The sequence below is a fragment of the Anomalospiza imberbis genome, chromosome 6, assembly GCF_031753505.1.
Source record: "Anomalospiza imberbis isolate Cuckoo-Finch-1a 21T00152 chromosome 6, ASM3175350v1, whole genome shotgun sequence".
Lineage (NCBI taxonomy): Eukaryota > Metazoa > Chordata > Aves > Passeriformes > Viduidae > Anomalospiza > Anomalospiza imberbis.
Window position 1 is genome coordinate 53,646,172 of NC_089686.1, and position 127,719 is coordinate 53,773,890.

Below are 127,719 nucleotides of genomic sequence, written 5' to 3' on the forward strand. Positions count from 1 at the left end.
AGCTTGGACACATCTGTGCTGGGAAAGATGAGGTCCTCAGCCTCTCCATTAGTTCCTGTGAGAAATAAAAACCATGGCACTGTGTCATGAGGAGAGACTGGGCCCCTAGCTTAGTGTCAGTGACAGCTACTCCTGCCAGTGGTGCCTCTTTTTTATTATCTCCTGCACTTAATATCACTGATGTTCCCATGTGCAGTGTGACAGCTTCTTCCTTGGCTGGCACAGGGAAATTGGAGAGTGACAGGGGTGTGTTGGCACTGGGGCTGCAAGAAAATGCAGTCAAAATAAAAGCATGGGAGCCTTGTTCACCTCTATGTATTCCTGGGTCTAAAAAACATGTATTAAAGGTGGAAATAAAATCTGGCTTGCATGTCCTGTGTCTGAGGCACAGGTTACCTTCTCCAACAGCCAAGTGCTCCCTCCCTCTCCAGCCCTGACCCCAGTCACTGTCTCATGCAGGTCCTGGTTTCCTCTGACCACATGCTGAGGCAATTCAACCCACTAATTTTGTGGAAAACTATATTTTGATGGATCAGTTTTTCATTGGGTTTGTGATTAGAGGCTCTCGCTATTCAGTCCAATGAGCTTTAGAGCTGAGGGGAGGGACTGGAACAAGAGGAAATAAGGGGGAAGAAGTAAAGGGAGAATTGTCCCCTCCTTGCAGTAGGGATGCTTTAGATTAGCTCAGCCATATCATCTGTCTGGACTGGGAGAGTAAATTCTGCTCTGTTTTCTGTTATTGCTTGCTTTATGCTTTGTTTGTTTTGGTTTTTGATAGGAAGAAATGTAGCTGTATATATTTGGGAGAGGGTTTTGGGCAAACATCCTGGTCTGACATCTGTTCAGTGCAGCTTGGACAGGGATTTCTAGACCCCCAACCCCCCCAAATTTGGGTTTAAAATGCTTCTCTGTCCAGCACATCACAATTGCCAGTGGCCCCCAGGCTATTTCAAGAACACTGAGATGTTTAATTCAGCCCAGGCCCTGTGCAGGTCGCCCTGATTGTGGTTTCTTCCCACGGTGCCAGCTACTGCTCCCAGTCCCTTTGAGGAGTAGCTCCAGGTCACACAGAAAACCAGGGCAAAGCCAGGAGTTACATTCTCCTTTCCTGTGTTACAGTCTGGTATCTTAATTATTATTTCAGTTCTTCCTGTTCAGTGTGAGGGTCCCTCCCCTACTCTCCCATATTAGTGTGATTCTTCTAAGTGTCAGCAACACAGGAAAATCATCTGCAGAAATTCAGCTTTGGGGAAAAAGAGGGGGGGGGGGGGAAAGAGCTCTTATAGGCATTCATTCATTCATATTTAAGAATGAGTTTTCTTCAGCTGTGCTGTGACCTCACTTATACTGTCAGGAAAACTGCTAGATAAACGTTAGAGCATCCTTTTTAAGTTGCCTTGTAAAGTTTTGGGATCTTGTTCAGAATGTTATTTTGTTCAGCCAAAGAATGGAAGGGGGTTAAAATATTTCATCATCAGAATCTTTGTGGTCTGCTGGAAAAAATTATCCCAGCTATTACTATCTGTGTGAATATAACAGTTCCCTCATTTCAGCTCATTTTTCTAATGCCTGCCTTGTTTTGGGGAACCTAAGCTGAATAGGCAGACTGTAATTTGTGATATTTGTGTCAGAGGATCAGGCCCTGAAATTCTTTGCTTCTGAAATATTAAGCTATAACTGTGAAAGGTGCCACCTAAATATGAGAGGAATCAGTCTTTCTGACTGATCTTTCTGACTTTCTATGTCAGTCTTTCTGTCATAGAAGTTTGTTCTTTTGTCTTGATTTAAAATGTTTTGATATAAAATTCTTCTCTGTTCTCATTTCTTAAAAGCTTCTCTAATAACAGCACTTGGTGCTCCCCACCTTAAACCCATGGAAAACAGCAAACCTGACAACATATTTAATGTGCTTCCAGAATTTCTTGATCAGAGCTTAACTGCTGTAGAATAACAGCAACAACCACCACCACCACCACCAAATAATGAGAACCAAATAAGCCAGAGCACTGCACTTACATGCGGTGGGTTTTGTGAAGAGAATTAACATGAAAGAGGGTTCACTTTGGGGGTAGAGGTCAGGGCAGATAAACTCCTGTGTTCTGATACATTTCCTTAAAGTGGAAAGTGCTTTAGAGAGCGGGGCTGTGGGAAGAAGCTGTCAGCAACGGGGTGGTCAGCAGTGTCAAGGGTGGTGGCCTATGTTTTTCTTCTGTTGCAGCCTTTCATCCTCCATCTGTCAAGCTCCATAATTTTCAAGCCAGACAGTCAATTTTTAATACAAACCTTTAACTTCTCCCAGGTCTGAAGTGCCCCTTTTATCTTGGATTCAAGCAAAACCAGCAGTAAGTGGGAGATTGCTTAAAGCGGGTGTCCCTGCTCGGGTCTCCTCGGGATGGCACTAGGTTGCCACCAGGGCAGGGGGTGTGCCCTTGGCCCCTGCTGTGGTTTCTCCCTCCACAGCTGTTTGCAGCCTGTGGATCCCCCATGGAGCTGGGAAAGGAAGGGTGGTTAGGCCAGGGAACACCTGGGACAGACATCCTGGTGGAGATTGGAGCAGAGCAGGCCCCGTGCTCAGGGAGCACGGCTGGGGGATCAGCCTGGCCGTCCCTGCCCTGCTGACCCACTGGCCCGACTGAGGGCTTGTTTGCCCAGTGCTGGCCATGGGGACTGATGTCCCCAAGCAGGCACGAAGCTGATCTTGGGCTAAGGACCAGCACAAGCCCAGGCTCTCCTCACGCCCCGCTGCATTCTGGCGCATAGCTCGAGCTGACATCTTAGCACGGCTCGCGTCATATAATTTCAGCATGAACAAGGCTTGGCCCACACTCAAAATACACAGTGGTTAAGTGTTTAAATTAAGGTTTAACTGACTCAGACACTGAATCTAGCTCCAGCTACTGTGTTGTTGTGCTATTAAATGCTACAAACTGGAGTTCCTCCATTCATCTGCAAGGATTACCACAGTGGAGCTGGCAATAAGTGAAGCATCCAGACGAGTTAACAAGGCAAAATCCAGTGAAACTGGTAGGAATCTTCAAAGTGGCTGGTTTGAGGCCTATATTTCATCCAACCATCCCAGCTGAAGTTCTCACAAGGAGGAAGCTGTGTATATTCCTTTATTAATTTCCCAACAGCAATACACCCCTTAAACATCCAAGGCACAGCACTGAAATACTTTCAATAAATAGATGTATGTTAAGAAATCATTACTTCTTGGCCTGGAAACATGGGGGGAAAATCCACTTTTATATAGATAATATAAATCCACTATATTTATATAGTGTAATAGGAATCATCTTATTTCTTTGTATCTCAAGGCATAGCTGCCAGTTGGACTTGTGAGCTCTGCTTTTCTGTGTTTTAACAGAAAAAAACATCCTGTTCTGTTCTATACTTGCTTGCAAGTTGTGAATAATGACTGAAGATGTTTGGAGAAGGATCAGAATCCCCTTGGCACCTGGAAGTCCTTGGATGTGAGGATATTATCTCAGGTCATGAGCCTAGAAAGACATGGAAGAGCCCACACACCTTCTTCTGGGAGAGAAGGATGAGGAAGCGCAGAACTGACATGGCCCTGCTGATGTCTTTGGCCATCGCCATTTTCACTTGCATTAACCCACTGCTGCCTTCTGCATTGGTGTTGGGGAGCAGAGCCTTGGAAGCATGGGAAAACAATCCCAACAGTGTGCTTCAGAGTGGGACTGCAAACTTTTAGGGACTAAGCTTCCTAATCACTACCGTATGGCTCATAAAAGGAGCAACCTGATACTGTGTACCAAGAGGTTGTTATTCCTCCTTTCTCCCCTATTCCACTCCAAATGTTAGAACAATAAATACATTTACCTCTTGTTTAAGATCACTTAAAATAAGTTGTTTTAATTCAACCTCCTAGCAATCTATCTGCACTAAGTGATTAAGTGCCTCTTCTTTCAGTGAAAGGAGAAAGGATTATCACAGGACAAGACTGACTGAATTGTGGACTGAACTAGGACTGGGTAAAGCTGCTGAATATTTTCCATCAAAATTCATGTGAAAATACTGTGAACTTTCAGTTAGTGTGATGTTGTTCCACTCAAATATTTCCTCTCCTTTCAGACCTTCCTTCCCTCCACACTGTCCCAGAGTCAATGAAATAGTTATTTCCCTCAGGTTAAAGTTCAGCTTTGAATATCAACTTTAAAAGTTGCTCAAGAAGAGAGCTTTCTTTTCTCAGTGGGCATCATTTTCAGGGAAAAAACTTAAAGATGGAAAAATAGCAATTGTGTTGATGAATTATAGCTATTTCAAGCTGTAAAAAATTGAGTTTGCATAGCAGTCAGTTCTTTGCAGCTGCACCATAAAAAGTGTTTGCAGGCGTTGTTATGCTATTTTTACATTTTAACTTGAAATATCTTGTGTGAATTAAAATTGGATAATTATTCTTTCATACCAAGCTTTTTACATTGCTCTTAGCCCAGGAATCACACTGGTGGGTTTGTTGTTTTATTGCTGGTCATATCACTTTCCGGATGGAGAAGGGTCACAGTAAAAGGCTCTTTTATGTCTTGTGGTGTGTCTTGAGATGGTTATGGCAGCACCTCTCTTTTAGCCTCCCTACTCTGTTTTGTCTTCCAGTTCCTATTTTTCCTTGCTCTAGCCCTGCTCTGGTTCCTGACATGATGGATTGGATGGGAAGCTGAAGCAAAGTCTGGATCCTGGCAGGGCCCAGGCAGGCAGGCACTCCGGACAAACTGCTCCGCTAATTTATTTGGATTCTTTACCTGCAACCTCCCTGCTGTTTTAGTGCTGGGGCCATTCTGGGGCAGGGCCAGGCCAGTGTGCTGTGTGGTGCTTTTATGGCAATGGGGACAAATGATCATTAGGGGCTGGCTGGAAACCCTTGGATGTACTGGCGGGCAGGGGTGGTATTAAAGGTAAAGGCATTAACAGTGCGCTGCCACCTCCTTTCATCTCAGCCACCAGCACCAGCTTCGGGCCAGGCAGGCAGGATGCCACCAGGCAGGATGCCACCTCGGGGACTGAATGCTGCCATTTGCATTTTATAACCCATCTCCAAGTGGGAGTGAGAGGGAAAAAGCAGCCAAAATGTGGGAGTTCAGCTGTAGCTGCAGAGTTGTCCCTGGTTTTTAATTCCTCCTGTTAGCTGGGGAGGGTCGTGGTGTGTTGGGCTGAGTGGCTTAGGCTCTGACTTTCACTGATGAGCAAAGGAAAGCGACAGGGTAAAATGTTATTTCCCCTCTCCTTCCACTGTAGTGGGAATTGGATCCTACTTTTAAAGCTCTCTGAGGCGAACAAGACACAGCATCAGTGCCAAATATTAGTTTTTTGTTCTTTGTCCTAATACCATTGCCAGTTCTGGTGTGATCTCTTTCCGTGTCTTTCTGAAAATAAAAATAAAAATAACCTAGGGACTTTTTACTGTGTGGCATCTCAGAATATATGAATGAATGAATTTTGTGAATACAAAAGGAGTGAGATGTCATTGCTCTGCTTTAGGGAGATTTAGCAGGGACTTGAGCAACTGAGACAATCTGCTGTCTGCCCTCCTGAGCAGCTAAAATTAATTTTGCATTTTTCAGCAGAGGACTGTGGCCATTCTGCCTTTTAATTACACGGTATGAAGTTTGTGTCCTGCATGATTACATCCAAAATTTGGTCTTTTTAGGTGAGGTACAGAGCTATATGTTACTAGAATGTTCTGCAGTATAAAAAATTCCACTTATGAGAGTCTGCCTTGCAAATAAGATTTACTTTTTTTTTGCTAATTGCAAAGAATTATTTAGCTGTACCAGTAGGGTTTGATGTTTGTAAAGGAAAGGAATTCCCAAAGGGATGTTTCATCAGGAGAGTAAATTAACAAAGCAAAAGACAAAATAAAAAATAATAATAAAAAAATTTGAACAATTCCTCACACATATTTTCCAGTTCAGATGTCTAAACTACATGTGATCTTCGAGCTACATTTTCCTCTTGCAAATCATAGTGTGTTTTATTAGGAGAAGTTTCATTTTATTGCCTTGTTTTCCTGTAAAGTCAACAAGTTAAACCAACAGGAATTAATTTTGGGTTGGCAGGCCAGCTATGAGATAACACATCATGTGCCCTGCTTTTATCTTTTTCTTTTCCTTCCTTCTCCTGCTTCCTGGTCTCCTTGAGGTGTTCCACTCTGCTGCTCAACTTATTGGCCTTAAAAAAAAAAAAAAAAAAAAAAAATCTTTGCAGGTGATTTATAGAACCCAATGGTTATTGTACGGCTAATGATTCATGGAACTTCATTAAATACCAAGTATGCGCCTGCTTACTGTCTGTGCACACTGCATATTAGAACCTTTGCACTCCCCCTTGCAAATTGCCCCCATTAAATTCACAGACAAAAGGTCCTCTCAGTAGCTTACATATTTTCCCACATGTGAGAGAGCAATTGGAAACTTCCTCTTGATAACTAAAAACTTTTGAATTAGAATTTATGAGAAGGGTCTTTTGGTCTCGTTGCCTAAGGGCTGAAACAGATCCCAGTGTGTACAAGCGTTCCTTTGATGCGTGGAGCTGCACAGGGTAACATTTTTTAACAGGATCAAAAAGCGTAATGCAGGGACAATGTGTGGAGGCCCTAGCTCTGATACAAGGAGTCGTAGCCCATGTTTTTCCAAGACTAAAAATCCAAAAGTAACTGTCCAGAGCAGCAAGAGCATTTTACATTGTTTTTAATTGCCGTAAAGTCCGAGATAAAATAATGGCAGGCAGCGTTACAACTTCCTTTTCTTTAATGTTTCCCTAAAAATGCTTTGAAGCAGGTTTTACCTTTGGGAAAGTATTGTATATATGTTAGGGGAAAACATATCAAAAAGAAAATAAAGGGCTAGCTCTTTAATTGGTTGAAATCAGCATGGCTCTATTACAGGTATTGGAATTTCTCAAGCTGTGGATCTGGCTAAAAACTTTCTGTCATTTCTTGACATGGGCTAATATATTCCTGCCCACTTATTTGTTTGGGCCATCCTAACATGAGTTTACTATTGACAAAACATTTCCCAGAAACATTTCTTTACAAAGGCAGCAGAAGATTTAAACCTGGATCTAACTTTCAAATGGTGAATATTTCCCATAATTTCAGCTGCATTATCCAAGGAGGCACTGCCATAATTACTGCTGATCCAAAGTCTCTACAAAAAGGTCTTGATAACTGGAATTTTTCTCACTTAATAGCAAAAGGAAATGTCTCAATGCTCATTTAGGTGCCCTATGTATGGTCTTCCTTTATATCTCACTTCACACTCTCTGCCTATGTGCAGAGAAGAGTGAAAAAAAAAGAACTTCCTCATGTTAGGGGGCCAACACACCACAGGCATCACCATAAAATGATCACATTACCTCCACCTTGTTGTTGCATTATTACAACAGAGATGGTTTTGAGACCATTATTTTCTGCATTTATGCTGGCAATATTTGCAAAATCTGTCATGATGTCCAAGTCATGCATATCAGCTAAAAGGGATGTTTTCACCAAGAAAAAAAAGTTTTGAAAACCCTGATTTGTCTTTCATGGAGCACTCCAGATTATTACTCATTCTGCAGCTGATAAATTAAATGTCCTTCCTTTTACATCAGTTTTAAGTCTTCCAAATGAGACAGAAGATTAAACCCTTTATTACTTCTGTGGTCAGTTAAGAGCCAAGCAAACTTTTCACTATAAATTTAGTTTGGTCTCAGAGCTGAAAATCTTTTTCTTCACCAGTAAAACACTGCCAGAGTATTTGAGTCTCAGTGGTGACCTTTAGAGAGCACAATATATTGATTATAAAAGGCCCAGAGAAGTCACTATCTGAAAGACCAGAAAAACATCCCACCTGACTTGGAAAATCTAATGGAATTGGTGGTGAATAATGAAAAACTTCCTGGGGATGGAGAGTCTCTGCTTCTATGGTGACAGTATCTTTTTCTAACTTTGTTTTCTTATATTTGCTTATTATGAATATCTCTGACTAGATAATAAGAGTCATACATCATATAATTTATAAGCATATATGCATGTTTGCTGTATGCCATATCACCATCTTACTTTCAGGGCCATTTTTATTAATTTGGCCCCGACCTTGTCTAATTTTAGATGTATTAAATTACAACTCCAATACATTTGGGCTGCTAAGCTGAGAAAAAAAGACCCCTAATGCAAAATATTCTTTTCTTTCCATATGGGCAGAGTGCAAAGCAGTGTCTTGGTCGGGGTCATCGCTTCCTTAAACTGGAGCGTCCCAGACTAAGAATTCCAGGACAGTAAATGGGGAGAAGGATTTTCCTTTGTGAAATGGTTTTGGAGGTTTTAAACTCAGATATTTCACACATCCTCAATAAAAGTCCTCTGCAAGTACTTCATCAAGATAGATGTAGAAATATCTGGCTGATAGATCAATAGAAAATAAGGTAGGTAATGTTTAGAGCAAAATTAGGCAACAGAAGAGGAGAAATATTAAGTGTAGGTAAATATAAAGAATTGGTTATGCTACTTTAGAGAAATATTGTCACAGTGGGTTAATAGCAATACACTTGTTATTGGACTAAGCAAGAGGTTCCTCTGCTTCACAGAGGCACAGGTGGAGTTCGCCCTGTGCTGAGATTTCTTTTGCTGCCTCTCTTCTTTCAGCAGCAAGGTTTCGTAATTCTCACAGGGAAATCTGGGAAAGCAACATTGGGAAATGCTGTTGATTTTGAAAGTTCAGGCAATTTGGGTGACATTTGGCATCATGGTTTTTTCCTTCTGGTGAAATACCATTAACTTTGCTTATTTTCTTGGCAATAACTAAGTTTTTACTTAGTTATTGGCAATAACACGGTCTTTCACTGCAATATGGGGACCTCTACCATGATGACTTCAGGGCAAAACAGCTGCACCCAGTCTGTTCTCCCTGCTCTTCCTGAGTTTAAATAAAATCTGGTCTTATCTGAATATGCACCCAGAAGACTGGATGGTTATTTAAGCTCTGGTTAGGGAACATCTTTAAGAATATGCCTAATTTTAAGCATGTGCTTAAATCAATGCGACTTAAGCAAATGCTTGAAGTCAGGCATGTGTTTGAGGTGTTATCCTGAATGTGGGTCCTAATCCTTAAACAATAGCAAAGCCCAGTGGAAAGGGCAAGCTATCTGGGTTCCTTTCTTGGCTCTTTTGTTGATCGTGTTATAGTCTATAAAATAAGGATCATTATTCTTATCCCTCTTTGTGAGGCACATTGAAAATCATCAGGGAAAAGCACTCTGAATACTGTTATTATTGGCTATACTTCTTGAGGCTGAAAAAAAATTTTAGAGACAGACATTCTCAATGGATTTCTGGTTCTTCCTCCTTTCACTCGGGCAGGAAATACCATGAGAATGGAAAGAAGGATGCATACCCATGATCACAAATAATCTCCTCCTTTGCACCACTGCTGTAAATAATTAGATACCGCTACACTTTTGTTTCTGGAAGTTCCTGCAGTGCTGCAGCCTCGCTGTGTGCAGGGGTACCTGCTCCTGGTACCACGGACAAGCTGGAAGCTGTGCTGGGAGATAATGGGACAATGGGGAGTGTTTAGGGGAGGAGGGGAGACCCTGAGCCCACATCATGGCAGAAAAGGGGGAAGAGGCACAAGTTTGTGTGAGCATGTGAAAGCACCACTCGGATCAGGGTTGCTGGAGGCGCAGCACATGAAGGCAAGTCCTGGGCCACCCAAAAATGCTGCTCCCACCAGAGCAGGACCAGGCCCTGTGGTGCTCAGCTCCCGTGTTACTGCTTGGCTGGAAAAGGTGGAGGCAGAAAAGGCTCTGTTCCTGATGATAATTCAGAGTTCCTCACATTCTCACTACCTTAAGTCAGTGCTCATTCCCCAGCTTCCATGTGAAGGGCCCAGAGCCAAGGCCATGAGCCTGTATGTATGTGGTCAGGACAGTTAATATTTATGATGCATCTTACTGGGAAAATTAGTATAAAGTTGTGTTCCAACAATATATTTATCCCATGACCTAGTTTTATGAATAACGTGCTGAAACATGGCCTGCTTGATTTAAACCTTTGTCACCCATTCTGATGGATGCAGTGCCTAGCTTTGGCTTAGGCAATACAAGCCAGGATTTGTGCAAAAATGTGATGTGTATTAGTGCAAGGTAAACAGATGGTAATGCTTTTGTTAATACCAAGTGCATACAAAGATATTTATCAAAGGACTACTGACTACATGTAAGGTCCATAGCTCTTGGCAGAGATCCCTATACTGTTACATCAGCTAATAAGAATAACCATTTTATTGCATTACACACAGTTTTTGTAGGGTTGCTTTAGACTGTGCAGGCGGCTCCCAAACTTGCCACAGTTCACACACCAAGAATCTGATTCTGAATAGTGTTGAACATCTATAATACCCTGTTGTTTTTGTTGTTATTTTTATTTTATTGCTATGACTCTTGGCATTTCTCCAGCTCAAATCCCTTCTAGGGAATTCCACTGCTGCTTAGCAGCTCTGAAATAAGTGTAAGAGAGCCAGGTGGTGAATACACTGAAATGCTGGAAGACATACACGAGAAATGGTAGTGGCAGAATTCAAACGGAAAGAGGTTGTACTGTAAAGATTTGAAGGGAACTGTGACACCACTCCAGCCACAGAAGAATGCAGGCAACTCTGCAGAAATTTCTGAGGAAGTGTGGCTACACACAATTTATATCACAGAATATTGCATCTGAAAACAACAAAGCTGGCTGAGGTTGCCAGAATTTCCTCATCTGATTTACACTCTCTTCTTCCATCACCATCAGCAGCAGAGATTACTTTTGTCATGTCCTGGGGAATCTCAGTCCCTGGAACATTGGCAGTGCCCTAGGGGTATGACCAGGAACTCTGCAGAAGGGGGAAAGGAATTTTTCATCTCTGCAACCACACAATAAGAATTTTGTCATCCTTTCCTGTCCCCTGAGCTGTTCCCACTTGATAGCACTTCATCTCTTAAGCTGGCAGAGCATGACTGGTTCAGTGACTACACAGTGAAATAATTCAGAGAATCAATTTGACTGAAAATGGACATTTTTTGACATTTTTTTCCTGCCAGGTATGTTTTCAGCCAGATCAAGTTTCCTAATCTGTTTTACCTTTGCACTGGCTTGTGCCGGGATGAAGAGATGCTGCTCAGGAGAAGGAATGAGCAGATGGGGAAGGACAGAAGGGCTTCTTTTAGGTGACAGTGCAGGGCCACATGGACTTGAAGTGTTTCTGCAGATATTCCAAACCCACCTGGATGTGTTCCTGTGTAACTTGCCTTGACAGAGGGGTTAGCCTGAATAATCTCCAGAGGTCCCTTCCAATCCTAAGGACTCTGTGATTCTGTGTAGGACAGTTCCATGGAAGCATAGAACTACTCCTGTGAGGACTACTCCATGACCTGAAATTCTGCACTGAGACAGAAATGTGGCAAGGTCTTGATGGAAGGCAGCTCTGCCTCAGGTGCCAACTCCCACTGACCTCAATCCTTAAGCACACAATGTGATCTTGCCTGGATATGCTTCCCTGAATCACAGCATGCAACAAGATGAAAAAAATAGAGTAGAGTGTGTGGGTGGGGACATTTCTGTCAAACATCCAGCTCTTCACCTCACTGCCTGCACTGGGGGACACCTGGATCCCCTTAATCCTGTGGTACTTTATTCCATAGAACTGAAGTTATTAGGATCCTCATGGGTACATCACCAAAAGAAAAGAGAGGGTATGGCAGTGAGATGTGTTACTGTAGCACTACTTCTATCACTAAGATAGTTTCAGGCCAGACTTCCAACTCCTTTTTCCTTGGATACTTTCTTTCAGCAGATGTAGTTGCATTGACTTTAGAAATCTGATTCTTTTTCCTGAAAAAAAGAGAAAATTTTCCAGAGAAAATTCCTCTTTTCTCTGAGGAATTTTCCTCAAAGATGTAAGATTCTCATGATCTGGACCTTATTTTTATAATTATTGTTATTGTTATAATTTATTGTTATTGTTATTGTTATTATTCCTTCCTGTCATTGTAAAGATTATTTACTCTTTCAAAGACTAATTTGTAGCATTACTTTAATTCTGTTTAAAATAGGTAAGAAGTAGAGGGTGAACAAAGGACTTCTACTGCAAAAGTCTTTCTTAACTCACAAGGATTTAAATTTACCCAATTCAACACTGCTTGGGCAAATTCTTAATTTTAAGAACTTTAAATGCCTTTGATTTTGGAACAGTGATGTGACGCAGAAGCAAATAGTGTTACATTAGCTCTTGCAACCATTTTTCTGTGAATTTTATGTCAGGATTTTCAGAAGACAAAATTCAAAAATCCAGCCCCTGATCATGGGGACAGCTCCCGGTAAATGTAAGCAGGAGACACATGGCAGCAGAGCACATGCTCTCTTCGAGTCATTTGCCTGCATATCTACAGCAAGGCCATGAAAACAGTCAGCTTCCTCATCTGAGGTTTCCTTTAAACATTTTCTGTATTGTAAACATTCCACTCAGATTTCTTCTGCATTGTGGCAAATGCCAGGATTCAAAGGGCTATCATCACCTGCCACCATGGCCACTGCCCCTTCCCTGAGACAAAACATGCCACTGCATCCTTCCTAGGACTGCATTCATGTTGGCAGCTGTCTATCCCTACAGCTTCAACAGCTCAGTTTTCTTCCATCTGATGTATTTTATCCCCCAAATTTTTTTTCCAGTTGAAAGCCAGCTTGAAGAGACTCTTGGTGGGCATAAAGTATTTGGGAATGAGGTGGATGTGCAGTGAGTAAACTGAAAACTCCAGAAAACTGGCTGTTCCTCTAGGGTAATGATCAGTTTGGGGTCAAATGGGAGCTGAGAGGATGGATCCCAACCTGGTTGCAACTCCTGCCACTGGAGCTGTTACATTCTCTATCAGCTTTTGGCTGTTTTGATTTCTCACATTTTTGTTATAATTTTACAAGTGTTTCAACTACTTGCCAGTAGGCATGTCAGGTGTCTTGTCTAACCTTTCCTTTTCCTGATTCTTTTTTCCCTGGGTACCTCAAGAAATCATTTAAACTAGGAAAGGGTCCAAAACAGCAATAGTCTGTAGTCATGCAGCATTCGGGAAAGTTTGCATTTCAAATGAGAAATTTAAATTTTTGCTAAAATTGCAACCAGATCAGAATTTCAGGTCCATTTTTTCCCCTCTGAAGAATATGAGTAGATTTTTTGGAAGCCTGAGTTACACTGTACATCAATCAGATGCAGGTTTATATCCAACCTTACCAATTCCTTCTTGAGTAGCTCATCTTTCAAATGCAGTTGGCTGCACCTTTGGAGACCAGGAAGAAAGTTGAGGATTTAGGCACTAGATAATTTCTGTGCTACAGCACTAAATTAAAACAAAGCTATCTGAAATAATTGCTTATAGAACTGATACTGCCAGGAGCAGGAATGGACATGAAATAACTTTTATTTCGGGGTATACACAATATCTGATTGATGGTGGAGCTGATACTGCATCCAGGATGCCCAAGGTTCCACTGTGGTTTTTCCAGTTTGTTTGACAAGTTGAAATATGCATCAGGATGCCACATGGAAAATGAAGGCCTTGATTATGCTACTCATTTTCAGATGAATGATCTCATTTGGTCCGAGTGGATCATTTGTGTTTGTAGGACCTGCTTTTTATTTCTCAGTTAATAGATAAAACACTACTTGTGGAGATGGGGTGATATTTCTAAGGCAATTGATAATTTCTGCAACTTCATAAAATGACATGCAAGTTTTATGTGGATTTGCTTCCATCAGAGTGCCATGTGCTAACAGGAGTAGGGGATGGAAGAATAGGATGCTCTTTCTGTGACTCACTCATTTTAGAAATGTTCCTTTTGTTAAAAATTAGTCCAGGTGCCCTGGAACAAGGTAGAGACAGGGAGGGGGTTTTATGTTCCCAAGGACAGAATGTCAAGACTTGTGGGCTCTTCTGCTTGAATGAAGAGGAGAAAAGGGGTTGTGTCAGTGGGGCTGCTGCCTTCACAGGGACTCTGCAGCACCAGAATAAACCCCTGCTCCACCAGTGGGTGCCCCTCTGCTTCCTGTGGCTGCACTGGAGGTGCAAGGTGTTTGGTCTCCCAAGTGGATGCATAGTTAGTGTCACATCCCACATGACTCTCGTGTAATTAAAAAAAAAAAAAAAAAAAGTTCCTGTAGTCAGAGGCCCAAAATTAGCTTCTCCTCAAAAGCCTGGAAAGGCAAAGTGGAGATTAAAACCTACGTGGGTCACAGTAACCCTCTCAAAATGAAGAGACTGATACAGAATGATGTGGGAATTGTTTTCCCATTTCCAGACAAAAAAAACAAAAAAAAAAAAAAAAAAAAAAAATCAAACCCCAAAAAAGCCCCAAAAAATAAATAAACAAACAACACAACAACAACAAAACTCCCACCCAAACAAACAAACAAACAAAAAAAACCAAAAAACAAAACAAAACCAAAAAAAACCCAATAGGTGCTTCTTCCAGGCTCTGTTTTTAAATGCAGTGGCTCTGATTCCAGGTCCAATGCCATCCGTTTTCAACTGTCTGGACTGTCTTATGTCAAAATGAAAACCTTTATTAGGTTCCAGCCCCAAATGTAAATGAATTATGAAAGTCAACTGAGCCAGGTGAAACCTGGGAAGGAGGGGGGCAGAATTGTGTGGTGTCAAAAAGAGAGAGAGAGAACATTAAAAAGCCAAAATTCAGAATACTTTTGAAAAGCACATAAGAGTTTTTTGGCATAGAGAGATATGGTAAATTCAACATGAAACAGCCCCTTCCATAAACTGATGTGGGACAGGGTTGGTAGAGGGTGATAAACTCTCTTACCCAAGTACCCAAGATGATCAAACTATTTAGCAATTAGGAAGAGAATACATGAACATTTGCTTCACAAGCACCTGGTGTGATTTCTGCCCCTTTGCTGGTGGTTAAATACCTGTTTAGAATAAGCCAAAACTTAAAAAGCTACTTTTAATAGAATTTTTGTGCCAGCATAATGCTAATAAAATCTAAATATATGTGCTTTATGAGTACAGCTGTGCAAATACATTTTCTGTAAGAGTCAAAAGTGGGGAAAGAGGGAGAGGAAGGAATTGGGGTGAGTAAAATCAGCTTACAGGCAAGAAATTGGAGGGGAAATGCATTTCAGACCTAACAAGACATCTCATTTGGAGGATTCCATTTTATTTTTTAATAGAATGTAACTGAAGATCCAAGTGAAACTTTTATGTAAAATAAAAATTTGAAGTATCCCGTCTTGATAAACTGTGAGAGAAATAATTTATATTTTCCAAATAAAACCAATATTTGAAAAAGTGTTCAACAAAAAACCTTAATCCTTTTGGCTATAAAGATTCATATATAATTTTAGAAGCCCTTGACTGAAAATTTCATTAATTTCTTTTTACACAGATACTTTTCTCATGCCAACATTCAATTGATTGAGCAGCATTCTGCAATGTAGATGTCAGAATTTAAAGACTGGGGTTTACACCAATATATACATATTATTTTATTTCCTCTGGGTCCCTGTGTAGTTTATACCTTGGTGTAATAATTCTGGATCCCTGTAATATTTTTTCTTTTCTTTTTTTTCTAACCAGAGTCATGAGGTTGATAGTTCTGTGATTGCTAATGAATTCCAGTCATACGGAACACATTTTATCTTTTCTCTTTCTGGATAGGATAGGGCAACTACACCAATGCAGTTAAATAATAGTGCAAATTAGGTGGGTAGAGAGTCCTAAATTCTGAGGCCACTTAAAACTTGGTGCTGTCTACCAACTGCATGAGTTATTGCCTTCTCAGCCAGGATCTCTGCAAAGAATGTGTGTAAGTGATTACAAGCAGTCTCTTGATATTTTTATTGAATTGTCCACATTCTGCTTCTCGTCCAACAGCAGTAGGCACCTAAAAATAATCATGCCCTGCACAAATCTCCAGAATGAACACACTAATCCTATTCTGGAATACAGCAATACCTCATAAAATACCCAGAAAAATACCTCATAAAATTTTCCAGAATTTAGGAATATCACACAAGGGAGTGTGATGGGTGAATGGGTTTTGGTGGGAAAAAAAGATACTTTCTCATTCAAAACCATTTGCTTGTGTGATTTTTACATTATCTACCCCCTTCTCTTTTTAAAAAATTATATTAATTTTCCATGGAAAGATGTGTCAATTTGCCCTAATAAAGAGTCTTTTGAGCTCTAATGCTTGGACAGCAGGCCTCTGAGGAATGTCAGGAGATGGAGCAGCAGCATTCTTCTAGCTGGAATCAGCATCCCAGCCCCGCTGCCTTACTGTGCTCCTGGAATTCCTGTCAGTCAGATTAGATGTGAAACTCAAGGCTCAATCACAGAACACGTGTTGCCTTTTTCCCTGGACTTTAAAGTCACAGCCAAATCACTTGGATATTTTGATCTTTGTAGTTGTGTGTTCTCCTACCCAAACTCCTGTTACTATTTCTCTTTGAAATGTCAGTGTTTACTCAGTTTCTGTCCATGCTTTTCTGTCCTGTTTGCCAGCTAGAGCTCTTTTTATCCAAGGTGATTTACTCTAGCTGGAAGATAAAATTATTTGGTCTGAAAGATTTCTGTGCAGACTGCAAAAATCTATTATTTAAATACAGGGTGTACAAAGGCACCTTTTATAATTAAGCCAGTTTTTATATGTGGAACATCCTGGCTGTATTATGAAGGAACAATCTTTTTAAATTTAAAACATGCTCTCCTTCGTTACAGAAATATATTCTTCTTTTTTTTTTTTTCTTTTTTTACTGTTTTTTCTTTTCTTCCTCCCCCCTCCTCAGTTCATTTAAACAGAGAGGCCATTCCTTTCTCCATGTGAGTTAAATACCACAGTATCCTTTTCGGCAGGCTTCTAAGCTAAATCTAATCAAGCTGTGTCACAGCTCTGTCAGGCAGGTTGCTCTTTCTTTGGCCTTGAATAATTGGAAGAATGTTGGCACTTGTGCCTGGGCCATGAGAACGTGACCCGAGTTGATATTTAATCTACTTCAGTGCTAGGCTGCACTAGGACTGGGGTCTAAGCCAGGCCTGGGGAGCAGTGTGTTAGCCATCAGCAGCACTCATTTTACCTTGGAATGGATTCCATTTGATGTATCATTACACCGCTCCGGGAGAATGCTTTAATGAGACAGATACATGCGCTGGAAAGGATTAAATTGTTGTCCTTTAAACTTTTTTTTTTTCCCTTTGCTCGCCTAATAGCTACAAGGTGCTGGGAAGTACCTGGGAAAGGCAAAAAGGTTAAAGAGGAGGCCAAAAATAGCTAAAACTGAAGGTCTGTCATCCACAGATCTGCAAGCACTTTGAACGATTGCAAATATCTGGTCCACCTCTCTCTTTCACAAACTAGAAGTAAGCGCTGAATTTGGGGTTAAGTTTTCACCTCCTTCCAGGGAAACTTGGTACTGTTAGAGAATATCAAAATTGCTTCACGTATTTGTGACTTGGAAGTGCACAAACCAAGCGTTCAACATCACTCGGGATGTGATGCTGATCACTCGGGACGTGATGAACATCACTCCTGCTGGAGGGGAAAGTTTTCGTTCCTCTTCTCACAGGCCTATATAAGCTCCAGGAGCCCCGAGGGAAGAGGAAATTCCTCTCGGACCTATGGGTTGTTCCTGCTGGGCAATCCGAAGTCGCAATGGATTTCATTCCTTTCGTTAACACTTCCATGCAGATTTCCGTGAGAGCCTGGGGGGTCGGCGGCTGTGGAGGGGGAGAAGCAGCAATTGGAACTTTTTCCAGGGAGAAGTGTAAATTGCCCTTTTCTTGCCTCACAAGGAAGTCTTGTGTCTCGAATGTGTGCCTGAAGTGTTTGGAAATGCCCCGCACCCGGGTCACACACCCGAGCAGCTCTTTGAACTCCGCCAAACGGAGCGGGGAACGCACCCACCGTTTGCAAAGGACTCTGCGGCGACGTTTAATTTGCATTTTAAAAAAGGGTGATCCCGATGACCCTTTACCTCTGATAATGAGATGTATCCGTGTGGACACCGCAGCCGCCAATTTCCATATTAAATCTCCATCGCAGAGCTGTTTCTTGCTAGCCCCGGTGTCACGCCGCCGGTCCCCTGTGCGGTGGAGGGATGCTGAACGCCAAGGGGCGGCACCCTGTGTCTCACCGCATCCTCCGAGGGATGCGAGCAGTGGGAGAAAAGATCTTTGTTGTGGAGCTGTCAGACACTAATCAGGTGTGTTACTCATTAACTTGGCCTCCTCTGGAATGTCAATGACTCCTTTTCTGCCCGGCTACGGTGTTTAGGGATGGAGTGTTCGTCCCTTTCGCATGTACTCCCGCAGTCTGATTTCCACTGACATTGTTAGCAGAGCCCAGCACCTGCTTTTGAGTCATTCTAGCCCCTGAGCGTGCCTTTTACAGTTTACAGTGTGTGTGTCTGGGTAAAAGCAAAGTGCTGCTTCAAAATATGATGTTAACTATAATTTTTCCTGCTCTTACTGTGATAAATCATTCTGTGGTCTTGAGAGCCACCTCCTGAAACCTCTCAGGGTGGGCTAAGGATAATGCCAACCTTTGAAGACAGCTGATGAAACAGCCTTCTAAATTTGTGTTTGTATTCCTTGGAAGAACCTGGGTGCATTAGCAAAGACAATGCCTTTTTATACATCTTTTTGTGTATAAAAAGGTTGGATAAAAATTAAAAACTTCCTGTAGGACAGACAAGAGTGCTCATGGTTGTCCATTACCCAGTTTCTTCTCTGTTTATTTTGACTATGAACCTTCACAAGACTAGAAAGTCCATTCCTTGCTGGAAATGTTTTCTCATAAGTAGGACAACAATGTCAGACTGACCTAAAGGAAGTTGTTCTCTCCTACATTTCCTTTGAGGTTATTTTTTTTTCCTTGAAATTTGCTTGTTTCGAATTAAGTGAGGCCATCAGAGATGATATTCTGTCACTGTCAAAGTGACAGCTACCATATTGTTCTGTTAGTGAATGTTCTGATTTTAATTTCATCTTCTGCCTTTATTTCATCTGCAGACCTTTGGGAAAGTATGTACTGATCTTATTTGTGTCATGGATTTTCCCTGGAGTACTTCGATATCCCAGATTTTCGAATAGTTGAGCAACACACCTCTGCCACAACTTTGCAATTATTATCTTGTTTGATATAACCATGATTCATTTTTTTCTAAATCTTGAATTACAAGCCACCTGCAACCCCCTCATTTCTCATTGAAATAATATGTTTGGGGTCAAATTTTCAAGGACATAAGCAAACCAGAAAACAGAATATTTGCAAGAGGGAACATTCTTCAATGAGTTATGGTTAGAAACACAAACAAAGAAACTCTGCCCCAAATGCTAGGAAAATTATCATGTTTCTGGCCCCTGTCAGATCACCAATGGATTTCAGTAGAATAACAGAAATCCACAGAGTGTAGGACCAGAGGCTTCTGCTGCTTTATTTCTTTTCTCACGCCTTGTGTATAATCTTGGGCAAAATATGTCTCTGTTTTCAAAATAACTTTCAGATAAATAGCCAGGGGACTATCTATTCTCTAGCTGTGTGACATCCATGACCAATCAAAATCACATGTTTATTAATTTAATTTATTGCATGCATTGATTACAAACAGGAAATTAGGATTTGTCCTGCTACCTGCTAATATGAGGCATTATTTAATACTTTTTTAACTAACTGCTGTTATGTAGAAATGGGGTTTCTATTGGACTGTGACAACACACTTGGCAGACATGGTAGTTGAACAATTGTCACTTATGAATTGTTTGCTGGATTTCTTTTGTTGGCACTTTGTGGAAAACTGAATCAGGGAAAAGTGAAAAATGGCGAAATGGCCAAAATAATGCCTTCAGCTGGGCAGTCTTCAGGCAAATGTAAAAACATTGCTGGATCCTCTGCACAGTCAGAGAAGTATAAAGAGATAAACAGTAATTTTTTTTTTTTTTTTAAAGAAAGTGAAGTAAAACCAGGAGAAATATAAAGCTTGGAGTGCAGAGAAAGGAAAGGCTGGGATTTGGATGATGATTCTCCTGCAAAGTGGTCAGCAAACTAAAAAGAAACAAGGAATGTCAGTGAAAGTGTCTGACTAATCAATGCTCATCCTTACTCACCGTGCCGCCCCACGGGACAGGAACAAACCCTGACCAAGCCAAAGTTGAGGGGTTTCCCTCTTTATGCTGCGATTTTTTATTTGGAGCTTGAGAAATCCCAAACTCAGGAATTTATCTAGTGGATGAGATAAGACTGGAAAAACGTTTCATCTGACAAAGCAAGCTGAAAGAAAAGGTGCTTTTTCACAATTTTGTTTTCTCCCAAATCACAAAATGCTAATATTTTTGACAGAACTGGAAGTTCAGTCAGCTGCCTGCTACTGGTATGGGGGGGGGGGGGAGGGGACAGGACGGTGATTTCATTATGCTGTGGAAGAGTACTTCAAAATAAATATTCATAGCTTTGTGCTTAATTTTAAACAGCTGCTTAAGCTGCTTGAGTTGATGGACCTGATCTTCATATGTCAAAGAAATGACCAGACACAAGCAAAGAGCAAAAGCAGAGTTTTCAAAAGAAAAAAAACCTTTTCTGTGGCATTTTAACAAAGTCCAAAGTGTATCTCCACAGCTTTTGAAATTAGATTCTAAATGCAGTGGTTGGGCTTAGGAAAAACAGAATAATTTCCTCTGGTTTGCACAGTCCTGTCTTTTGAGCTGAATTTGATTTTGCAGTCATTTTTTTCAGTATTGAACTGAACAATTCCTGGAGCCTCTGAGGGAAATCTGAATGGGAATTTATTCTGCAACATTCAATAGAGGTGGAAATGCAGATCAATGAGCTAAATACAGCAGAATGTAGCATTAATCTGCATTTCCTGCACTGCTGGGAGTTACTGCCCAAGTGCTTCATATACATCTTGCTTGCACTTAGTTTCAGATTTTTTTATTTTATGTAAATAGGGTTGGCTTGTTTTTCTAGGGCAGAAAAACAAGGTGCTTTCACTGTACAGTTCAGAACTGCTCAGTAGTACAAACTTCTCTTTTTTCCTACTAGAAATGGAAATATCTAGTGTGTTTAGAGCTTGACCCAATGTTCTAAGCTGTCCTAGCAAATAGAGCCAATCTGAACAAATAGCCACTGGATTTAAATGGCAGTTAAATTAATTTCAAGCGCCTTCTCTCATTCCGATGGCTAGGCATGGATTTCAGCAGCAAATTTGCAAACCAGTTCATTAGTGCCTGACAATGTTAATAGTTGTGATGACCCCATCCCTGTCTTTTCCCACCTTCAAGCTCACACACAGATGAGAACTTTGCCTTTGAAAACTTGCTTTTTTTTTTTTTTTTTTTTTTTTTTTTTTTTGCCCCTATCTTCTTTGCTCTTTCTCACAGTTGTGCAGTTTTAAATATTTACTGTGGCTGGATACCCAACCAGTTTCTTAGTGTGGAAATACTCCTTTTAGTTGCAAATGCCCCTTTTATCATGCACAACATTGTTGTCTTTTTTATTGTAACAAGTTTTTGCAATTAAAGGAGCAAAGGACTCCTGAGGTCATCTAGGCACATTCATGCCAGTGCAGGATTGTTCTCTGCAGAATGCTTGATCACTATCTAGTTGTGAAAGGTCCTGGGGATTGAATGTCTTTTAGTGGTTATTCTTTCCAAATTCTTCAAAATTACATAGCTGGAAAATTCTTGGAAAATTCTTTCCAACTGCATATGGCTCAAAAATCCCTTTCTACTTCGTCCTTCCTCATATAGCTTCCTGTACCATGGCCATACCTTCCTTGAGCAGCTTCAAACTCAGCCTCCTGAACAAACACATCTGGCCCATGAGAAGTGTCTTCTGAAGTCGGCTCACTGAGTCTGGAAGAGTCATACTTGGAATAGCTGTGCTTGGAACATGGAGCCAGCCCCTCCTGCAAAAGGCAGAGCCCAAAGTCCCCCAAAGCCCCCGAAGTCTTCCAGGAGGGATAGCTCTGCTCCAGTTGGTGTCCCAGCCTGTTTCCATGTCTATGTGTAGCCAGAGTCCTTAAATACAATCAGGGTAGGATTCCAGCTTCCCATGGTTTTCCAGTCAGTGGCCCACCCTCACAGGAAAAGCACCCAATTAAGACAATTCTGTCTTTGCCATGGAAAGGACATCTCCAGCAGCAAAGTGACCAAGGTGGGAAAGAGGTCTGTGGAAGGACCAAGAGCTCAGCACTTAAAGCAAAGCAGTTTTAAGGGGAATGCCTGTTTTGCTCCCTCCTTTTCCTGCCTGTGGGAGTAAAGCAGCAGGAGAGCAAGGAGGCTCATGAATGCAAGCAGGAACTCAGAGAGGACAGCAGGAATGTCAGCTGTCAGCAGCCAGAAGGCACCCGGGAGGGTGAGACTGAATGCAGAGGCAAAGGGGCTGTTTGGGAGGACTGGGTTAGCAGCAGGCTGGACATCCAGAGCCACAACAGCCCTGGGAAATGCATGACATGGGACATGCATCAGTAGCCCATGGCTGCTGATCTCTGTGCAGAGGCCAGAGCTCAGTTTCTTCCTCTGCCCCAGGGGACTCAAAGCTCAAGTCCCACCTCCTGAGAGAGCCCTCTGGGCAATCAGCAGGACTCTGGTTTGGGTGAGGATGCTCTCTGTCCATCCTGTGCAAGATGTGCCACTCAGCAGAAAGGAATTCATGGAACCAGAGGAAAGATACAAGTGAGTTGGGGTGTGCTGAGAGATTCTGGGAGAGGCACAGTGGAGTTAGAGCAGGGCAATGGGAGGGCCTGTCAGTTCTGCTGCTGTATTTATGTGTAATGAAATCCCCCGTGCCCTCTGCAGAGCCATTCTTCTTCTCCCCACTTGTCTGAAGCTCTATCAGCTTGGCACAGGCAAGGTGTGACTATTAATCACTGTCTCATCTCCAGAGATGTTACCACCAGGAGCTTTCGTTCTCTAACAAAGTGGAAATCTTCAAAGCTACCTTTAAGGAAAACATTTCAGCATACCAGGAAAAAAAAATAAAAAAAAAGGAGAGGGAGTGAACTGCATGAATGTGGTGCTTCTGTAGGCAGGTTATTAGGACAGATTGGTGTATCTCTGCTTTTCTGTAATAATTTCAGAACAAAAAAGATTAATTTGCACCTTCAATCAGTCAATATTAAGAAATCTATTTCTACAAGGAGAAATATTTCAACATGGAAAGAGTGTCTTCTAAATTGGAGATTGTCTTATTTTGAGCTGCTTCATACAGAAATGGCATATATAGTTTAACACAATTTCCAAAAGCATTGTTTGGGGGAAAAAATTGTTTCACAGGGCTTAAATTTTACTCCTTAATTTGGTATCATACAGTGATCTTGTCTTTGAGTACACCCAGGATTGCACTTTTTCTTGGGGTGCTGCCTCACCAGGGGATTTAATTATTTCCCAATTTCCTGCTGACAGGGCTCTCTATTTGAGAGTTTCTAATCTTCAATCTCAACACTAAGGGCAAAAGGCAGCCCCTGATCTGTACAATTTAAATCCTTCCTCTCAAGCATGGGTTTCTTGAAAGTGCTTCTCTGCAAAACATCTGAATGTTGGAGGTTTTCCCCTCTCTTATCTCATTTTGGAAAATGGGAAAGTTTCAACAAAAAACAAATGTGTAAAACAGCCCGAGGTGAATACATGGAAAATGGTAGGCCAGACAATTAGAGCTGAATGAAGTAAAAAGTCCAAAAGTCTTTGAGAGAAAATTTTAAATAAACATGATTGCAATTACTAGTTCCTCCTTTGAAGTACTTCCCGACATTTTTTTGTTTGTTTTCACACATTAAAACAAAGGAATTAAGTGAAATATTTAAATGAAATATTTAAATTAACTAAAACCCAGGCTTTTAAAAATTTGGTTGTGCGAAATACTTGCCACCAAACATTAGGATTTCACAGTATCCTATTGCTTTAAGGCATTATTCAGAAGGCTTTTAGGTTTTATCCTTCTTATTGACAGTAAAGTTTACTATACAGTGGGGTGGCAAACAGATTAGGAAAAGCCCGAGCTCTTCCTCCAAAGCTGGATGAGGAAGCAGGGCTTGTGCATTCTGTTCTCAAGACTTCAAACATACCAGATTCTCCCCCCATCGTTTTTTGCATAATCCAGTGGAATCTGACAAACAAAAGACTCTCAGAAGTCAGATGGCATTTAATTTGAGTAGTAGGTAATCAGTGAAAGAGAGTATCCTGGAGAGAAGGTAATTTGTCTTGAGCTGACAATTTGAGATGGATGTGCTGGGGTTATCGGCAGTGTCAGTTCAGTCAGAGATGAACTGAACTCCATTTCTCTGGCTGGAAGTCTAAATCAACAGACCTCGGAGATAATGAGGTATTTAACAGGTTCCCCTCTTCTCCTTGCAGGAGACCTCATCTTTCCTCAAAGAATGAGAGCTGGAAAGGAAAGGAAAGGAAAGGAAAGGAAAGGAAAGGAAAGGAAAGGAAAGGAAAGGAAAGGAAAGGAAAGGAAAGGAAAGGAAAGGAAAGGAAAGGAAAGGAAAGGAAAGGAAAGGAAAGGAAAGGAAAGGAAAGGAAAGGAAAGGAAAGGAAAGGAAAGGAAAGGAAAGGAAAGGAAAGGAAAGGAAAGGAAAGGAAAGGAAAAGAAAGGAAAGGAAAGGAAAAAAAGGAAACTACAAAGGGGAAAATAAAACAGATGTAAAGGGAAATTTGCTCAGTGAATAAACTGTAAGAGCTGCATTAATGTAATCTAACTAATGGCACATTTTCCCCCTTAATTGGAATAGATCAACAAAGTCAGATAAAATTCACCACCCTCTTGTCTCCCAGGCTGTGGTTCATGGAGCACTGGAAGACTACAGAGTGCTTGCTGGAGTCCTTGGAGAGATGCAGGACATTTTCTTTACAAACTACAATGTTTTGGGCATTGCCTAAAATAATGTATGGTGGATTTGGCCAAATCTAAGTCTTTCTTTTGGGATAGAAGCCTTGCTATTTTGACACTGAGTCCAGTCCAGATGAACTCTGGCCACTTCAAATTGGGATCTGATGCCATTCAGTTTGAGCTGAAATGTATTTTTACATGCTAGTGGGAAGAAATCAAATAAAACCCTCATTTTAAGAAAGAGAATGCCTAGAGAAACAGAAATACTCTTGAGAACAAATACCTAATGATGTTACTTTAAAAAATATGTGAAATTCATTTAGAAAAATTAACTATTCTTTTCATTTACTTGTACTGAGGAAGGGCACGTCCTGGAGGGGACAACTTTTGACTAATGTGAACCTATAATTTGTTTTATAGGTCTAAATCCAGATCAGCACTACCATAGCAAAATGTCTCAAAAAGCTTCAAGCTAAAGGTCGTGGCTCGAGGAAAAAAAAAATGTAAATCCTGCTCAGGAAACCACTAAAATATGATCTTAACTTTAGAACTTTAAAGTCAATAGCACTGAGACATTTGCTTGGTATTATGCACACACTTAAATATCTGCCCTGAATGCAAACACTGAATAACAAAAGAACTCAAAGAACACAGGGTGGCAGAAAGAAAGAATATTATTAAACAATGTTCCTTAAACAGCATGGCTTTATTTTTTTCTGTAAAATATGCAAGGCTTTCCAAGAATCTGGGATTCATTTTTGCCTGTCTCTTAGCCCCAGCGACTGGATGTGCATGAATATTCCTATCGATAATTTGAGACTCTGTCCTGCAGTAGAGTCTGTTTTCCTTCAGAAAAGCAGTATTCAGGTTTCAAAGTGGATGAAATATCTGCTGCTAACAACCCAAACATCTATTTAGCTCCTTGTTCATACACAGATCTTTGCATTTATACTCTAAAATAAAAAGAAGCAATTCATGTTTTCCTTATGAGTCATAGATCATTCCATTTCCTTATGAATCTCAGGAAGTTATTGTACATTACTGGCAAACAATTCAAAACAAGATCTCTCTTTTTCAGTGTTGTTTTAAATATGGCTGGCCAACACGTTTAAAATTGAAAGTGTTCCTTAAGAAACAATTTCTTGTTTTGAGAGCAATGTTTTGCCATTACAATGTGTTTGAAACTAATTTTTTGCTATAAATCTGCTAAGGAAAATATTTTTTTGAGCTCTTCTTTTCAAGACATGTTGTGGGGGAAGATGATTTTCTAACCAGAGCTATATTTGACCTCTTATATTTTTCCCCATCAGGATTCTCATGATTTCTCACCAGGGTGGGTGGAAAGAGGCATGTTCCCCAGCAGACAGTTTGTATGCGCCAACAGTAAGGGAATTTTCTGTTCCTTGGAAAGTTGGTCCCAGTGCACTAAGACTGAATGGCCAGCCTAGGACAGAGTTTCCCTGACTGTGGGCTGCAATCCCCCCAGGGCCACAAAAGGGTTCAAAGGCAGCTCTGAAGTGTTAGAAAAAACAGTGCTGGTCAGCAGCTGCTGACTTTTTCCTGGCTGGAAGAGTGAGGCTGTGGTTTCACAAGATTAAGTCTTCAACACCAATTCTGGCTTCTGGTATTCCCTTTTCAGCCTTTTCCTACTGCTTGTTTCATCTTCCCTCCTGCAGTGCACGGGCCCCTCAGTTCTCCTGGAGTATTGGTTTGTGGCTCTGCTGTGAAACAGATCAGGAATTTGATCCAATTTGGAGGAAGACACATAAAAAATGACGTGTTTCTCTGCCAGGCTATTTTTGAGCTGGACTTATTCCCTACTCCAGTTCATTGCACAGATGCATCCATGGCTGTACTGGTGGAGCAGAGGGAGTGGCGTGGTGTGACCCCAGAGCAAGAGATGAGGAGCAAGAACACAGAGCTGGAGGGCTGTGCTGGCAAAACCACAGCCACCAGGGAGATTTAATTACTGGTGGCAAGAGGTTATGCTCTCTAGAGAACAGGGAATTGCTTTTCAGAGTCTTAATTGCTGGCACAGCTCAGCTCCTCCAGAGAAGGGGAGTGAGCATTTATCCCTAAAGCCAAAATCACAGCTGAGTCTGGCTCTCCTTCTGCCCATGGGGCATGAGTGGCTGTTGGCTCAGGGGGCTGCATGAAGACAAGTGCTCCAGAAAGGGGCCACCTCCTCCACGTGTTTGAAAACACAGGCCTTGGAATCCCAATGGAATTTTTCACTCTGGGTGCTCATGACAGATCCAGCCCAGCCTGCTGGAGAACACACTGGAGCAGAAGCTGGCTGATCTCAGAAGGACATTGTCCCATGGAGTCAGTCACTCACCACTGACTTTTAATAACTTTATGTTGGTGCACATAGAGTGAAAGTTTGATTCAGGGAAGCCACTTCATGGCCAGCCCCAGCTGATGCTGGTCTTAAGAGTTTCAGCAAAAAAAGGGTTGGTCTGGATTACCAGTCTTATAATTAACTTCAAGACATTGTTACAACTTAGCTGAGCTTCTTGAAAACGGAGTTCCTAGAGCGTGGTCTTCTCTTGCAGAGCTTTAGTGTGGGAGTCAGAGAAAATGAGGCAAATAAAAGCAAATGTTACATGGTCCCACTCAACCTGCACCATAGGCAACACAATTCATTCTGATGATGAACCTGGCTTCTTTTGTACTCATGAAAAAAAATAAAGAAATGTTGTTTCAGTGGGAGGAGAAAGCATGTTAGACATCAGCTGTGACTGCCACTGCTCTATTTTTGCTGATTGAATTCTAGCACGCTCTAGATCATGGCAGATAGTCAAGATGAATTTCATTGTGATGATGAGGGAAACAAGAACTGCTTCAGCCCATCAGACAAAGGGCTGCATTTTGAAAATATCAAAGCTACCTAGGAACCTTCCTGAAATCAATTAGATTTATTGCCTAAGCCTGCTAAGTTCATACATTCCTAATATATGTATAAATCCCTTTGGAAAAATAGAATTTAGACTTCCACATCATTTATATGCCTTTGATAATTTACCAGGAGAAAGGCCAAGACTCTGAGCATCACACTGGTTTTAAATGGAGAAGACGTTGTATGAAATCCAAACACCAGCTTTATCACCCATGTGCAGGCAGAATAAAGATAAAGAGCTGTCTCCAAGGAGTGGTGACTCTGCCCTGTTGCCTTGTTCAGAGGCTGTGCAAGGGCACAATTTCATTTCATGTGGAACCTTTTGCCTGTGGAAAAACCCTATTTCTGCCCTGTGCCAAGGTCAGAAACTCCTCACACTGGTTTTGTCCCAAAGTCTGTAATCTCTGCAAATGTATGTGACAAGAAATAATAGTAATAATAAAGAAAAAAAAATACAAATTTGGAAAAATCTGACTTGCATTCCAGTTTCTGAAAAGCAACTCATAAAATTAACAGTGGCAAAATCCAAGGGTGGGGGTTAAAATTTAGGTTCACAAATCCTATTATTATTATGTGTGATGCCTCTGGCCCTGCCCACATGAACACACGGACAGAGGTCAGGGGACAGCCTGTAGCCTCCACCATCAATCACTCTGACTTCACAAAAACTATAGCCATGACCAGAACTTGTCAACAACATGGGCCACATCATTTAAGCGATGCTGATGGTGTTTCCCTCCCCTTTTAACAAAATAATAAACATTCATTTGTAGGAATTTGGAACAATTTATGAATGGAATGAACTTTCTAAGACCTTGTCCTATGGAGGGGCTGTGTTGTATTTTTGTTTGAATTAATCTAGTACAGCCACCCCTAAACATGAAAATTTCATGAATCAGACTGTCTAGAATAAGGGAGTTGACTTACCAATTCAATATTTGGAAAAGAAAAAATAAAAACAATGGATGTTGAGTTTGCCTTTCAGTGAATGTGGACCATGATTTTTATGGCAACACTGAGGCAAAATTGTTTCCTTTCAATGGTGAATGAAAGCTGAGATTCTTATAAAATCTTGTATTTCATAGATATTTGTTATTTTTTTAATTGTCATGTTTCCATCTACATGTGGAGAAGGAAATATCTGTGTTAGCAGCTGCACACATAGAGGGTCCCTGTCCCCAACAGGCTCCAAGTTAAGCTCTAGATGAGAAATGTTTACACATAAACAAAAAAAGCTGTTTCAAGCAATCGGTGTTAGATGAAGTTACAGTTCCTTTTTCACAGGGTTATTTGTGCGCATTTTGTCTGAGAAAGGGTTGAAAAAAGATAATGGAGTGACTTTACAGATGTTCATGGTGAAAATATAGAGATAAAAGTGTTTCTTTGTGTGTTTTCCTTACTAGAGAGGGGCAGCAGCATCCCTGAATTACTGAGGAGGAAGCTGAATTGCAATAGAGCTCAGAGGCGACAGAGGGTGAGATTTGGCTGGAAGAGTTGCTGGACCAGGGCCTTGTAAAGACTGTGCTTTAGCTGAGAAGGGTTGAACCAGATGTGATGAAATATTAAATTAGGAGAGTCCTTTTGCAGCCCAGCAGCATTGCCCGTATATGGGGCACTCAAGTCCTGTCCCCTGGGCAGGGCACAAAGGATGCAAAAATCTCTTCCACAAGTAGCCCAAGCAGTCGAGCTGTTCAGAAACAGGATGTCAACTGATGTTTCTTTTAGAACGATACAGAGCTCTGGTCTTGCCCACTCAGTCTGGCTGCTGCTTCAAAAAGAAAAAGAAGGAAAAAAAGAGACATAACACAAGTAAAAGAAGCCCAAACTATGCGACAGGCAGCGCCTTGCTAACAGATATTATGTGGGATGCATTGTTTTCCAAATTTCTTCACCTCACCTCAAAGAATTATGTTTATTTTATGGATCACAAATGAGAATTTTTTTTTTCTGACTGTCAACCTTGGGCACATTCTTTGGTACCTCCTTCACACAGCCTGAGCAGGAGCCCAAGCTGTTAATCATCTGAGCTCTTCTAATTTACACATACCAGTGACTTAAAATTCCTGTGTACAACTCTTACTGTACCCTATTCCAGTGCACTGGGGCCAAACAATCCCATTGTCTCCCATATGTTTCAAACAACAAACATAAAACAGGTGATTAAACTCCATAAACAAACAGGGTTTTCCCAGCAACAAATCAACACCTCTCCATGTCTGGTATTTGTGGAATTTGATAAGCTACCCACTTTGCTCCCTCCCCATTCTTGTTATGTCTGTCCTCAGCCTTCTTCATCTTTTATCCCCACCCTGCTTCACCCAGTCTCCAAAGGCAGGCATTCATTGTTAATTAACTGCTGAAACAGTGCAAGCAGCTTGGTTCATGGGATTGAGATGGGAATGGAGCTTTAGGTCTGAGTTTAAACTGTTTTGAAAGGCCTAAAAGGCATATTTTCTCACTCAGGAGGAGTGAGGGAGGCAGGAAGGAGTAATATAGAAGAGAGGGAGAGTTAGGGAATGCAACTGGAAAACCTCAAACCAGTAAATTGAGACACATGTCTTAATCAGTTTGAATGATAGGGGTTTTTGAAAAATCAAAGGTTCTGGTGTTTCTGGTACTTATGTGTTCCCAGATGTAAATACTTGCCTTGTATAAAGTTTCTTGGCCAGAAACTGGTCTCAATCAGAGTGGTGTAAATCTGGAATTATTCAGGATTAGTAAACACTGCCTTCATATAGGAATTATGATGGCATAACATATTAGCCTTCTCTTATTGTGCTGGTTTATCAAGAGCATTTAAAATTGCAAGAATGGTGAAAACAGAGAAATTGTTAAAAGCTACTGCCCATTCATTTTCAGTCAATGTGTGCTAAATATCTTGCCTGGAACCTTTAGCAGTGGATGGATAAATTGCTGTATTCCTTCCACGCACAAAAGTTCCCATCTGCCTGTGCTGTCTTAACTCACAGACTGAGTTTTCTTTTATTGACAAAATGAGGCATTAATAAGTGTTCAGATTCCATCTCTACATCTAATAAGCTGAGTACTGGATAATTGAAATGCTACCCCTATCTGATTATTCCTGTTAAACATGCTCGATCCAGTGGGATGGCTCAGAGTCTGACTTGAGGTTGTCCTCACTAATTTTAAGATGCTGATCTTGGTAAGAAACATTCTCAAGACTTGAGGGGCTGATATTTCTGTTCTGGATGTTGAGCTGCATCCACAGTAACAGTGATGGTTCAATATTCCCATTGTATTCTGCCTAACTAGAATATGATCTGTAGTTGTCCCTAGAAATCCATAATTATTCTGCTTATTTAGGTCTAATGTAACATTAATAACTCTTCCAAAGAGTATCCTGTAGTGTTGCAAATATATTTAGTCTGTGTTAATCAGAAGTGAAAGTATTTCATTCCATAAAGAAATTAGGAGCTCTACTGCTGTCAAATTCAGCAGTTAAATGAAGCAGAAACTTAGTTCAAAGGCCAACTCCTGGAAGCATTTTCCTTTGCAACATTTCAAGAAGCAATGCTTTCCCTTTTGGGATTGTCCAGGAGAACATGCCTATAAACTAAATGCCATGCCTTCTTAACAATGACAAATATTTCATGTCTAGGAAAAAATCTGGTGTGTGAATTCAGCAACACAAAGGCTGAAGTTTTATTCAAAGGATTTTTTTGCTGCAGTCTGTCCTCGGGGGAGGGCTCGGACATGAGGAGTCCAAATCTCTCCTGTAAGTGATGAATTTGTGATTTCACATGATGAAATGAGGGATTCTCCTCCCGTCCTCTCCCTGAGGCCAGTTATGTCAGTCCTATGAACTCCTGGATACACAAAAAAAAATAAGATTTGGAGGGAGAGGATTAGGTTTCCCAGAGAAGCTGTGGCTGCCCCATCCCTGGAAGTGCTCAAGGCCAGCTTGGACGGGGCTCTGAGCAACCTGGGACAGTGGAAGGGGTTGGAACTAGATTATCTTTAAGGTCATAAATTGCACGATAATTCTCTGAGAGCAGCTCTCAGAGGCCTCGGGTCTCTGCCCATTGCTGCTGTGGGACACAATCCATTCCCCCAAGCAGCAAAACATCCCCCAAATCGCTGCCTGCTTTTCCTTTTCCCTCCCAGCTTCCTCCTTCTCTGGTGCAGGTGTGGAGCACAACACCTGCGGGGACCCAGGCACTGCAGGAATTGTGAAAATAATCGCAGAGAAAGGGAGAAGAGGAGAGGGAAGGAAGGAGGAGAGAGGCAAGAGGACAGGGATTGCTGGCTCCTGCCTCCCCGGGATCTTGGGTGTTCTGCCAGCCTCCTTCAGATGTGCTAATAAGCAGCGAGATGCTGAACTCGGAGCAGCCGGATTTAAATATTTTGACCCACGAGCGCAGATGCAGCAGATAGTGGGAGGGATTTATCTCTTCTCAGGTGCTCTGCCCAGGGCTGCTTTCACATCCCGGCGCTTTTCCTGTCTGCGAGGGAGCTGCGCCTTATCGGCAGCATCTGAAACGTCCCTAGGATCTACCGGCAGCTCTTCGCCAGTCAGGAGGGTGTTTTTAATCACTCTGAGCAGGAAATAGCATGCTGCATTTAAATACTGTATATAATTATCATGGGAAATATAATTAGGAAGTGTAATTAAATGGGCTTGACTGCATATCAGGCTGTTTCTTGATTTTTCACTCAATCCAGCTGTTTCTCACAGGCTCTTTACTTTGAGTACTGGTGGTCTGTGACAGAACCTCTGCACAGAATGGAGGAAGAATTACTTCTTTAAAGGCTGTTCATTTAATCTAACTAGACCAATTTACTTAAATGCAATAATGACATTTTCCAACACAGCCTCCTTTACTTATTACTTTAGATACTTCATTTTGGAATGTCTAGGTTCATCCAAAATATTCCAATTTGAAGGTTTTATAAAACCTCAAGCATACAAAGTCACTAGTGGCATGGGCTGGCTGTTTACTATGTGTTTGTTTAATGTGTTGCACAATGTGGGCCTGATTCTTGACTGGATTTTCTTAAGCACTACCAGTATATACAAAAAAAAAAGGGTGATAAAACAAGTGTGGTTCATTACTCAGTACAATGCTAGTTTATGATGATTCCTTTTCTTCCTGCTCAGAAAGGAAGAATTCTGAATTACTGGAGAAAATGTTTTGTCTTCCCTCCAATAAAACCATAATACTGTAGGAGTGGGAAATGTTGGCAAAGATATGTTGAGAAAATGAGTGTAATAACACTAAAAAGTGGCCTGTTTTTTGTCCCAGTGGCCAAAATCTTTGGATTGAGTCACGTAGGTGGCTGAAGAACAGTGTGCTGCCAGTGAAAGGGGCAAATCCATGCTCTCCCCTTCCTGAGCAGGACACAGCACTCAGGCTGGGGCTGGTGCTCTGTAGCAAGCTGATTCAGCTCCCTATGTCAGCAAATACCTAAACATCTTCTTTTATTTTTTTTTCCCCTGTGGTCTCTGAGAGAGCTGAATTAGCTCCCAGAGGGATCAGGTGAGCACTGTGCCAGCCCCAGGGGCACACACGTGCATCAGTGCTGGGCTGGGGGGACACCCCACTCCCTTTCAGCAGAAGCAGGCGCCTCCGTGGGCCCAGCAGTCTCATCTGACTGCTTATCACTGCAGTCATGTGCTGGAGGGAAAGGCTATCTGCAGATCGTGGTATGGCATCCCCACAGCCAGGAATGTCTGAGATGTTCCCATCCCACCAACGGGCTTTGTTGAGTGACATTAATTCTTAAAGCAAAAGAAAAGCCATTGCTTAGAATTCTCTACTTTGGGACAGTTTTTCTTGGACTGTGCTCACGGCCCTTTTTGGATGCATAGGATTTCATTACATGGGCATAAGCAGCAGCAGAAAATGTATTTTAAAATTCTCCAGATCTCAAAAGCCCTGCTCCCTGCAGGAGCCAACTGTGTCCTTTTTCCAGGGAAAGAGGGGTTAAAGCAGAAAACAGATTCCTCATTTCACTGGAGGAGCTGGGACTCCACATTTGTAAACCATCTTCCCCAAACCAACAGGCTGTGCATTATCCTCTGAGCTTTAACAAACATTAAATACTTTATATCTTACCGAATGTAACATAGAGAAATTGAAGAATCTATGACTGACACAGCAAAATGCCTAAAGTTAATTTCCAAGGTGATAGAAAATTCGAAGTTTAATTTGTAGCCATGCTGAAAGGATTTTGCTATCTTATTTTTCATGGCAAAAGCTACAAATGCTTTTTTATTCCAAGTGTGAAGAACTGACTTAAACAGAAGCAGTAAAATCAATACAAAGTTCCTCCTGATTCAGAGATGTCAGAGCTTTTCCAAAATGCGGTTCAAGTCAGCATTTCCTGCAGTCCAGGCAGAGAAGCTGGCTGTGCACTTTACAGATAATTAGCTGAAGAGGACATGGCTGATGCTGAGAACTGTATTCCCTTCCAACAAGAGATGCCTGGCTGACTTGAGAACCACACAGCAGCAAATGGCAGTCAAGAGAATTAGGGGCCCTCTAATTTGCCTAAAATGCCAAACCCCAAATTCCACGGTTTCTTCTCTAAGCATACAGAAGAACTAGTCAAAACAGCTATAAATACATTTCCCCTGAATCTGCACATTCCATAAATAGTACAAATATAATTTTATAGGAATAACAGAGACTGGAACAGTGGGATTATCTCCTTGGATCCAGATACTTGTACAGTTTAATTTCTGTCATTAGACTTTGAACAGATTATGAGTATAAATCAATTTTTGCTTTTATAACACAGCCATGTGCAACAAGGTCCTTGTTTGTTCCGTAAACAGGCAGAAAACAAAACTTCTGAAGAGCAGGGATCATCCTGCTTCCCCTGAAACCAATGATAATGTTGTCCCTGACTTTGCGGAAAGGGTGACAGCACCCTCTTTTATATACTTCTAAAATTACTTTCTCTCTGCTTTTTGTTGCATTTTCTTTATTTCTTGAGGAATAATGCCATAATAATTACTTTTGTGTTTACTCCTTTGTAAGGAGTTGTACCAGGTTAGGTCTTTTCAGGTTCTGAGAAACCAGAGAAATTAATTTTCCTCGAGATTCAGTCCCTTGAGGTTGCAGAGCAAGGAGATGCCAGAGTTGCCAGACCTTCCCGAAGGAATAAAGGGAAGACAAGCACATCAGAGGGAACAGCAAATCTTTCACTGCCTTAGAGGGATCCTGCTAATCTCAGTGCCTTCTGAGGAGGAGTGCCAGCATTATTTCAGTGACTAAAGAGAGTCAGAGCACCAGTCCAGCCATTCACTGACCCAGCTGACTCCAGGATGTTGGCTGGTGGAGGAGGAGGATGCAGGATAGATGTGGAATAGCTTGTCCACTGTGGCCATACATTTTATTTTATGTTGAGTGAGGCATGTGTAGCACTCTTGGCCAGCGTCCATCCTTCCCACTTGTTGATTTTCCTTCGAAGCCATCCGTCACTTTTCTGCTCCCTTCAGTAGGAGCTGGATGGAGTTTTTCCTGGCAGTTTCCAGCAACCATTTTATCTATCTTCTGTCAGCGCTTAGTTAGTGCTAAATTGGAGTTAAATAGGCAAGGACAAAATCTGCCCTGTAAGAGAAACTCTGTGTTTTCAGCAACTTCACTATTAAGATGCTGAGGCTGGGGTTGGTTTAGTGTACAAGGGCTGGGATTGAAGCCATCCATTTCTGAGCTGCTTCAACGTTCCTTGGTGTCAGTGGCAAAGGTAATCCAAAGATGGGAAGAAATAACACTTGTGTAGAGTGTAAAAACAATACTCTTTTTTTGTCCCACCTTGTTAAAAAAGGCAAAATGCAGAAAATATTTTGGGGAGTAACAAAAGTGCACCCTAATATATTTCATCAGTAATTTTTATGGCATAAAATGATTTCCTGAGATACTGCCAGAGCTAAAGCAGCACAAAACTTTAAAAGACAAAGGAGTGTATTATTATTATTAATAATAATATTATTAATAATAATAGATTTAAAAATGTATCTCCACTATATCAAATCACAGTAATTATTGCTTTAAATAATGGACCTAATTTTAACTTAATCGTCTGTTTGAGGGAAGTAGCAATATATATTTCTAAAAAAAAAGTATGATACGGGAACAGGTGTTTGCCTGGAATCCCTTTAAGCAACATTCCCTGTTTTTCATGTATTTACCTCTTACTTCTGTTCACAAAAGTGGTTATCTTAGTGGAATGATAAAAAATCATCATGCATTCAGACATTCTTACAGTCCAAATCCTGCAGTGATGGAGTCCGTGGATTTTGGGCTTTTCCCACGCAAGAGGGGTTTTTTTGCCACTGTAGCAGGTTTTTTTCTCTGTGGTGTTTGTGGTGACACCACGCTCTCCGTGCAGGCACGACAAATCTTTCCCTGCCTGGGCAGAACACGGGCAAGGTTTTGGCGTTTTTCTCACCCAAAGGACAGGGACAAATAAACCGGGAGGGTTGGAGCCGGCGTTTCCAATGGTGTAACGCGGATGTCCCCGCGAACAGGAGGGGAGCAGGGAGGGATGGGGATCCCGCGGGGGCCATCCGTGCCCGTGGCGTGCATGGGACAGGGGATATTTCCGACATCCGCGCCCCCCCCGGCAGGTGCGGCCGGGGAAAGCATCCCGAGCCCGGCGCCAGGACAGCCGGGCCCGCTCCGCATCCCAGAGCCGCGCTCCCACCGCCGGGACCCGGCAAGCCGCCAGGGATGGGATGCAGGGAAGGACGGGGGGGACAACAACGGGACAAGGATGGGACAGCGAGCGGTGGGATGGGACACGGACAGGGAAGGGACGGCACCACAATGGGACCAGGATGAGACGGGACAGAAACGGGACAGGACGAGGATGGGACCGGACAGAGGCGAGACGGGACAGCTGGAGGCACGGGACAGAGACGGGAGAAAGACGGGACAGGTCAGGGAAGGGAAGGGACAGGACCAGGATGGAACAGGGAAGGGACAGGGACGGGACAGGAGCAGGACGGGACAGCGAAGGGACGGGGATGGGAGAGGAGCAGGGCGGGACAGGGACAGGGACAGGGACGGGCCCAGGCCAGGACGCGGCGGCGGCAGCGGCGGAGCGGCCCCGCCCCGCAGCGCGCGGGCGCTGATTGGCCGGGGCCGCGGGCGGTGCCAATGGGAGGCGCGGCCGCCCGGCCGCTCTCGAGCCCGCGCTCCCCGCGGGGTGGTGGGATCGGCTCGGCTCGGCTCGACCCGGCTCGGCTCGGCTCGGCTCGGCTCGGCTGAGCCCAACTCAGCGCGGCCAGAGGCTCCGAGCCGCGTGAGTCCTGCGGGGCCGCGCGTTAGTGCGGCTGGAAGCGGAGCTCTGGCCTTTCCCAGCCATGAAGTCATCCCCTGGTGCTGATTGAAATCATCTGTTTTCAGTTCTCTGACAAATTAATTGAACTTTCCTCTGACTCAGGGGCCTTCTGACTTTTGAAGCAGATTTTGTCTACATGCCGTCTCCCAGACGAACACAATTTAATTTTCTAGACTTTAAAAGAACTTTATGTTTTCAGAAAGGCAATGAAAGAGGCATTTGTTCAGCGATAGCACTGCGACTTCTACAAATATGGCACAAGAATAGAAGCCTATAAAATGTTGATTTTACTGCCACTGATAACCTGCTCAAAATGTGTTAGATCCTGAGATGCACAAGCCTGATAACACGGCAGGCCAGGAGTTGCTTTCTTTCAAGTTTATTAAAAGAATGCTCCTTAAATAACTGCGAGCCTCTGCGAGGGCAGAGCTGGGACAGTGCTGAGCCTGTGCCTGCTTGCTGTGCTGATCAAATAACTACTGATTAAGTAGTTCCAGTTCACATGCTCCAGTTCAATTGCATTTCATTTGGCCAAGCAGGAGCTGCAAGGTTCAGCTGGAGTCCAACCACTGAGCCCAGGTTTATGATCCAGGTTCCCCAATGGGATGAGTTGTTCCCCCACTCGCTCCATCTGCCCTGGGGAACATTTAAAACTCGCCTTTCAATCTTAATGAGACAAATTCTGCTTTCAGAAGTGTGCCCGAGTGCTGCTGCCTGTGATCCCCATCTGGGCATACCCAGAGTTTGCAGTGGCAGGGCAGTCGTGGCCAGGCCGTGCCAGGCTTGGGGGCTGAGGAGGAGCACAGAGGGGTCAGACTCCACTGCCATATACTCCACATTTTTCAGTTATACCTGTCAATTTTTCCTGTTATAAAAGCAACAAAACACATAATTAACTCTGGGGGCTTCTGCTCTCATTTACTGGGGTAGATTTGAGTACATGCTCACATCCTTTGCTTATTTTCTTCTTGAAATGAAGAAAATCAGTTGTTTTCTTGACCCATCCAAGTTCTTATTTAATTTTCTCCCCCACTTTCCATCCACTCTAAAATCCAAATGATTTGTAAACAAAAATTAATTAATCTTTGAAATAATCCCGGGAAATAAGGATGTTATTTGTGCTTCTTCATAAACACAAGAAAAACAAGTGATATGGAAAGAATTTTATGAGACTATCAGCAATCAAATCCAAATTTTGTCCCATACTTCAGCTGTGGTGGCCAGGACCTCAACTAGCTTGAATTTACTGCAGAACTTCCTTCGTGAGCTGACCCTCACACCATTTCCAGTTCTTCACCATCTAATTTGCACTTGCTACTTTGAAAAGTCATCCAGAGAGCACTGAGCTGATTGAAAAAATCTGTGTTCCACTGACGTGCTAGAAAATAATTAAAATATAGATACTAAAATCATAACAATAGGTACCTGACATTTCAGCAGAAAACCTCAGACCCAAACATTCCCAAATGCCAAAGAAATATGTAAGTGAATCCAGACTGTTTCAGGCTTTTTGAAGAATATCATGGAAAGGGAGGGTAATGTTATTCTGGACCTATTCCTATACAATCTTTTAATTTTATGTACACTAGATGCATGTAAACCAGCTCTGTATTTTCACTTTCATTCAATTGTGGCAAATTCTAGGTAGAGGAGATTTTTTGTCTTTTCAGTCGAATTTCCCGCTGACCTTAAATTTCTCCTGGTAGACTCTTACAGTTTTACTTGACTAAGTAGGAAGCACCAAGGCCATTAATTTGAGGAGTCATTCTTATGCCCTGGGTGAAAGCTGCTCCATGGTCTTGAAGGTTTAAACAGGTATCTTTACAATATTTTATGCCAATACCTAGTTCTGAAGTGTGTGAAAAGACATTGAAATGTTCTCAGTGATCCTGATGGGTTCCTCCCAGCACAACACATTCTATGATTCTGAATATTGTATCAGTTTACAATAACCTATTAGCCCTTCATAAGATTCCATCTGCTGCTGTTTAAATTTTCAGCTAATTTCTGTTATCCTTGATTTTTCAAAGTATTTATCTATTGTGCAACTGTACAACATAAATTTATACTTTAGTGTCCCAGCTTTTAACACTGAAAAGGACAGGTGTTCAATAAATGTGCACACAGCCAATAGATATGACCCAAATACCACCCAACAGTAGCAACTCAGAACAGGATGTGAAAAAAGAGGGAAAAACATTGAGGCTGCCTCCAAACCATCTTCTTTGGCACTGGAAATCTGTGCTGGGTAACTCCAGGGAAGCACAACTGGGAGTAGAGCCCTCTGAAGAGTGCAGCAAAGTCCTTGATGATAGCCAAGGTATTTTACAACAATAATTACTTTGATCTGTAAACTGTGCTTTGGAATATCTGTGCAGCTGTGAGGGAGTGAGGAATGAGACAAAATTTTTGTAACTTTAAAAGAAATGTTTTTTGTCCTGCTTGCACAGGTTGTTGGTGCAGAATTTGCTCCTGTTTTATTACAAAAGCTATGGAACCAACTATTACAGGAAGTTTTTTTTCTTCCATCAGCATGCGCCTTTAGCTCTCCAAAACACCAGCAGAAAAACAGCCTCCTTGGGCCAAATCTGTCTTATCTTTATCATGATGGAATAGTCCCCCCAACTTCAGTGCAATTATTCACGAGTGAGACAAGTGTCCTAAGTCTCCTGCAAAAAAAGGAACTGAAAGTACCCATGATTATTCCTCATGACATTGGCATTTCTGCAGCAAAACTTCGTTTTTCTAATCTAAACTGAGCAAAGTGCTCTGAGGGTGACAGATAATTCGGGAAATTAACTCAGAGAATCTTGTTCTGGATTTTAAATAATTTCTCATCATTATTCTCCTTTTAATTTGGTTTATTTGTAAATGGAGCTTGTTCAGGAAGGCAAAGTGTTGATTAGCAGCCAACACTTATTTAATAATGGAACAAAATTAGTTTTGAAGTGAAGGAGAATTCACTGCAGGAAGAAACAGGAGTAACTTGTAAAGATTAAATCAACCAAACAGGAAATGGAATCAGTCCCATGTGGTTTAGGTAGTCTGATTGCAATGCCAAAGGCGTAAATTGCCAAACAGCTTTTGCTGGCCTGGGCTGCTGTTGGCTTTCCTTTCCTCCTGACTGCTCCTAGGTGTCCACCTCTGCCTGAGCCATTCCCCTCCCATCCGGATCAAGCCCCTGGGCTGCCTTCAGGGCAAACGTGGCTGGGGGAGAATTGCTAGCAGCTGCTTGCACTGCTTAGTCACCACTGCCACCAAGGCCTGAGAGACCTGAAAAATATTTGCAACATGTATTTACAAACAATTGTTAGACAGATTTTGTCTGCCCATAGCATTTGTCAAACAGTCTCGAGCAGGAAGTAAATACAGATAAATAGATTCTCTTTTGACCAGGGAAAGCAGATTTTATATAGTCTAAAATGGCTAATCATGCTGCCATAATATTAAATAAAGGCAATGTAACTGCGATGTAGCAGGATGTGGCTTCTTTTTTTTTTTTTTTTCTTTTTTTCTTTTTTTTTCCTTGGGCCTATTCTGATGATGGATTATGTCAGTTAAACGTTTTAGGAAACAGAAGCCACTTCTCTATAGGAACTTAGCAGCAGAACTCCCAGCTAAACCACAGACAGTCCATGTTTGAATGGGTGCTGATGCCAGCCTCGGGTGAATGACTTTTAAAGGCAGCATCATGTAAATGTGTCTGAATAAAATAGGAGCAGATTGCAAGCAGTTCCTAAGACTTGAGTGAATGACCTTTCTTACTGTTGTCATTTCCAAATTTTTGGCAGACTCTCCCCTGACCACTATATTTCATTTCCATGCACCCCTGTACTTCCCAATTCCGGTCAGGAGCAGAAGCAGAAGTAATAAAATACCACAAGAAAAGCTATTCTTGTGATATTTCCGGTGCTACTGGATGCAGCACCAACAGGAAATCTCATGAGAAAAGCTGTCCCTTCACAGTTTCCAGGCCCCACTTTGGATACCCAAGTGACTTGGTGGGAATAAACAGCAAATAAGCATCCTCCAGCCTGGGTGATTAAAACTTCTCCCAGCATTTCTGGCCCAGTCCCTTCCACTCCAAGGTGCACAAGCCTTGTTACTGTGGTAGACACAGAGAAAACTGTGGATGGCTCATGATAGTCTGAGCCTTCCTTTCTATCCAGTTATGTGAAACTAAGGGACCTGCAGGCCTGCAGCCTTCTGTCTTCTGAAATGGGTCCTTGAGAGCTCACTGTGCCTCAGGATTGCAGCCTGGACCTTGTGCATGTCTGATGGGGATGATCTGCAGAAAGGAGGATATCCCCCTCCCACTTCAGACTGCTCCAGGAGGATTCCCAGTCTCCCAAGAGACTAAGAAGGTAAAGAGGGAAAATAAGCAGGGGGGGGAAAGGGACATTCAGGTGATTCTCCTCTTTCCTTTCCTGCTATTCCCCTCGCCCCTCACTGCTTTGAGTCCTACGCACCTTACGCAGGAATGGGAAGGAGCTGCTCCTATTTTGGCCTAAATTTTAAATTTCAGGTGGTAATTCAAGCAGTTTGGCCACACGCTTGGAATGTTTACTACCATTTCCAAGTCCAAGAGTTGCCATCTAGTCCTCAGCCCACAGGAAGGGGACCTTTCCTTCGGTAGGGCAGCACAGGAGGCCCACGGTGGTCACAGACCTTAGGAGTTCCCTGCCATCCTGCAGTGTTTGCACCAGCCAGCTGATGGACACCCTTGCTGGCAGAGGTGATGACTCAGATGCAAACCCTTCCTGAAGTGTCACTCTCTTTCTCTCTCTCCAGAATAAATGCCTTCCCTCTCAGTAACTGATACAACAGCCCTGGCCCAGCTGCAATAGCAGATTGCATTTGCAGTGTCACTCTGGCAGTTAAAAAATCCTTGTCACAGTCATCTGCTTCAGCGCCCAGCCTCCAGCCCAACAGAGTGTGGGCCTCATTGTTTCCCTCACATGCAGCCGGGATGCAGGTCTCCCATGATGTTTGATACTCAGAGCTTTTGGGGTTGGAATGCAACCACTTAAAGCTGTTTGGTTTGTCACTTTTGGATTTGCTACACAAGGCTCTGTTAATACAAACGGGCCTGTTTATAATATTCATCAGACAGTGGAAGAAATTCCTCTGATGTCTGCATAATGCAGCAAGCAGACTCCTTGATTATTAACATGCTGATTGTGTACTTTTATTTCAGATGTTAGCTCAACATTGGGGAGAGAGAGCTAGGGGAATAAAAAATGCAAGATGCTTGGGATTTGGTCAGAGAAACTGGAAAAAATATTTACACGCTTAGGTCGCGTTTTTTATGCAATTCTTTCCTTTTATGTAATATTTGGAGAAGCCGCTGAATTTTCAGTTCTTACCCAAACGAAGCCACACCTCTGAGCACTGGAGCAATCACTGCAGGAGAGGGAGTGGGAGAAACATGTCCCCATCCCTTCTTAATCCTCTCATTGATGTGCTCATTAGTGTTGGCTCGGGGATCGTCTGATGCATTTCGTCCCTCCCCCAGCACTTCCTTAAGCTCGGCATTTCCATAGGAACTTCCAGCCGGGGGCCGGGATGCTCCAGTGATCTTCCCGACCCCTATTTGTGGTTGCTGGATGCACCAACCCCTCTCAGCACGTGTGTCTAAGCAGACCTTCACTGCCAGCCCTCAGCCAGCTGCAGAGGAAGGAATCCTGCCTTTGATTGTGCATGAAAATATCCCCTGGAATAGAAAAGTCTCAGCTGTCAAGGTGCTTAATGTTTTATGACCAGCAATAACTTCAGTGGGCATCAGCTCCTGCATTCTGTCTTACCCATTATTTGCAATACTTTCATTTATTAATGAAGCCTTTTTGATGCCTTAGTAATAGAAAATACAGCAGTTTTTTTTTTTCTTACTCAGTGTTTTCATTCCGTAGATGTTACATCTTCTCTTCATTTACTGCTTGTTGTTTTGGTGGAGGAACTTTCACTTTTAGTTGGTTTCAGAGCCCACCCTGCATATCCCCTGGATGGGCTGAAGTACAGTAGATAGGACATTAACTAGTATTAATGTGGAAATTTAGAATCCAAATAGAACTTGTCTTGTTGCCCAACAATGAGTCATTGTCCTTTTTCTCTTTTTAGCCAACAGCAGATTCAGAAGCTGTGAGACAGTTTCCTGCAGATAAGAGATAAATTGAAGGGAAACCTGGCAAAAAGATGATGGTCAAGCTGCAAGATATCATTTCCTCCGAAGCCCCTACATGCTAATTAACAATTCCAAGCATATTTTCAACAGCATTTAGGGATTTCCTCATCAAAATAAACTTCCTCCCATGTTATCTTCATTTTTGACATCCGGTGTTATAGTCTGACATAAGAGTCAGGGTTAAAAATCCCTAATATTGGGCTGTGTGTGTATTTATGAACAAGCACTCACACACACTCACACGATTGAAGCTGTGCCAGTATTACTCTGGAATTTTAATGCCTGATCCAAAGTCCTCTGTAGTCAGCAAGAGATTTTCTGTTCACTTCAACAGTACCAGGATCGAGCCTCTGTCCTTCTGTATCCAGATTTTTTCATTTATGCCTTATGACTTGTTTATAACAAACTACAGATGGGCTTAAGTCATAAAGTTCGGAGTATTCGGTTTGGAGACTTTGCTTTGGGCCCATCCCTTTAATGTACTGCTTATTCCAGACCTGCCTTTTAAAGAGGAAAATATTGTCAGAATGAAAGTGCATGTGCAATAAACAAACTTCTCATTTCCTTCCCCTCAAATTTGTTTTTTTTTTTTCCCTTTTGATTTCTTAACTGGACAATTAGTTTTAGAACTGCAATTGAATGCAAACTTGTCATACCTGATTTGCAGTCCTTTCTGTTTCAAGTGCTATCAATTATTTTCTAACTAGTTGCTCCTGTGGGATCAGCTGTCACTAAGAGCAAATTTGAACACAATGGGTTGCTTCCTATTTCCAAAAGAATCTGAAGATTGTCAAAGCTTGACAGGCAGCTCCAGTTTTAAGATGAAACAGATAAGTTAGGTTTCCCTGGTAGGAGCTTTTGAACACAAGCAGATAAAGGAAGTATTGTTTCCAAAGAGGGGATGCCGTTTATAGTGCAAATTCACCCTTATTAAGAACAAACTGCAGTTGCTTTAAACAGGCAAATACATTTGCACTGCAGAGGTAATAAAATATTTAGGAGTCTTTTCAAATATTTCTGTAGGCCTTGCACTTAAAATTTTGCTTTCATATTTATTTTTTTTAATGATGGACCAAGTAAACTGAGTAAAGCATTAAAAGGATCAGTAGATGGTATAATGTAGCTGTTGTGTAGATCAAATACACGAGGTGTTGATTTTGTAACTGGGTTCACCGACAATCAGCTAGAAGTTAAATTTACATCCCTTTGTTTTTGAAGATGCTTCATATATTGTATGCCCTGGTAATTACTTGTGTATGTCACACATGGAGTTCAATTGCATGTTATTTTAGGCATGTCACAAGTGAGAAGTGCCACAGCTTTCAGGTCTAAGGCAGCAGTAACTTTATTTTGTAAAAGTTACTGGGGTATAGTGGTGCCACCTTCATGCAAAGAAATGTGAGAGTGTTGATGAGCATGTACTTAAGAAATAAAAAAAAAAAATATTCTGGGAGATGACACTGGATTGATGGTCCCAAGGTCTGAAGTATTGCAGTTGTCCACAAAGGAGACTGTGTCTACTGGGAAGACTCATTGCTTAATGTGGGAAGGAAAATTGTCCTTTCAGCCCTTTTCTGTTTGCAAAGCCAGTCCTGGCCATTTGGGGTGTCAACAAATATCCCATCTAATGCCAAGTTGTGGTTGGTCTGTTGTGTGTCACTATGAAGATGGTAAAGAACTCAAGGAAAAGCCCTGAGTTATCCAGGTGACTGATAAATGCCCAGTGACTTCAGGAATTAGTCACATGCTGCTACATCTGCTTTTGTTCCCAGTGTCTTGCTGAATGAAAGGCTTGCCACAGTACCCAGGAGGACCTGAGCTCCCCGTGTGAAAACTGGCTGAAGGAGAATTCTTCCTCCCTCAAAAATCAGAATCCATCATAACAGGAAATATGAAAGAACGTGACCACGTGTTTCTGCCATTTGTAGTCCGTGGGATATTTTGAACTTTTTCATCTTGAAAATTGTTGGTGAAAGCTGACATCGAGGGAGATCAAATTTCATTCAGAACCACTACAGTTGGGAGAAGCACCAAGGAATGGTAAATATTCTCAGCCAGGGAAGTACTGTACAACCTGAGTGTAGCTGTCTCTACTCTGATGGATTGTACCCAGAATGGATCAAAAGGAGGAATTTTGGCCATGAGGGCAATCCATGCAATCTACTAATAGGGGAAAGCAATGCTATTTCCACTTGCAGAATCATAGGGCTTCATTGCCACACTTTCACAATCACCAAATTAGAATCAGGTGTTAATTAGCACTTGTGTTTGGCAAGCTCACTTTATTGAGAACATTTGCCTTGGTCAGACTTTTGATTATTTTGGCTCTGAAACCTGGTTTACATTGATTTAATCATTAGAATACCCTCTTCTAAGGCTTTCAAATGAAGCAATTAAGTGCAAATATCACATCTCCTGCACAGCAACAGGGATCTGAACAGCTATGACAAAGCCAGGAGACAGCAATAAGTGCCTTTTTTTACCTTTTAATGGGGTCTAATCCTGTAGGAGAGCATGTGTCAAATATTAATATACATATATTGCTTATCCATTACTTGTACATTGTAATTCTTGCACATCTTTGTATCATGTTAAATTACAATGTTTTCTAAATGAAATGTTTCTAAATGAAAAATACAGCGTTTATTTTATGGGAACATGACAGTCCTTACTCAATTTATCATTCCAACCATTTACAGAAAAATCTCAGTCTTATGGTTGCATCCAGGAAGCAAATAGAGGCTGTGGCACAAATGTGATACAAACGGGTCAGCATCTATCAGAATTCCTGACCAATTCTCAAAAGTTTTATTCAGTAATAAGTTATTTAGGTTATTTTCTTTTAGAAGCTGCTTATCTACTTAGCCATGTGTCTTCTGCTTTGCAGCAGTATTTCAGAGAACTCGCGTGCACATTTTTTTCATGTGCATTATTGTGCCTGTTTGGAACAATTTGCTAACAATTTAAAGCTACCTCTCTTTTAATTAGCTTTTTTTTCCATTTCTAATTGTCAATATTAGGGTACAGAAGTAAATCAACAATGAGGCTTTATCTGCAATTAAAAAAGCTTCCTCTTGCTCGATGTGGTAGTGAGTAATAATTTGGTGTAGTCAAGTTTTCGTATGAGTTGAATCAAGCAGCAAATAATGTAGGAAAATCAATGTTTTTACTTCTAGAATTATGCTGGGTCATATATTGTCATTGTTACACTTCAGTGATGGTTTCGAGTCAGATAGAAAGGGCTTTTGTAACTTTTCCTCACCCTGAGTAGTACTTTACTCACCAGAGATTTCAATAAACCCACTGACAGCAGCTGAGGTGTCAGGATCCCACTCTGTCCTTGTTTGTAATTTAATTCCAATACGAGCGAAGAAAAACACCCTGATGAAAGGAAGCAATCTCTCTAAGGAAGGCTAAATCTTTTCTTTCCCCCCTCCCCCTTGAATAGCTGTACAACGGTGATTTTTATCAGATGAGTCATCTGCCAGGTTTCATGAATCTCATGTTGTGGATCCATTAGGGGTTTGTACTTCTCTCCATGACAATGAACTTGGAGGGAGTCATGAGGCAGCTGCTTAGATCAAGTGGCAGTGTCTGTCCACTCCTCAGGCTGTAGCCAAAATCAACAGTGTGTCTTTACAGTTGATCTAGGGAATGCTGTTACAAATATGGGATGTTTGCACTAATGACTTAGTCAAATACATCTGGAGCCCTTTTCCCTGAAGAAATGAAACTGATGTAATAACACAACACAGTCTCCTTATTATGTAAATCATGAGGCAGAAGGCTGAGGACATTATTTAAAGCAAACTGAGGAAAGCTGAAGATTTGCTCAAGTAATTTCCCGTTTTTACCCCATATGAGATCTTGCAGATGGCAGGAAGGAATAGAAAAAGCAGCAGCCTCCTGACTTCCAAACATGAGACTGCTCTTGTCTCACAATAAGAATTTAAACCACTGGAAACCTGGAGTTTTCCACAACAGAAGGATTTGGACACGTTGTAAGAAAATCGACCCAGACTTTATCTACACATCCTGTGTATAGAGAATAAAAGAATAATATAGGTTGTCACTTATGATAGGATTTTTGGAGGCATGAATTTGTCTTAAAGACATACTCTGGTTTTGAGCCCAGGAAATCTCTCTAGCTTGCAAATAGAAATTTCCATCTTTTTGAACTAACTGAAACTTGAATGCAATGAAAATGTGGAAAGAACCAACTAGAACATTTTCTGCATTTTTTAGCTAATCATGCAGTATTCATCTTTACTTCACATAATGTTCAAGTCTTTTGCTTATTTTATTCAAGTTATTTGGGATCATGATCTATTTTGGATCATTTTTCTTCAATTATTTGTTTTTTTCTGTGACATTCAGAATGTTTCATCTATAGATAAATGTAAAGCTTCATGGGTTGCTGCTTGTGGATGAGGAAAAAGGAACCTTGGTGCCATTTCCTGTCACCCTTAGCAAAGCCAGGCCAGTGCCTTGTCACAAAAAATAGCTTTACTTTTCTGGCACAACAGGGTTTTCCTAAATAGAGAAAGCAGATCTCTGCAAGAGACAACATTTTTGAGGGCATGACTCAGACACGAAGTTCTCTGGGGAGTGCACACCATGGCTGGGCTCCCCACCCTCTGCTCAGCTGTCCAGGTCCACCCTCTTACATTTCATTTTCTGCTAGAGGAAGAGATGTAGGAGGTCATAGTGTGTCACTGCTTGGTGCACTGCTGAAAGAGCTCAAATACTTCAGGCCTGAGTGCATGTAAAGATTTACATAAATGAGAACAAAGAGGAGTTGCCTCAAGACTCTGAGGTTTGTTGCAGACAACTCATTACAGTGTTCTCCTACACTCACTGCCCTGCTGAATTTGCAGGGGATGCTCTGTGACTCATTGTTTGTGGCTTAGGTATTGGTCAAGGCATTGACAGCTTTCACTAATTTCGAAGCAATGTGACTTTTCTCATGGAAGAATAAAATTTTGCACCTTTAAAATATGCTTCTCACTCTATTTCTGATTTATTTTAATTCTTTTAAATTTTCTTTCTCCTAATTAGGGCTGTGAATCCCCTCTTTGGGAACCTGGAACTTCCAATGCATGAAGGAAAACTGTTTACATGAAAGAAAGCTACTGGGGAGAGATCAAGAACCATGACTGTAAGTAATAAACCCTAAGTAGAGAAGGAAGAATTTTCATTCTTCACTTAAAAAGCCTAGGATTTCATTTACCTTCTCAATACCAGCAAATCATCACATATTCTCGCTTTCACCTCCCTGGCCCTAGACATCTGCTTAGGGCTCCAGCTGCTTACCCATATAAATTAATACAAATACCCATGTAGAGTTCAAAGGCTCAAATATTACATATTAATTATAATTGTGGTTTAAGGGTATGAGATGTTTGTGTCTTGTACCTTCTGATCCTACAACCTTCATTAATTCCAAGACCACATGAACATTTTCTTCCTGCCTGTGTGAAGATTCAGTTGCACAAACCTTATTGCTGTTAGAGTATTTTAATCTTTTTACTTCCTATGAGCCAGATCTACTGGGACAGTGTTTCCCCTAATGTGGATTTTTGCTTTTGAATGTTTGTGTGGATTGCAGTTGTTCTGCTGGAGACAGAAAAGTCCTTCCCATGGGTGCAAAATCCTTTCTCTGCACCGATGAGATCTGGGTTCAAGCAAGAACTTATTATTTCTGAAATATGGAATGCATTTGCTCTTGGAACACATGTCCTTTTTATGCCCCCTGGTCCATGAGCTGGTTGCAAAGCTACAAATTTGCTATAAAATTCCTTTTAAGGTGCAGCGCTGCTAGAAATTTGTAGAATAATAGAGATCCTTTCATCCTTTGTATTTAAACATGCAATTTGCTCTAACGGGATCTGATCAGCCATTAAAACCCACTCTGTGTTTTATGTGTCTAACAAAAAACACACTTGCCCAAGTAAAATAGACTGCATGCAAGGCTACAATAGAACTATTTATATTTAACCTTATAATGAGGTCCTGCAGAACTCCTTTTTTCCTTAGGGTTTCAACAGCCCTGTCCCAACACCACCAGTGGAAGGTGAAGGAAGCCCTGTGGAAGGAAAGCTGCAGCACAGCACCATGCAGATGTAAGGTGGGGTTTTTGGTAGTGTTTTGGGTTGGCAGTCCCAAAGAGGGGGTTCAACTCCCACAACAGGGATGCTCCAGCACCTTTGTGTGGAATCTGCAATGCTGGATGTTTCTGCTGTGGCACTGGGAAGGAAGAAGTTCTCAGGGTTCAAGGCTTGGCTGAAAGACTTGTAATAAATTTGAAGGTTGGCTGTTTCCTTTTAAAACTCCCTGATTTGCCATAGAGTTGCCTCTTTTTTCAATGAAGAAAATACAATTTCTCGTGTAGTCTGGTTTGTTTTACTTAGGCATGCAAATCTTTGCTTGGCTGAAGGCATCAAGCAGGCATCAAGCCACAAGGGAGAGTACCCTGGCTTGCAGCCCAAAGGCCTTTCCACAGGTAGCACTTTGCTCAAAATCCCATTCAATTCACTTTTCTCAAGATAATTTTTTTGTGCCTTCTGGCTCTGTGTTCAGCCTTTTTTTTATCCTTCGTGCCCAATTGTTTTCTCTTGCTTTTCCCCCCCCAAACCCACAAAAACTCAACAACTATTAAATCTACTGAACCATCAGTCTGCAGGTATGCATTGAAGCTCCCATGGTTTCAGCTGTCAGATCCTGGGAAGTTATTTACAGGAGGACATAATGGACATAAGCATTAGTGGAATACCAAGAAATTAACTGCCAGAGACACTTCAAAGATGTTTTCAGACTTTGCAACTAAGAACTGATTACTTTTTTGATATCAATATTTTTCCATAAAGTTTGATTCCCCTTCTGTCATGAACATCCTAAAATGAAAGCGTCAAAATAGATTTTTATTTTGGAACTACAGAGATCAAAAAGCCCCGATTTTTAGTTTGAAGATTTTTCCATGCATTGCATTTGTCATATCAGAGCTGAAGATGAAAATTTAAACTACTTATCAAAACATTTTGATAACATTTCCATCCTTTTAAGTAGTGATTTTTTTTGTTTGCTAAAGGCTTCATGCATTCTTTCAAGGAAAAGAAGAGGCTGATTAATTTTTGTATTTGAAATATCTTGTGACCATGAACACCCTGACCTTTCCTGTCAGTTCAGCCAGGACTGCAAGTCATTTAGTCACTACAATTTTTAATATAATAGTAAAAAAACCCAAACTCTTGGTTTTTACATGTATATATGTTTAATGCTAAGGATTAGATCTGTGTAATGAGTTTTAAGAGAATATTTTACCATGGTTGTCACAAAAACTAGCACATACCAGATTTGTCTTCTTGTTCTTTTTCAAAGCCCAAATCTTTTGGCTGACCAAATAATCTCAAGACCTCTAAAATATTCTGTGATCTTTCTAATTGGATACACTGATGTCTGCTGGAAAACAGATGTGATCAACTGCAGTCATCTGCGAGCTGAAAGAAAATACAGCATGTTTTTTTCAGGAAAACTTTATCAGTAACTCTACCTCCTTCCAAGGCATAGATGTAATCCATAAATAAAAGAGTTGCCATTTGATGAGAAGAAGGAAATTCTATCTTAGTCAATGACAAGGAAAGTGAAACGTGGTCACTCAGAGTTCCTGCAATTCAAAGCTAACTCATGCCCACTTTAATTATTATGATGTATGTTCCTGTTCAGCTTTAATAGCCCTGCTTGTATGAGCAAAGGATCTCAATTGCCAGGGTCACATTTGCTCTATTTTTTTCCTCTCTAGTTTGGAGTTAGAAAACCTGCAGGAAGGACAAGGATCCTTTGAGAGAACCGTCTGGTTTCTGGACTCTGCCTCCCCCAGGAGAGTAGCAAAGCCAGGGTGGTCAGTTTGGGTAGACCCCTGGAGAGCAGAGGAGTGGAAGTGAGTGGAAGTGGGAATGGACTGGCCTTGTTTTGTCCTGAGAAGCTGTGGGATTCAAAGCCAGAGCACAGGGGTGTTTTTGGAGAGAACTGGGTTAGTGTAAGTCGGGGTGGCAGAATCCGGCACAGGAAACCAGCGACTCCGGGCAGATCACTCAAGCAGGTGACTGCAATAGTTGTTAGATTTTCATGAGTTTAAGAACTTGCAGGTTTAGCTTTAATTTTGCCACAGGTTTTTAAATCTTATTTGAACGTTAGAAAGCAAAAATTTCACAGGTGGAGTTGGGAACAGATCTACAAAGTAGATGAAACATTTTTGTAGGATTGGAGAGGATGGAGATGACAGGTGCTAATTGCTGTCATTACTGGAGGATTTGGTACTGTTGAGAAGTGTAAAGAGTCCTGATTTTGTCCAAGCTCTTCAGACTCCAATTGGGTTGAGACAGTCTGAGGCTTTGGCAGTCCATTTGAGCAGCACCTCTACTTTGGTGAGGCTCTCCACACAAGAGCTGCCTTCCGTGTCTGTTCCAATCAACCACTGTCTCTCTTTGGGCCGTGTGTTTTCTGTCTGAAAGCTCCAGTCAGGGACAGGGAGGCCATGCTGGTGACTCCTGTTGGACTCCTGTGGGGAATGCTGACAGTGGGAATCACCAGGCTGCCTCTGTTCCCAGCCCTTTAACAGGATTGGCTCAGCTTGGACACTCTGACATCCATAAAACCATAAAGGTGGGTAATGTCTTCAGGCATTATTTACCTGTGACGGCTAAGACATGCCTTGCTTTAATGTGAAAATTTAAATCCTGATGTCAGCGTGTGGCTTTGGGAGCTGTGATTGAAGCCAAGGACCTATAAAATATGTGTTTTTTTCTTGTGCTTTTATCTTTCTGCTTTCTAGCACAAAGGTCTTGCAGGCATCTAGCATACATAGGTGGCATGTTTCACTGCAGATTTAGAACTGATTTTATTCACAGTAATAGTGCCAATCATCAAACTGAAATCAAAGGCCAGTAAGAATTTGATCTTAGACTGCCACCATTAGCCTCCTCAAACTTCATCCAGGATAAATTAAAAATTTTAACAAATAAATGACTGAAACAATTTTTATCTTTTCAGAGGACACAGGCTCCCAGTTTCCATGAAAACTGCTCCGCAGCCAGCTGCTTCTGCAGCTGACATGTGCTTATTGAGCCAAATCCATATCTCAGGGCAGACCAGAGGGAATGTGTCTATTCTGGTTCCTGAGAAAAAAGGAGACAAGGTCTATTTCTAGAGGCCTTTCAGGTCCAGTGTGGGTGGCTGAGAACTTTGAATCAAAGTCCTCCCTTTCAAACTGAGCCCACTGATATGAATTTTGAACAGTGCTTGCAGACTTAAACCTAGTAAAGGACAAATTTGAGACAGCTTGTGATGAAACAAGCAACTTTGCTTCTTGGAATATTATCTTCAAGAGATGGGGGAAGAAGTAAATAAGAAACAAATGGAGAAGAATGAATTTAAATATTAGAGGACACCAAAATCTAGGGAAAATATCTTGGCTCATTTTCTTCAAAACATTTTGATAGCCTTCTGATAAAATAGGAAACAAAAAAAAAGCTATCAGCTTGGGCCAGCAAACAAACAAAAATGCTGACAGATGTGTGGAACACTCTTTTTTTTTTTTCTTTTCTTCTTTACAAAGTTCTACAATAAAATCCAGCCAATGTATGTGACTATGATATTAGGGAGGAGAGAAAGAAGGGAAGAAGTTTAAAGATTTTGAAACCTGTATATTTAATGCTAGGTCTCTAAATCTGTATTTCTTATACAAATAATTTTGAGAGATGCATGTCTCATCTCTCATCATGCATCTCAAAACTGCCCCCATAAAACCTTTAAGGTTGAATAGTCCTTTTGAGATGATGTGATATGGTGTTCTTCATTCAGTGAAGGAAGCACCTATGAACCATTTCTTTTTTAGATTTGCTTTATTTCTGAATCCTCACTTACCCTAAATAAGATCTGAAATTTGGGCAAGAGAGCTTGAAGGAGCAAAGGCTACATTGTATTTCTCAAAGGCAGTCTGATGATAAACAGTAATATATATTTGCAATGCTAAGAGTGGTAATGTGCTACAACTTTAGAGCATTTTAAAAATATGTACAGGCTGCAAAGGAAGACGTATTTCATTTTTTGTCAAAGAGTAGCCATTCATAAATTGCTGAACAATGGGAACTGCACGCACTGGTAGCGCCTGGACTTAGGGTTAACGATGGCATTCCACAGACTTGTAGAGCTCGGCATAAAGTGCTGCTATTGGGAGGCTGCATCACCGAGTATCTGCTCCCTTAAACCCCAGGGTAGAGGAGAAATTTTCATGGAGCTTATAGTGATTTATAATGGGAAGCATAGGCTTTTTCATAGACATTGTTCTCAGTGACAGTGTAAAGAAAGAGAACACTAAATCTCTTCTCATCATAACTAATGATTAAGTCAGCAGCTTTTTTGGAGAATACAGAATGCCCTTCTACAAAAACAAAGTATTCTATTGTGATGTATTACATTTAAAAAAACCCCATAAGTATCCCATAAGGCTATTGCAATATTTTTAACTAGATCTTCACTCTTTGTCACCATATTGAAATAAATGGAATGTGTCAGACTGAGTAATGCTCTTTCAATAAGTTTTTAGGAGCCCACTTAGAAGTTTGGCAAAATATAAAGAAGCAAGGAAAACTTTCTCAGGATCCTCTCTGGCCTGAATGAAAGATCAATTCATTAAGGAGAAAAGCTTATGCTGATGCTGACACTAATAAATGGGATAGGGAAGTATATTTCATCTTAGTTTGGGCTACCTTGCTCCAAGTTTGCTGCCTCAAGTTGCCCTGTGAAATAAATCAGCCAGCTGAAGATGATTCATTGCATTCCAAAGTTCCCATCAATATAATGGGGAAATCAGTTTTGTGTGAATGTTCAAATGTGAACCAACCCTCAACTATCAGGAGTGAAAGGGTCAGCAGTTGCTGAAAATTTAACTCCCCTGCATCCACTGCTTGGACCTGGATTTGAGTTATGCAATGCCTCTGCCTTCAGCGGGCATATCTGTTATTTAGCCTGGATATTGAACTTGCTTGAGCATCATACTTTTTTTAGAAAATACCATCATTTTGCAAGATTATTACTTCTGCAGTTCTTTCATTTCACATGTCATCTCAGCCCTCATGAAGTCAGTGATGACACTCCTACAGCCATCACCAGTTCAAGGCTTTTTTACTCTCTATTTTGACCATTGAGGCAAATTTTTACAAGGTGGCCCTTCACAGTTAGCTCTACCTTGGATTTAAGTCTCTCTTGTAGGGAATATAAATACAGTGACTTTTATAATTATGTTCCCTGAACAATTTTCTGCATCAAAACGCTTTAAAAAACAACAACAACAACAGCAAAAAATCCCAAACCCCAGTGCTACTCCTACAGAGAAATTTGCAGTAGTATGGCAATGAGAAAGAAATGTGTTTAATCATTATCCCTTAGATAAAGGTCGGACTTTAGGGGTCCATTGACCTCCATGTTGCAAGTGCCGTATTTTAATACCCTCTGTCTTTCATTCTTCAGGAAAAAAAGATACATTAATGAGAATCCATTTCCAAGAGATTCTTCTTTTGTGACAATGAATCTAGTGTGTTCTTATAAGACTTTGTTTAAACATTTCTGAAATGTTTGGAAATCTTGCCTAGTAAGTCCTTTTTCACTTCTTTGTACTCCAGCCTGTCCTGAGTGCCACATCTGGAATCCTAGCCACGATTCACAAAAGTTATGGTTGGGTAAAGTGAGCCCTCCTCAGACTTGAGAATCCTTCAGTTTTCCATTCTCCCTCCCTCCCACCCCTCTGCCTCACAAAGGTCCTAATCAAGACTGGGATAGAAAGAAATCCCATTAGAGCCTAATAATGCTGCTTCTTTCCAGAGGGAGTCACTAGAAAGTAATTTATTTCTTCTTCAGCATGCAACTGGAGGTACTAATTTGTCACAGGCCTGTGCACGCTGGTGTTATGGCCTTCGTTATTCCGGGGACAGGGGGCTGAGGTGGTGACCCAAAAAGCCTATTCTTCTGCCAGCCTAGCCCTGTTTGTTCCTTCCCAACTCAGACATCACATCCAAGTCCCCAGGATGTGGGGCTGGAGCTTCTGGCTGGAATTTGTACAGTGTAAGGTACCAACCCCACAGTTCTGCTGCCTGCCCACGTTAGCATCAGCGAGGGGCTGCAGTGAGAGTGCTGTTATCAGCTGCACTCCCTGGGCTCCTGGGCTGCAGGCAGCTCTAATTTTCAGACATGCTTTCCTTCCCCCTGCCCTGCTTTCCCCTATTGTTGTGTCTTTCCCATCAGGGGAATTCACCCTGAAGTTCAGAACACACACGCTTGGGAGGGCTGCGATGGAGGATCGGCCCTTTGTGAGCGTGTGAAGGATGCTTTCCTAGACCTGTCAGGGAACATATTTTACTTGATGAGAAAAAATTCTGGGCCAAATTCCTCCCTACTGTAAGCAGGCTGCTGGAAGTGGCTGTCCACCAGGCATCAGCATGGCCTACTTTGGCTGGTGGATGGTCTCCTCTGCAGATGACACTGTTTACAATGTGTTGGCTGCTTTTACTGCTCTCTTAAGTGATGGTGAGTGTTCAGCCCAAACAATGCAAATAGGAAGTAATTTGTTTATGAGGGCCTAATCCTGAAGCCCTTATTTGGTGTTTACTGAAGTTAAATTCAGCCTTTACTCAGATAAACTCCAGTTGAATTCACATGGAGTTTGCCACAGTGAGGACAAGAAGAGGGCTGTGGGAGTGCTCTGCTTGTTTTTGGCCCCAGCACAAAGGTACTTTGGGTTCAAACACACACTGAGGGGACGAGAGGCACACACAATGACTGTCTATATACATGCAGCACTATACGTGTGCACATGAACACAATTGCACACTAATCTAATCAATACATTCATTTCTTATTAGAACATAATTACACATCCCAGGAGGCTGGAACAGAAAAGTCCCATTAACCCCTCATGCCCTTTTCAGCTTTCCTCTGCCTTTCCATCTAACAGACCTCTGTGTAACTCCACTCATTAGCAGTTACTGTCTATGACATTGTTACATAAATAAGGATGTCGACCTGTCAGAATGGGTCACCCAATTCAAGGGTGATGATAAATATCTGTCCCTCTGAATTAGGCTAAAGACACAAGAGTACAGGACAGCTACTGTTGATTATTGGATAGTTAATGTATAGAGGACAAAAGGTGCTGAGGCCTGGTCACTTTTTGGATCATTAATATGGATTTAGGCCTATTGTTAAAAAAAAAAGCACACGCACACGCAAAACTAGGTTAGCAAGAACATGCATAACTTTCAGTTTGGGATAGAATGCATGGATGGCAGGTACATTCATGGTGCTGAAGGTGTGGGTGGGTTTTACAGGAAATTCATGGTGCTTTTGAGTAAACAGCCAAAATATTTTGGGGCTGGGCTGAAAACAGTTTGTGCCCCACTTGCTTATAAATGCAGGGGAAGTAAAAGGCACATGGATGCCTTTAAATCAGCAGAAATAATTCCAGGAAGGGGAATATACAGTTAAACATATTCAGTTCCAAGGCAACTAGAGAGTGCTGACGGAGATCTCGTGGTTTGCACTGAAAATCAGTAATTGCCAAGATTCTTTTGTCAAACCTTGCTCTATTTTCAAAACATCTTTTCCTACCTAAATAATGAAAGGACTGGAGAGTGTCTATAACCCAATATCTTTCATTTTGTGATTGCTATCTTTTGGCATTAGTGACAGGTTATTCCTTGCAGGTATCACTGAAGTGTGATGCAACACACTGCTTTGATTTTAACAGCAGATAATGTAAAAACATAAAGGCAGCTTGTAGACAGAGGCTCTTGCCATTCCAAATAAGAATTAATTAACACACTTTTTGAAAAGACTCAACGCTGTAGCTCAAATGAATGAATTAAGACTCTTTCCAAAGAGTCTCACTAAAAATTTTACACGCTGGGCACAACATCCTTTAGGATCTGTTTATCTGAAAGTTTAATCTCAGCACCCAAAGCTTTTCCTGAATTCCATGTCCCACAGGATCAGACGGTCATATCACTGTCTAGAATTTATTACAATGACTTGCTCTGAGTGGCAGATCCAGTCTGAGAGGGAGCCAAGTGTCCTGTGAAGAAGTCGGGGTAAGTACAGCATGTCTTGGCAGACTCAAGCCCCCCAGCTTCACTCCACTTGCCCCAACCTCCGTGCAGTGTTACATCCTGCACCTCCTGCCACTGAGCTGCAGGAGAGTGCCTACAGCATTAGATATTACATCCCTGGAAGTGTTCAAGAGCAGGTTGAACAGGACTTAGAGCAACCTGGGATAGTGGAAGCTGTCCCTGCCCATGGTGGGAGGTTTGGAACTAGATGATCTTTAAGGTCCCTTCCAACCCAAACCATTTTTGGATTCTGTGATTCTTCTAGAGCAAAGCTCTGAGAGAGGATGCTGCAGCCCATGCACCAAATCAGTTGTGCAAGGTAGCTGCAATTAGCTCTGTTTCCCTGTTCCTCATTTCCTCCACGCTCAGGGAGCAGCTGACTCAAGAAGTATCCCTGTCTCCCCAGCACACTGATGTGTGGATGTTTGGCTAGTTGTTCTAGTCTGAAAATGCAGTCTCACTGGGGTGCTATACCTTCTGAGCACAGGAGGACCAACAAGTCAACTCAAGTCTACTGATTTGAGTAGACACTGTGAGTTCTGGCTTGCTGGGAGAACATTCACATCTTTGTCCAGGTTAAGCCAAACAGACCTGGAAAAAGACAATGCAGTTTGATCAGAAATAGGAATTCCTACAGCTTCTGAATTTGGTTTGCTAGAGTATGACTCTGGCAGCCATTTTGGAAAGTGTATTCATGCTGAATCAGTGTTGGGGCACAGGTTGCACTTTGGGCTCAGTTGGGTCTTCCTTCCCATTTGACAAATTGGCTTATTAAAAGGTATGAAGAACGAAAGGAACAGGAAGAAATAAGCTGTGATGTTCACTGGGTAAAGTACCTGTGTGTATCCTCAGGTTCAGAATCTGGAGTGTGGAGCTGTAGTAAATCCATCTCAGACACCTTTGGATTTCAGTGGCAGAGGAAAATGTAAGTTTTCAGACCATCTCAGACATAATATCATATAATCAGAGGATCATTAAGGTTGGAAAAGACCTCTAAGATCATTGAGTCCAACCATTAATGATGGTTGAATGCATTCTGCAATGTCCTCTGCAAACATGACAATAGTTCTATAAGAAATGTAACAAGACTCTCACGACTTGGGTGTTTTATTTCCCCATTCAAGCTGCAGTGCCACATGCCTTTCTTTTTAACTGCACTAGATTCTAATATTTTGTGATCATTATTAGTAAGATTCATGCTACTCCATAAAATAAAATTTTAGAATTAGTTTTCCAGAATAGGTTTGTCTATAAAGTAATCTGCAGATGTGTTTCTGCTGGAATATACATTTTCTCTTCAGATTTAAGTTGGAGGAAAAAAAATGTCACCATTTCAGTATCGTTATAATAACTAAAATATGAAGATATTTCAATCTGAGATTTCCACAATACATATTCTAATATGTGTTGAAGATGATGTTACAAGAAAGACAAGGTTCTTGCATGGCTTGGAAGTGCAGGGTGCAGTAAAGGTGCTTGTTAATCTTAAAACCCTGACACTAGTCTGTGTTCTGACTGATATCAGCCACCCTCAGGTATCAACACCTATTCCATTGAAATGACAAATTTGATAGGCTGTAGAAAATACGTAAAAACAATAATTCAGAAAAAACCCACTAAATTACATTATTTCTTTGCATTTAGTTATTTCATAAATATTTTACAGGGCTGGCATAACTCTATTAGCTTGACAGGGGAGAACCATGTCAAAATGTAAGAATGAAAATATATTTCTTTCCTTTTTAGTGTTGATTGTAAAAACCCTTGTGCATACGCATATGCTACATTTATAGAAATAATTTCTAACACCCACTAAAAAAGTCTAATCATAATATCTCAAATATGTGGCCAATATGGATGGGATTATTTTGCAGCAATGGCTTAAGCATATTGCTGGCACAGAACTCCAGGACATGATGATATAAATTCACAGAAATAGTGCTTGCTAATGCAGTAAATGACGACAGCTGCTGTAACTGCTGGACTCAAAGGGAGCTCTATCCAAGAATAATGAATATTTCCCTTTGCATTTCAGAAGTGCATGTTTTGCACATGTGAGAGTGGGTCATAACTCAGTCAGCTCCGCATAGCCCTGCATTTACTGCATGGTAACACTGAGAGGAACTAATTAGAGGTCCCAAGTTAATTGTGCACATACTTGGCATGAGAATTCCAGTGAGGCACCCAAGGGATCCAATCCCTTGGTACAGCCATGGGCCAGGAACCCCTGGCTCAGCCCAGGCAATGGCACTGCTACCATAACCTGCCCCAGGTGAGAAATTCACTCTGTGTCTACTGCAGCCCATGAACAATCCACCCATCTGTGCCCATGTTTTTTGTGCTGTGACTACCTTTCCAACAGGAACTGGACTGAGATCACTGGCTTATTCCAGTCTAGCCACTGAAATGCTGCCTGTTTATTAAAACCATGCTCTCTGTGAAATGCATCTTTGTCTATGAAATGGCATGGCCATTACAAAATAAGTTGGTGATTTATGGTTGTCAGATAGTATGTTTGCAGTAGGCAAAGCTGTAGACCTTGAGGGATCAGGATTCATTAGCCCAGGTCTGTCCATTCTCAGGTGCTTTCATGCTTGTTTACTTCACTGAAACACAATAAATGATGGGACTTAGCCTCTTCAACCATGAACAGCACTGTTTCTGCCATTGGGTGAGGCAAACCCAAACCAGCAGTCATAGTGTAAAATGAAAATGTAGTGTAAAATGTATCAGAAGCATCTGAAGCGCCTGGACACCTGTCAAAGTGACATGAAAACCTACCTGGGCTGTCTCCAGAGCTCTGGAATTGATAGCAGTCTGGCTGTGGCAGGATGGAGCACTGTAGACATTAATTTACCCCACTGAGAGTATTTGAAGCTGTGGTTTCACAAACATTTTTCTCTGTGGCACTTTTGGCTCCAGCAAGTCATGCTGCCACCAGCCAGGATTGCTTGTGGCAGTCCCTACACTGCCCTCTTTGTTCTGCATGGGCATGGAGGGGTGGCAGGAGCATAGGAGCAGCAGGGGAGAGCCAGAGTGGACATCGCCTGCTGGTGCTGACTCCGCGTCCTGGAGAAATGTGTGTGTAACCACAACCCAGAGGCCAAGATGAATAAGCTTATGTGAAAACCTGTGACTAAATCCTTCTGGAATATAGGCTCTGGGCTCTTTTGAAGGTGTTACCTGCTGCTGGTAGGAACTGGATGTCTCAAAGAAAGGCAAAGGGCTGTTTCATCTGTTCCTTTAAGTGCATATCACCATCTAACAAAGAAATCACTGGAAGAGCTGCTGGAAGATGTGAGCTTTCTCAACAAGTTTGTGATGGCCATAAAGATTACACTGCCCTCTCTAAAGTGGTTCTTGGTGTTAATCTAATCAGTGCCAAGTACAGGAGCTGGCGATCTGTGCCAAGTCTCTCCCTTATTACCTGGGTTAAACCTATTCCCTGGGTGTTAAAGTAACATTTCGTTAAGTATTGAAGCTGAAACAAAATATGAAGAGCAAGTGTGTTACAGGACAATAGGAGAGAGTGCTGTTGTGTCCATTGTATCAGTTTATCTGAAAATTTGGATGGCGAAACTTTCCTTGCTCCTTTGTGTTGTCAAAGGGATGTATGCAAGGCATGGGAGCAGCAGAGGAAGCAGAACTGCTGTGAGTGGATTATCCACCACGAATTACTCAACAGTGAAGTTACACATATTCATATACAATGGTATGCATGTCACCAGGGTGGTCTCAGCTGGTGTCACTTGGGTGTGATGCAATAAATTGCCTAAATGGCTCCATGCACCATTATAGGGTGAGTGTGCCAAGCCCCCTCTGCCTCCAGCTCTATGAGTTGCACCTTGAAAATGCTCATTTGAGAGTTCGCTCCGAAGTGGCATGTGCAAAAACCTCCACTCTTGCACTAGATCCTGCAAGTTAAGGTAGAGAAATGAGGTACAGAAGGAAGCAGGCCTCCAGAGGCATGTCATAAGAGGCTGATGCTTATGAGCCTTTTTACACCCCAAATTTGCCATTCATCAGAGTCCCTGTGACAAATGGCTCATTTGTCTGCCTGGCGGACCTAACCCCAGGACCACACCAGCAGGTGTGTCTAGGACAGGGTCTGGTGGTGCTTACCCTGAAGAGGGCCAGCCAGGAACATCAGTCAGGAGCTACATCCCAAGGTTTTGCCCAAAAACCCCCTCAGCTCTCTGTTGACAGAGAGATGCTGGAGCTTTTGTAAAGCTTAGAGGCCCATGCTGTGATTTCATCAGATGTCATGTGCTAACTCAGGGCTTCAGTGGAGACCTTTTACAGTGTGCATGGCAGGCACTAGTGGTGAACACGTGGCATCTTTTCTTCTGAATATGCCTTAAAATATGCCTTAAACTCACTGCAGTGTCCACCATAGGTACCTACCCCAGCAATAAACTTGCTCTTAACTTCTTCGCTTCATGTGGCTGTTTTTCCATTGTTTTTGCAAAGGTGCATGTGATATTGTAATTAATGGCTGCACTTCTTCTGGCAGTGGAAGCAGACAGTGGTGCAGGGTGGATCTCGCCTCCAACAGCTCAAGACTGACAGGTGTGCAGGCTGGAAACACAGGGATGTGATGTTCCCCAGCCTCAGGCAGTCCCCAGTTTTGGCTGAGGTGATGAGAAATGTGGCCATGAGAAGAAAGCAGGGGCAACAGGCATGTCCTGAAGCCATGTTGGAGACAGGGTGAAGGCAGAATGACTGATTCTCACTGTAGGAAATGTGTGTGATAGAATCAAAACAAGTCAGCAGTTAGAAAACAAGCAAATACACAACCTGAAAAAATACAATTTTCCAGGCTACAGAGCCCAGTTCTTTCAGGCACTGGTTCCATTTACATCCCTAAGAGAAAATATCTGCTCACACTGAAATACAGGATTTCCACTCCTGAATTACAATCCTGTGCACTCAGACATATGGCTCATGTCCCCCTGACCCCACCAGGAACAGTTCCACAACTTCTGTCATAGCTGGCTTGCCATGCTGGCCTGGCAGGATTTCCAGATTTGGGACAGAGAGATTCTGCACCATGACCCCACCTTTTCTGCAGCCCTTTTGGTACGTGCAGGAGGACATCCTTTCCCAGCAGCTATTCACACCACTGGAACTCCCAGTAACTCACTAAAGAGCAGATCAGCCCCTTAGACTGGGGCTTGTCTGGGTTAATCTTCATGGGTACAACACAGACCTTTTGCCAGCAGGTAGGATGGACACACCTGCTGAGTGTGAATGTTCATGGCTGTATCCTACTGCCCGAACTTGGCTAAAAAGCAGCATTTTAGATTTATCTCAACGGCTAGTAGCACCTTTAACCAAAGTCTCACAATAAAGAGGTGCACAGCTCCATCCATCAGCATCCTTCTGGACAACCATAGAAATTTTTGAAGCATCAGGCATTTTTTAAATAAGTGAAGAATCCTACCCAGTTATTCAGCACCATTAATTCAAACTTTATTGATATTTTGCTGTGTTTTAATTTTGGTACACTTCTAAAATGTGTAGAACCAGATATAGAGACATGCACAGATTTATATGTTTTGTGTGTGTGTGTGTGTGTGTAAAAACAGATATCTATATAGACATATATAGATATCTATATATAAATAGATATCTATATAGATATATAGATGTATGTAGATATATACATATATAGATATACACACACAAGGAATCAGAAGAAACTTGTGCTCTACTGGATTTCAGAGTCCTGACACTGAATTTACTCTGTTTGTGCTGGGATCAGTTCTGGCAAGAGCTGTGCTTTGCTCTCAGTGCTCAGTTCAAGGTCCCTCTGAAGTTCCAAAGATGTAAGTTGGCTTTCATTCCCATTAGTCCTCATTTTCACATGCTTGTTCACATCCAGGTTCTGGAAGAAGCTTCCAGAGGAAGTGCCAGAATCTTATTAGGGAGAGATTGTTGTGCTGTTGCTCCCCGAGGAGACCTGGTGAGATGTGAAATCAGCATCATGCTGCTGCAGGGGGCTCAGGGGTGAGGGAAGCAGAAAAGATGGGCAAGTTAAAAGGAAGAAGGAAAAGTGCAAAAGAGGTACAGTGCACAGGGATGTAAAGAGAAAGGAAATGACAGATGAGCAGAGTGGGTCTTCTCTGCTTTGCAGCATTAATGATATCCCTGTCTACATTTGTCACATCATTTAACAGTGACCTGGAAATGATTATTTTTATTGCATTTATGCTTTTCATCACTTGTTGATGATTTACAATGAAAGCTTAAAAGAGATCACAGCTTGATTTTTTTTTTTTTTTAATATACTCGTTGTTGCTGTTCTGTATCTCAGACTTTCTGTATACACAAATTTTTTGCCATCACAGCTCAACAAGTTCAGATGGATCCTGGTATGTTATTGTACAATCCTTCTCCTGCAGCAACCCAAACCCTCATCAGCATCTGCTTTGGTCAGGGCAGTCTTTTTCAGTAGCTCTACTTTCTGTCCATAAGACATGCTCAAACTGCCAAAATTTTTTCTGGCAGACAGACTTTCAAGGTGTCAGGAAGATAGAGATGAGGGAAGTGGAGAGTGGAATTTTACAGGCAATAGTTACCTGAACTAAATAAAAAATGGGACAGAGGATTTATTTCCCTAACTCAATTCCTTTTGCAGTTTACCTCTAAAGGAAAATTTCTTTTTTTTTTAATGCACATGTACTAATGTGCTCATGTTCAGTTGTAGATTGTTGTATAATTAACAGGATATTCATTACATTTAAGCATGTTGAGCTCACAGAAACAGCTGGGAAAATATTATAATAATTTATTATGCCGAAGTGAGGAAACAAGCATGGATGTGTATGTGTTTATGGGCACGTGTATTAAACTCCACACAGCACGTTGTATCTGGGAGAGGGCCCTCCCAAGGACATGGATGACATACAAGCATGATGGATTTAAAATAACAGAGTAAGAGGTGAACATAAATCCAGAGATCAAACAGAAATCAGAAGAGAAGATAGGGAACAAACTGAGAGGAAGTTCTAGGTTAGTGGAGGGGGAAAATAAATATTACGTCTGTATATATGTAATTCTGGCTGGGAAGAAGAGAAAACTTGTAACAATATGTATGAGGGAAAAGCTTAAAATTGCAGAAGTATAAGGGAAACAAAAGGTGAGAAGGCAGACCTGTACCCACCAGGCTAATTTTTTAATATATTAAGAAGAAAACCTGAATGATACTGATCTCCTTCACTGGTTTAAAATACAGTAAGGTAAAAAGGATAAAACTGGTCTTATTTCAGAAAAAAAAATCCATATCTTAAAATTATCCTTAATAGGGATCATTCAGTGTTTTCTTTCCAAGCTTTTTAGGAACAAACTACTGCAATCAGACTTAAGATCAAAACATCCCTATATCTGTACCCAGGACTTTTAAAGTATCTCAGAGATTTTCTGGGGTGACAGTAGATACTTACTGGATATAAGCTTCCAAAAACACTAAGGAACAGGTGCCATCCATGACTATGTGAAAAGGAAGCTGGCAAATAAGGATGTTTGAGGCAGGTGACTTCTTCATTTCTCTAGAATAACACAGTGGAGATTAATGTGGGTACTGTTTTGCTGAAAATATAAATCAGTTTAGGAAACTGATTTATATAAATCAGTTTAGGAAATTCTTTGGAATCCACTAAATTGGAAATACAACACTGGGACAAATGTACATAGACTTATGCCTCGACTTTCTTTTCTCAAAATCCTTCTGTGTGAAGTGGCTTCATACTCAATATATTGAACTTGCTATGTCTTGTATTTTTAAATATGGACATTAAACACCTATTTGCTTATGGCTTGTATTGCAAGGCTAAGCTCTCCAGCAGCACAGCTCTACAAGAGCTGTGACTTGTGTGTCCTCTGTAAATTTTGTCTTGTGTGAGCCACTTGCAATCTCTCAAATCTATAAAATTATACGTATCATCTTTGATCTAAACCACTACAGGCTCAGTAAGGGGAAACTATGTGGTTGTCTGTGGGTCAAAAGATGATGGTGGCTTCTTTGGCCCTTCCCAAAATCTGATAATTGAGGCAAAGAATAATTACTGTTTCTCAACTCCTTCCTCGCTTCCTTGAATGCAACCATATTGGTTTTTAAGTAGATTTAAATGTAAAAGAATTATATGGAGACATCAGAAAAATGGGGATCAGACATGTACAGGTAGAGACCTATTGATCACGGATGCTATTGGTTAAGTTGCATGAGGTAAGGTTTCTAAATTAGGCTTCTGATAGCTTTTCAAGAAAGGGGAAAGGCAAAAATACCATTACAAGGAGATAAATTTAAATGTGCAACAGCAGAGAAAAGAAATATTGTCATTAATTTAGAGGTATCTTCATGGATTATATAAATTTGGGTTAAAAAGCAAAGGTTTATGAAACTAAAGTTTTCCCTTCATATCTGCATGGGCTCTAGGTTGCCAGATAAATAAAATACTTCTCAAAAAACTCTCTTTTTTTCTGAACCTACTGTCTGTCAAAAACCTAGGGGAGTTGAAAAACCCCAGAGTAACCCAGAGATTCAGTGTGAGAATTACAGTTGGCTGCTCCAGCCCCTGATTGCCTGGTGTCCTTGGCAAGAACAAACACAGAGCCCTGTCATTTGATACCTTCAACCACAACCTGTGATAATCCACACTCTTTAATCCTTTGTATAGCTGTCACTGTGTCATCACAGTTTATTTTAAAATGGTGTTCCTCAGTACTAATCTCATTCCCAATCATTCATATTAATGTTAGAATTAGAGTGAATTAGGGCATTATTTGCCTCATATGTGACACTTAAGCACTTGTAAGTAATTGCACAGGGGAGAGGAGAGCATTAAATGGGAATGGCACATACAGTATGAAAAATTGAAGAGAACAAATATTAAACTTTTAATAGAAATAACTCCAGCAGAACTTTCCCACAGGCAACAGAACTCTGATATTTTTAGCTGGTTGAGGCCAATGTATGTTAAGAATAGCATTCACTGCAGTGGGAAAATACACAATTTCTATTATGGGGCAGTCAGAATAACAACATACTGATGATACACTGGTATAAAATATGTAATTATCTAGCATGCAAAGAATAAATCACGTAAACTGTTTACAGTAGGAATTGTGAAGGGACAATGACACATTGTTGTCTTCTTTGCATAGCAGGGATAAAGTTTGGCTTCTAAAATTGCAAATTCTAATTCGTGGTGTTTATGTGACACTTCCTGCAAGAAGGCTCTGATAAGATTTTTTTTTTAATTTCTAATAAATTAGGTTAGATATTAACTTGGTTAAAATGGGAGATAGAAGTGGTTAAAATTAGAAAGATGTCAGCTTGGATAGCATCTTGTGTTTCTTCATGTTGTACCACTAGTCTAAAATTACACAGAATAATCCTCCTTTCCCATGCAGCTGCAGATAACTGCAATTTTCCTTCTAGAACCAAGTATGGTGGTTCATTCAGTGCAAAATCCACAATCATACCTGGAGTGAAGCCCAACTCTTCGAGAGCCGTGCTTGGAGTGATTATGCTTGTTACAGAACTCCTAGTCCATCATATTAACAATTATTAATACTGCAGAGAACAAAGGCATTGAGTGTCCTCATCTATCATTATGTATAAAAATTGTTTTAATTGATAAGCCCGTCTGTTCTGTGTGCTATTATTGTATCACTATAAATTGTAAAAATAGGGTGAAATCAATATTTTTTATCTGTCCTCCTTGGTAGCAAAGAAAGACCTAAGCCTCAGGATTAGTGGGCAGATATGAGGAGGATTTCTTTCTTTGTGACACAAATCTGTATTAATTGATTTTTCTTGATGTGGATTAATTGCAGCTCTTTATTAGGAATAATATCACAAATAAACTATAGACAAGTATAGATTGCTAAGCCTAGATTTCAATTGAATGAGGCTAATCAATACCTAAGTCTGTAATTTAAAGCAACTCATTAAAGCCTCGGGAAAAGCTAAGTAATATATGTGAGAAATGTCTCATCTGGAGCTTTACAGGAGTTTCTCCCTAAAGAGAATAAATACATTTGCAATATATAATTATTGCAGATTAATCTTGCTCAAATGCTTTTTTTTTACTTGCCAGCTCTTGCTCTGAGGACAAGGAGAGCACCAATGGGTCAGAGCCCTGTGCTGTGTTTGTCATGGGGTGGGCAAGGCAGGAGGGGAGGCTGGAGGAGCTGGGAAAGGGGCTCAGCCTGGAGAAAAGGAGGCTCAGGGGGGACCTTCTGGCTCTGCACAATTCCCTGAAAGGAGCATGCAGACAGGTGGGACTGGGCTCTGCTCCCAGGGAATAGGGACAGGACAGGAGGAAACAGCCTCAAGTTGCACCGGGGTAGGTTTAGATTTGATATTATTGAAAATTTTCCCATGGAAGTGTTGGCCAGGCATTGGAACAGGCTGCCCAGGGATGGTGGAGCCACCATCCCCAGAGGGATCTAAAAGCCATACCGATGTGGCATTTGGGGACATGGATTACTGGTGGCCTTGGCAGTGCTGGGCTGGTTGTTGAACTCCATGATCTTATAGGACGTTCCCAATCTAAATGTTTCTATGATTCTATTCATTGACTCCAGCATTGTAGAGCAGACACATTTTGGGTCTTGTAGATCATTAAAAGCCAATTGCTCTGGCACATCCCTTGTGCTATCCATTTAATCAAATGGACAAAAGATCTTACTCATCCACCTAAGGTTAAATACAGCAGCAAACATGATTAAAATTACTATAATTGCTGCCTCCAGGAAATTTTAGTGACCTGTTTTTAGCGAGTGTTTATTGTGCAAGGTGAATTCCAGGCTTTTGTGAAGAGCTTTTGGAATAAAAATTGTATCATAAAATAAGGCTGTAGCATTTGGGTAATAGGACTGCCATATTGCTTGAGACAGATCCTAGGTTTAGAAGAACCAAATGCAAAACCTGGGATAAAGCAACTGAGTCAATGCAACATAATGAACAAAATGTTGAATTTCTAAATTATATTACGGTAAGTATATTTTAAGCATGCATTTTGGCATACGATCTTCTTGACCATGTGTGTGGATAACAGAGAAACACACTTCAAGAATGTATTCGTAGTTCAGTATAGTGCAAATTTTAACTTCTTTAGACTTGCAGTGGAGATGCATCTGCCCTGGTAATTCCATGAATACTGCACTTAAAAAGATGTTTCCTTTCTGTTGCTTAAGAAACTTGATTTTAGAGCTAGAAATCCCAAAATCTTAGCACAAGCCCCAGGTTTCAGTGAGACTACAGCAGAGATAAAGGCAAATTATTCCTGCTGAGAAAACCATGATTTTTTTTTACAATGGAATAAGCTAGGCAAAACATTTTATTAACTCTCCAGTGTGCATATCCTGATAACCAGTGGATGCTGTTATTGCCATAAGCCTTGTCCTTCTTCCCCCCCTCCCCACCCCCCACTTCTAGGAGAAAAACCACTTTGATTTCCAGTGCTGGAGCCTGCAAATTCCTTCAGTGGAGAGTCCTCCAGTGAGTTTGGCTCTCGCTGTGAAGATACCACAGGTTATTAACTCATGTGCAGCGAAGATCAACTAACCAGGTGTTTAACTTGGTTAAATGACTTGACTTTGACTGCTGGTTCCCACATACACAAGTTTGTCCTTGTTCTTGTGTGAAGGATTGTTTTGACAAGTAAATTATCTAACTCAAAGTAGCTGCTACCTAAACTAACTTCTTCCAGGAAAGACTTGATATTATTTGGGGCTGATTTTCTGCATGCCATGGTTCCTTTACACAACTGTATGGGAAATACTGATAACAAGTATATTTAATTGATATAGACATAAAACCCTACATAACTACATAATGAAAGATGCTACAGGATAGAAATGTCTTGCTCTTTCTCATTTATTTATATCTCTCATTTATAAATTCCATGTTGCTTCCATAGCAGCACCATAAATCAAAGCCTAAACCTGAAGATGTATGGAAATAGGAGGGCGTCCAGGACAGACTGCTCTTGCATCTGACAGCTAAAATAGCCAAGGGAATAAACACCATAATAAGTCAGTGTGCCCTGTCTCTGGCTTAGATTATCTGGAGGCCATCTGAATAAACTCTCAGCTGCAGCAGGAAGCTCTGGGACTAGATCTTTCACCTTCCTTTGATTGTCATTTTCCAATTGTTTTCATTTTTCAGTGACGCTAGCACATTTGTTCATTGATGTTCCCTTCTGGCCTTGCTCTGCCTGATCCACCCAGAGAAGACTGAAGCCAAGAACAAACAGGGGCTCAAAAAGAGGGGCTTTCCCTGAGGCATCTTCAGGCGTGAGGTCCTGAAGAAGGATGCAGGCAGTGCTTCAGTTTTGTGTAAGTGCTTTGAGTTCATCAGGCTTCTTGAATAGATGGAAATGCCATCACACACTCAGAACCAAGAGTACCAGCAGCAGAGATATTTCTGTGGCAAAAAAAAAGGGGTCCTTTTTTTTCTTTTCCGAACCAGAAAACTATGAAAGCTGACTATAAGGATAGATTTTGCTCATTTTCTAGTCTTTGTTAGACTGATTGTGCCATGAAAAGTGGCACAATGTGGCAATGCAACAAGTTCACTGAGAATTCCAAGTTGGAAAGGATCCACAAGGATCATGGAGTCCAACTCTTAAGTAAATGGCCAATATGGGGATTGAATCCACTTTGGTGTTACTGGCACCAACTGAGCCAATCTCAGTTCATCTCTCCTCTCCTCTCCTCTCCTCTCCTCTCCTCTCCTCTCCTCTCCTCTCCTCTCCTCTCCTCTCCTCTCCTCTCCTCTCCTCTCCTCTCCTCTCCTCTCCTCTCCTCTCCTCTCCTCTCCTCTCCTCTCCTCTCCTCTCCTCTCCTCTCCTCTCCTCTCCTCTCCTCTCCTCTCCTCTCCTCTCCTCTCCTCTCCTCTCCTCTCCTCTCCTCTCCTCTTTTATTCCAGTTTTTGGGATGTATCGCCCAGGTACAGATGTGTATCACCAACCAAAGAGAGAGATAACACCTCAGCAAGTTCAGCACTGTGATTCCTCATCTCTCCTGTTAGTTTTGGCTCATTGCCAGCTGCTCATGTGAGATGAAGGAGAGAAAGATCCACACTCCTTGTATTTATCCTGACCAAAACTCATCATTCCTCAGGAACAGGAGTTGGCATGAGTGTGAAGAAGGCTGATCTGTCTTGACCTTCCATGTGCCCTGTCCTTTTTAGGCTTGGGACCTGGCTGGCAAGGAAAGCAAACACCAGTGCATCTATTCTCCTTGTGCAAACATTTCAATTGCACAGGGGCTGCCATTTTGGCACTCAACATTAACATTAAAGCTTAGAGGGGAAAAGCTGCTCTGGAATGGCCCAGCAGGGAAAGCCATCCATATATTTGCACTTTACAGCTATTAGTGGTGCTGCATGCAGAGCACCTCCCTGGTCTGAGGGTGGATCTGCAGGGCAGCTGCATTTTTGGAGGTTTCCTTTGAAACAGAAACAAAACAGAAGAAGAAGCACCAAACCGCAATTTTAAAAATAGGATGCTCTAAGACGCCTCCTGGAACTCACAGACTGTCTTATATCGTTCAATATTTTGAATTCTTTAGGAGTGAGAACAGCCTGGGTTGTCAACAGAGTGCTGTTCAGAGAGACAGACAGGAGAGTGAAAGAAGGCTGGCTATTGTTCAAGATGTGGTGTAGGCTGCAAGAATGCCTTGAGAATGCAGCGCCCGCAAGTCAGGCAGAGAGAGAGGGCTTTGTGTGAGAACTCTGAGGCAGAATGTCGATCATGTGAATAACCTCTATCTCGTTTTCTTATCTTGGTCCTTGTTATGATGCTTTCCTGCCTGAAGTCCATAAGGATAGGTGTCATTTTCCTGGAACATGCTGGTGTCTAATCCAAGCTGTCCAGGTAGTGCATGCAGGGGAACTGACCTGCCATGAGCTGAGAAAGAGTGTTGGAAGCATCCCACCTTTCCTGTGTGCTCTGCTTTGTGCCACTCTGATGCAGCCTTCAGCATCCTTTATGAACAGGTAACACACAAGCACCCTGCTTTGCTTTGGTTTTCCCTAAAACAGGAATGCCTTTATCATTCCCCAGAACAATGTGCAGTGATTTGAAACATTCATAACTGGAGGAGGAAAACATTGGGTAATAGAAAGGAAAAGCTACACACTCATGCAAATGTAAAACCCTTGCTTGATCTGACAATGGTGCACATTGTGTCTGGGTGCAATGATGTCAGAGCACTGTTATGAAATTCCTCAAAATCCTGAGTGAAACAGAGGCAACATGCCTGGAAAGGGCCCATCTGTGATTAAAATAATTTTAGTCTTTAAGCAAATTAACGCTTGAAACAGAAGCTTGCTGGGCTGGGAATAACATACCTGTTGTGACCTGAATCAGAGCTGAAGTCTCCCTCCCCATGGGTTGGTGCTACTTCATGGTGCTTAAGGCAGACCCACCTTTGAGGTAACACTGTTTTGCTTGCCAGCAATGGGAGGAGATCCCATACTGATAAAATCCTCCTCTCTGAGAGAGGCTGGGTCAGGATTTTGTGAGCCCACACCATGCAGGGATCATAATAGGTCTGTTTCAGTGGAGTTTACGGCCAAGAGGAGCAAATTTGCTCAGGCACCCAGAAGTGAGAGCTGTCACGTGAATATGAAGGTAGAAAGTGGTCCTGGGCAGCACAGGGTGCAGTCCTATACCACTAAAGTCAAAGAGAACTTCCCCAAAAAGTTAAAAGAGCATTAAGAATGTGGATTTTGGGATAAACCATGTTACTTCACTGGCCTCCACCACGGTTTATTTGATATAGTGAATGAACAACAGGCCATATAAAAATCTGTTTGTTTAAACCAGTGTAGCTCTTGTCAGTTCAATAGGGCTGCGCTGATTTGTCCCAGCTGAAGATTTATTTTCATCACCTCAGGTTTCTTCTTCACTTTTATAGCAACTGTAGCTGTATAGCACTTAATAACAGCACCTTATTATGTTAGAGTTTTCCATGATTCATGTAAGTACACATAACCACTTGTACTTAGGGCTTAAATGCTGTGCAGAAAATTATCATTATTGTAGGAGCAAATTTTATTTATGCATAAAAATATTGTTTATTTGGCCAAAACTAGCAATTTCCAAAGTGTGCCAGAACACAGAAGCCTACAGGATGGATGTACCATTGGGAACTGCCAGTAACTGGAGAAAACCATGTATTGTTTCACAAAATCTTAAAATATGTTTTTCAGACTAACCCATGAAAAATATTTCGTTTCATTCTAGAGGGTAAAACCATTTTGAGAAAAATTTTACCTCTCTTTTATTTTGGTTACAAAAATAATATTTTTTCCGCCCGCATTAAAACACAATTCAGAATACATTTTAATACGAAATCCTACAAATCTCACTGAAAAATGTTACAGTTCTTTGGAGAAGAGGGAAGGGTTGTTTCTTTTGCATTTGTCTTGTGCTGTGAGGGCATGAAAAGTAAAATTTCTCCTAATAGCGATAATTTAGTCGAAAGCTATTTTAGAAAGAAATGCGATTTGACCGAGATATTGGCCAATTCTTGGGTTAGATTTTTTAGCAGTGCACAAAGCAAACACTCCAGATGGGGTTCCAAACTACAACTACCAAAACTCTCTGATGACTAACTCTTCCTGGCTGTGCTTCATGCTGGCTTGGAAAGAACAAGACGACTTTTTGTCTAAGCCTGTACCAAAGTTATATAAAAGTCTGTGAAAAAGGTTGTGCAGGTCCATCCACAAGCATCTGTCTTTTGCACATGCTTGTGGTGTTTTTGCTCGTGGCTTTTGGGGAGAGCTAATCTAAAGTTTAATTAAATCATTGAGCTTTACTCCAGCCATACTTTCCCCCCAGCCCCCAGCTGGCTGGTTTTGGCGCAGGAATTTGCTGCATTCCCAGAAGAAAAATTAAAACACTTCCTATCCTGAGCACAGAGTGCTCTGATGGTGCATGTTGTCACTGGACATTGAGGAAAAACGTCCACCATCTTCTCTGGCCCATGTGGTTGGGAGCTGGCATCCCCTTGCCCCGAGTCAGGCTGTGACAAGAGATGTTGGTGTTAATTAAAATTAATGTGGTAATACCCACACCTCCAAAACACCATGAAGGCCACTTGTGCATGTTTAGCAAGTTCTTTGACCCTGAAATGAAGCCCATAGAACAAACATAACAGCTGAAAGTACAGGCAGCACTGAGCACATCTGATTTTTCTGTAGGAATCTGGCCCCATCAACCCATGGACTCAAAGTGTCGTGTAAACACCTCAGGAAATAAAGACCGAGGAAAAGCTAAATGAAAATCCTCTTCTTTCTCAGAAGACATTCTGGCTTCCCATTCCTGGTCCCTCCCTTCCATCAGACAATGACCTTTCATGGAGCTTAATCCCTGCTAGCATCCACCCTCATGCCTCGTTCCTCCCTTGTTCTTCATTAAGCTCCACTTCATGTATTTCCAGTAGCTTCTGACTGGAAACACTCCCAACTGCCAGCAATGCTCCCAGTCCTTTCCTCTGCTGGCCTCAGCTGCTGCATGGCCCAGCTCCCCCTCTGTTACTATTCCACCCTGGAGAAAGGCTGGAACTGGCAGGAAGCTCTAACAACAGCAGGAACACCCAGGTCCAGGAAGTGGAGGCTGGAAGGGCTGGGCTGGGTCAGAGTTTCCCCACCCCTAAATCTGTCTCAGTCTTGATTAAGTTCTCTCCTTCCTCCTTACCACAGACTGCTCCCACGGATGCTCTCAAATCCAGAATTATTACCCACTGTCCAATGGGGAACTGCACTTTGTAAGGAACTCACCATCCAGAAAAGCTCAACTCCCAGATGGGCATCCTTATAATGACCAGATTTTCAGAAGTGTTCAGCATTTTGCATTTATTTGCAAGACCCTCTCTTGAAAAGTATGGTTACAGTAGCCAGAAAGGCAAAAAACTTTATGAAAGAAGTAAGTGTAGGAAATACTTGTTCATAAAATCACTCTCCTGTCCTAAAGTCCAGTTCCCAGGTGTGCTGCAAGATCCTGTTAAAAAATCACTGATGATTAATGAAACTTTTAAAAACATCCCTATCAACTTTACATAGCTATCTTTTCTTTATTTTACTATGTCCCTTGTTTGCTATTTGTGCTTTAAAAAGTGGTATCTGCATTTGAAGAGATCGTCTTTGATCCTTGCCCTGGCTTTGTGGTTATCTTCATTCTTTTACTCCAGATCATGGAAAGTCCCTGCAGTCTCCCTTCTTTATCCTCCCTCAATTTTCATTCTTCTCTAGTGTTGTTGGACCATTTTTTGTGCAGGTTATCCTCAAAGTGGAAACTTCAGCTGAGTTCCATGACCTCGGCACATTTTACATTTCTGCTTCCTCGGCCTGCATCACTTGGGCAGGGCTGGACCGAGGCTTACCAGGAGGAACTTCCCCACGGACAGTTGTGGCTGCTGGGAATTGAGGCAGGGATTGAGCCTCACAGGACCTGGCAGCACTGCCTCTAAACCCCCTGGGTGAGGGAAACCTTCAGACACACCTCTCAGGACTCTTTTAACCCTTTGGCACCCCTAGAAGGATGCTCCAGCCAGGGCTTGTGCTGCATCTCAGATGCAGCTGGGTGGTGTGTACACATCTCTTGACACAAAGAGGCTGCTCTAAAATGACTGCTCTGTTCTAAAATGATGCTGGCAAATTGTTGTTAACATGGGAAAGAAACAAGAGTGTTGAGAGCTCTGGGTATTATTGAAATATTTAAATATTATGTATGGTGATGCCTCTAATTCAACATTTGCTGTGGTAAACACAGCAGAAATCACTGTAGCAAAATGTTATTCCATATTCTAAGCCAGATTCTTGAGGTTTGTTTTATTTATATCACATGTGGCTGGGAGAAATAGTTCTAGGAAGGCTCAAACCATATATTTTCTTTTCAAGTTGCCAAAATATCTTAGAGAAATCAATTGCCGAGGACTCTTCTGTGCAGCTAAAGATTTATTTTTAACCTCTTGGTGTGCCAGAATCAGGAACAATTATTAATCTGTCCTGAAATTGCCAATACAACCTGCTAGCAACAGATGGTGTGAATGAAAAGCCTGAAGTGGCCATTTTTAATATTCAGTAGATTAAAAAAATCTTAGTTCTCTAATCTTATCTAACCTCTTGTGACCGAGGGTCCACGTTATTGACTAAAAGACAATATCAATAGCCTTGATTTGAGTCTGCATCAGCTAGGGAACTGGATCTTCTGAGGCACTTTGTACCTCTAAGTGGTGCTTTGTGTTCCCATCTCTGCTGGCCTTGGTGGGAGAGGAGCACTGAGGGTTGCCCTTCAGGAACTTAAAAGCCAGAGCACCCAGTGCTGCAGGTATGACTGCACTCCATGGGTTCTTGTTTAGGTCTGAACTTGTATGGTAGTTAAGAACAGCTCCTGTCAATGCCAAGGGATGCAGGAGGATTACATTACTAGATATTATCTCGGGCTTGCTGTATTTATACATCTCAATTACAAAATCAGGAAGTGTTGCCAGCCATCCTTTGGATACAGCTGGCACAAACACACACACACACACTGACACAGAGACAGAGAGAAAGAAACAAAAATAATCCCATACTGTGAGCCTGCTTGATTTTTTATTAGTTAAGGATTGTAGAAATCTGATTCTTGCAGCCTGTGGTGACGATGTGCTGCTGGGGAAACTAGATTTTGTCCCGTGCACCGCTGCTGGGGGAAGCAGGAGCACAGGATTCCACAGCTGCTCGGGAAAGGTGGATCCCAACCCCAGACTCACTCACCTCACCCAGGAGAAAAGCTGTATCTGAATCCCAGGTTTGGGACTGCTCATTGTTTGCTGTAGTATCTCCACACCCCTGATTTATTTTGTGAGCAACAAAGGCAGGGGGGACTCAAACCACAACAGCAGATCCTGTATGAAGTAGCACAGGTGAGAAACATCCAGGAGTAATTCCCAGTTCAGGTATCCTGTATTTGGTGAGCAAAAGCAGCAGATGTGGCAGCAGGACAAACTTTGCATGTTTGACTCCGGGGCAAACAAAACCTCCTGTAAACCAAGGGCTGCAGTTTGAGAAGCCTCTTCTCTCTCTATTTTTAATGATAGTTTTTTTTTTACACTGTCTTTATTGATCGCTGTGGGCACAGACCCCTGGTGGGTATCCTGGCGGGTCAGCAGCTCCTCAGCCACAAAGCCCAGCTCTGGTCCAGGCCTCCCTCCTGTCCTGTCCCTCGGCCCCTTCCCGCCCACGTGTCCGCACACGGAAACCACTGAGCGTGGTCAGGCAGTCCCCTGACAATTGGGGATGTGGGAAAGCTCTTCCCGGGTGAGCAGCAGCCTTTGCAGAGCTCAGGCCAGGGAGGAAAGGCTGATGCACCAGGGGAGAGCGCTGGGAATACATTTCAGCTTCCTGATGAAGGGAAAACGAGCTCTCCCCTGTGCGGCTTTCTCTGGAGGCTATGAGAGCGAGACTTCGGAATTGGAGGAGAGGGAGAAAAAGAATGAAAGATGAGAAAATAGCCAGTTAGAGGGATGTAACCTTAATTTGCACATTAGCACACTGATGGCAGGTACTGCTGTGGAATGGAAGGTGCTGGGGAACACCAGGAAAGATAAACTTCAATATTAAGTCATCTTGTGCAGCACAATTTAGTGTGCCCAACAAAGCGAGACAAACACCTAAGGAACAAGGGCATAGCTAAATCCCTCAAGGATTTCTGCTGGAAAGAAGCAGGGCCTGGGAGGCCTAATGGTCTGAGTAGATATCAGCAAAGTATTCTTCATTTCTACTTCCTAGCTTTGGCTATGTCTTGCACCGAGAGCGCATTCACTTGTCTGAAAATGGGATTATGAAGTGATTATTCATGTCTGTAATATTATTTCAAAACAGAAAAAATATTAAAATGCCTTCCAGTGACAGCAAATTTCTGCCAACTCTGAGATGTGTTCCTAAATGTTAATTTCATACTATCAGGCCATGTTTTTTCTCATGATTGTGTTGAAAGTCTCTTTGTCTCCCTGGTTTCTAGGAGAATTTCTGCACTATTAGCAGTGAATTAACTCTGAATATCAAAATATATAAGTCTGAATATGTCCACAATGCATGGGTTCCCTTAATGTGAAAATATTTTGCATCCATGTAGAAATAGCTTCAGCACTTCTGTGAGGGATATAGTCTGCAAAGCACAACCAGCCCTTGTAAGCACACCACCACAATTCAGAAAAATAAATGAGGGGTCTAAGACATGATGTGAGATCTTTTTAGTAGTGGAAATATTTTTTTTAAACTTTCTGTGTGTGCGCATTATTGTTCTCATTCTTACTTCTCTCATGGGTGCTGGAAAAACCTACAGCTGTTTAGCTTTATAATACCACAGAAAATAGCCCAGATTTCTGCTCTGCCTCACTTGAAGACTGTCTTTTAGGTTGTTTTGTGTTGTTTGTTCTCAGAGAAGAGAGTTTGCCATTTGATATTAACATTAACAGAAAAGTCCTGAACCAAATAAGCTCTTAGAGCTCAGGGGGAACATCTCCAAATTTTTCTGCTGTCTAGATGGACTAATCACACACTGCAAAAACAGAGGAAAAGCCAGGGAACTGGAAATTATATCTTCAGGGCTGTTTCTTTTAATCATGTTTCAATCCACTTTTTAAAATTTTTCCTTTTTTTGGTTTTACTGTTTAAATAACAACAACAAAGTATTCCCTTTTTCTTTTCTGTATAGAAAAGATGAAAGATACAGATTATATGGAGCAGCCAAGGTTGGGGAAGATGGGAAGGTCATCAGTTTACAGGACTGAATCCTAAGTAGCACCAGAATTCCTGATGACACATAAAATAAAGAAAAGCCTGCAATAACTAAACTTCCTTTTTTGAATGGGTGCCTGGTGCTGGAAGGTACCATTGACAAGAAAGGCATCTAAGGACACTTAGCAGCAGCCAGGTAATATTCAGTGTCTTCCAAGATCCAGTGCCTCAGCAGGCAGGAGCATAGATGCAGGGGTTTTTTAGCATCCAAAAAAAGAAAGGTGAAGGGTTCATCTCAGTCCTAGGTGGTATTTGTAGGCTGGTGTGGTTAAGGCATGACCAGCACTGCTGCTAGCAGCTTGCAAACCATTTTCTTTTGACTTTTCCTGACTGAAGGATGAGAGCTGGGATTAGGGTGAGTGCAGAGCAAGACTCAGGCTCACCCCTCATTCCTTTCATCATCAGATCATTTGGATGCTCTACACAGCTGGAAAACAAACTCTTCCATACTCCAGCTCATGTAAATTTCCTCTGTAGTTCTCTTGATACAGGTGAGTGAGGAATGACACCAGTTGATGATATTTTCCTGCATTTTTAATTCTGAGATTTAACCTTTTTTTGCAGCAAAATCACAGCGAATTAAGCCATTTTTGGCAATGACTGTAATCAAAGACTCTGAAGCAAAGCCAGGAGCATTTATAAAATTATATATGATAGAATCACCTAAATTTTTTTATTTATTTTAAAAATTTTTGCAGCCCACTTGTCAGGCTTCTAAAACTGGTGACAAGATGACAGATAGGTGAGAAATAAGGACCTTTCAACCCAGAGATAATTTTCTCTTTACAGTTAATTAGAGTTTATTTTTAACAAGACTTCTATAAAAATAGAGAAAGCTGTGTTACTCTTGATTCACATTCCCTCACCCCCTCAAAAAAAAAAGTATGTATATATGCATATATAGATATTGAAGTAGTCTATATAAGGAAATACATGAAAGATGTAAAGAAAGAACATGAGAGATATAAAAAAGAACATTATGAAAAAAGACTATGTATATGACTGTTTAGTTTAATGACCATTAGATCCCTAATGTCTTGGAGTATTCAGATAGACCTAATCCTAGATAACAATAAATCTACTCTCTTTTTTTAGCACTTTAAAACAACTTTGTTCCTTTGAAAGTTACAGTATGCTTTTACTGGTCTGCCTTCAACAAGGTTCAGTGGCCATTTACATGATGTGATTTACCCTCCATTAATTAGAACATTTCTGGTAGGGAGAAAACCACCACAAAAAAGAGACTGTGAAGTTCTGGCATTATTCTATTTCTATCTGTATTGAAACAAAGGTATCATTTCAATTCCAAACACTGAGCTGGTAGAAATAACTTTAGCTGCAGGAGGTAAATCTAAAGATAGTGTTAAATCTGCATGTACAAAACAGAAGTCTGCACACACAAACCCACATCTGCATGTGCAGAATGAGTTGATTCTTGCTCAGGTGAGGTTTTGCCAATGTGAGCATGCAGGAACACTGGGTCAGTTGTTAAAATGCTGAACACACAGAACTCACAAATTCTATTTGATCTAATTTGTGAGTCTGAACACACAGCAACAAACACTTAAACCACAACATGGGGTAAAGAAGTATACTGCAATAATAAAATATCTACTTTTCCATCACTGTTAAATTCTCAAATGTCTAAGTTTTGGATCTACACATCTTTCTATACTAACAAAGCATTTGAATGGGAATTCATCTATGTGGAATGACATTTATATTTCCCCTTATCAGCAAGATGCTTAGCCCTTCTTTTTTAAACATCAGCAATACAATAAAATTGTATTGATGTACAGAATATTTGTCACAGATTCTAGACTAAGTAGAATGAAAAATGCTTTATTTGTATTTTGCAGTTTTTGAGAAAACCTTTGTGTGCGACACACAGCCCATTGCAGATCCAAGTGTATCCACCCTACTGGAGTGAGTCTCATGTAGGTTCCAATTTTCCATTGGATGGAAAAGCACTGTACTGGAGTTGAAACACTTCATTTTTAATAGCTAGGGAAGTAACACAGTGGCTGGGTAATAACACAGGCATCACACAGGCACATCCCTGGAAAAATCCACTCTATTTTTACTAGGAGACCCTCCGCCATCAATTTGCTGTCTGACCCAAGTTCCTTAATTTTCCCTGCAAGTAAAGTGAGAATACTGTCCTTTTTGGGATCCTTGTTCATTTATTTCAGCAATATGTTCTATGATGAGTATTAATAAGCTTGTCTCCAACTGACCAAAAAATTACTTCTTTAGTTTTATCAGTGAAATATGGTCAGTCATACAAAAATTTACTTCTCTGGCATACTCTCCACTTACCATAATGAGGAAGTATATCTCAAGAAATATATGGTTAGAAATAATGCTTTTATGTTTTCAATATTTTGTTATTTTTGCCTCAAATCACAGTTCAGTTCAGCGTGATCTGACATGGTTGAAATACTGAAACCCCCACTCCTCCAAAGCAGTGTTTATTATAGAAACCACAAACTTAACCTAACCTAGAGCAGCTTTTCCAGCAGTGATATAATTACAGTAGTTATTGTTGCAATAAACCAGATGTTCCTGAGCTGGAATGAAAGCACTTCCCCCCCACATTACATTTGTTATGTTGCCTCTTTTCAAGTTTCACATCAGCTGTTCAGAAAGTGCTCTCTCCATTGAGTGTCACTTACAGATTCTTGCTGGGTGAGTCTTTTAGGGCAAAAGAATGAAATGCTGGCCAGGTTCTGAGTGTTCACTGCTCTCCTTAAAGCCTCCAACATGACAGTTTTCAGTGTCACTAATTCTTGCCCTGGTTTAAAGATTTATATTTTTTTGTCCTTTAAGACACTTGGCTGAAAAAACAAAAAAACCAACACTTTGGAAAACCTGCTCATTGAATGAGTACATTGTTCTGTGTGAAAAGGAGTGGTCCACTCCTACAAAATCAGTGGAGTTTGGCACAGACTTCAGTGGAGCCACCATTTTAGTCACTATTTTGAGCAATTTAGTTATTAGGCAACATCTTTTGAACTGCTTTGTCAGCTGTGGTTGCAACTCCGGACCATGAACAACCGTTCAACCTGAACCATGAATATCCAGCATTGCTCCAACATTACACATCTTGTGTTTTTTTACAATGTGTTAGTCAACACATTTCTAATATTTCCCAGCCCAATCAAGTCCTAACTGCAAAAATGTGTTGCCAATAAAGAATTGGACTGTGTTTAAACTGCTAGGATCTTAGACATGAAAGTTGTTGTATATATTTCATGTGTGGAAGAAACCTGTCTAGGAACAACCACCACGAAGAGTCAAGAAGTCAGGAGATTGCTTTATTGCACTTATAGAGCCATATAATAATACAATAAAGAAACACAAACTAGGCTTGGGGTTTTGTTTAATTCATAGGTAAGGTTTACTCTCATGAAAATACAGGAATGGTAAGAATTAATTTTCTTATCAACTATCTGAACAAGTCATGGCAATCCTGGAAGAAACCTTTGTAATCCTCAGGTACACGTGCTGCTTTTTTTTCTGTTCACTCATGGTAAACTATTAGTCAGCCCATCCCCGTGGCAACTGCATGTGATGAGGGAGGAATTCACCCCATGGTCTGCTAAATTTACACTTTGTAAAAATGTAAATGTTTCTTATAGAAGGAATTTACATGGCTCTGAAACACGGTCCAACTTTTCACTGATGTGGTAGGGATGCAGACGTTGTTGGCCTGGTTTTACAAAAATCTTTGAAAATGGGCCATAAAATAGCTGAGGAAACCCAAGAGGCACCCACACATTTGGAAGCAGATTATAAGAGAGCTCTGCTACTCAGCCACAATCAGCTCCCTGCTTTCAAAAGACATGGTATCGAATTCACATTTTTTGCTCTCCTACAGGGAACGTGTAAGAGCTGAAATAAATAAATAAGCAGAGCCCATGTCCAGGGAACCTTGACGTCTTTCCCATCATTGAGGTCGGGAGGCCCCTGCACTTCTCCCCTGGCTGTGACATGCCCAGCAAATATTTCCACCACCCACACTTGATTCATTCTTAACTCTCCTCACCCACTCATCATTACAGCTGTGCAAAGCATCCATTACAAACCCTGGAGCCACCCAAAACCTACCTTTATAACATCGCTCTGTGCTTCACACCCAGTGAGGATTGGTTGGACTTTTGGCTGGATTAACTTTTTGAGACAATCGACCCCCATTTCATGCAAATCTGGGCCCAGGTTAAGGTGAATGATTTATGGGTTGCATAGTTTGAAAATCACTGAGAGGGTTTCACATCACCTCACTGCATAGATCTTGGCCAATATTCATGGAAATTGAAAAAGATGTGTGCATAGTACACTGCAAAAGGGAATACTAATAACAGTGGCCAAATACCAAATGAGCTCTGTGCGTTGCAAACAATTCCTGGTCTGAAGGACCTGGGCAGGGGGGAAAGGAAAAAAAATCTTTTTAAGTCTTTAACACCTTATTGCTTCAAAGTGTAAGTCACTCATAAATTTTTTATGACATTCCTTTATTTAGCACATATGCATGCCACTAGTGGTTCAATTAGACAGGAACTGTGCAAGTAGTTGCTGTAACGATGCTCTCTGGCAGGAAGTAGAGAGAAACCCAGACTCCAAAATTCAGATGTAAAGTTAGATTTTTCTGTAGTCAAAATGAGAGATTTATTTGGTTGGTAGCAAAAGTTCGTGTCTGTAAAGTTTGGATTTGGGTGTTCACCAGGATTTTGGGCAGCCCAGTTAGCAAAATTAAGCAGTTAAAGGGAACCTAGATTATGCCAACCCTACCGAGTGACATCTTGCTCTGTCACCTTTCAGAACTGTGGGGAAATCTGCTTTAAAGCCATTGGCAGAAATTACAGGTAAGCAATTTTTTTTAAATAAAAAGCAGTTTGAAAGACAGGATTCAATATGGGAGGCTGTATGGCTTTTTAGACAGGATCAAAGAAACTAATTTCACATCTTAATTTTTAAAGGGAGCCCAGATCACTCAAGGCAGAAGTACCAAACATGTCACTTAACATCTTGTAATAAAAGAACTTCCTTGGTTTCTGTTTGCAGCATAGCATCTTTTTTTTTGCAAAAGAATCCTCTATCATGAGTGAGCCCATGCAGAAGATTGTGACCACCTTACCAGATTCCAACTGTGGAACACTCCTTCCTGCTGATACTAAAATGTTCATTTCAGTGAGAGCCAGAGGGACAGCTTTTAGTGTGTGGCCAATGTTGCTTTGTCCTGTGGTGACAACAGCTATATTCTGAAATCCTGTGATGCACTGGTTTATCAAAATGCCTTCAAGACAAGCAGATTAAAGGTTTGGAAATTTGTATAAATCACCAAAAAAATGGCTTGAGGTGGAGTTACTTTGTACTTAAGGTCATATTAAGAAAAGCAGGCATGGTATTCAGCTGAGCGGGGGAGATCCTCAGTGCACGCGTCTGAATTGGTCACCACGGTGTGAGGCACTGTTGGCTCTCAGTTCTCCCAGGTGTCTGGGAGAGGTAAGGTGAATCACAGCCTACAAGTTTCCGTTTTTTTCCCATTATCTCCACGGGGAAGGGGAGTGACCGAGCTCGGAGTGTATCATGTTAGGTGAGGAGAGCTCCGTTCCCAGTGTCTGGTGAGTCCACACAAGGTGGAATTTGGTGGATGAGGAAGGGAGGACAAACATTCAGTGCTGTGGAGATCAGTGCTTTATCCTGCTCTGCTGAAAGCAGGATTCCTGCCTTGGTCAAGAATTATCAAGTAAAAATAGTATGGAAAGTTTGTAATGAAAACATTAACAAATTACAGAATCAGCAGCGGTTCTCTGTGAAGAAATGAGCCTCAAAAACAACACGTGGGCAGCCCTGGACTGCAACACCAGAACCCCAAAGTGCATTTATACCAGCCCTTAGTCACCCCCTTCACCATGTCCATTTGTCCTGGCTTGGAGAAGTGTTGAGCATCCTCATCCCACAGCAGCATCAACACCTTGAGGACTGATACCCAGGGGCAGATAAAATATGGCACGTTAATGTTTCCTACCACACACATGTGGATGGCTCTGAATCAGGGGAAACAATTGCTTTCTAATAAATGATGTGAGACTAGAAAAGTGATAACATAATGCTTGATTTGAGAGTAAAACCCCTTTGAATTCGCTCCAGTAAAAGAGTGGTGCCACTAACAGCGCTGTTCTGAGTTGGCATTTCCACTGATAATCTTGATTCTTGGGATTGATATCTGTCATTTCAACTCAGGCTGAGTTGTAACTTAGTGTGAAAAAGAAAAACAAATTGCTGAAATTGTAGGATTTCTCCTTCCCCTCTCTCTGCATCACAACAAAATAAGATTTACTATTTATGAGCTATTATCCAAACCTTGCATCATAAACATCTTCCTTTTAAATGGATTGATGGATAAAGAAAAGGAAGACAAATGAGATAAGTTCAATATTTAAGAAATTTGCTCAACATAGACAGACCTTCCTTTCCATAAGTTGCTATTTTTTCTTGTTAAAAAATGAGAAATATGTTACAAATCACATGTAATAACATGAGGAAAAAAAAATGCAGGCAATTAGTACTGAATGCTCCAGTAAATGTATCTGTTGCAAGAAGAGGTGTCATAAAAAATGATAGAACTGAGATTTACTGCCACTGAAGTCAGCAACAGCATTTCCATTGCCTCCAGCTGGAGGAGGATTTGGTTCCTAGGAAGTTCACTCCAAAGATGATTATCTTTATATCAGCAAGTCTCGGAGCAAGGGCTCCATGGCCTTCAAGGTGAATGCTAGAGGGAATAAAGGGCTGTAAAATCCCTGTTTCTGCAATGATAAGGATGCTGGCCCCAGCTGAAATATAGAGAAATGAAGTACAGTTATATGAGTTTGAAAATCTGACCAAAAATCTCTGAGTAACCACATCTGCAGTCCTACCACAGGTAAATCTTCCAGAGATCTTGTTACAACTGTGACTTAAATAAGCAGTCTGGGGCCTGTCTCAGTGTTTGTTATCAGATTGTTCAAATACTTCACTTACATATATTAACTAAAGAAGGTCTCAGACCCTTTGTTCTAGCTGTATACAGAACTTACCAAATTCACTGCTCATAGTCTACATAGTAGAGGCTGAATTGTCTGGGAATTTTCAAATAATCTTGTTCAGACTGTGACTTTCAATTAATATAAAAATGGACCTGTAAGATCTTCCTTAAACTGTTTCATTTTTGGCCTAAAAAATAACCAGACTTTCACAGTTCCATAACAATTTGGTAATTCTGTATTATTGACAAGGTATTCTGGCCCTACTTTCCAGGAACATAGGCAAGCAATACTCGATTCCACTTTCTTGCGTGCTTATTCCATTTTTTGTTACTTGAGACGATTACAATTGTGTACAGCTTTGAACAGGCCTGAATTCACAGCTGCCCACTTTTGAACCACTGCTACATCACATTTCCTCTCTCATGGAAGGGGAGAAGATTTTATTGGTCCTGTTCCCCAGGAAAGCTCAGGGACTGAAATCCCAGGCTCTTCCCAGCACAGCTCCTGCAGGCTGCCCACCTTCCTCCCAGCCTGTTCTGAGCCCCATCTCTGCTGCTTAGCCTGCTCTGTCTTTTTTCCACATGCATCCCTGCCCAAAACAAACTCTGCAACGTTCCCCACCCAGATCTTTGGAATTCCTGGGCAACCTTACATATGCCTTTGTTTTGGGCAGGAACATGTGCTGAACTGTCTCCTCCAGCACTGCTGAAGAGAAGGGCGGTGGTTAAACCTACCATTTTCAACAGGGTTTAAACCAGCCTGTAACAAAACCCTCGGTGAAGGTGCAATTTCACAACCCCCTCTGTGTGTGTATGTGCTGTGTGGGAAGGAATTTGCAGAGAAATGGCCATCTTCCCCCAAATGTCCTGCTGGAGAGGAGCAACAATCAGGACCAGGTTCAGTTGAGAGCTGTGTGTAGGAAAAAGATTTAATTCTTAGCATTTGGTTGCCCTTATGGTTTGTACTTCAGACTTTGTGGGACGCAACAGATGTACAGGCTGTTCCACCTCTTTAGTTCTGAGCTGACCTGACCTGAGCACCAGTTTGGGAGCCAGGGAGGCCACACTCTAGTGTGAAGTTGGGCTGTACCTTGCCCAAATCACAAGCCAAAGCTCTGCTTTCGTGAGACTGTGGAATTCAGGGTGGTTGAATCATCCTTGGTGGGGGGGGTCTCTTGACCAAGGCTTTGCCCCAAGAACTTCAGTAATGCAGAAAGCACTGCCACGTCTGTCAATCCCAAATAACACAGCTGTGGATGGCCTTCATAAGAAAGGGGTTTATATTCTGGGAAGACTCATCCATAGGATGTTCTGTTTTCCCTGGGTGCCAAGGAGGTGATCTCCAAAGCAGTGTTGTAGCCATTGGCAATGGAATGGGCAGGAGGTGTTCCATAACTTGGCATCTTCTAAAAGACAGCATTTGTGTTAAGGTGGGTTATCACACATAACCAGCCTTAATCCCTTTTAAATGAAGGCTCTGTTTATGGCACATCAAGGTCAGGACTGTAAATCCTGGAACAAATCACCAGGTATAATGAAAAGGAATAATGCCAGTTATATTCTCCAGCCATTTTTAGTACTTGAAACGTGGTCTCTGTACTCCTTGGACTTCTCTCAGGGAAGTACAGATGGTATCTTTGTGAGGTAATAGTAACCTGCTTATTACAGTTTTTACCACTAGCTTGAAATTCATGCCATTATTAAACATTGTATATGGCACAACAAACCAGGTAATTCTTTCAGTTTTTCAATGACATGTTCAACAGAGCTCTGGAAGTATTTCCAAAGAAATTTCCAACGTTTATTTACCCTTTGTAGATCATTTCACTTTGCTTTACTCACACTCTTTTTTGGTCAGTTTCTAGCAGTCATTCCCAGTTCACCGATGGGAATTTCACAGGAATGGAAGGTTTTCTATATGTGTCGCAGAAAATTTTGGAAACCAGAATGTCTCTCATCTTTATCATATAACTTTGCAAAAGAAAATCAATTCTGAGAGATAAAGTACTTTCTTCAAATAAAGACAACAAAACAAAATGTGGTGCAGAAGTAGCACGTGATCAGATTCCTTACAGGAAATTATATACAAACCTTTCTGTTAAAAGGTAATTTCTTCATATTAAATTGAATACTTTAGTTATTTAAAAAAAAATAACTAAGTTTAAAAAATATCTAGCAGTCTAATGACAAGAAAAAGAGGGGAAAAGTCTGTGGCTTTACTACAGTTAACTGGGGTATGTGTATTCTCTCAGTACAGCCAATTATTGTAGTTAAGCCAGCAGTGCTTAACTAGAGAAATTCTGCCTAGTTAAGAGTGTTGGCTGTGTGACAGAACATGCATAAAGCACAGTAAACAGTATTACTATGTGTAGAAATGTTTAATTATCTCAGTTACAGAGGTTTCTCAAGTCCAGTATATAATCTTGGGCTGCAAAGAAAGATAAAGAAACTTTGCAGGTAAGGAAAGTTTCCTGACAGGATCCCAAGTTGTATTAATAAATTGGGATACTATTTTTTTTTTCCCACCGAGGTGTAGGGGGAAAATAATAGAGTTGGTTTTTCCCTCATTATTTGGTGGCCCTTCCTTGAAACTTTCCAAACCAAAGCCATTTCTCACATCTGGTTGGAGCACAGACCTTTAAGACATTCAAGTAATTCAAATCAGATGTAAAAAGCTAAGCTACACTGTATGAAATTCAAGAACAATATAGTTACAGAGTTAGAAAAGTCTGCAATATGGCACCTCTTTTAATCAATACCAGCCTCAGTTTCGGTTTGTCTGTAAATACAAGACTATAATTAAGAATGATCTACTGCATTAATTATTTCAATACCCAGCATAGCAAATTACTAGATTAGTGACACTTTGCATTTACAGTATCATTAACAATTTGTTTCCCCTATGTTCTGGGTGAAGTCCACAGCAACGTGGCCTGAATCAGATTAGAGTTCCAATGGAAAATATTGAAGATCACTAATATCAATAAGCACTTCCTTATGCCTGCCATTTGGAACTGCCTGTATTGACTTTTGCCGCATTCCAGGAGTTCTGCCTGTACCCAAATCGTAGTTAGTCATTAATTTCCATTAACTAAGCCACCACTAAATATCATTTAAATTATTTCCAATAAATGCTCCACTAATGCCTGTTATCTGCATTTAATTCCCATTGATTCCCAAAAGCTACCGTGGAGCTTAATTGCTGCCCCAAGAAGAGCAGCTTCCCACAGGTGTCATCGGGGCTGATTTCTCCCCGGCTGCCAAGCACGAGGGAGCAGTGCTACACGAGGCTGCTATGCAAATCAATGGCTAAAAACCCAAACAGTTGTAGCTGGACTTAACCAGAAAACAGTATTTATCTCACCAACAAGCGCCTGCTCCTCTAGGATACAGTTTCAGTTGGCCAGAAAATATTTTGGAGCTTTTTCTTAGACTTAGCCTGTGAAAATAAAAGTGACACAGTATTCTGGCTCATTCCACTTCAGTAAAAAAATACCAACTGATAAACAGAAGTTCTCGACCCAGGGAAAAATCAGTGCAATTGTTTAATCCTTTTCTGATCCTTATTATAATTTTTTTCCATACGAATATTTCTGACTAAGGAAAAAAAAAATCCAAACCTTTACCTGTAGGATTCTTTCTGGTATTTTTTGGAAAGCCTAGGTTCTCAGCAACACTCTTATCTCCTTGGGAATACATCACCTTTTAAAGATATCTTTTGGTATTTAACATACAAGTCAGTTAAACTCTCAGAAACTGCCAATTCAAGAGAACAAAACATCTGCCTAACAGTGATGAGCTTGACTAATGTTCCTTTTGAAGAGAAAAAAAGAAGAATTGGCTTGCTGAAAATTGAATGTTACTGCATTTTTAAAACAACATTTTCAATTTTACATTGCAAAACATTTCCCCCTATTTTCCATACTATTTCAAGTTGACATCTAAATTAAATCTTTAGCTTTGATTCAAACAAATCACTTGATTGACCAACAATTACTGTATTCATAATCATGCTTTGTAATAGCTTTCTGGATTGTTTTACTTCTTTCATTAGGAATGGAAATAAAACTCAACATAGGACATTCCCTGAGAAGGAAAAATCTGGATCTCACGGGGCTTTGGTCAGAGCATTTTTTCATTAGGTTCGCTTTCTGAAGATGTTCGGTGCATTATCCAAAAAGACCCTCCAAGCTAGTTCTGTGCAAAAGTTGCCACACATCACACATTGTGCTATGGTCAAACTTCACGTCCATTATGAAATGACAGCAGGATATGGCTTTTCCTAGAGTTTTGTTACAGCATGCTGTTCTTTAACAGCTTGGCATTCACACAGCAAATGTAACACATGTTCATTATCTGCCTTTGGGACTGGACAGGCATAAATTACCACTGGACCCGAGGCTCCCAACATGAAAACCCAGTTGTGTAGCTGTTCCTCCATCTGCACTGCCCAGTGCATTCCGCAGGCTCTGCTCTGCCTTGGATTGCTTCACTGCAGCCAGATCTCAAGGTGACAAAGTCTTGGGCAAGAGTTCCCGACTTTGCATCTGAAAGAAAAGCGGCACCTCCAGGAACCGAACCCGCATGCTGGGGGTTATGGGCTTCAGGATGGGAGAGAGAGCAGAGTCCCCAGGCAGCCCTGAAATGCATCAAGGAGGATCCACTTCCCCTGCAGAGCCCTGATGTTGTCAAGAGCTGCTGAAAGGACCCGAACAAAGGAAACCATTTGCAGGGCACGAAAAGAAGAAATTCTATTGGTATGGGAGAACTTACCTCCAGAGACCTTATCTATTAACTATCTGCACAGACGAAGGTATCAGTGGTGAGAGACATTATCTGCACTTCCTTTTGGTTGCTTCCCTCTCCTGCCAGCCTTGCCTCTGCCGGGTCAGGGCTGAGCCTTCTAATGTTTCATGTAAATCCTTTGTAATAAACAGAGAACACATAAAGCAAGAAAAGATGTATTTCTTTCTAGTCCTAGAGCTTTTTGTGTGTTTCAACCTGTATTTCTTGGTGGAAACCTCTACATGTGCTTGAATCCCAATCCGCTTCCTTGTAGGACTAAGAACTTACTGCTTTTGAATGTCCCAAACGTTATTACTGTTGCTGTTATTGTTATCATTTTTATTTCTGATTTTTAATTTAAAATATTATTTATTTGGATTATTGGTTGTCTCACATCCTTTGCAAGCAGCGGAGATGAGATTTGTGTCTCTTTTTTCCTCTGACAGTCCTTATACAGAAAGTGTGGGGAAGAGCATATTTCAAAGACACAGAACAAAATGAAAATAAAATATGATGAATATTAAACTCTGCATTTATGATGATATAACATGCATAGCATCTCCTACTACTGCTTGCACTCCTCGAGCCCATTTTCCCTGATAATTTTACTTCAAAATCACAGACTGTGACCAATATTTTACAGCACAGCACCAGATAAGGTCATAGTTGCTTTTCTCCAAACTCTCTTTTGAGAGTTTCTCAGATCCTCTGGAGATTCAGAGGAAATTTTGCCCCACAAAACAACGTCCAGAGATATTAACATTCAAAATTTTACCCTCCGTTGTGAAATCTGCAGTTTTCTGGGCTCTGCAACCTGGAAGCCAAGACAGGATTACTTTGGGCAGTTGCTAGTTCTTGCCACATCTTCTGCTGTTTTCCTTTCACACTCAAATTACCCTGGAAGCCCTGCCCAGGGGGCAGGTGCTTTCGGGAGATAAGGAGTAGCTTGGGAACTTATCCCAGTGTACAATAAACTTGACATCTAATCTGCTACTCAGGGCTGTAACACACCCCAACAGAGTTAAAGTAATCGGCCACTGCAGTCCCTGCAGCCCTCCCAAGCTTTTCCCTGGTTATTCTACAGCAGCTCAAATTTAGTGGAGCTAAAGATGCTCCCTCTACACATTTTTTCAGTTTTGCACATGCAGGCATTCACTCAGCCCTGGGCAGTAAACTCAGAGTACAGTGGCATTGGCATGGAGGATTCCCTTCCCACCTGGATTCCTCCACCAAGTGAGGACTTGGACATACACATTATCTACTCACTGAATTTTATCAAGCTTCAGGTGCCCTTGGGCATGTGCAGGACTTCAAAATGCAGAGACTTCAAACAAGGTTTTCGGGCTTGAGTTTTAGTTTACAGGCATAGTACCTGAATTTGACTTCTGTACCAATTTATATTCCTAAATCTGCTTCCTGACCTGGCCCTTAGTGACTGAGTGGCAGGGATTAAAATAACCACCCTTGGTAATTCTCTTAATTCCTAAATTAAAAGCACTCCTCTGAGATACATAAATTATTTACCTGTTTCACATAGACCAGAAAATCAGGACCAAAGTCCAAGCAAAAATGACATAGCAAAACACCAGCTGAAACAGAAGGTTCCAGCTGTTTCAAATGCCACTAAACCACAATGATTATTGTTAACATAAATAAAACAAAATCTTAATCTAGTTTTATCAAGAAGTTACTAACCATATTTCTCAGTTCTTCCAGTGGTTTTATGAGAGTGTATTTTCATCAGCAAGGAGAAGGATGGCATATTGGGGACCACTTTCTCTTGTACTGCTGGAAAACCTCAAACAGCTCCAAATGCATCTAACAAACAACTGAACTTGGTCAATTCACATGGAGTAGAAAAAAAAGCTGTCAAACCAAGGTCTGAATTATGTCCTTGCTAAGTAGCTTGACTTGTGGTGGGGATTTTATTGGACAATGTCACTTCCTTGTGACCACCACAAATGATAACAGTTGCAAGAGCTTTACAGTCACTAAACCAAAGGAATGGCTGGAATTTTGGAAAAATCTTTACAGCATCAGCCCAGGCTGACATTTTGTACTTTACAAGCTATCTTTAAGCAACTAAATAGGTGAGAGAGCACTCCACAAGCTGGCAAGACAAAGGAAAAAATATCAAAGCGTGCAAATGCCAAGCTGCTGCACTTTTGCTACACTCCATGGTTGTGGTTTGGGTTTTTCATTTGCAGACTCGTGGCTCCCTTCATTCCAGTAACAAAAATGCCAACAGCATTTCTAAATTAAACCCAGCATCTTGTCCCTTCTATTTAGGACAGCTTTTTCTCTGGCCCACCACATCTCCAAACACAATGCCAGTTCTCTCATACCATCTGCGTAAACTTCCCTCAACTTCTTCCAAAAGTGCCTTTTTTTTCCACTGCTGGAATCCTCCACTCAAGGAGAAAATGTTCAAGATTAGTTCAGTGAGCAATTTTTTTTTTTTTTTTTGCCAGCCAAGTTAAACTGATCATAAAAAGTTCCCCTTCAATTTTTTTTCTCAATTCCCACCATTATGATACTGCCCAAAACAGTCTTTGAGAACCCTAATTCTGGTTCTTTATGATTGTGGATGGGGGAGGAAGAGCACTGAAGTTTGGTGCTGTTTGAAGAGTCATTGCAATTCCTCATCATTCCAAAAGACTAATGGCTAAAGGAAGATCTTTTTAAGGACACCAAGGAGAACATCTGCAGCAGTACATGTCAAAGGCAGACCTGAACTTTCTGGAAGTGAAGCATTGAAGCAGACAAGCCACAGGGCAGGACCATTGCCCTCCAGGAATGTGCTGCCTCGATAAAAATGTCCCTCTTTTGGGGATCCAGAGTTGGATCTCTCCATGGCAGCTAATGGATGGTGTTTTGAATCCCAGTGATTTTCACCAGGACTTGTGCTTCTACATCTTTTAGGAGATTTTGATCTATTGCCTCTAGTTGTTTATCCTGGCATTTCTCTGCAAAGTTTGTACCACTCCAGAAGCTACCAGGAGCTGCTGGGAACTGGTATGGGGACAATTAACAGGGTGCAAAGGGTTGAAAATGCAAAAATTACTTTTTTTGCTGGACTTGCAGAGGGACTCTAGGATGACAGATTTCTACTGGAGAAGCGAGGGTGACAGTGCATGAACATCTGGGTGAACAGTTGGAGCACACTGTCTCTCTTTCCCCTCTCTAAAATACAATCCCTTGTCCTTAGTTAATAATTGTAATTCCTTGTTTTCCCATTACGATCAGCCTACATGATTATGTTCAAATGACAGGGTAGCTTAGAGGGGAAAAAATTTCCAAATAATTGTTCTGCAAACAATATTGTTCTTTCATATGAACACAACAACAGAGTTATGTTCATAAACTCCCTGTTACCAATATAAATAATTACAAAACCATAAAGAAAAATAAATGCACACAATAACCAAAAGTCTAAACCCATCACTACTAAACAGCACTTCATAACTGTGGCTCTGAATTATTACTGACTTACCAGCACAGCCACAAAATCTGCCTTCATAAAACCCTCCACTACACAAATTAAATGGATTGGATAATTAAGAAAGCCTATGTTTAGTCCACAGAGTGAAACCACCATCACTGTAACATGACAATGAAGCCACGCTTTCAAAAATAGTAACATTTTTATTCCCTGGAGTGGGAATGCTTGATCCACACCTCCTTGCTCCCCATCTATCCCACTGGGAGCTGTGTTCCTGCATGAACAGGCCCTGCCACTCAGCAGTGCTGTGGGTGCCTGGGGATTGCCAGGAGCTGCCCTTTCCTTGCTGCTCCCATCGCTGGAGCTGGAGACAGATTCCCTGCCTCTGTGTTTTCCCACCACGTGCCAGGAGATATCTGTTATAACTCCCAAAATATGTTGGCTGTGGAGTGCTGCCCGATTACCTTAGCCCTATAAATAGGACACCACCACACCTATGGGAATGATGTAAGAGAATGTTTGTGTTTCCCTCTGAGCAGCATCTCCAGACCAGCTGCTGACACTTTGCTGGTTGCATTTCACTTGTAACATTTCAGCTTTTGCCAACAGGATTTTTTCTCGCCCTCTCTGCAGATGGCCAGGTGTTGTTATCACTCCACCCATGTGCCTGAGCCTGCTCACGGTCCTGCTTCTGGCAAAATTAAATCTTTGCTCATTTCTTGACCCGTGCTCATCTTTGCATTGCTTTTTAATTAATCCACGCTTAGCTGAAGCTCCTGCCATAAATCAATGATTTCCTTTCAATTCTTGTTAAAGATTTTTCATTTCCCTAAATTTGCAGCACATTGCTCTGGAGCTGTTAACAGCACACTTTTCTCTCATTATCAAATCAGTGAGCAACAGGGTCAATGAAGCAAAAAAACATGAACCCAGCACTGAAGACCTTCAGGCTTAAAGACATTTTTATCTGTCCCAGACATGCTGCAAATGAAAACATGTTCTCTTGCCACCTTGGAAGCTATAGGCCAGATCCTCCCTGGATGTAAAGCACCAGGTTTTGGGACAGACATGTCATTTCCTGATTTACACCAGCAGAGTATTTAGCAATTACTCTGTCTACTCTCTAGCTGGGGGAAGAGCTGTCTGTGAAACTGCCCCTCAGACAGGAACCACTGGAGTTTTCTAAATGCAAATTTTCATACCTTTTTATTTTGGCAAGCAGAATATGGAGTTCTGTGTGGAGTTCTTCAGGGGATGCTTACTTTGAGGATGCCTCTTTGTGCCACTGCTCAGCATCTCATCTCTTAGCACTTTTATTTAATAAAGTTCTAATCATCAGGGGGTTCAGTTTTCATCCTAGGGTTCAGTTTTCATTATGGGGTTCAATTTTCATCATGGGGTTCAATTTTCAAGCCACTGGCAAATGGAAAGAGCCTTAAAATCCCCAGACTTCCTAATAGCGTTTGCTTTAAAAGACAAGATGAACAAATCACACAAATGAGAGTGGTGAACATATCTACCTGTTTTCCTAAAGGGCATGAAAGGCATATCATTATTTGGTTCAGTGAAGGAAAACACAAATTAAAACCCATTTTAAGGTAGTTTATCAGGGTGACCACGTGCTCAGCAAGGTCTGTGAGCTGCACACACCAGACCTCAGCCCAGTTACAGCATGCTCTGTGGCTCAAGCCCATGCTCACCAGGCATGTGAATCAAATTAGATTTTTAACTTCTTTTCTCCAGTTACCCTTCTCTGAATGTGGGTCTAAATTTTCAGAAAATTGCACTCGCCATTCCTACGATTATGCATGTAATCAATTAGTTATTTATGTGCACAACTACTGTGACCAGGTATGCAAATCTCCGAGCAGCTCTTGCCATTTTCCGATAATTTACCCCTTTGTCGTTTATCCACCCACTTTTGTTCGAAGCACCAAGTTCATGGAAATTTAACTCATTTGAAACATATGTGTAGATCTATACGAACTGCCCAAAAGCGTCACAAAGAAAAAGGATAACCTTGTTGTTAAGGCAGGAGAGCGCGAAATCTGGTTTCCATTCTGAGTTCTGCCACACATTTCCTGTGTAACCTTGGGCAAGTCATGAACTGTAACCCAGCTCAGTGGAGCTGACCTACATGGAGAAGCAGAAAGAGCCATCCTTACTCAGAGAGGTTATTGAGGCATTTTGTGGGTTAGTATGCAGGAAAAATATCAAAATAAGTAAGTGGAAGGTGCTAAAAAATTATAAGATATCAGCAGTGGTAGATCAGTAATGAGAGATGATCTGTATTCAGTGAAAAAACAGCAAGTGAAGGGGAAAATTAAGAACTGAGCAAAGAAAACAGAAAATTCAAGCAGGGAGATGAAAGAGAACCCAAATGGTAACAGTGAGAATGAGCAGGCATGTGAGTAATTAACCTTTATACAGCAATTTTTACTGTCCTGCTTGGTCTTGTTCTTTCACAAAGGGCCACAGTGTCAGGAGATATTTGAGAAGAACCGAGTTGGTTAACATGGCACTGGCCACCTCACAGGCTGCCTGATTGGCATGAATTACTCTTCATTAATCAGGGTAATCCTGACAGGGTTATTAATGCCAGGTATTGACCAAAAGCTGGTGGAGAACATTCACAAAATTGAAGCAATTATTGTAGCTGTGTTCAGTTAGAGGGAAACTTGCACTCTTTGTTTCCTTATACACCAGAACAGAGCTGCAAAGTCAGTTCTGTGACTGCCATTGCTTCCTCCTTTTTGGATAAAACACAATTAGATTTGCACATTATTTCACTAAATGCTTGGGGTACGGCCTTTTGGGAGCCCTGCAAATCATAACATATTCTGAGAGAATACATCTCCTGTAAAAAATTACCTAATTTTGTAGCTGACCTAGATATGGTACTCACACTGACACTCACATTGCTCACAATCAGTCTAGAGCAGACTGATTGTAGTATCTGGCCCAAATTTTTGACTTAATACAGCAAAATGTTCAGTATCCTCAGATCCACCTGGGTTTAAATGTTCCAACTGGGGCTCCATGTAGCAAAGTTCCTCTTTGATTAACAAAAAAAAAATCTTTCCTGGTGAGAAATGAAACCAAGTTTCTAGAATTCATTAAAGATTGTAGCTCTTCACCTCTAAAAAATAATTTAGTGGGTCTTTATTTCATGCACAATATGCCTTGGAAGAATTTGGAAATAAGAAAAATGAACATTAAATGAACAAAGAGAATTCTAGTACATTCATTTTAAGGATTTCTGTGCTTCTGGCAAACATTTGACAATATTCCTTGACACAAACCCCTAAAGCCTCCCACTTCATCCCACCGGGTTCCTTCACCCCAGAATCCTGCATGGAAAACCACAGTGATTCCACTTACCTGCTTGGAAGCAAGAAGGCTGCAAGGGATGGGTATGAGTGCATCAGCCTCCTGAGTCCCCTGGAATCAATCCCTGTTTGATTTGGAGCGTATCTTTTGGAAAAAGATATCATCTTGATTTTCCAGTGAGGGAAAATAGGCTATAAACATCGGGAAATTATTTAAATGGCTAATTAAACTCAATTAAAAACCTGTGATAATCAGAAAGGAGCTTCACAGGGGTCCTTATCACCTACAGAGAAGGAGCCCAGATTTTTTGTTTTTTACAGGTTAATTGCACCTGTGTGATGTCACTTATTTTTTTAATACAAAAACACACTGTAAAACCCTGGTCAGCAGAATGATTAGAAGAGTCACCACCCCCTTCCAGATCCTGTGAGGTGTCTAAACATAATCTGAAAAAATGAGATAACAGGCATGTGCTGTGGGAGCAGTTCCACCATGCTTCAGCTGCTCTTCATTCCTCTATCTGAGCTGAAGTCACTGGAAAAAACCAGGCACTTCCACAACATGATTCATTGGATCTTAGATATGCACCTACCTCATGTTTGGAGGCATGAATCACACTTGCAGTATGTGTGGCAGTTAAAATTTGGGTTCTGGCCCTCGTGCTGAGCAACCAGGAAAAGGCTGGATGGAGCAGCCCTACCTGATGGAAAATGCTCTGCCAGGCCCAGGGGGGAGTGCCTGGGGACAGAGCGTGACACCAGTGCCTGCCTGTGAGGGATCTGCTTGGGTTCCACACCTGGTTTAGGTGCTGCCTTCAGAGCAAGGGTTCAGCTCTTGGTGTTTTACCCTGAAGCCCTGAGGAGCCCCCAGACCAGGCCCAACCATACATTCCTGGTCACTCATTTCTCTTTCTTCAGACAAATCATCCCCTCCAGCATGGCAGAAATACCTCCCTCCCTCCTGCTCTGGGTTTTTGTAACCCCACAGGTTTTGTAAGCGGTCACCACTTTAAAATTTGATCTCCAAGGGAATTCCTTCCAGCTCAAATGGAGTTAACTCTGGGAATAATTCTTAAACTGCAAGTTCCCTAAAGGAGAGCTCCATCTTCCATTTTCTCTCAGTGTTGTGCTCACCTACAGGCCCTAGAGAGTTAATAACCACAATGCAGAGTTACACAGGTGGAAACTTGAAACAAGAGGTCAGAAGGGACACTCAGCTTTCATCCATGGCTGGGGTCATCACTGGAATGCAAAGCGATCATTTCATTTATAGAAGGCTCAGTAATTGTAGAAGGAATATCATCTACCCCCTTCTCCACTCTCCAAAGAAATTACCTAATAGTTTCCAATTGAGATGGCTTTTAAAAGAACTTGGGTTTGATTCAGCCATCATCTCAGAATAAGGAAAAGTATTTTACTCTTCAATTGTAATTTTCATTAGCTGCCTAATGCCAGTTGAAATTCACACCATTCCTCAACCCAACACACGCTTCTTAAATTTTCACTTCCTTTGATAATAGAATAGAATACATAGGTGAAAGCAATAATCTGCTGTACCTCTAACCCAAGATCCAAAAAGTTCCTTAAGAAACTAGATTTGATTTCCAGGCAGAGAAGATGAGTCAGAGGAAGTTCTAGGGCTTTGTCTGGGATCATACAACAAGCCAGCAATTGACCTGGGAATAAAATCCAGGTGTACTGTTTAATTTCCATGTGCCATCCTCTAACCAACACTACCATCCCAATTCCTTCTCTCTACAGCTATATCTGATTTTAGCAATGTTGGGAAAGTGCAATTTTTGTGCAAGGTTCCGAAGAAGAGCAAGCTGTCTTACCTGAACCTCTAAACTATTAAATAACGCTTTATTTTGTTTTTATGGGTATGAAAATGTCTATTCCACCTGTCAGTTCCTGCCACAGAAATGGTAACTGACAAACCTCAATGCTCGTGTCTGCTGTCGAAAGATCTGATTGCTGAAAAGATGAAAAATGTGGTTTAGAATGGAAAAAACATTCAGCTATTATGACAAATATAATCGAGGTAGACTTTCTTTCTGAGTCCTCTGATGAAGCTTTTCAAATGTTATTTGTTAACTAAAGAATGTCTTGTTGGTGTACACATTCAAAAGTAGCACTTAGGTCTGACCCAAGGAGGAAAGGGCTGTTTCAGGAGGGTAAGGCCCAGCTACAGGAAGTAATAATGGAGATGCCTTTGAGGACAGGGATGCCTTCAGAAGCCACAGAGATTTCTCCTTTTGTCTCCAGACAGATGACAAGGACCAGGATTCTTTCACACACAGAAAGAAACAATTGCTGGGTGCTTGAAGGAAATTCAGTTGAGCCCCACATTCTGTAAACTATGGATCTTTTGTTCATGCAGAAGAAAAATATGATGGTTGCAAGTCCCACATATATCAGTATTGAGTTGTTGGGGCTTTTTTCAAATAATCAGGTAAAAGCTTTCTCTTTTTGTAGGGTTCCTCCCACAAAATGCCTTGGGAACTTGCTGCAGAGCCCAACTGTCTAGTTGCCCTTTTATTTCAGTCTAAAATACATCTATATTTTTCTCCTCCCCAGTTAGATAATCTTTATTTTCCATTCACCTCAGGCCTAGCTGCATCACTTTGACCTCTCTGTGAGGCCTGGGTAAATCCTGGAGATGCTGGGCCACAATTCTTAAGAAGGAAACTTCAAGTTCTTTCCGCTTCAGTTGTCCTTCACATGTCTGAGGCAGTTAAGGCTGCTGCCCCATAGTCTGCGTGGCAGGAGCTGTGTGCTGGCTGTAGCACCCATTGTCTGCATTTTTCCTCTTGTTAGTCTCCTTGACCTTTCATTGTCTTACTCCTGCAGTGTCAGGTCAGTCTTAGTGTAGGTCTCCCTTCACTAAGGACCCCTTTCCTTTCGTGGATCACTAAGCAGGACAATTGCTCTATCCATCTTTTCAGGGTCTATTGTCAGGCCCCCCCTGAGCTGAGAAAGGTTTGATTCACTGGGAAACCATTTTGGTCAAAGGGAAACCTGACTATGTGTCCTTTTAGGAACTCTGTCTTAATCACTGACTTTTTTATCTGGGATATGAAGAGGATTCAGGAGATCAAAAGGTTTGGGAGTACATGGGTTTGACCACATTTTTCCTGGAAATAATGGGAAACCTCCACTGAAAAATGAGCTCCGTTACAATGGCCAAACAAGAAGGAAAGCCACATAGTGTTCCCAGAGCATTCTGAATCGTCAGACCTTCAATAGCTTCCATAGAGAAGGGAAAAAGTAAACAGAAAATGTAAATGGAATGTAATAATTAATGGACCTAAAGAAACAGACTCATTTGATTTGCGCATAATCGCTGCCTTTAAAAAAGAGATGAGTCAAAAGGGATCAACAGAGCAGATGGAGGAGGCTGAGGACTGGAGGTTCAGTCTGGCTGGGTGTGCAGTGGGTGTGTGTGGGGTTGCTCAGGATTAGCAGCTTGTCTCACCTCTACCAGTGATTCCACATCCAACAGCCCCATGTCCTTCCCAGGAAAAGCCACAGAGATCCTGCTGGAACATCTCCATGGAACTGTGCTGGGTTTGAAGGGCCTGCCTTTGGCACCAGGCATTCAGCCACAGTCCTGCTGCTGCCTTGAATGTTTCCTCCTGCGTGGAAACCCTGACCATTATCAGCAATCATGAAGCCAAATTATATAAGACAATCATGAAACTTCTACACTTTCAAGGAAGTTCACCTGCAGCGGCCATTCCCATCCATGCAGTTCTTGAAACTGAGATGTAGGTGCCTCTTTATTTTCCAAATATCAAATCATTTATTTCAAGGACTTGCCGAAAAACAGGAAGAATGAAAATGCCTGTTTTCCTGCAATGTAGCTGAAACCCTTTTACCTACTCATGTGTCAAAATGCTTTTATAAATGAACATTTAGCTCTTCCTTCAAGCAGCCATTACCTCTGCACAGAGTCAGCTCAAGTCTCTTCAAAAAGCAAAGCTGAAAGTTGCAGTGTAAGATAAAAAAGAGGAAATGGACTGATCTTGGGAAGGCAGGCAAGCAAAGGGAGGAACTAGGACAGAAAACCTTGGAGAGCTGGACTCATATTCCTGCTATCAATAAGATGAAAGAAAAAATGTAAGCAGAAGCCAGTGACTCAACTTTTCCCTTTGACCCAGGCAAAGTTAACAGGGAGCCAGGTTGTTTGCCTTTCTCCAGGGATCTACTTTTCCCAGCAATTATCTGATCTTCTCCTCACATTTTTTCTCCAAAATTTTTAGCAGGAGCAATTTAGGATTTTGTTTTGGAAAGTACTCCAATTCAAGCGAAAGTTTGTATTTAAACTTCAGTACATGCTGAGACCTTTACCTGAGTAAGATAAAAAATGTCAGTTGGATATAGTGAGCACCTCTGCACTGGATTTTGGATGAGGAACTACTGCTGGCCCTAAACAAGGAGATTAAACAGATTAAACATTTCTTCTCCAATTAAAAAAAAAAAAGAAAAAAAGGGAAGAAAAAGAGAGAGGAAAAAAATCCTTTCAGAAAGACAGAAAAGTCAAAAAAAGAAGAAAAAAACCTTTTTGCCATGAAGAGTGAAAAGTATTTCAGGTGTACATAAGTGTAGAATTCAATGGATATGAACTGTTCCAGTCTTCTACACTGAAATTTGAAATTGCTGAAGCTGGCATTTCTTGGATGAAGCACAGACATAATCCTTGTGATATTTACACAAAGTATGATGAGAATTATTTTTTCTTTACTGGCACATATTGCCATGGAAGGCATGACAATATATACAGTAACTTCAGTGCCACCTTAATTTGCTGCTGCCATTTGATTTCCCAGTGTCAAGTGATCACTTCAGGTCAGCAGTGTCACTTTCTGCCAACATTAACAAGTGGAAGTGTCCAGGATATTAAATATGCTTGCATTTACATATGAGAGGAAGGGGAAAAGTGATACAAGCATTTCCTGTACTGTAGAAACACCAGAACATCATTTCAGCTGAGCTGTGACTGGCTCACTGACAAAGTTCTGCTCCACAAATGTCGTTAGTCCTGATCCTTAATGACAGTAAATATCGATTTTCTATTAATGAGGTCACAAATATAAGACAGAAAAGAAGTGATTGGTGAAGGAAAACAAGTATTTCTGTGATCTGGAGGAATCAGTGTAGCTGCAGCCTCAAATTCCCAAAGTCAGAGAGAAATACTGTTGGATATAATCCAGCCATGCCAGAGAAGGCCTTGGCAAAATGGAAGTGCATAGTTGAGATTATGTGGAAAACTGTTGAGTTTTATGCACACTTTAAGCTTGATCAAGAGAGCTTTGCTGAACAGTTCTAGGGATCTAATGACTGTATTGTGTACTTACAGAAATTTTGTCCAAGAACATCCTGGAAGAACTACCTTTAAGTGGGCATGAAGAATTGTTTTCCATTTCCCTGGTGACTGCCCCTCTTCGCCTGTGGAAATAGTAAGTTGTCCCAGGTACCCTCACAGCTTGGTCTTTCCTGATGAGCTAACTTGGGTAAAATTTGTTACAGCTCCCAGGAGAAATTAATTCCCCTAATTAGACTGAGAATTTAACTTTGCACAGCTAAGTAATTTGGAAAGTTTCATACTGCTCTCTCTGCCAGCAGATTGGTGGAGGCAGGACCTCCAACAAAGTCATGGCAAAAGGAGGAGGGTCACCTTTTCCATTTGCACAGTTGGATCAGGAAGAAGATGATTTACTCTCCCCATCCTAAACTCCTATGGAAATGAACAATCCTGTTCCTCACAAAGGACTGCTGCACATTTAACTGGAATGGCAATATGGTCACTTGCATAGCTGAAGACATAAGGTTTGTAATATGGTGGAGCTAATTGCTTCCAGAGGGAAAGAAACAGAAAGAAGCTATAAAAAGGTATCCAATATTTGAAAATCAGATTTCCCCCCTCCAACCCCCAACTAATTAAGTTTGCAGAGCTTTAAATGTCAGGTGGAACACAAATTATTAACTATTTTTCTTGTTATCATGTATATTTTTTGTCTTTTTAAAAATCTTTTCTCTGCTATTGGTTTATGCTAATAGCTCCAACAGTAAAATACACTACAGACAGGTAGGCAAAATGAGTGTGCATGCTGACTAATTAGATTCAATTAGCAACTAACAACTGATGTAGTACTTGCAATTTTCTAATTGAGACACTGAGTAAGTGCAAACTTATATTAATTCCTCTTTTGTAATAGCAGGGCCAGTAGCTGGTTAAAGTCACAGGAAAGATTCCCATTAACTTCAGTGGTCTGTGAATCAAGCTCTTGATATATATAGAAGGCCCCTGAAAACAGAGTATTGTTTTTTAATGTATTGTCTCATTTGTTGAATAGCATGGCTTGCTGCCCAGTGTTATGGCAGTTCACAATGACTATTCTTCCCACCCATTCTCCTTCTCCTCCTTCCATTAATCAGTGATGGGTCAAATTCAAATGTTTTGGAAGTTCTGTCTGGTTTTGATGTGACGGTACATAAAAATATCTACAAAGTGGTTATTAGGGTGCTTGGTGTGGCTGCATTTGTCCTGGGGAAACCTCCCCCTCCTCTCTGAGGGCAGCAGCCCATTTTGTGGCAAGGCTGGCAGCTCTACAAGGTCTTCTTTGAGGCAGGCTCCACTCCCTCTGCCCCTGTGGTACATCCATCATTTTTGGTTTTCCTTTCCAAAATGCTTTTCACAAAAGTCACTTCCTTGTTTCACATTACTCCACGCTTTGTGAATTCAGACTGAGACATGCTGCGAACCAGATCCGTATCTGGTGTAAATCAGCATCATCCTGCTGCTCTCAGTGGAGCTGCAAAATTCTGTACCCATGGAGTATCTTGCCCATGAACTTTCTGCTCAAAGGGGCAGTTTTGGTGGAGTGAAAAAGGGTTCATGTGTTTTGGGGAGAGATGTTGGCAGGAACATCAAATTGCAAATCTCACCTAAACCACAGGATGTTGAACTTCCCAGATTTTGACATCTCTGTTCTGCCTAATGAGATGGTTTTTTTTCCTCTGAAAAAAATTGTCCTTTTCTGGGTACTAGAAATTGGTGCCAAGCAAAAAAGAAAACATAAAAAGAGGACCAGGCTGATGAGAGGTCAATTAGTATCATAAAATAACCCTGTATAAAAAAGATATTTTGCACTCCCATTTCCTTATGTAACCCACCACCCCAAGCACCTTTTTAAAAACTTCCTCAAAGCTTAATCAAAGATGCATTTTGGTTAGGTTTACGGTATTTGTCACTTGCTGGCCAAAAGTGACAGAAGGGATTTTAGTGTGCTCCTCTTACTGTGGTGACACTGCCTTTAATTTAGAGTAAGTGATTATACATGTTTGACTTTCAAATCACTGCATGCAGCTTTTGTGGTCGGGGGCTTGTTTTATCAAAGAATTCTGCTGAACCTCTTCCAAACCAGAACTCCCATGTGTATAATTATATTGTATTTTCATTATATAAACTTTATTTTTAAGACTGAAAACATATGAAATGATTATGGGAATGTGCGTTCTACATGACACCGCCACGTACTTGTGGGAAGAGAGGTTTGTAACATAAACCAAATGTTGCCGTTAACATACAGGTACAAGATACATCCTTGTGACTCAGGAAACTAAGGGTGGGATAGAGAAAATACGGGGAATTGAACTTCAGATTGAGAGAAAACCTTTATTTAATGTTAAATAGCACCTGATACTCTCTGGAAGTAGATCTTAAGGATCCATAGCCTGCAGCTGAACAGTACTTGTATAGCAAATTTAGGTTCTTCCAAAATATCTTTCAAATTGATCCTTCAAAGAATTGTATTCCTTCATTAATGTATTTGATTGGTGCAAACACTTCTCTATTAAAGACTTATTTTGTTCTGGGACAACTACTTTGGTGTTTTGCCCAAAAACTGTACATATGGAGTTAAAGCTTTAGTTTAATTTCATTGTCTTATGCCACAACCCAATGAGGACCTAATTTCAGTTTGAACAGGTACCACAGAGACCAGCATTTTACGAGATCTTCATCAGAATATTGTTTAAGACAGGATCCAAAATTATATCCAGCAGCAAGGTCTGGCTGGGAGAGATAAACTGGGTAAGTTCTGAGTAAGTTGCCGTCACTTTCATGTCCACAGTCCATATTCATTCGTATGGATTCATAGATTTTATTTTATTAACAAGGCTGTTAAACTTTGTCCTCCTGTCATAAACAAGGAACTGAGTCACCACATAGATGAAACAATTTACCAACTACATACTAAGCATGTCCACATGATTCAGCACTTGAATTTCCACTCTCCTGTACCCTTATCCCATTGTCCTAAGTAATAAACTGTCCTCTATTTCAAATACTTTTGGTAGTTTCTTTCTGTCTGCCTCAGTAGCTTTTGCTTGAACTAACCACTAAAGTGGTTCTCTAAAAAACATTCTCCCACAGAAATCAAAGGGTTTGTCTAAAGGGTATGTCATGAAAGCAAACCAATTATTTTGTATATATATATATATATTTATGGATGTATATGGACATAGAGAGCAAGAGAGATGCACTAAGAGCAAAGCAAAGCACACATCCATCATCAGAGCAATCTCTGAGCCACCTAAGACAAATGCTAACTCTTTCAAGGCAATTCTATACAATAGATCAATAAACAATATCTTCAGTTTCTGGCTGGGAATTTAGACCAGTCATTTTACAAGCCAAAAAATAGGTCAAAGAATAACGGTGATAACTCGCCTTATCATCAGGCAGGGTGTGTGACAAGCTTGCTCACATGGCCTCTGATTTTTCTGTCAGGGTGACAGCCCAGAAGTCATTGATGTCATCTCAGTGCTGCAAACCTGAGTGGAAAATCAGAGACAGGTTTTAAAAAACACCTCTTATACATAATTGATAAGGTAAGATATAGCGAACTTTTAAAAGGACAGCAAATGCAGAGTAATACCTGAGTTGAATGAACACAGGGCTTCTTAACCACCAGAGAAGTCACCTGAAGAGAGTTCTGCAGCTCAGTGTGACAAATTCCTGCACAGCATTCTCAAAGTCCCCAGCCTGAGCCACTTAGAGCTCAACAGCTCTTGAGCAGAGAGAGTTGGGAAGCTGGGGAATCACTGCTGAGCAGTAATGTATGTTTTCATAATCTTCAGTTTAAGGAATGTTCATTCAACTTCCCAGCTATTGACCAGTTGATAAGGGTGCAGATGGAATGTTGGTTTCCACATTTGGAAGCACGCTGGGGTGAATCTGTTCCTGAAGTGTGTTTATGTTTGAGGGATTTTGCATGCAGGCTATCTCCTCAGCAGCATGTTAAACTCTGCTCTCCAAAGACAAGAGTGCAAGAGGCAGTGCGGAGTGGGAGGAGAAGAATCCAAGAGGATGGAAAAGCTGCAAGACACATTTCTTTTGGAACACTGAAACTGGATTTTCAAGATTTGAAGAGCCTTTCTCATTTGAAGGAAAAATAACAAACTCCAATAAACTTACCACAAATGATGAAGAGTTGGGGGGTCTGGAGCTGTAAAACAAGACACTGTATTTTCAGCTATCTCCACAATGAACATAATTTGACAGAACATCATGTGTTCAAACACTGAAGTCTCTCAAAATGTTTGCAGGTGATTTTTGCAATTTTTCAAAGCTCTCCTAATTTTATACCATCTCCTTCCCTCTTTCCTACCATACCTGCATGTGGATGTTGACATGTGCTGTCACTTAAAATTTGTCTTTCACAGCCTGAGCAATCATTTTTGATGTAAGGGAAGGGCTTGCCAGCATTCTGTGGCATGGCATTTAGGCTTGGCTCCCATTGTGTGCCTATTTCCACTGAAGTCAATCAGTTCACATCAGGTATTCTGCAGACCCAGCACCGCAGTTTCTTATCATTTCTAGGGAGATTAGAGCTAGAAATTTAACCTCTGGCTTGAAGATGACACAGAATTATCCCCGGATTTGCTCCCAAACTCACGTAAATAGCTTCCCCACTCCCAAAGTAACTCCCAAGCTACCTTTCCCCGTCCTCACACTTCTGTATCCCTCCGCACTTCTCGATCTTGGCAGGGACATTTCAGAAATAGCCATCACAATGGTGTTTCTACTCCGAAAGAGGAAACACTGGGTGGGAGGAGTTATGAGATGAACAGAGGAAGCGGAGCTGTTTTCACACCATGGCAGGCTGCACTTTGCAGCAAGAGGGTGGAATGTGTCTGGGGGTCTGGGGCCAGCGCAGCCCCGAGGCTGCGCAGCCGAGGCCGGCCGGGAATGTGCCCGGCAGGGAACGTGCCCGGCCCGGAGCACACGCGTGTGGCTGCCCGCATCACTCAGCACAGCTGACGCTGACAGACAGCTCCGAGCTGTTGAACAAACTGAATGAACCAAGGTCAGGCCAGAGTCAGCCCCCAGCGTCCCTCCCTCCCTCCATCCACGACTCACTGAGACATGAAAGGTGCTGGACGGCTCCTCAGCCGGGGCTGCTCCGTCACATGTCCTGTCAGCAATCCAAGATTTTTAGTTCTGAACTTTTCCATGGAGCCAATCGCGATATTTTCTGGCTCTGGCCCGTCGGAGCGCTTGGCCGGGGCTGTGGGAATGCGGTGTCAAGGCAGCCTGTCCGTGCACTGGGATTGCTTTCATGCGTCTCCACCTGCTGGCTGGCATTCCGCTAATTGCAGCGCCCGCCGGGATGACAGCGGACCTCTGCAGGGAACGGGCTGCCGTGGGAAGTGTCGCTGGCTTCCACGAGGAGATGAGCAGACAAGCGCCACAGGAGAGATTGTTTTCTTAATTTGGTAACGAGCGACATCCTGAATCGCAGGTGACAGATAGAAGGCCACTGAGATTTTTCACGCTAAGCTTTTGAGCTTCTGGGGCCTCACTTGAGACGATAAGCAGTAAGAAAGAGTTTTTGGGGGAAGGAATTCATAAAGTGTGGAACCGTCAGCATTTTATTTCCCTAACAAAACCAGATGCTAAGAATCTTAACGTGTTTTCATTGACACAGTGAAGGAGGGAAATTGTTTATTAATATCTGGAAGCATGAGCATTCTGGGGCCCACAGCTTAGTTGCTGTGTGGCTAGAAAGCAGTTACTTAGCAAATGCAGGCAGGCAGCTGTTTCAAATGGAAAGGAATAGAAATGATTAATGACTTCTATGCTTTAAAGAAATGAACCCACAGGATTTCTTTCTTCTACTGTGCTGTCCCACTTGGCCATTTCTGTCATGTGCTCTGGGACTTTCTTTGGAAGTTTTCAATGGTCTGTCATGAACTACTGCTTAGAAACTTACTGGACCAGATCTAGAGCCAGACAGATGCCAGCTGTGGATGTGACCCATTTGTACATACATTTACAGACTCTGAGCACAGACTATCAACACTTGATATTCCATGAACTTTGTCCTGCACCAGCAACAGTATGTCCTGCTTTCAGGCACTGCAGTGAAGAGCACAGTATTGACTCCTATTTAGAGCGGGATCAGTGTCACCTTTTCCCTCTTGCAGCTGCATTTTATTCCAGCAATATTGTACAATGGAGCAGGCAAGGGGCACTCTCAGGAATCCAGATAAAAAGGAATGAGCCTTTCCTTTGTTAGCCATGTCAGATATCAACATGGATTATTGGTATTTCACCATCTCCTGCACTTCCAGCAGTGGCTTGTTTTTATCCTTTATCACTCTGTCTTACTCTGTTTCTTAGGTCTTCTCTTTGTGGCATCACAAGACAGAAAAGTCTAAAAAGGGGATGAGGAAGAGAAAGAGGAATATGGAGAAAATAAAAAGGAAGGGTATACAAAACAGATAATATTTTTACTGAACTGTTCACAGTGAATCATCCAGCCAATTATATTATGTTACTTATCAGGGAAAGTAAGTTCTCCCTTGACTTGACTTAATGGAATAATTTTGAATTTACTTATGTTCAAAAGGGTACATACCTTGGTCCACTAATTGTTCTGTTGCCATATTTTTGATTATGTGTTCAGAAATGTGAATGTTTGCTCTTCCAAAGTATTATCTCCTGTCAAAAGGGATATGGCTAACCACTGAGAACAGGATAGGTACTACAGAAGGTGGTAAAGGTGTCTATTGCATATCTGCTTGATTAAACACATCCAAGCACATTTATTACATACCTATACAGGCAATACTCCTGGCAGGTCCAGTATATTCCGTTTTTGTTAGCACCAGAGGTAGGACTAAATCAGCTGGCTGTGTGAACTCAAACCCACCCAGCAGTTTAGAAGGTGTATGAGTTTAATGCATCCTGAATGTGCCTGATAACTTGGCTAAGCACAGGCAGACAGCTGAAGGGAGTACTCACAGATTAGTCTAAGACCCAGCAGGACTGGAAGATGATATTTCCTTGTCTACGAGGATATCACTCTCAGGTCATCGCTTCAACACAGGAAGTTATCTGCAACGTGCGACAACAATGTGCACCAGGACACAATTAGCCTGCTGTCTGATGATATTTAAGAATTAGCCACATAAGGCTTTCTTACAAAGTTGTCCGAAAGGCTCGACTGATTATTTTAACTAAGCCTGTTTAAAATACCTGAATAAACTGATGCAAAACAAAAGCGACTTTTGCATGTTTGAACTGCAGGCTTCCTTGACATCATTTTTTTTGGTGTAGGAATAAAGACCAGCTAAAGTGAATGGTGTTTCTCTTTCTATATCTCTCTGGAGATCTCTGTCAGGTACCCAGGTGAATTAGCACCTGATGCCATTCAGAGCTCACAGCAGAAGGATGAGCTTTATACATGTGGGTACCTCAAATCACACATGGAGGTGTAAATTCAGCTCCGTGTTTCAGTCCACTTTGCTGAAAGCAGAAGTTGCTCCAATAGCCTGAATCTACTTTCACAGGCTATTTTTGAAACTGATATAACTCAGGCAGGAAGTGTGAGTGTGTGTATCTGTGCTGCTGAACACCACATGAGGGCCAGATCTGTTTTCTGAAGTCGATTCTTGCTCCTGGTTTTGCTTCGTTGCTTTTTTGTTGTTGGTTTTGGGTTGGTTTTGTTTTTTTTTTAACTGCAAAATACTTTCTGAAAACTTATCCCTGGTAATCCTACAGGGTTTAATAACAAGGTCTTATTCCTAACTGGATCATCTAGCTGTTGTGCCTATGGATAAATCTCTCTCTTGTTTTCCTGGCCCCTTTTATCTTGCAGTATTTAGTCTGTGCTCTCAGTTGACACTGTCTCAATTACCACAGTATTTTCCTGCTCAATTGAAGATCCCTCCATACTACAGCATTTCTGCGATTCATGAAAAAGCATATTCAAAAATAGACTGTGAATTTCATGATTGTTGTTGTTATTACTTTTTCTCCAGAGCATGTTGATGCTGAGCAGAATGTCAGGCAGGTGAAAGAGCCACGTGAACCATCTGCAAACAGATCCTACATCAGTGGATGTCCTCAGGCCTCAGAGTTGCACTACCAGTGAGGAAATACAGATTTTGAGCATTTTCACCAGGAATGCCCCAATTAGTTTTTCTGTTTTGGTGAGAAACTGATTGCCTGCAAATTTTCTGCCAGTCTCTAAGTATAAAAAGTTGGGTGGTTTGCTCCTGCTGGGAGCTGGGTGGCTGGCACGTGACTGCCCACAGTGAAACCCCACATGGGGCTCGAGTGGTGCCACCATTTCACAGGTTGGTGGCACCTCATCCTGGCACAAGGCCTTTTTTATCCCTCTTCTTTCTGTCCTGCAAGCTGAGGCTTGTGAGCGCCAGGGAGAAGCAAGCTTTAGTCTAACAGCTCAAACACTGAATTAACTTACTTCCCTGGTTGGAACAAGGAGGAACTGTAGAAGGAATTGCAGCTCTCTGAGTCATACTTCCTCCTTGGAGTTTCTCTTGGAGTGGTGCAGCCCTGCAGCATGCCTTAGGCTGACACTAGAATCAAGCTTGTCCATCACAAAGTGATAGAGAAAAGGAAAGACAGTGAGGCACTGGGTTATCATACCCTCAAATCTCCAAATTGCAGCTCTAAATATAGCCAAACATGTAAAAATCTGTTTCTGGAAACAGTACAACTATTTAGCTCCCAACCCTTCAAACAACATACATGAAAAGTAAAAATAAAAAAATAAAATAAAATAAAGCGCCACCCCAAAACCAAAACCCAAACTCCAAAAAGCCCCAACCAGTTCTCTCCCAACCAAGATCCTGTGTGTGGAGCCATGTTAAGCACATTCTGATCTCCAGCCAGCAAGTGAAAAATTCCCAAATGCCACACCTATCCAGGGTGTGACTAGAGACTATCAACTAGTTTATATTTGCACTTTGATATAGAGCACATGCTTAACATCCTATGGTGTATCCTTGGAAAAAAATATAGCAACAAGTTTCAACACAGAAATGGTGTTAGATTAGGAGGCCAGAATAAATAAGAGCCAATGAGTTATACAATGACTTGAGGTAGCGTATAAGATCTCATCTTAAACAATAATATGAGGGCAGTACGTTGCAGATGAAACACATAATGAAAAAAACATTCCAAACTCCTAATTTGGGAATAGATTACAAATAAAATAGGCTCAGGCATGCTAAATGTAAAATCTTTGATATGGAAATGCAGTAATGGTTAAATGAAATGGGCTGAAAATCTATTTATCAACAGTGTGTAATGCCTACTTGGATCATCCCATGAGAAAAGCAAATAAGGAGTAGTAGGAGAATATACAGACACTTAAAAAGTTTACATACCTCCTGCTATCAAACCTCATGACACAGCCCTTCACCTGGACTGGAGATTTTGAGAAGTTACAAAGTTGGTATGAGACCACACCTCAAAGGATTCCGGAAATATACCCTGAGACCCAGATTTCTATGTTCAGGACATTTAAAAGGACCTGGTCTCTAGACAATGAAAAGGAGCCCTCTGGCATCGGGCACCCCATGAGCAGCATTCCCAAAAGCCACAACCCAGGCCAGGGGGCTCCACAAGGTTGTCATTGATTGAAACGCAGCTGTGAGAGAGACCAGCAGCCCGTGCTCCGAGTGACACCACCCAACTTCAAGGGGCTCCTTCCTGTCACTGCTACCTCGAGATCCTTTCCCTTTGTGTCCCTTTGTGCTGGCCCTCTGCTCCATTATTGCCAATGGGCATGTAAGTCATTACTGCGCCCGACATGTGAATCACAAATGCAAGTGCCATGGAAATTAAACTCCCTGACCTGCTCGCATTTTTCTCTTTGATGTCAGCCTGAATAGGCATTTTTGACTGGAACATAGTTTTAATTTTGAGAGCTGGCAAGGCAACCACAACCTTTTCTACAAGGGAGAATTCTTTGTTGTTCTTCCCGAATTGCTTTCCTAAAGAAAGAGTGTCTCAGCGAGTAGCACCGCAGAAGGCCCGGATCGTGTTTGCACCGCTTTCAGACACAGGAAGCAGAAAACAGCTCCTGTGTTCCTGTTCAAATGCACAGCCCCAAAATGCAGCAGCCTGAGCAAGTTGCATAATTTCCATTCATATGACACGGAGCTGAAAATGGAAAGTATCTCTCATTCATGGCTGAGGACTCCTCTTTGCAGTGGCACCCTGGGTTTAGGGTTATCGTGGCCATGCACAACCCGTGGGGCAGCTGCATGCTCCAGGTCTGAGCACCAAACCATTGGCACAGGCAGAGGTGCTGGGACCTGAAGGAATTTGCAAGGGATCCGGGACCAGTATTAGATTTCCCTTTGAAATCACAACTGTTTTGCTGAAAACACTGCAGTGGCGCCTGTTTTGAAACTGCAGTTTCCCACCTGGATCTCACTGACCTGTTTGAAAGAATAGAACCAGAAGGGTTTTCAAGATGCATGACACTGGGGCCAAGGATCAAAACCTCACTTGTGCCTCTAAAAGCTTTTCCATGGTTGGAAACCTTGTTCTTGCTTCAGAGGACTATTTTTTTCTTCACTTTCTCAGCCAGGAGGCCATCTTTGTCTTCAGTTCACAATATAGTTCTTAGAGCAGGATTTCAGGTAAATAAATATTCCAGAACTAGGAAATAAGCATGCATTCAAAATATATATCCATGCTACCCAAAGGAAAATTTTGTTTCAGACATGTGGCTATCTGGGAAAAAAAAATGTTTGATGTACTGTTCTGTAATTTGTCAGTTGGACCTTTCCTAGAAATTTCAGCTATATTATAATATATATAATATTTTAACATATTTTAACTGCCGGAAACAGAAATCTTCATTACAGAATCACTACAAATACCTCCATAGTTAAGACTACAAGAAGAACAGACTATTTATTTCAGGCCAATTTTTCAAACCTCCTTAGACCCAAATGATAATTGATTGACTGCAAAATGAATCTATCAAAATCTGGAACACAAATTTGAGGTTAAAGACATAGGAATAGTACTTTTGAAACCTCAGATTTTCAGCTTTCTTCTCAGGTTTGTTCTCTGCAGAAAAAGGGGGAAAGAAACTTTGAGAACCATGCACTGCTTTTCTGGAGAAGAAGATTAAATTCTAGATTAAATTAAAGTCATCACCATTATATCATTGATTTTGAAAGAACCAAGCTTGAGAGATAGTAGAGGGAAAAAGGCCAAAGAAAATGTCTTGGATTTAGGTCTGTAACACTTGAAGATGCCACTATAAGATTTAAAAGACACATTTGCTCCCCTTGTGTGGGAATCCAGGGCATCCCTGTGGCTTTCCTGGATTCCCACATCCTTGCAGTGAGATTTGCCAAGATTACTCTACATAGCTGATTTCCAAATGTACACAAAGGAGGCAAAGCTGGACTCCCAGGTTTAAGGAAGAATATGCAAGAGCTCTTGAACCAAGTGAAAGCAGTCAGCAGAGATGTGGGAGCTCATGGATTTGTGCATTTGAAGCCTTGAAATTTTGCTGAAGAAACATAATAGGGAGCAGAGGTGTTTCGCTCTGGTGAGGTGGATAGGACAAAGGCTCATCAAAGACCTCAGAAACCAAAAGCTCCTGTTGTGCTTGAAAAGTGTAACAATATAATGTAAAGAAACAAGAGTCCAGAGTTGTCTTATGCCTGAGCAGCCTCTTGGTTAAAAAAAAAAAAAAAGAAAGGATTTTGTACTAGAGAAATGGTGGGCAGACCCGTGAAGTCGATACTGATGTTCCCCATTTGCTTCTCTTTCCTGCCAAATAATTCTTATGCAGTGTTGGGCAAGACAATTCAATTTCTCTGGGCCAGTTTTTCTGACACGGAGGCAATAAAGAATGATTTCTGTCCCCAGTCCTTTGTTCCTTTTGTCTATATGAGCAGCAAGCTGTTCAGATCATGGTTGTGTCTTACTGGATGTATTTTCAGTGCTTAGCATAGATGTCTCTCAATCTCAGATGTGACCTGTAGGCACCGTGGTACTACAAAATTAATTACCCGAGCTTGTGTGTTTATGTAGCTAATTGTAATAACTTTAGTCGGGATATTGGGTCTAATTTTAGCTCAGTGTAAATCAGTTCATGTTCATTGATCGGCCTGTTCTATCCAAGCCTGTTGCTTGTGAAAATATTTGTTCACAAGCAGGATGTCAACACGCACATGAACCTTTCTATTGTTTGGGGCTTTTTTTTTTTTTTTTCCCTGTGAAATGAGCAGGTGAGGATGCCTTACTGCCTGAAAGTTAACAGACTTAGGACATATTTCAAATATACCTGATGCTCATCAATTTGTGAAGATGTAGAAGGGTATAACACAACTAATCAACTTCAGGAAGAATGCCTGAATTGCTGGAAGGTATGTTGAATATGTGCTGAATCACCTCCACAGAGGCATCCTCCTATGCCTTACCTCACTGTCCCACTGTCTGCCTTATTGGCACAAAACCACACTTTATTATCCTGGAGAAAATCGGGTCAAAGTGCAAAGCAACCATTCAGCACCCAGTGAAGTCAAGCAGAATTATTTCCTTGATGACAAGAAGAATAAGGATTTTGAAAACCTTTCCTGTGGCTGCTGAGCACTTTCTCTGAGTCCTGAGCATCATTAGACTCAGTTATGGTTTTGTACCTTAAGATGTGCTTAGCACCTCGCAGTTTTCACTCCTGATATGCATCGAACTTTTCTTTCTGGTTCAGAAGGATCACTGAAATGTTTAATCAGAGTGCTTGATATTAGCACTGTTTTCCAGAATGCCTGTTAAGCTGAAAGAATATAGGAGCTCATCATCTTTGAGAGCGAATTATCACCATGATTAACAGTAGATTTATCACCCAGTTGGTTCCTCACAGCATTCCAATTTGATGTTGCATCAGACTTCTTTTTAAAAAAAAAAAAAAACCCAATGGCTTTTCCTCTCCAACAGTGTTCAGCAACCTACAAGTTCCACAGAGAGATCAGAAGTCTTTAATGCAGGTTTTCAGAGTAAATGAAACCTTTTTCTGGTGTGGTTGCCTTTGTAATAACAGTCTTCTTATTTGTTGGATACTTATGTAACGTAAGATGAAAAGACATTTTATAGCCTCCTGGCAAGAGGACTGAAAATTAACAGCATACCTGTGGCTGCCCTAAGCCAGGGAGGGAGTCATTTTCAGGCCATGGGAAAACTGCAGGTTTGCATCCTTCCCTTCTTCTGACTTAATGGTATTCAGTATTTCCATAGACTTGTTCTCCATGAAAGCACCACTGTCACACACAAAAAGAGAAATTAAGTAGTTGGTTTGATGCAAGAGCAGGAGACCAAGGTGGCAAGAGACAACTGTCACCCACCAGCGCTCCCCCGAAAGAATGTGATGGTTTAACTCATCCTTTCGTGCTGCGTTTCGATGCCTGGCTGGGCTCCCTGTTATCTCTCTGATTACCTCTGGCAGCAAAGCCCAGCAGATGCAGCACATCCAGAGGGAGGAATCGTCACCATCCCGGTGGCTTTATGGGCCATATCCTGTAGGCAGGCAGACTCCCCCTGAATCCAAGGGATGTTTTACAAAACAATCAATGGCTTTTCGCACCGACTCCCTCTCAGTGTGCGGAAAGGAAAACCACAAAAAGATAATGATCTGGGGTTTGATCTCACCCATACCGGGCTGACAGTAGGGTAATCCCATTGACTCCAGCTGATTTATTCCAAATGACTTTCACAGGCTTTGGGCTGGGCCTTTAAACAAATGTAAACTTGATCAGAACCAAGCCCAATCACATTCATGCCCATTCTTGCTTTGAATACTTGTCTTCCATAGCACGTTTTCACGTGGAACCCGAATGACCTCAGCGCAAAGCTTTCTTATTTAACATTAAGTTGACAACTATTTTCAAACAAGTTAATTACGCTCATTATGAACGCGAGGCGCTTTTAATCCTCAAGGCAGCGATGCTGGGAGGTACACTTTCCTGCACATCCCCATTGATTACCAACAAACAGATCCGTCAGAGCTGCGGATCCCAAGGAAATGCAGGTCATGGAGATGTGTCTGAGCTCGCTGGGTGGAGCAGACTGTGGCCAGCAAAACCAGCTAGGCTCCTGGAGAAATCCTTGGGATACTGGCATGTCCTGAGCTCTGGTGATGCTGCTACCGAGACCTGTGCTGGCATTTAGGACGCCTTCACCTCCGGGCAGACAAAGAGGGGGCTCAGAAGAGTGGCTGAAGCTGACCTTGGGCTTCATCCCAGGGCTTCCAGTGCTCCTGGGCTCAGCAGAGCAAGGATTTTGCTCTTCCCACCCAAGACTCTGGAGGTGAGGGATGCTGCAGCCAGCAGAGCATGGACAGCATCAGGAGGAGGCTGTGTCAGGCCCTCAGCTGTGATCCTGCCTGGAGAACCAGCTCTGCTCCCACAAAAGCCCTGTGAGATCTGGAAGGACCCGAGGAGGCCAAGCCCCTGGCATTTCCAGCTCAGGGAATGTGGCACGCATCTCCTGGGGATCGGGGATCACACTCAGGCCAACACTCCTGGCTCTGCAGCTTTTGGGCTGCTTGAACTCCTCCTCTGGGCAGCACTACTGCCCACAGCCCCGGGATGGCAGCGCCATTAGATCCAAAAGTGACTCACTCTTGAGCGAGCCCTGTCAAGCAAGATAAATACAATTTGGTTGTTAGCTAATCTATTTTTGTTTGTGTTCCCAATGCATCCAAGGCACTGATTGCATTGCAGTCTACCATGCTGGCAGTAAGTACATGCTGCCACAATGCTCTTTGAGCTGTAAGGAGAATGCTTGTGAATACAATGGCTGTATTTGTCTGTCAATATTACATCACTGCTGACGTACGCTGTGCCACCTCTCTGGGTGGAATAGTATTTTTGGGTTTCCAGGAGTTAAGTTATGGAAAGGCAATATTTAAGCTGGACAGCATTTAAGTAACTAGAATTCTCATCTAAGAAACACTTCTACTATCTGTCACCTTCATCTGCCAGCCCTTCCTTCCTGCATCTCTGTGACTAAAGTTTTGTGGCTTGATAGAGTGAAGCTTTGGACTTTGATCTAAGAAAGCAGGCTTGACAGGGGCTGTTTTTAAGAAGGCTTGTAGGATGCTTCTGCACCTCCATTGCTGAACTTTATCAATGCAAACAGCTCTCAGGGGTGCTCAGCACCTCCTGAAACAATACAAGCTATGCATTTGGGTTATTTCTGCACATTATACTTCCTCTCAGTTTGTTTTTTAGTTTTGTAGTTTTGTTTAGCATTCACTTAGGCTTCAGGATGGCTATTTATGGAAATCTAAATTTTTCATGATAAAGAAAGCGGTTTGCAATTAGAATAAGAAGAAACCAGTGGTTTTAACAACAGAGAGGGAAACTTTCCAGCTTGCATGGTTGGCATATCCATTACCAACTTCCAAACTTTGCAAAGGAGTAAATAGGCAAAGGTGCATGCCAAAAAGGAGGTGAAAAGCATCATAAAACCAACATGCTGTCTTTCTTCAGGTGATCTTAATGCAAAGTAAGTTGGCATACCAGATAAGGCATTATCTGTCACATTTTATAGAAGTCTTTTCAGACTCAAGTAAAGGACCTCGCTGCAATCACTTCATGATCAAGTCTTTTTCTGAGAATCACAGGCAGATAACTGATTATTTGTGCAGCCTGAGAAAAAAACTGTGGCTTTGCAAAGCTCTACCGTACACATAATAGGACTTCATTGATCAAGATTTCTGCTGCTTTTCCTAAACCTGACTGCAATATATGTGGAAAGGATTGAAACTAAAATATTAGCAATGAATTTACAGCACTTTGGAACCCAGATAGCTGTGGGTACTTTTCGGGAGAGGCATATGCACGCACTGACTGTCCATCATTGTGTTTGCCCTCCACTGTGGTCCTTCAGGCCTTCTGCTGCATTTTTACTGATTGTGGGAAATTCTTGCAGAGCCTGCTGGTTAATCATGATAGGTTAAACAAGCAGTTAAGTGATGTGGGAAACCATTGCAAAGAGACTCAGCTGAGGCTGCAAGGCTACAAGTTGTGTATAACCCCTTTCCATCTGATAGTGCTATCCTGGTGTGGGCTGTGTGGGAGCCTGCAGCTCCTATCAGCCCAGCCTGATGCTTCATGCCACATTTCTCATGCAGATTATTCTGTCTCCCGGATTTAAGCCCTAGGCTGGGATGAAAATGAGTGAAGTAACTTGTATTCTCCCTCTTGAATACGTAACACTGCATTGTGCTGCTTGTCAGCTACATTCTGAGACAATAGCTAATTTTTCTCACAAATGGCATAAGATATTATCATCATTATCGTTACTATTATTGTGTGATATCATTTAAACTAGTCCAAAATTGCATACCTGGGTGTAATTGCATCTCTCTCCTGATCAGCTGAGCCAGACATATGAGATAACTACACCATGAATGGAGCCAAGACCCTGAGCTGGTTGGGCTCCCTCAGCTTGGGAGCAAAGGTGGCAGAAAGGGTTTCTAAACACTCTTCTGTCATAATAGCAGGAAAGAAGATCCAGCCTGAGCTGAGAATCTTGTTTTCCTACTAAGAAGATGCACTGGAGCAGAAGAGACCTGTTTCTGGCCATGTTTCCAGCCAGCTCCACTGGAGTGAGGACTGGAAGTTTGGCAGCGCCATCTGAAACAGCCCCACAAAATGCTGAGCTCAGAGAGGGTAACAGAGCTGGGGCACGATCCCTGCCCTCCTCCAACTCCTGCCTGCACTTTCCAGTGTGTGAATCTTAGCAGTGACTTTTCCCTAGGGTGACTTTTTGACTTGTAAAAGAGTGGATGTCTCAGGGGCTGCCTGCAAGGAACGAAGTGAGACTAACGTCTGTCCTGACAGACAGGTCTTCTCCTTATCTTCAGGCTGATACCATCAAAGGTCTCAGTCTATCCTGGTTTGGGACTGATTGTCCCTCTAGGCAGTGAATGACTTGTGAAAGTGGGTAAAGTTTGGATTTTTAGGTGGGCTGAGGCACTGTGATGGCACCCAGTCCTGAGGGGGTTTGTTCCCTTTCCATTACCCTGTCCCATGGCCATTCCTAACTGAGCCCAGCCACCAAATCCTCCTTAGGACAAAAGCAGCTGAGGCTCCCTGCAGTTCTGTGACGGAGCCCTCCTGAAGCACAGCACCAGCCCTTCCTTTGGTTACTGTGTTCAGAACTAAATTTCTCCCTTTGTCATTCTGTCTCTTGATCTTCCTAGGACATGTCTCACCAGAGACAGAACTGGCTCCTGTGGCTCAGGATGAAACTATCCTGATCCATGCAGCCTGAGGTGGAGATTCTGGTGAGTTTGTGAGGTGCAGTGGGATCCTGTGTGAGGAAGTTTACCATAAACTGCTGGGATCAGCTGCCTGGGCTGTAGATCCATGCTTAGACTCAGCAGTTTTCTGTGGAAGAAAATCCCAAAATGTCAAACCAACACATTTTTTCACCTACATTTTTGCTTTCCACTGAGGTGGTTCCAACTGTGGAAGCATCAGCAGACAGTAATATGACTTAAATTCCTGGGAAGTCTTACAGTAAGGAGAAATCACTGCAAGACCTTTTTTAACAGTTGGACTTGATGATCTTTTCCAGCCTAAATGATCCTATGGTTCTATAAAATCACACCAGCAGAGCCACGATCAGGAGATAGCAAAGGAAAATCACACCAAAGTCCCCACTTTTTGGCAGTTACAAGCTTAATTAAAGGGTAATGTAATCAAGCCACTGATGAATCATAAACTTTTTACCAATACAAAATAAAAGATTTTCCCCTCCAGAGACTCCAGCTCACATTTTGCTATCACTGTAACTTCATCAAGTCCATGCACTGAATCATTTCCCACCTGAGTCAGAAGCAGCTTCATGGGATTATACCAGGCTAAAACCAGCCCAAGGAGATAATGGCAAGGTGATAGGGTCCCTTCCTTAAACCCCGATAGAGAGCCAAACAAATGGATCTGAATCAATATTCCTACCAGGTGATAGGGGATTTTTATGGCACAAGCAGTGCATTGCTTTGTAGATAAACTGCATGTTCCTTAAGGACACTGAATTCATAATCCCTGAGGCAAGGGAGTGCATTATCCTTGTTCCCAAAAGCACAGAGAGTGTCATGAAAGACACCGGGATCCTCATCCTGCTGAATAATGCTGTTACTATAATAGGAGGGAAACAGAGGGGGGATACTTTGCCACAACCAGCAAGGATAAAATGGCCAGCAGTTTACATATTAAGCTTCCCATGAAAGAAAAATAACAGCCTGCCCAATCCCTTCCTACAGCTCTCCCTGTGCCACTGCAGCAACCCCACTGCCAAGCTAAGCCAGCCCGTATAGGAACATAAACACAGCCAGAAATCAGACTTGGCAGCAAATAAAGCCCGGGGTGGGAAATACCTCTCACTTAAAGTATCTGCTGCTGTAAGAGGGTCTCTTTGTAACAAACTCCCACGCTGTAGCCTTAAAGCTTAATGGTCTGTGAAAGTTATTATGCAACGTTTTTAGCATTTGATTCCGTTCTGACGGGACTTTATGATCTGTATTACAGGAGAACACTGTTAAGCCAATCATACCCATAATGAATCTTTGTAACAGAATAGCTTCTAACATTTTGACTTTTCAGAAATACAGAAAGACAAAACTGTCACTGATGTTATTTTCCCCCTGCTTCCCCAAGTCCATCTGTTAGAGCTGCTAAAGATCAAGGGCCATCATTTCTTCTACAGACTGAATGGTGGAAAAGGCACTTGGCTTCCAAGGGCCTAATTCTGCACTTTTTTATTCCCAGGCACAGACTCTTCAGGCACTATCAATTTGCCTTTTTCTTTTTAAAGCATGCCTGGTGTAAGTCATGTCTGAAATATAATTCCTTATTTCTGCTACTGATGACAGCTTAAATGATTAAAAGGAATTTTTAAGTCTTTTGTCGGTTTCTCATTTTCATAATATTGTTATTTTCCTTTCTGCATTTCATTCAGTTCTGGTAGCAGAAGGAACCTTACTGGAGTCACTTTTTCCTTCTGTTCATTAAAACTAATTCTATACTGTTTGCTTTTGATGAGCAGTTAAAAGAAAATGAAATAAAAACACAGGTAGTAAATAGCCTAAAACACTCACCAACTGCATATACTTCAAGAAAAACTGAATTTGCATCCTACAATTATCAAGAAGGGCCCTTTAAGCTTGAAACAGGAGAAGATTCTTTAAAACTTTCCCAGAGAATAGCAGTGACCTTGCAGATCAGATAACCCATGGTCTCCAAGAGTTCAAATATGTCATCAAGACTTTATTTTACTGCTCGATGTTCCTTGCCCTAGTTGCTTCAACCAAGCTAATTGCACCACTCCCCCACCCAAAAAAACCCTACAACAGGAGTGCACAACCAGAACTAACGTCAGCAGAGCAGAGCTGGACACATGGCAGGAACAAGGATAAATAAGACACTGTGTAGAAGGCTGGAGTTCTGCTGAGTGACTCTAATCTGATGGGTACAACATATTAAAGCCAATGGAAACATTTGATTAAAAACCTGCTAGATCTTTGCTCAGGGTCTTATCACAAAGCCCTCACAGGCAGGCAGCCAAGTGCTGAGCAGCAACACAAATGGTCCATGATGGAAATCCACAGGCCTCCGAGTCCTTCCACAGAAAACTTGCCTGAAGGATACCTGAACTCCTCAGACCTCTGCTGCCTTTCAGTGTCTGCAGTGAGAGACTGAGATTTGCTATCACCACCCTTCAGAATACAGACAGCTCTGCAAGCATCATCTGCCCCAGCCCACGACCTCTTGGTCCTGTCCAGGAAGCATCCAGGAAGTTTCAGCCTTTCCAAGAGGCCACGTGCCTTTATGTCAGGTCAACATCCTTCAACCTCTGTGGTTTTATTCCAGAAAATTTCCAGTTTCAGGCGACAGGGGTTTGGATCCCAAAACTCCAGCATCTCCTGAGTGCCACTGAGAGGGGTGAGCATCCCAAAACTCCAGCATCTCCTGCATCCTGCTGAGAGAGGCAAAGCATCTCAAAGCACCCCGTCGCCTCTCACTTGCTTTGCAGCCAGCTTTGTTTCACCGACATATTTTTTCTGCTATTCCCTTCCCCCTGGATATCCCTGGCAGGATGGAAGAGCCCAGGAGCACAGGAAATAAAAGCATCTCAGTTGGCATGAGAACTGCTCCCCTCTGTTCTGTCTCCAACAGGCTGGAGCTTGTGAAATCAAACAAGGACTGCATGTCAGCACAAAAGCTGACTCCAGCCCATCTCCATGGATTTTAGCATTAACTGAGACTTTTACTTTCATTTTTATGAGAAATTGATGCTTTTCAAAGTTGTTGAGGAAGTAGCTGTTATTGTCAACAAGCTGTATTGGTTTTACTCCAGGATGGGCATTTCAGAGAAGTCAACCAGGAGAAGAATAGTCACTTTCAGCAACAGCTACTGTCTAGACTAGTTTAGACTTAACTTTAAACCATACCCTTAGGCTCCAGTTTAGCAATGTATTTAAACATATATTTAATTTTTAGGCACATGAGTAATTCTGGTGTACTTACTTATTTAAATTTAGACACATGTTTCAGTCTTTTCCTGAATTAGCTTCTAAAACATTCACAATTTAGCCTCACTTCCAACAGTGCAAATCATGGTGCTACATCATTTGATTACTGCAGAAGTAGGAAAAAATATTCTTGGTAATTTCTTGAGAAAAATGTCCTGCTTTTATACCAACATTTTGCTGGGGGGGGTTTCACCTTTTTTAACCAGTTTCCTTCTCCAGCCTGAACTCAAAAGCAAAGTTGGGATTTGATGAAATACTTTGGTTATGAAGGGAATACGCTCCAACTATACACAGATTTTAAAGAGGAGAGATAAAGTGGTGGCATAGCTTTTTTGAGCATTTCAAGCAAAAATGCAGCCACTCCCCTTTTCCAGATCCTCCCTTTTCCCCATCTCAGTATTCTGGGACATTACCTGTTCATTTCAAGGCATGCTGGTGGTCAGCACTCACACCATGACACCATCAGCTTGTGGCTGGAGAAGACCTCTGTGTGTATTTTGGGTTGTAGTAGTTGTTGATCAAAACTGAAATTCATACTTTACTTTGATTGTTTTTTTACTTTAATCCCTCTGAAATGGAATGCACACTCAGAAAGACGATTCCTCTTTTTATTTTTCTTCTCAGAAAAGAGACGTATTCACAGTCCAAGGGTGCAAATCTGAGCAATTTGGTCAATGATGTAAACACAAATGAAAATTAACCAACAAAAGAAATTCACTTGAGTTAAATAGGTTATTATCATACCTTGCATCCTCTTGTGTAACTAAATGGAGAGTGAGTCAGGTTAAGAACCAACGAGAGGGGACAAAGCAGCTACTGCTGACACTGTGTAGAGTTCCAGACACAGCAAAAAGAATATAAAAGAAATAGGATACAAAGATGTAATTCTAAGATTATGTGTTTCCCCAAAAACATGCTATTCCATACTCATTTTTAACCAAATCAGACTCCATCTCAAGTAAATAAGAAAATACCAGTTGCCACGAACAGCTGAAATTAAGTATAAATATTTCTGAAGGCTTCACTAAGACTATAATCTCATCTCTCAAGGTTCTCAATTCTTCACTTCCTTTACTGATTTCTGGAAACAAGTGGAGCAGATTCCCCAAATCTCGTCACCCTACACCATTATTTATATTTTCACCAATCTAGCACGGGTGCTGCAGATTCGAAATGGCAGCACCCCAAGTCCACTCCTTTGGCACACACATAGAAGTGCACACACACACACACACACACACACACACACACACACAGAGAGACACGAGGCTAAAGGTGGTAGAAATCCCAGGCAAAGTGAGTTTATTTGATTGTAGTCATTAGTGCTATACATTACGTGTTCAATCCTGCTCCTTTTGAAGTTGGTGGTGTTACTCCCATTGAATTCATGTGCTCTGAAAAATGCCTAAGTTTTGCAAATGTATCATTTTGTCATCTATACTTCAGGTCAAAACTATAATCCAGTGTTCTAGACTTGGTTCTGAGCCAAATGATTTTTACTAAAGGTTCACAGAATGCATACTTGTCCTTCAGAGAGGTGCCAATCCACCTTACAACCAAGTAGAGTGGTTGAGGGTCTCAGAATGGTCTGAGGGATGCAAACATCTTGCAAGTGACCACAGCAACCCCAGCTCCCAGGGTTTTTCCAACAACAGCACCTCACTTTAACTCAACAGAAAGGATGAGAGACCATCCTTTCTGAGAGAGCATTTCTGCAGCGGATGTGATCCATACTGATTTACTGACATTTATGGGGAATTACACCTAAAATCCCTACAAAACATCTCCCTGTGTTTTTGTTGCTGTTTCCTTTTTTTTTTTGTCGGTTTTTAAAAAGAAAAATAATAACATTGTGCTTCAAAACCTTCTGAATAAGCAATTCAACAACAAATTTCCAATGGTATTTATTTATGTGCCTTTTGGATGACAAAGAGCGAGTGCCAGTTTGGGGAATAGAGAAAATGTTTCTTTATGTTGTAAATAAAATGTAAATGCTCTATGTGGCCAAGATGTGCTTTTTCCTACCTCACATATCCATATCAAGCCCCAGTGTCTGTGCTGGCCATTTTCATGCTGGTATTTTACCAAAACATACTGTCAGCTGAGCAAAACAGAAACTGTAGCTTCTGGGTACAAAATCAAAATATTCTTCACTAAAACACTTTCACTTTAAGGATGCTGGTCCTTAAATACATTGTTTATTCACCTTGTTACTGTCTGCCAGGCTTCCTCTGGTGCCTCTCCCTCCACTGGCTCACTTCTGGCATGGCCTAACAGGAAGTTTTCCTCGATGAAGAAAGAAACGAAACCTTGCTCCCTGCTTCTTTTTTTCCCTCTGCACTTAGCCCTTTTGCATTTTCTTACCCCCAGGATAAATTTGGGCTGAATTCCATTAGCTCTGGGTCTGTCCCTGCTTTTTTGGTCCCATCAGTGACAGCTCCTCATCCCGGGAACCCCCAGCCATCCCCATCTTCCCTCCCACCCAGACTCACGCCTCTCCCCATCTTGGTGATGGCTCCCCTACAGAAACCCTCTGTGAGCTTTGCTCCATCAAATTCCTCATTTCACGAGCCCCCCACGGCTGCCCTGGGGTTTTGGGCACCGAAGGTGACACTGAATGCCTCCAGGTGGGTTTGGGATGTCTCCAGAGAGGGAGACCCCACGCCCTCCTTGGGCAGCTGTTCCAGAGCTCTGCCACCTTCGGTGTGAAGAAGTTCTTCCTCCCCTTGAGGTGACACTTCTTGTGTTTTGTGTCTACGGCCATTGTTCCTCATCCTGTTGCTGGGCACCCACTGAAGAGCCCGGCACCTTCCTACTGGCAGTTTTTGTAGGCATTGGTGAGATGCCCTCGCAGTCTTCCCCAGACTAACCCCAGCTCCCTCAGTCTCTCCTCTCAGGAGAGCTGCTCCCGACCCGTCATCGTCTGCCTGACCCTCTCCAGCAGCTCCTTCTCTTTCTTGTCCAGAGGAGTCCGGAGCAGGAGTGGGGTTTTTTTGGGGGGGAGGTGTTCTCTTCCGCGGCGGCGCCCCCGCCGCGCCGCTCTTCGCGACATTACGGCGGGCACCGGCACGCCAGGAATGCGCGCTCCCGCGGCTCCCGGGGCCGCGCGGCGGCGCGCAGCGGCGGGGGCGGGATGACATCATGAGAAAGCGGCGGCCGGCCTCAGCGTCGCCGGCAGCGGGCGGGCGCCGCGGGGAGGGGAGCGCCGGGCAGGCAGCGAGCGAGCGAGGGAGGGAGAGCGGGCAGGAAGGAAGTGCAGTCGGAAGCCCCGGGGGCGAGAGTGGCGGAAGCGGCCGCAGCGCGCATCCCGCATCCCGCATCCCGCATCCCAGGATGGGCGGCTCGGGAGCGGGGCGGGCGGCTCGGTGAAGGAGCGCACCCCGGGGCTCTGGTGCGGGCACGGCGGCTCGGGCAGGCAGCGGCGGAGCGGTCTCGGTGGCTCGGGGACCGCCCGCTGCTGCCGCCGGAGCGAGCGGGGGCGGCCCGGCGGCGGTTCTGGCGCTGCCGCCCGGCCCGTCCCCTTTGTGTCGGCGGGACCGGGCGAGCCCCGGCCTAGATCTGCCCGTCCCGCCCGGTAACAGCCCCGCGCCCCCATTGGCTCCCGCGCCGCCGCTTCCTGCGGCCGCGCCGCCTCGCGGGGGCTCCCCGGGCCCCGCGCCAGCCCCGCCCGCCGCCGGCACCGCCCGCCCGCCGCGCAGCCCCGCGTCCCGCCGCGCAGCTTTTATGAATGAAGCGGCGGCCGCGTGCTCCGAGGGGGGGAAGGCACCTCGGAGAGCCCGCTCCGACCGGCAGCGACCGGGAGGATGCCGAGGCGTGAGTGCTGCGCAGCGTAGGGAGAGGGACCCGTGTGCCTGGGCAGCGTGGCCAGGAACAAATGTTCGGAAGGAGAGAGCTGGCACGATCCAAGGGAATGCGACCGGCTGCCCCAAGGGCTCGCCAAACCAGCTGCTCACCAGAAAGGTGTTGGAGGTGCAGGGCTGTTAATTAAATAGGGTCCCCCCGCATGAACATCGGAGGCACGTCCAATTCCGACCCCAGAGCGCAGGCTCGTGCGTGCTTCTTCCATTTAATGTTAAAACCTTTCCGGCCAACTAAACTTGTGGAAACAGAAGTGGTTGTCCTGTGCGTGAAGCACAATAGACAAGCAGAGGGACAGGGGACAGCTTCCTCGCTGAGGGACCCTCCGGAGTCACTCCATGGGCTGTGGCGTGCAAGGGGAACTGAGAGCGCTGGGCCTCCGACATCCTCATCCTCCTCCTCCTCCTCCTCCCGACAGACGGAGACAAAATGGAGACAAATGGTCAAGCAAACGAGTAAATGAGAAAATGGGCAGACAGTCCGTGCAAAGAGATTACATAAACACACAACTGTGCAACAACATGCCCTGTGATCTTTGGCACTGCTCTCCCTGCAGGTCACGCAGGAGAGATGCTGTGTCCTCCATGGCTAGCAGCCCCTGCCACCAGCTGGAGTTTCTGCCATCAGTGTTGTACCCCTGGCAGGTATTTGACACCCGGGTGATGCTAAAGCACCAAGGCTGAGGTTAATCTGTGCACCCCAATTTACAGCCTTCTTGCTTCTCCCTATGCCACTTTGGGGCAGGACAAGTCACTTCTCCCATGCATCAGCCTCACCTCCAGTGTTCCCCAGTGGGCCTCAAGCTGCGCTATCAGCCCCTGGGAAAGTGAGGCTTTCAGAGATGCCCTTTTTTAACAGAAACATTGCAAAGCAGAGCGTCCTCAGGTACAGGAGGCTCGGCCGGGGAGCGGGAGTTATTTACGGTGGGGCCCCATCACGCGTGGACAGAATGTCCTGGAGACGCAGACGAGGCCCCTGCAGGCTCCGGCGGCTGCTGGCACCTCCCTCCCACCCCACCAGCTCGTCTACCCATCGGTGCTGGAGGGAGCCCCGGCCTCCATTTTGCTGCTCCGCTGGGATATTTTTCCTGGGTGGCGGTGAGCAGTGGGGGTGGGGTGCCGAGCGTGGCCTTCCCCGGTGTGCGCTGCCACTGGCTGCGCCTCGGATTAG

At 42.1% G+C, this 127,719-nt stretch overlaps 4 long non-coding RNA genes across 5 annotated transcripts; 2 read left to right on the top strand and 2 right to left on the bottom strand.

Moving 5' to 3' along the window:
• Nucleotides 1–5,919: 5,919 nt before the first annotated feature.
• Nucleotides 5,920–11,649, bottom strand: LOC137476137 (uncharacterized). The gene is made up of 3 exons (XR_011000267.1): nt 11,259–11,649; nt 10,763–10,847; nt 5,920–6,186 (listed from the first exon to the last, which is right to left on the bottom strand). It is a non-coding gene; the product is annotated as an uncharacterized lncRNA (long non-coding RNA).
• Nucleotides 11,650–45,159: 33,510 nt separating this feature from the next.
• LOC137476140 (uncharacterized) lies at nt 45,160–48,558 on the top strand. Its single transcript, XR_011000270.1, has 3 exons — nt 45,160–45,297; nt 45,957–46,025; nt 48,316–48,558. It is a non-coding gene; the product is annotated as an uncharacterized lncRNA (long non-coding RNA).
• Nucleotides 48,559–50,331: 1,773 nt separating this feature from the next.
• Nucleotides 50,332–84,472, top strand: LOC137476141 (uncharacterized). Of its 2 annotated transcripts, none has more exons than XR_011000272.1 (3): nt 50,332–55,836; nt 57,295–57,395; nt 80,076–84,472. It is a non-coding gene; the product is annotated as an uncharacterized lncRNA (long non-coding RNA). The 2 variants fall into 2 exon arrangements; XR_011000271.1 differs by lacking the exon at nt 80,076–84,472 and adding an exon at nt 58,266–60,340.
• Nucleotides 84,473–86,592: 2,120 nt separating this feature from the next.
• LOC137476139 (uncharacterized) lies at nt 86,593–96,580 on the bottom strand. Its single transcript, XR_011000269.1, has 3 exons — nt 90,807–96,580; nt 90,020–90,168; nt 86,593–89,793 (listed from the first exon to the last, which is right to left on the bottom strand). It is a non-coding gene; the product is annotated as an uncharacterized lncRNA (long non-coding RNA).
• Nucleotides 96,581–127,719: the final 31,139 nt, after the last annotated feature.